The sequence below is a fragment of the Eucyclogobius newberryi genome, unplaced genomic scaffold (assembly GCF_026437365.1).
Source record: "Eucyclogobius newberryi isolate DKJ021-1_F unplaced genomic scaffold, fEucNew1.0.hap1 SCAF_12, whole genome shotgun sequence".
NCBI lineage: Eukaryota > Metazoa > Chordata > Actinopteri > Gobiiformes > Gobiidae > Eucyclogobius > Eucyclogobius newberryi.
Genome location: NW_027315746.1, coordinates 2940182 through 3083747, shown reverse-complemented (window position 1 = coordinate 3083747; position 143566 = coordinate 2940182). Strand labels below are relative to the sequence as shown.

General features: G+C 44.8%; 8 protein-coding genes across 10 annotated transcripts in view; 4 read left to right on the top strand and 4 right to left on the bottom strand.

Annotated features, from left to right (window-relative positions):
- The window catches only part of kirrel1b (kirre like nephrin family adhesion molecule 1b), a 148718-nt gene extending 111463 nt beyond the window's left edge, over window positions 1-37255 (top strand). The window contains exons 4-15 of one of the 2 annotated variants that reach the window (XM_072440589.1): window positions 2761-2918; window positions 8430-8580; window positions 10179-10284; window positions 15209-15357; window positions 19157-19284; window positions 21018-21144; window positions 22460-22560; window positions 25775-25991; window positions 27109-27216; window positions 33713-33840; window positions 35317-35427; window positions 36644-37255. In XM_072440589.1, the coding sequence (XP_072296690.1) occupies window positions 2761-2918; window positions 8430-8580; window positions 10179-10284; window positions 15209-15357; window positions 19157-19284; window positions 21018-21144; window positions 22460-22560; window positions 25775-25991; window positions 27109-27216; window positions 33713-33840; window positions 35317-35427; window positions 36644-37255 (2096 nt within the window). The remainder of the gene's footprint in view (window positions 1-2760; window positions 2919-8429; window positions 8581-10178; window positions 10285-15208; window positions 15358-19156; window positions 19285-21017; window positions 21145-22459; window positions 22561-25774; window positions 25992-27108; window positions 27217-33712; window positions 33841-35316; window positions 35428-36643) is intronic. The other variant, XM_072440590.1, reaches the window with a different exon arrangement.
- A 29806-nt stretch (window positions 37256-67061) lies between these two features.
- Window positions 67062-71491, top strand: LOC140355939 (uncharacterized). The gene is made up of 2 exons (XM_072440597.1): window positions 67062-67153; window positions 68607-71491. Exon 2 carries the CDS (start codon window positions 68626-68628, stop codon window positions 71257-71259), a length of 2634 nt encoding a protein of 877 aa, XP_072296698.1. The 5' UTR covers window positions 67062-67153; window positions 68607-68625; the 3' UTR covers window positions 71260-71491.
- Window positions 71492-73790: 2299 nt separating this feature from the next.
- On the top strand, window positions 73791-81825 carry LOC140355943 (uncharacterized). 2 transcript variants are annotated; one of them, XM_072440602.1, is made up of 3 exons: window positions 73791-73897; window positions 75234-75783; window positions 80112-81825. In XM_072440602.1, exons 2-3 carry the CDS (start codon window positions 75250-75252, stop codon window positions 80340-80342), a joined length of 765 nt encoding a protein of 254 aa, XP_072296703.1. In that variant the 5' UTR covers window positions 73791-73897; window positions 75234-75249; the 3' UTR covers window positions 80343-81825. The 2 variants fall into 2 exon arrangements, with proteins under 2 accessions (XP_072296703.1, XP_072296704.1); XM_072440603.1 differs by having other exon boundaries at window positions 73791-73904.
- A 1232-nt stretch (window positions 81826-83057) lies between these two features.
- Window positions 83058-84894, bottom strand: ccr12a (chemokine (C-C motif) receptor 12a). The gene has a single exon (XM_072440587.1). It carries the CDS (start codon window positions 84888-84890, stop codon window positions 83772-83774), a length of 1119 nt encoding a protein of 372 aa, XP_072296688.1. The 5' UTR covers window positions 84891-84894; the 3' UTR covers window positions 83058-83771.
- A 13913-nt stretch (window positions 84895-98807) lies between these two features.
- Window positions 98808-107524, bottom strand: coa1 (cytochrome C oxidase assembly factor 1). Its single transcript, XM_072440305.1, has 4 exons — window positions 107217-107524; window positions 101426-101577; window positions 100030-100106; window positions 98808-98938 (listed from the first exon to the last, which is right to left on the bottom strand). Exons 1-4 carry the CDS (start codon window positions 107308-107310, stop codon window positions 98830-98832), a joined length of 432 nt encoding a protein of 143 aa, XP_072296406.1. The 5' UTR covers window positions 107311-107524; the 3' UTR covers window positions 98808-98829.
- A 1562-nt stretch (window positions 107525-109086) lies between these two features.
- blvra (biliverdin reductase A) lies at window positions 109087-114892 on the bottom strand. Its single transcript, XM_072440598.1, has 7 exons — window positions 114721-114892; window positions 113277-113449; window positions 112483-112599; window positions 111187-111284; window positions 110691-110798; window positions 110462-110630; window positions 109087-109687 (listed from the first exon to the last, which is right to left on the bottom strand). The coding sequence occupies exons 2-7, from the start codon at window positions 113393-113395 to the stop codon at window positions 109429-109431; spliced, it is 870 nt and encodes a 289-aa protein (XP_072296699.1). The 5' UTR covers window positions 113396-113449; window positions 114721-114892; the 3' UTR covers window positions 109087-109428.
- Window positions 114893-126751: 11859 nt separating this feature from the next.
- LOC140355931 (uncharacterized) lies at window positions 126752-129141 on the top strand. The gene has a single exon (XM_072440586.1). The coding sequence runs from the start codon at window positions 126825-126827 to the stop codon at window positions 128286-128288; it is 1464 nt and encodes a 487-aa protein (XP_072296687.1). The 5' UTR covers window positions 126752-126824; the 3' UTR covers window positions 128289-129141.
- Window positions 129142-135268: 6127 nt separating this feature from the next.
- LOC140355695 (uncharacterized) lies at window positions 135269-142139 on the bottom strand. Its single transcript, XM_072440352.1, has 5 exons — window positions 142079-142139; window positions 140655-140909; window positions 139090-139193; window positions 138885-138980; window positions 135269-135484 (listed from the first exon to the last, which is right to left on the bottom strand). Exons 1-5 carry the CDS (start codon window positions 142137-142139, stop codon window positions 135269-135271), a joined length of 732 nt encoding a protein of 243 aa, XP_072296453.1.
- Between the last annotated feature and the right edge of the window lie 1427 nt (window positions 142140-143566).

Sequence of the window (143566 nt, the reverse complement as noted above, 5' to 3'; positions counted from 1 at the left end):
GTTAAAGGGGTTAAAGGCAGTAAAGGGGTTAAAGGCGTTACAGGGATTAAAGGCGTTAAAGGGGTTAAAGGCAGTAAAGGGGATAAAGGCGTTAAAGGGGTTAAAGGCAGTAAAGGGGTTAAAGGCGTTAAAGGGGTTAAAGGCAGTAAAGGGGTTAAAGGCGTTAAATGGGTTAAAAGCGTTAAAGGGGTTAAAAGCGTTAAAGGGGTTAAAGGCGTTACAGGGGTTAAAGGCAGTAAAGGGGTTAAAGGCGTTAAAGGGGTTAAAGGCGTTAAATGGGTTAAAAGCGTTAAAGGGGTTAAAAGCGTTAAAGGGGTTAAAGGTGTTAAAGGGGTTTAAGGCAGTAAAGGGGTTAAAGACGTTAAAGGGGTTAAAGGCAGTAAAGGGGTTAAAGGCAGTAAAGGGGTTAAAGGCGTTAAAGGGGTTAAAGGCGTTAAAGACGTCAAAGGGGTTAAAGGTGTTAAAGGGGTTAAAGGTGTTAAAGGCGTTAAAGGGGTTAAAGGTGTTAAAGGCGTTAAAGGTGTTAAAGGCGTTAAAGCGGTTAAAGGCGTTAAAGGGGTTAAAGGCGTTAAACGTGTTAAAGGCGTTAAAGGCGTTAAAGACGTTAAAGGGGTTAAAGGCGTTAAAGACGTCAAAGGCGTTAAAGGCGTTAAAGGCGTTAAAGGGGTTAAAGGTGTTAAAGGTGTTAAAGGCGTTAAAGGTGTTAAAGGTGTTAAAGGCGTTAAAGGGGTTAAAGGCGTTAAAGGGGTTAAAGGTGTTAAAGGTGTTAAAGGCGTTAAAGGGGTTAAAGGTGTTAAAGGCGTTAAAGGCGTTAAAGGGGTTAAAGGTGTTAAAGGGGTTAAAGGCGTTAAACGTGTTAAAGGCGTTAAAGGCGTTAAAGGCGTTAAAGGGGTTAAAGGCGTTAAAGGTGTTAAAGGTGTTAAAGGTGTTAAAGGCGTTAAAGACGTTAAAGGCGTTAAAGGGGTTAAAGGTGTTAAAGGCGTTAAAGGTGTTAAAGGCGTTAAAGGCGTTAAAGGGGTTAAAGGTGTTAAAGGCGTTAAAGGGGTTAAAGGTGTTAAAGGCGTTAAAGGTGTTCAAGGTGTTAAAGGTGTTAAAGGCGTTAAACGTGTTAAAGGTGTTAAAGGCGTTAAACGTGTTAAAGGTGTTAAAGGCGTTAAAGGGGTTAAAGGCGTTAAACGTGTTAAAGGTGTTAAAGGCGTTAAAGGTGTTAAAGGTGTTAAAGGCGTTAAAGGGGTTAAAGGCGTTAAAGGCGTTAAAGGGGTTAAAGGTGTTAAAGGGGTTAAAGGTGTTAAAGGCGTTAAAGGTGTTCAAGGTGTTAACCCCTTTAACGCTTTAACCCCTTTACTGCCTTTAACCCCTTTAACGCCTTTAATCCCTGTAACGCCTTTAACCCCTTTACTGCCTTTAACCCCTTTAACGCCTTTAACCCCTTTACTGCCTTTAACCCCTTTAACGCCTTTAACCCCTTTACTGCCTTTAACCCCTTTAACACCTTTAACCCCTGTAACGCCTTTAACCCCTTTAACGCCTTTAACCCCTTTAACGCCTTTAACCCCTTTAACACCTTTAACCCCTTTACTGCCATGCCTCCACGTCACATGGACCCGGAAAACGGGTTCAGAACGTGGAAGCCGCCTGTGGTCCAGACAAATGTGGTGAGGAGGAGGAGATGAGGAAGCTGAGGAGATGAGGAGGAGGAGATGATGAGGATGAGGAGGCTGAGGAGATGAGGAGGAGGATGAGGAGAGGAGGAGGAGATGAGGAGGAGATGAGGAGGATGAGGAGATGATGAGAAGATGAGGAGGAGGAGGAGGAGGAGGAGGAGGGGGCTGAGAAGATGAGGACAGGAGGAGGAGATGAGGACGCTGAGGAGGAGATGAAGAGGAGGAGGAGATGAGGAGAGGAGAAGGAGATGAGGCGGAGGATGAGGAGGAGATGAGGATGAGGCTGAGGAGACGAGGAGGCTGAGGAGATGAGGAAGAGGATGAGGTGGAGATGATGAAGAGGAGGATGAGGAGGAGATGAGGATGAGGCTGAGGAGACGAGGAGGCTGAGGAGATGAGGAGGAGGATGAGGTGGAGATGATGAAGAGGAGGATGAGGAGGAGGAGATGAGGACGCTGAGGAGATGAAGAGGAGGATGAGGAGGAGGAGGAGATGAGGAGAAGGAGATGAGGAGGAGGATGAGGAGGAGATGAGGAGGAGGCTGAGGAGACGAGGAGGAGATGAGGAGGAGGATGAGGAGATGAGGAGGAGGAGGAGATGAGGAGGAGGAGATGAGGAGGAGGATGAGGAGGAGGATGAGGAGATGAGGAGGAGGATGAGGAGGAGATGAGGAGGAGGATGAGGAGATGAGGAGGAGGAGGAGATGAGGAGGAGGATGAGGAGATGAGGAGGAGGACGAGGAGGAGGAGATGAGGAGGAGGAAGAGGAGGAGCCGAGAGGGTGAAGAAGTATAAGTCAGCTGCTGTATTTAGATTTGAATCTAAAGCGATGCCACAAATCTATTTGAAGTTGAAGTAAAGTTCACAAATGAACATTTCACATATGAATAAATAAATAAATGATGTATTTATGAGCTGTAAATAATGAGTCATAGTTCGGCGTCTACATCTGTATTCAAGCCTTGAAACGTTTGAATGTTTCTTTGTGTTTCTTTCTTTTCTTTTTTCTTCCGACATATTCATATTTTTGCTTCACGTGCTTTACTTTTACCCTGTTGGCCCCGGCCGTTTGTAACCTGTGTGCGCCCCGCCCGCAGTACCGCCGGAGGACCCGCACCTAGAGGGCGCCCCCGAGCTGCTGCTGATGGCCGGGACGCCCTACAACCTGAGCTGTGTGACCCGCGGAGCCAAACCCGCCGCCCACATCCAGTGGACCAAGGACGGAGCGCCAGTGAACGGAGCGCACCAGTCCACCGTGAGTCCACATGCTACATGCTACATGCTACATGCAATGCACCAGTCCACCGTGAGTCCACATGCTACATGCTACATGCTACATGCTATGCACCAGTCCACCGTGAGTCCACATGCTACATGCTACATGCTATGCACCAGTCCACCGTGAGTCCACATGCTACATGCTACATGCTATGCACCAGTCCACCGTGAGTCCACATGCTACATGCTACATGCTACATGCTATGCACCAGTCCACCGTGAGTCCACATGCTACATGCTACATGCTACGCACCAGTCCACCGTGAGTCCACATGCTATGCGCTACATGCTACACGCTACATGCTACGCACCAGTCCACCGTGAGTCAGGACGTGCACACTACATGCTAAACACTACATGCTACACACTACATGCTACACACTACATGCTACACACACATGCAACACACACATGCTACACACACATGCTACACGCATACGCTACATGCACACGCTACACACGCATGCTACACACACATGCTACACACACTCTACACACAGGCTAAACACACGCTACACGCCAAGCGCACATGCTACATGCACACGCTACACACGCATGCTACACACACACGTTACACGCATATGCTACATGCACATGCTACACACACATGCTACGCACACACTCTACACACAAAGGCTAAACACACGCTACACACACAGGCTACACACATGCTACACGCTACACACACGCTACACTTCATGTGTACAGTCCCACTAATGAACCATAAACCAGGTGGAAACATCTTCACTCGGACAGAGTTGAAGCGCCCTCTACAGGTCGGACGACTCATTGAATTAATGCAGTTCAGATAAATGTGTTTTGAAATTTGCAGATTTTTTTTTTTTATGTTGTTCTGGAATAGCACATTTTTTTAGATTTATAATTTCACTTCCTGTTTGTAATTGATGACATCACACTAAGAAATTACCCAGAAAGCACTGTGGCAAAAAATGGACAAATACAAATATATGAGAGCAACTTTATTTTGTTGAATTATGGTTAGAGCATTGTTTCTTTGTGTAAATTCTGCCTGAACTTTGACTTTGTCCCTGCTGTGATGTCACTTCCTGTCATTTCCTACAGACTTTTCAACCTTTTCTCCACAAACACCTCCTCGATCGGTGTAAATCCATCATTCATATGAACGCAGCAGATCCAGAGATAGAATCGTGTCGGTGGAATCAAACGCGGCGCTGTGCAAACGTCGCTCTCGCCGATTCAAAAGCCAAACAGCCGTTGTTTAATTAAAAAAGAACAAGAACACACTGTCAAACGGGATTCATCAGAGAAACACCGGGCGGTTTCCCCGGCAACTGCTCCAAAATAAACATTATGTCGTCCGAATAATGACTGAACGTGGAAAAACTCAGAACGAGAGGCGATGAGCGCGGCACGGCCGCGGAAAGCTTCAGTTTCAACAGGTTTGCGTATTTCTCAACTGTTCGCTTCTGTTTCAGCCGAATTATGACGTTTGATCCATGAAAACCTGTCTAATGTGTTTATTTCATCTGCGTTTCAGAATAAGTTTCAGAATCAGAATAAGTTTATTTCCATTTATCAATGAACAGGATTCACGGACATAGGAACTTGTCCTGGCGGTTCATGCAGCACAAACATACAATACATACAAAACCAATAGACAATAAATAACAAATAACTACCGGGTATTAAAATGGTAAGGTAGAGTTAAAAATAGACATGATATGTACAAAATAAAATATGTGGTGCAATAAAAGTGACAGTGCAGTGAGTGCAAAGTGCTTAAGAACTGTTCTTGTGACGGAAGGTTCTCGTCCGGATGGACCGTAGCCTCCTGCCTGAGGGGAGTGGCCTCCTGCCTGAGGGGAGTGGCCTCCTGCCTGAGGGGAGTGGCCTCCTGCCTGAGGGGAGTGGCCTCCTGCCTGAGGGGAGTGGCTCAAATAGTCCGTGTGCCGGATGAGAAGGGTCGGCTGTGATTCGACCTGCACGTCCATCTCTCTGTGTCTCTCTGTGTCTCTCTGTGTCTCTCTGTGTCTCTCTGCATCTAACTGTGTCTCTCTGTGTCTCTCTGCATCTAACTGTGTCTCTCTGTGTCTCTCTGTGTCTCTCTGCATCTAACTGTGTCTCTCTGTGTCTCTCTGCATCTCTCTGCGCTGCGTTTACGGTGCACCAGTGATCCCTCCGCGGCGTCTCTCCAGCGGCAGCGCTCAGCGTGTGGGTGTGTTTGTTTGTGTGTTTGGCTGTGGGCGATGCAGGAGGATGAAGCGAGCGCGGCGGTCCTCGCACAAACACACGAGCGCTGCAGGCGCAGAACACCAGCACCAGGGACTCCGAGCTAATGTTTGAACAGGGTTTGACCGAGCAGCGGCGCCGAGCAGCGCCGAGCAGCGCCGAGCAGCGCCGAGCAGTCGCAGATATCACGCTTCACGCACGGGCCTTTAATTCATTCAGACCATTCGTGCTCGTAAATGTGTCTGAAGCGTCTGAACTCTTTACTATATTTACTACTATATTTATAAAACTAGACCTGTTAAAATAATGACTTTATTGATTTATTGTTCAACATATGCAGTGGTGTAGTCCATGGTTTTATTTTTTACTACATATTTAAGCATAAAACAACACAAAAACAGAGTAAAAAATAAAATGAGAAAATACTGAGTGACATCCAAAGAGAAGACGGTTAACGTCTCCTGCACCGCCCGTGCTCCGCCCGTGCTCCGCCCGTGCTCCGCCCCTGCACCGCCCGTGCTCCGCCCGTGCTCCGCCCCTGCACCGCCCCTGCTCCGCCCCTGCTCCGCCCGTGCACCGCCCCTGCACCGCCCCTGCTCCGCCCCTGCTCCGCCCCTGCACCGCCCCTGCTCCGCCCCTGCCCCGCCTGCGCACCGCCCCCACTCCGCCCCTGCACCGCCCTCCTGCCCCGCCCGCGCACCGCTCCCACTCCGCCCTTGCTCCGCCCCTGCTCCGCCCCTGCACCGCCCTCCTGCCCCGCCTGCGCACCGCCCCCACTCCGCCCCTGCACCGCCCTCCTGCCCCGCCCGCGCACCGCTCCCACTCCGCCCTTGCTCCGCCCCTGCTCCGCCCCTGCACCGCCCTCCTGCCCCGCCTGCGCACCGCCCCCACTCGGCCCCTGCCCCGCCCTCCTGCCCCGCCTGCGCACCGCCCCCACTCGGCCCCTGCCCCGCCCTCCTGCCCCGCCCGCGCACCGCCCCCTCTCCGCCCCAGCTCTAAACCGCATTAAACAGATGTATAGTGATGAAATCTGCCGCTCACGTCCAACCAGGAAGTACAATCATAAACTTCCCCAAAATTGCCAAAAAATCTACTTAAATAAGCACGATTACTTCCTTACTGGTGTTTTACATGCTGTGAAGTGGCTTGTTTCTCCACAGACCTGACTTGTAACTCTCCTGCTCGTCTCCACGGTGATGTTCTGACTGATCCATCTTCAAGCGGAGCGTCCTAAAGTTTGGTTTGAAGTTTGGCGTCCAGACGGTGGCGGGAACGTTACGCGGTGCCGCTTTAAGTCTTGTTTAGTTCATCTTTTCTTTGTCACCATGGAGATGTTGTCACGTTGGTGAGACGAGCGGGCGATGCCAGACGAGCGCCGCTCACAGAACGCAGGCTTTTCCAGGGAATTTTGAGCGAAAACAGACAACAACAAAAAACACCTGTTAATTGAAAAAAAAAAAAAATCCAATATTGTCTCCGGCCTCACGCAGGGTTTTGTTCTCTTTTGTTCTCTTTTGTTCTGGTTTTCTCTCATCGGCAGCTCACACTGGGGCCCCGGGGCCGTTTGCAGCTTTAACTTCGTCCGTGGTCAAAATGTTTAATGTTGTTGTTGCCAAGTTTCAAAGAAGTGATTTTTAGAACCCGTCGGAGGTGAAGGGTCCGTTCACACACTCCCCCCGTCGCCCCTGCCGCCCCCCCGTCGTCTCCCCCGTCGTCGCCCCCGCCACGCCCGCCGCTCCCCCCCCACAGCCGGAGTTATAACCCGGTGAAGCGGGTTATAAGCGGTGAAAGACGGAGCTCGTAGAATAGATTAAGCCGTTTCTCTCGCAGACCGCCGGGCCCTCGTCAAGCAAAAGCCCTCGGGACCCTAATGCATTCTGGGCCGTGACAGCTCCGTACGTCAGCCTGATTTATGTGACCTTCCCTCCCCCCCGTCCCCCCTCCCTGTACCGAGCGTATAATCGCGCACAAACACACGCGGGGCTCGACCGGTCGCCCCCCAAACGCCGGTACAAGGCGTTTGGGTGTGGTCGGATAATTAAACGAGCTCAAAGTTTTTACAAGTTTCTAATTTTGTATTTATACCTGTTGTACATATAAATGATAGTTTTACACCGATCGAGCAGGTATTTGTGGAGAAAACGATGAAAACTGTGTAGAAAATGACAGGAAGTGACATCACATCAGGGACACTCATACAGGAAGTGACATCACACCAGGGACACTCATACAGGAAGTGACATCACACCAGGGACACTCATACAGGAAGTGACATCACACCAGGGACACTCATACAGGAAGTGACATCACACCAGGAACACTCATACAGGAAGTGACATCACACCAGGGACACTCATTCCAGTCAAAGTTTATGCAGAATTTACACAAAGAAACAACTTTTTTGACTCTTTAAACATCCATCCATCCATCCATTTTCTACCGCTTGTTCCCTTAATTCACCAAAATAAAGTCGCTCTTATATGTTTTTATTCGTCAAAAAAAAAGTGACATTAGATGAGTTTTGGCCCAGTGTTTGCTGGGTAATTTCCTAGTGTGATGTCATCAATTATAAACGGGAAGTGAAAAATGTGCTATTCTGTGATAACATTTTTATAATTTTTAGTAAAATTTGAAACATATTCAATTGAACTGCATTTTAGTTCAGTGAGTGGTCTGGCCTGTAGAGGGCGCTGTAAAGACTGGACCTACGAACGGCTTCACTACTTTTCATGTTTTAATGATATTCGTTTTCATAATTCTCCGAAAACATTCTTAATGATGTCAAATTTACTACAAAGAACTTTTTTTAAATATTATTTGTGGTTCCTCACGTCTGGTTCCTCACGTCTGGTTCCTCTGGTCCCATTCCTCTGGTCTGGTTCCTCACGTCTGGTTCCTCACGTCTGGTTCCTCTGGTCCCGTTCCTCTGGTCTGGTTCCTCAAGTCTGGTTCCTCACGTCTGGTTCCTCATGTCTGGTTCCTCACGTCTGGTTCCTCTGGTCTGGTTCCTCACGTCTGGTTCATCTCATCTGGTTCTGGTTCCTCACGTCTGGTTCATCTCATCTGGTTCCTCTTGTCTGGTTCATCACGTCTGGTTCTGGTTCCTCACGTCTGGTTCATCTCATCTGGTTCCTCACGTCTGGTTCCCCACGTCTGGTTCCTTTTGTCTGGTTCCTCACGTCTGGTTCCTCTTGTCTGGTTCCTCACGTCTGGTTCCTCACGTCTGGTTCCTCTCACCTGGTTCCTCACGTCTGGTTCCTCTTGTCTGGTTCCTCAGGAGGTGCTGCCGGACCGGAAGCGTGTGACGACTCGCAGTTACTTGTCCATCAGCCCCGCCGACACGGACAGCGGCCGGACGTTCACCTGCATCGCCTCCAACCCAGCGGTGCCCATGGGCAAGAGGACGTCAGTCATGCTCAACGTGCACCGTGCGTACAGTATCAGAGGGGTATCAGAGGGTATCCCAGGGGTATCAGAGGGTATCCCAGGGGTATCAGAGGGGTATCCCAGGGGTATCAGAGGGTATCCCAGGGGTATCAGAGGGGTATCCCAGGGTATCAGAGGGTATCCCAGGGGTATCAGAGGGTATCCCAGGGGTATCAGAGGGTATCCCAAGGATATCCGTGGGGGATGCCAAGGGTAGCCAAAGAGTTTAGCGCTTCATTGTGGTGTTTTACCAACGCTGGTGCTCGAACAGGCAAAATCATTCATTCAAAAGTGATGACTTAAACGAGTAGCTATTAATTAGAAAAGTAGATTATTTTCATTTGATTTTCTTTTAAAATAAAAACTAAACTGAATATTTTCACTGACTAAAATTAAATGAAAAAAACAAACAAAAAGTAATCAGTGGCTAAATGTAGATAATTTCACGGACTAAAACAGAATAAAATGTTTTATTAAATTGTTATCAATGACTAAAAGTTGTTATGGATTATAAAAATAGATATTTTAGTTGTCTAAAAGTTGTCTAAAAACCCTAATCAATTACTATATTTGATTACCTTTAGTCATTACCAAAATCATGACTTACGGTAGATATTTCCTTTGACTAAAAGTAAATATTTCCTTTGACTAAAAGTACAGATATTTTTGTCAAATATTAAAAACAAAACATGATCGAATGGAAAGGACGACTAAAAAGCCCCAAAAGCAGAAACAAACTCGGCACAATTCAGTTTATCTTTGGCAGCGTCTGAATTTCCGCACGAACCCCTCAGGGCACGGTTTAGGGGTCACTCTATTTTTAGCGGCGTCCAAATGTCCAGCAGGTGAAAAAGTATTTCCCACAATGCACCTTGAAAAGTTGTCAATAGAGACAAAATGTGATCGCGAGAGTCGGGTCTTTGGACACAACACGACGGAACATCTTGACAAAAACAAGTCCATAAATACAAACTAAAACTATTATGGATGTTGAAGCAGGAGTAAAACTAAAAACGACTAAATCTTGGCTAAAAGTTATGATCCTTTTAGTCAAAATGTACGATGATACTAATCAGGAGAGATGATCACTGAGGTCAGAGGTCAGTGATGGTTTGGGGCCTGGACACTGCCGGGGCTGAAGAAGAGGAGATGGAGAGGTTGAGGAGGCTTTGCTGCTGCAGTGGAAACGGGGCGAAAGAGGGCACATGACCATGAAGAGATGATGAGAATGAGTCTTTCAAATGACTGAACTCTAAATCCATCACACGTTGTCATTTTATATATTTTCAAAACTATTTTCTTAAGAATATATTTATAGTGTTTCTGTTCCTTCTTTATCAATTTCCTTTAGAACTTATTTGTTGTGTTTGGAGCTGCCCAAGTCTCATTTCCCCGGAGGACGATGAAGTGTATTGTTTTCTTCTGCCGTTTCCTGAGAGGCAGAGATAAGATGTGATTGGCTGACAACAAGTGACAGGAAGAAGAATCTATTTCATAAAATGCTTTTTCCTTGAACCTCGTGTTGACGTCGAGGACGTTCTTATTGTGTGTTTCACTTCCTGTGTGTTTCACTTCTGTGTGTTTCACGTCCTGTGTCCAGATCCGCCCACTGTGACTCTGTCCATCGAACCACGCTCGGTCCTGGAGGGGGAGAGGGTCACCTTCACCTGCCAGGCCACCGCCAACCCGCCCATCATGGGGTTCAGGTAAACAACCCACCCGCCCATCATGGGGTTCAGGTAAACAACCCACCCGCCCATCATGGGGTTCATGTAAACAACCCACCCGCCCATCATGGGGTTCAGGTAAACAACCCACCCGCCCATCATGGGGTTCATGTAAACAACCCACCCGCCCATCATGGGATACAGATGTCACGCCAACAGAACCTACGATGTCATGAGATTATAACCTACGATGTCATAAGATTAGAACCTACGATGTCACACCAACAGAACCTACGATGTCACACCAACAGAACCTACAATGTCACGCCAACAGAACCTACGATTTCACGCCAACATAACCTACGATGTCACACCAACAGAACTTACGATGGCATGCGAACAGAACCTACGATGTCCTGCAAACAGAACCTACGATGTCATGCAAACAGAACCTACAATGTCATGCAAACAGAACCTACGATGTCACACCAATAGAACCTACAAGGCAAAGTCACATCTCCCTCTCTGAACTCCAGCAGTCGTGTTGTTGCGCCTCTTTTCGAGCGCCGTCCATTAAACGCCGATACTTCTGACCGCGTCTGTTCCAATCCGCTCGTAACACTCTCCGGAGAAAGGCCTGATGGGTAATTTGTGCTTACAGACCAGAATCGGTGACAGTATTGAACCGCGGCGCAATTAACAGCTGATTTGTGCGCGATGATGCAGCATTAGCCGGGCCTCGCGCGCGGATCCGGCCCCGCTAAGTAGCTAACGGCGCGTGGTTTAGGAGTAGGTGTATCCTCGCGCGGGACGGGTGCCAAGGTGCTTAGGCTCGGTGCCCATCCAGCGAGTATTAAAATGTCGTTTAACAGGCCCGGAGCTGGACGTTATGGGTTTTTTTTCCGGATACGTTTGGCAGAGGAGACGCGGCAGAGTGGTTAACCTCTCATCAAATACTCCTGTTAGCACTTCCAGTCGCTGCGCGCAGAGAATGATGGTTTTGGAATGATGATGAAATAGGTTCCGTCCGGTGGAAGGAGGTTTTAATGTAACCTCTGGAAAGAAACCAAAAACATAAAGAACACGAGGATACGCGGTCCAGTTTCGCCCGCTCTGAGAACGCTCGGATTTGATGGAGATTGTCAGAGTATGTTTGGTATGAAAGCTGAATTAACCTGATTAACCCAAACTCTGAATCAGAACGAGTTATTGCTTTGTCTAATACTGCTAGAATATTCTACAGTAGTGCTGTCGAAAGTATTCACTATCAAAACTAAATACTCATTGGAACAAGTATTTACTAAAAAAGTCACGTGCTACAGGATAAATGTGACAGTTTTAGAATGATCTCGAAATTCAACAGAACAATATAAGGCATAATAAAGAAAGTATAATTTAAAGTATAATATAAGGTCTTATTTCATTAACAAGTTGCTTAACAAAATCTGTATCGAGTATAGGGCCTCTTCCTTAGATCCTCCATCAGAAAAGTTCCGTAGTGGCTTTACCACTTGACAAGTTTTCAGTGATTTCATTTTGGCCTCTAAACATCTCTTAAGAACTGATTTGACTCTGCGTCTAAAAAGGAAAATGACTTCAATAAGTTCAATTCAATTCTACCTGAAGTTATTTCTTTGGCTCAGGCAGGTTTATTTTTGTTCGGTTGATTAAATCTGGGGTACATTATTTTCACATATTTAAGGACATATGTCGGTGTAATCCCTCATTCGTCCAGGCGTGTTCCATAGTAGAAAAAGCTTCAGTTGTAGTCATCTGGACTCAGTTTGAAACTTGCAGACCTGAGGTTACGTGTCACAGCGACCCTGAAGAGTGCCAAACCACCGCCTTCAAATATCACAGCTGAAGAGAGTAAAGCACTTTCAGCACTGGAAAAAGATCATAGCATCAACATCCTCCCAGCAGACAAGGGACGTTGCACGGTGATTCTCAACGCAGCTGATTACGAAGCCAAAGTCCACACCCTCCTCGAGGACACGACCACATACGAGCGCTTGAAAAGAGATCCGACCAGTGGCTACAAGAAGAAAGTGATAGACTGTTTACAAAGGCTGGAAAAAGAGGAAGCGATAGACCGGCCTCTGTATTACAGACTGTATCCTGGTGAAGCCATGCCTTGCATTTATGGCCTTCCAAAAATACACAAAAAGGAGGTTCCACTCAGACCCATAGTGTGCAGCACAGATTCCATCACTTACAATGTGGCCAAGCATTTAACAACTATATTGGCTCCGCTTGTGGGGAATTCGGTACATCATGTGGATAACACGCACAACTTTGTGGATAAAGTGAAACATCTCCAACTGGACCCAGATGACCTCATGGTTTCATATGATGTTGTGTCCCTGTTCACCTGCATCCCGACCACTGATACAGTAGCAGCGGTGAGGACCAGACTGCAGGAAGACACCACCCTACAGGAAAGGACCAAACTGACACCTGAACACATATGTAAACTGTTGGACATCTGTCTGAACACCACTTACTTTCAATTCCGGGGACAATTTTACAGACAGATTCATGGCTGTGCCATGGGCTCGCCCGTCTCTCCCATAGTGGCCAACCTGTACATGGAGCACTTTGAGAAGAAGGCACTGTCCTCATTCTCAGGCATAGCCCCAAAACTGTGGCTCCGCTATGTCGATGATACTTTTGTAACAATCAAGAAACAAGAGCTGGAAACCTTCTCTGATCACATCAATGCTGTGGACCCACATATTAGGTTTACAAGAGAAGACGCTAAGGAGAATCGCTTGGCCTTTCTTGATTGTTCCACGATCAGAGGAGAGGACGGGAAACTCCAAATAGAAGTATATAGGAAACCTACACACACGGACCAGTATCTGCTCTTTGGTTCCAACCACCCACTACAGCACAAGCTGGGGGTGATCAGAACCTTACAACACAGAGCTCAAGGTGTGCCCACCAGCTCAGAGGGCAAGAAGAAAGAGGAAAAACATGTCCGTAATGCCCTCTCAGCCTGTGGTTACCCCGCTTGGGCTCTCAACAGAGTGAAGAGAACCAAGAAGCAGGACAAAAGGGAAACTGAACAGAGAAGGAAGGGTGTTTCTATCCCTTATGTGTCTGGCCTCTCGGAAAAACTGCAGAGAATTTTTAGACAACACGAAGTCCCTGTTTATTTTAAACCAGGAAACACTTTAAGACAAAAACTGGTTCACCCAAAGGACAAGTTGCCGACTCAAAAACAGAGCAATGTAGTTTATTCGATCCAATGCAGTGAAGAAAGCTGTAAAGAACGTTACATAGGTGAGACGAAACAGCCTCTACACAAGAGGCTTTATCAGCACAGAAGAAATACAAGTTCAGGACCTCAGAGTGCCGTGCATCTCCATCTTGAAGCCTCTAATCACTCGTTTGAAGACGGTGAGGTGAAGGTTTTAAGCAGGGAGAAAAGATGGTTTGAAAGAGGAGTCAAGGAAGCTATTTTTGTTAAAAAAGAAAGACCTTCTTTAAACAGAAATGGAGGGCTAAGGTTTCATCTTCCTGTTATTTATAATGGGTTACTGAACCCCTGGAAAGGTAGAGGACATTCAGATGCTAATCAGGTACTCAGGGTGGTTGAGCCAGGGTCTCACAAAGACAAAGAGGTTTCTAATAGCCCATTAAGATTCTGAATAGGCTAGCTCGGTAGATACAAGGGGGGAGTTTCTGTTGAAACAAACTACTCTTTCTACTTCAGGAAGGCTCCTCCCAAGGGGCGGGTCTTACCACAGAACAGTATTAATATCGGAGTTCTCGACCTAAATTCTGTTATTTACAATGACTCTTGGATGAGAGTCGAAACGTCTATTTTTTCAAACTGAGTCCAGATGACTACAACTGAAGCTTTTTCTACTATATTTAAGGACAATTATTATGCATTATTTCTATAGTTGTCCTTTAAACCTGCTTGAGTACTTTTACTTAAGAACGAACAAAGAAAGTTGTTTGCAAAAGACAAATTTACTTCCTGTCACTCAGGCGTTTCCCACGGCACGACTTTACTTTCTGCTCCATCTGCTGGCTGCAGAGGGAATTACATGGCTGCGATGAACTAAAGCGAGCGTTCCTCCGACATGTTAATCAGAACCAGTCCAGTGATGATTATGGATTTAAAAACAGCACAAAACTTGTCAGGGGTCGACCTATGACATCACCGATCTGGGAAATTCAGAACGGAGTGTTTTTGACGCCCGGAGGGAGAGGACTTTCTAACCAGGAGTCATCAAACTAAAACTCTGGGTATGTTTCCTGACGAGGGAACAATGTCAGAACTTGGTTAAAAGCTCGACTGACATGGCTTTTTCTTACAGGTTTGCAATAGATCAAATGTTTTCTAATCAGATGAAGACAGTATCGCTTTAAAGGGCCAATGACAGGTTTTTACAATTTTCAAATTTTGACTTTATTTGGTGTATTGTAATTATAGTTTGACACCAGTCGAGCAGGTATTTGTGGAGAAAAGTTGAAAAATGTCTAGAAAAATACAGGAAGTGACATCACACCAGGGACACTCATTTCACTCAAAGTTTATGCAGAATTTATAAAAACTTTTTTTGTCTTTCTAAACATTAATTCAACAACATAAAGTCGCACTCAAATAAAAAAACCTTGTGACATTAGATGAGTGTTTGCTGGGTAATTTCCCAGTGTGACGTCATCAATTACAAACAGGAAGTGAAATTATCAACCAAAAATGAGCAATTTTGAAATAACATTTGTATATGTTTTAGCAACAATTTAAGTATATAAAACTTAACTGCAATTTAGTTCAATGAGTCGTCCGAGCTGTAGGGGGCGCTTTAATTCCCAAAGTTCCATGAAAAAGGTCAGATTGCAGAACGTTTATTTCCATGCGCATAAATAATAATGAAATAATGTAACGGAGATCCCTGGTTCTCGCCGCGGACTCACTCAACCCGTGTCATCCCCGTGTCATCCCCAGGTGGGCCAAAGGGGGCGTGCTTCTGGAGGGGGCCCGGGAGAGCGTGCTCATGACCACCGCCGACCACTCCTTCTTCACCGAGCCCGTGTCGTGCCAGGTCTTCAACGCAGTGGGCAGCACCAACGTCAGCATCCTGGTGGACGTGCACTGTAAGTACAAGTCCGCCTGCTCGGGAGAAGCTTTTAGCGTGATTTATGGCTCCCAAAGTAACTCGAGCGCCGCTTAAACGTGCCTAATCATGCGGTAATCAGTGGCGTTACGATCGGGAGTTTCATTTCAAGTTTTCGCGAGAAACTTTGCAAAGTTCCGGTGATTAATGAGAGTCTGTCAGCGAGACGGCCGGCTGATTATTTCTTGTTAAACGGCGCAACAGGATTTTTTAGTTTGAATTCATCTTGGTTTTATCAACGTTTAGAAGATTTAAAAGGAACAAGACAACGCCAAATTCGCTTTTTACCGTGTTACAGCGGTGTTTCCTCGTCATGGTCTCGCTTATGAAATGCATGCTTTCACTTACCCCCCATCCCCGCCCACTTCTCTGTACGTACCTGTGAGTTCAAAAAGTTCACATACACGAAAATCTGCTGCTTGCTGCGAAGAAATGTCACTGTGAAGAGGCGGAACATCTCCTGTCTGCAGTTTTGAACATTAATCATAATACCGTATTTTCCGGACTATAAGTGGCACCTTTTTTCATAGTTTTGTCCGGGGTGCGATATATGTGATATTATTCGTTATTTTCACACTGACAACCACAAGAGGGCGCTCTAGGCTCTAAGCAACGCAGAAGAAGAATCTGCACTTCCTCTACCTCTGGAGTTTGTGGAGTTGTTTAGAAGTGACACAGAGGAAGAAGAATTCAATGGATTTAGTGATTTGGGGTAAAACTGATGCTTTGCTAAACTTGTTAGCATGTTCTTTATGCTATAGTTATCTGAATAACTGTTTATATGTTACGTTAACATACCAGACACTTACCACAGTTCTGTCTGTGCCTCATGTAGCTGATGGTGTTAGCGTTAGCATACGTCATGTAGCTGAAGGTGTTCGCGTTAGCATACATCATGTAGCTGAAGGTGTTAGCGTTAGTATACGTCATGTAGCTGAAGGTGTTAGCGTTGGCATACGTCATGTAGCTGAAGGTGTTAGCGTTAGTATACGTCATGTAGCTGAAGGTGTTAGCGTTAGCATACGTCATGTAGCTGAAGGTGTTAGCGTTAGCATACGTCATGTAGCTGAAGGTGTTAGCGTTAGCATACGTCATGTAGCTGAATGTGTTAGCGTTAGCATACGTCATGTAGCTGAAGGTGTTAGCGTTAGCATACGTCTTACAAAGAGATTTACAAAGAGAAGCTGAACATGTACAACCTAATCTTATGTAGAACTAGGGAAAGATATTTTTCTGAAATAATTGGAAGCTGCAGTAACAACTCGCGTGTCCTGTTTGCCACAGTAAACAGATTAACAAACCCTCCAGCTCAGCTGCCGTTAGAACTCATTTCCACATCCAAGTGTAATGAGTTTGCATTATTCTTTAATGACAAAGTTCAGGGCATTAAAAATGCTATAAATCCCACAATGCAAAAAATTACCCTAAAACCACCAAGACACTTAGAGCTAACTCACTTTGCACCAGTAACTGACAAAACTGTCCATGAGATCATCACCAGTCTGAGTTCATCTACATGCTGCCTTGATGTGTTACCCACCAGATTTCTAAAGTCTGTGCTGAACAGTTTGTTAGCACCATCACTCACATAGTTAACATGTCGCTTCAATCTGGAACATTCCCAATTTCTTTGAAAACTGCGGTCATAAAGCCTCTCCTAAAGAAGAGCAGTCTTGATGCCGCAGTACTGAGTCATTACCGGCCCATCTCTAATCTGCCATTTTGGGGCAAAGTCCTTGAAAAGGTTGTTTACCAACGGCTCACAGATTTCCTCTTAATAAACAACTCATTTGATGTTTTAGACCTCATCACAGCACTGAGACTGCTCTTGTCAAGGTGACAAATGACATCCGCCTGAACACTGACACGGGCAAAGCCTCAGTCTTAATTCTGTTAGATCTGATGCTGCTTTTGACACTGTCGATCATGGGATCCTCTTACAGAGACTAGAGGACTGGGTGGGCATTACTGGCACTGCCCTAAACTGGTTACGGTCCTATCTGGAAGACAGGAAGTACTTTGTTGAAATTGGTAGCTGTGTCTCAGACCACATGACCCTGACCTGTGGAGTGCCCCAAGGGTAAGTCCTGGGTCCCCTTCTGTTCAACCTCTACATGCTGCCGTTAGGTCAGTTGATACGCAGTGAAAATGTGTCCTATCACAATTATGCAGACGAGTCAGATCTATGTTTCACTGTCGGCAGGTGACTATGGACCAGTAGATTCACTCTGTCACTGCATCCAACAGATCAGTGTGTGGAGCAAAACAACTTTCTCCAGCTGAACTCAGACAAGACTGAAATAATCGTTTTTGGCCCACAGAAACAAAGAGAAAGTGTTAGCAGTCACCTCCAGAGTCTCGCTCTAAAACCTACAAACCAAATTAGAAATCTGGGGGTAATAATGGACTCAGACTTGAACTTTAACAGCCACGTCAAATCAATAACATCAGCAGCTTTTTACCATCAAAAAACATTGCCAAAATCAAAAATATAGTGTCAAAACCAGATTTAGAGAGACTTATCCATGCGTTTGTCTCCAGTAGATTAGACTACTGTAACGGCCTGCTCACTGGTCTCTCAAAACGAGCTGTAAAACAGCTGCAGTACATCCAGAACGCTGCTGCTCGGGTCCTGACCAGAACCAGGAAGTACCATCACATTAGTCCTGTTCTCAGGTCTCTGCACTGGCTCCCTGTGGCTCAGAGAATAGACTTTAAAGCAGCTCTGCTTGTGTACAAGTCTCTCCATGGCCTAGCACCAAAGTACATCTTGGATATGTTAGTGCCATATGAACCATCTCGGACTCTGAGGACCTCAGGGACCGGCCTCCTGCTGGTGCCAGAGTCAGGACAAAACATGGGGAATCTGCGTTTCAGTTTTATGCAGCTAAAATCTGGAACAGTCTTCCTGAAGATGTGAGACAGGCTTCTACTCTGACAATGTTCAAATCTAAGCTAAAAACAGTTTTGTTTAGCTGCGCATAGTATGACTGAAAGGATTTTTTCTTTGCACTCTTCTCTTTTGTTTGTGATTTTATTAGTTTAGACAATCAGTTGGATTGATAATTTTTAATTGAGTTAATTTTATTGTATTTCTGTTTCTGTAATTTCTTGTGATTTGAATGGATTTTTCCTGCTGTGAAGCACTTTGAATTGCCTTGTGTATGAAATGTGCTCTACAAATAAACTTGCCTTGCCTTACCTTGCCTTACGTCATGTAGCTGAAGGTGTTAGCGTTAGCATACGTCATGTAGCTGAAGGTGTTAGCGTTAGCATACGTCATGTAGCTGAAGGTGTTAGCGTTAGCATACGTCCTGCAGCTGAAGGTGTTAGCGTTAGCATACGTCATGTAGCTGAAGGTGTTAACGTTAGCATACGTCCTGTAGCTGAAGGTGTTAGCATTAGCATACGTCATGTAGCTGAAGGTGTTAGCGTTAGCATACGTCATGTAGCTGAAGGTGTTAGCGTTAACATACGTACACCTATTCTCCATGTTCTCTCTATTTCAAATTGCATTTAGAGATTTAATGTCTGTTCTTGGTCTTGGATTTTAGCAAATACATTTCCCCAAAAAACGTGACTTATACTACAGTGCAACTTATATATGTTTTTTTCTTCTCTATTATGACTTTTTTGGCTGGTGCGATTTATAGTCCGGTGTGATTTATGGTCCGGAATATACGGTATGTCTTCTCGAGCGGAATGAAACTAGCGGGCTCTTTGTTCAACCGAATCGCACGTTTTGGTTTCATCGCTGAGCTTCTTCCGTCCCGTTGCAGTTGGGCCGATCCTGGTGGTGGAGCCGCGGCCCGTCACCGTGGACGTGGACTCGGACGTGACGCTCAACTGCAAGTGGTCCGGAAACCCTCCCCTGACCCTCACCTGGACCAAGAAGGGCTCCAGCATGGTAAGACCCCGAGACGACCGGGTTTAAGTCCTGGTTTCCTGTTCCTTCTCACCCTGATCTGGACCAGCGAAGTCTCTAGCATGATAAGACCTTCATCAAGAGCGTTAGCTTCTGGTTTAAGTCCTGGTTCAGACCTCTCGCGCTAACCTGGTACACAAAGATCCCAAAGGACACATATTGTACAAAACTTTTACCTTTTGACCACGTTATAACATTGTTTACTCCAAAAAATCATAATAGTCATATTTAGCTTCATTCACGCTTGTTTCAGCGGTCCTGTTTACAAGGTCCTTTAGCTCTGAGCCTCAGAAAACACTCCGTTTCAAGTTTCCCCGATTTCTTATTTTTTTACGCCAAAAGGTCGAGATCTGGAGAAGTGTGTAAATATCCAGATTCGTTTCGAGCATTTCTGCCTCAAATCTCTTTCAGAGTGCTTATACTAGCATGCCGGGGCAAGCTAGCTTTTGTTTCTTTACTTTCACGGTGATTTGATCTGCTGCCAGTAGATGGAGCGCTAACGCCAAGATGAAGGAACGTGCGACTGAAAGAAAGTAATGTGGCGTTTTCAATACTTGACTTCATTTGAAGCTCTGAAAGTTACTCAAGAGCATCTTTAAAGGCCATCAACCAAACAGAAATAATGCATAATGTGTCCTCTGGGGGCGCTATAATCCAGGCTAATGCTAAAACAAGGGTCAGAATGTGTTAGCATTACGCTCCGAGGTCATGTGTCACTTTGGGAAGTTTGGAAACTGATGCAGGAGCTTAATCTGGAACACAAATGGCACAAAATAGGCATTGTTGTTGGCCTGGTTCACTCTGGCGGAACAGACTTGAGGTTTAGTCCCTCCCCCGGGTCGTTCTGCGCCCACGGCCTCTTCACGACACTCAAATCACGCATCCATGAAGAACCTGCACACTTCACACGTCCAAACCGGCCCGTGCCTCTCCCAGGCCTCTCAAAGCTTCTGAATGTTAGCTTAGCCGTGTCGCCGGTGGTTACAGACTCCAGATCGTGAATGTTTAATCCAGAGCCAACACGTTCAGAGCCTAATGGGGTCTGCGGAGTAAATCCACATGTTTTATGAATGAAACACAGGCTTCGTCCTCCTTAAGCAGCCGCGCGGCCCTGAAGCCTCGGTGCGCTGATCGTCGTATCGCAGCACGACGCTGCCGTTTGACCTGGTTTATGCTTTATTATCTCTCTGTTACTGAGCTGATCCAAGTGAAACTAAAACTGGCTCAAACCGCAACATCTTCTGTCTGTCAAAATGAACAAAAGTTAAATTATTTGTTCAGTTTGGCTTCAGAAAGCGGTGCCACGAGTCAACTCCACAGACGTGATTGATGTGGGTCAAAAGAAATTCAAGCCATAAGATTAATATGACAAGTTTGTGGAGCCAATCAAATAAAAACGTATAAAATATGACATATAACTCCCTCTGAGTTTTATAAGCTCACCTTGCACCGCCAGATGAACCCTCACAACACGTCTAGACTCTCTGGTCCCACTGCTGGGTTTTGTTTTTTATTTATTTGTTCACAGTTTTTGGAATAAATAACAGATTTACTTGAACGACGTCATGGTAAACGTGCTTTTTGTATCACACGTCAAATCCCTTTTATCATTTACATTTTTATCTGCAGTGGAGCCCAGACAATCTGTGCCGCTGTGAAACGTCTCACTGTCGTTGTGTTTCAGCTCAATCTTTCATGTGTGGATTCTCTGGCAGGTTCTGAGCAACAACAACCAGCTGCACCTGAAGTCGGTGGGCCAGGCGGACGCCGGACAGTACGTGTGCAAAGCCATCGTGCCACGGATCGGAGTCGGCGAGACGGAGGTCACGCTCACGGTCAACGGTGAGTCACTGGAGTCCACGGCCTCTGAACCTGCAACTAAAACTGAAACTAGACCTGAAACTAAACCTGAGACTAAACCTGCAACTAAATCTGCAACTGAACCGGAAACTAAACCTGAAACTAAACCTGAGACTAGACCTGCAACTGAACCTGCAACTAAAACTGAAACTAGACCTGAAACTAAACCTGAGACTAAACCTGCAACTAAATCTGCAACTGAACCGGAAACTAAACCTGAAACTAAACCTGAGACTAGACCTGCAACTGAACCTGCAACTAAAACTGAAACTAGACCTGAAACTAAACCTGAGACTAAACCTGCAACTAAATCTGCAACTGAACCGGAAACTAAACCTGAAACTAAACCTGAGACTAGACCTGCAACTGAACCTGCAACTAAAACTGAAACTAGACCTGAAACTAAACCTGAGACTAAACCTGCAACTAAATCTGCAACTGAACCGGAAACTAAACCTGAAACTAAACCTGAAAATAGACCTGCAACTGAACCTAAAACTAAAACTGAACCTGAAACTAAACCTGGAATCAGAAACAAACTAGTATTTCTTACTTTGAGCATAAACTGCACAATATTTGTTCTTGTAATAAACGAACAATGTTATTCGTCTTATTTAGTCTTGTTTTATGTGACATAAAACATAAAACAATTGAAAAATAAAAGGCAAAAAATTAGGCGTTTGTGTGTAGAAGTCTGAAGCCCCGCCCCCTCTTTGTGTGTAGAAGTCTGAAGCCCCGCCCCCTCTTTGTGTGTAGAAGTCTGAAGCCCCGCCCCCTCTTTGTGTGTAGAAGTCTGAAGCCCCGCCCCCTCTTTGTGTGTAGAAGTCTGAAGCCCCGCCCCCTCTTTGTGTGTAGAAGTCTGAAGCCCCGCCCCCTCTTTGTGTGTAGAAGTCTGAAGCCCCGCCCCCTCTTTGTGTGTAGAAGTCTGAAGCCCCGCCCCCTCTTTGTGTGTAGAAGTCTGAAGCCCCGCCCCCTCTTTGTGTGTAGAAGTCTGAAGCCCCGCCCCCATGGAGGCCAAGGCCGTCACCTACAGCTCGTCAAATACAAATAAAGTGACAAAATGACATTAGATGAGTTTTGGCCCAGTGTTTGCTGGGTAATTTCCTAGTGTGATGTCATCAATTACAAACAGGAAGTGGAATTATAAACCCAAGAAATTTGCTATTCTTGGATAAAAGTTTTATAATTTTTAGCAAAATTCTAAATATTATAAAAAATATTGTCTGATCTTTGGCTTGTTTGTGTGTTTGTTTGTGTGTTTGTTTGTTTGCGTGTTTGTTTGTTTATTTGTTTGCAGGCCCTCCGATCATCTCCAGTGAGTCGGTGCAGTACGCCGTGCGGGGCGAGCGAGGGGAGATCAAGTGTTACATCGCCAGCACGCCTCCTCCGGACAAGATCGTGAGTGTCGCCACGGCAACAAACACTAAACATAAAGACCCCGAGTACTTTAGTTTAAACTACTTTTATAAAACATAGAACCACAAAACAAACAATAAACAAACAAACAAAGAAAAATAAAATAAAACAGAGACCAGAGAGAACACCTCCTCTGCTCCTCCTCTGCACCTCCTCCCCCTGCACCTCCTCCCTCTGCACCTCCTCCCCCTGCACCTCCTCCTCTGCACCTCCTCCTCTGCTCCTCCTCTGCACCTCCTCCTCTGCACCTGCACCTCCTCTTCTGCTCCTCCTCCTCTGCACCTCCTCATCTGCACCTCCTCCTCTGCTCCTCCTCTGCACCTCCTCCCCCTGCACCTCCTCCCTCTGCACCTCCTCCCCCTGCACCTCCTCCTCTGCACCTCCTCCTCTGCTCCTCCTCTGCACCTCCTCCTCTGCACCTGCACCTCCTCTTCTGCTCCTCCTCCTCTGCACCTCCTCATCTGCACCTCCTCCTCTGCTCCTCCTCTGCACCTCCTCCCCTGCACCTCCTCCTCTGCTCCTCCTCTGCACCTCCTCCCCTGCACCTCCTCCTCTGCACCTCCTCCTCTGCTCATCCTCTGCACCTCCTCCTCTGCACCTGCACCTCCTCTTCTGCTCCTCCTCCTCTGCACCTCCTCATCTGCACCTCCTCCTCTGCTCCTCCTCTGCACCTCCTCCCCCTGCACCTTCTCCCTCTGCACCTCCTCCCCCTGCACCTCCTCCTCTGCACCTCCTCCTCTGCTCCTCCTCTGCACCTCCTCCTCTGCACCTGCACCTCCTCTTCTGCTCCTCCTCCTCTGCACCTCCTCATCTGCACCTCCTCCTCTGCTCCTCCTCTGCACCTCCTCCCCTGCACCTCCTCCTCTGCACCTCCTCCTCTGCTCCTCCTCTGCACCTCCTCCCCTGCGACTCCTCCTCTGCACCTCCTCCTCTGCACCTCCTCCTCTGCTCCTCCTCCCCCCTATCATTTTTATAATTGTATTATTTAGTTTTATTACTGACCTATAATGCAGCCGTACAGTTACATTATGTGCAGCGTCTTTGCATTAAATGTTAAATAAAGATCTATAACTCATCTATACATGATCCGTACATGATTTATACATGATCCGTACATGATCCGTACATGATCCATACATGATCCGTACATGATCCATACATGATCCGTACATGATCCATACATGATTTATACATGATCCATACATGATCCATACATGATCCATACATGATACATACATGATACATACATGATTTATACATGATACATACATGATCCATACATGATCCGTACATGATTTATACATGATCCGTACATGATTTATACATGATCCATACATGATCCGTACATGATCCATACATGATTTATACATGATCCATACATGATCCATACATGATCCATACATGATACATACATGATACATACATGATACATACATGATTTATACATGATACATACATGATTTATACATGATACATACATGATTTATACATGATACATACATGATCCATACATGATCCGTACATGATTTATACATGATCCGTACATGATTTATACATGATCCATACATGATCCGTACATGATCCATACATGATTTATACATGATACATACATGATCCATACATGATACATACATGATTTATACATGATACATACATGATTTATACATGATACATACATGATCCATACATGATACGTACATGATTTATACATGATACATACATGATCCATACATGATACATACATGATTTATACATGATACATACATGATTTGTACATGATACATACATGATTTATACATGATACATACATGATCCATACATGATACATACATGATCCATACATGATACATACATGATTTATACATGATACATACATGATTTATACATGATACATACATGATCCATACATGATACATACATGATTTATACATGATACATACATGATTTATACATGATCCGTACATGATCCATACATGATCCATACATGATTTATACATTATTTATACATGATACATACATGATCCATACATGATACATACATGATTTATACATGATCCGTACATGATCCATACATGATTTATACATGATACATACATGATCCATACATGATTTATACATGATCCATACATGATACATACATGATTTATACATGATCCATACATGATCCATACATGATCCGGACATGATCCATACATGATCCGTACATGATTTATACATGATACATACAAGATCCATACATGATACATACATGATTTATACATGATACATACAAGATCCATACATGATCCATACATGATTTATACATGATACATACATGATCCATACATGATCCGTACATGATTTATACATGATCCGTACATAATCCATACATGATCCATACATGATTTATACATGATACATACAAGATCCATACATGATCCATACATGATCCATACATGATCCGTACATGATACATACATGATCCGTACATGATTTATACATGATTTATACATGATACATACAAGATCCATTCATGATCCATACATGATCCATACATGATCCGTACATGATACATACATGATCCGTACATGATTTATACATGATTTATACATGATCCGTACATGATACATACAAGATCCATACATGATCCATACATGATTTATACATGATACATACATGATCCATACATGATCCATACATGATTTATACATGATACATACATGATCCATACATGATACATACATGATTTATACATGATACATACAAGATCCGTACATGATACATACATGATCCGTACATGATTTATACATGATTTATACATGATTTATACATGATCCATACATGATTTATACATGATCCATACATGATCCGTACATGATCCATACATGATTTATACATGATACATACATGATCCATACATGATCCATACATGATTTATACATGATACATACAAGATCCGTACATGATACATACATGATCCGTACATGATTTATACATGATCCGTACATGATCCATACATGATTTATACATGATCCGTACATGATCCATACATGATCCATACATGATTTATACATGATCTGTACATGATCCGTACATGATCCATACATGATTTATACATGATCTGTACATGATCCGTACATGATCCATACATGATTTATACATGATCTGTACATGATGCGTACATGATCCATACCTGATCCGTACCGGTCTGTTGCAGGTCTGGGCGTGGAAGGAGAACGTGTGGGAGAAGGAGAAGGGAACCCTGATGGAGCGCTACACGGTGGAGCAGAGCAAACCCCCGACACAAGGAGGCGCCGTGCTGTCCACGCTCACCATCAACAACGTGATGGAGTCGGACTTCCACTCGCCATACAACTGCACGGCCTGGAACGCCTTTGGACCCGGGACCATGATCATCACGCTGGAGGAGAGGGGTACGAGAGCGACGGGGGGAGAGGGACATTCAGCAAACGGCAAAAAACTCAATCTCACTTTAAGTGTCAAAAATACGATGCTTTTCCTCCTGCTAACGCTCGCTAACGGGGTAACGTCTCGCTAATGGGGAACGTCTCGCTAACGTGGAAACGCCTACGCTAACGGGAAACGCCTCGCTAACGGGGAACGCCTCGCTAACGGGGAACGTCTCGCTAACGGGGAACGCCTTGCTAACGGGGAACGTCTCGCTAACGGGGAACGCCTCGCTAACGGGGAACGTCTCGCTAACGGGAAACGCCTCGTTGAACGGGGAACGCCTCGCTAACGGAGAAACGCCTCGCTAACGGAGAAACGCCTCGCTAACGGAGAAACGCCTCGCTAACGGAGAAACGCCTCGCTAACGTGGAAACGCCTTGCTAACGTGGAAACGCCTCGCTAATGTGGAAACGCCGTGTTGTTTTGAACGTGCACATTGTTTTAAGTTCCAAAATGTGAGACGCCGAAGCAAACGCGCTCAAGAGCATGTTTAAAGTGTAAATGTGTGTCATTACGCTACGTCATTTGATGGTTGACAGTTCATTATCTATAAACTACTGATAAAAAAGTACTGCTCCGTTTGCACTTCTCCTTCGCTAATGTGGAATTATTACTAAGAGTATTCGTACATTTCGTCATACTTCGGTGTGCGAGACCTCGTGCATCGCCTCAAAGTAGTTTTAGACCCTCACATAGACTCAACTGCTCCTCAAAGTTCTCATCATTGTTTTATTTCCGATTGTTGTATTTGGAAACTCTTGCTGGTCTCCATGGTGATGTCATTGTTCTGTCTGGAATGTTCCGCCGTACAGCATTAAAGTTGTCCGTCTCGCATCACAAGTCTTTACACTGATAAATTTACTGTGTAAAACAGGCTTTATTACTGTGAGCGGAGTCGCCTCTCCACAGATCTGACCTATAACGGCGGCGTCGCTTGCTTGTCGTTATGGAGGACGATGAGTTTAATGCCGTACTGCGGAACATTCCTCTATAAAGTCATTCAATACAAGTGAAATTGTCCCATCTAACTGTCTCTCTCTCTCGCTTCCCCCTCTGCCCCGCCTCTGTCTCCGCCCTCAGAGACCGTTCCCGTGGGAATAATCGCCGGGGGAACAGTAGGCTCCTCCCTCCTGCTCATCTTGCTGCTGCTGGCGCTGGGATACTTCCTGTACCGGCAGAAGAAAGGCAGTGAGTGCGGTCGAAACGAAACACAAACTGAACACGCCTGATAACAGGGCTCAAGCTAACACAACAGTATGATCAATACAGTCAATATAATGAATATACAATCACTATAATCAATACAAATACAATAAATATAAATGTATAAACATTTAATTAAAAAAATAAAGAATAATCATCATTTAGAAAATAATAATACAAATTAGATAAATAATATATTTGCATTAGGCTTATAATAGTTTACATTGAAAGCTCTTCCACATCTGGGTCCTGCAAAAGAGAAACATCCACTCCCTGGTTTAGTCTTGGTTTGGACCTGGTTTAGTTCTGTTTTATTCATAGTTTGGATGTAGTTCCCGATCACCCGTCTCCAGATGTCACTGTCATTGCCACGTGGGCGTTGAAGTCCCCCAGTAGAACAACAGAGTTCCCAGTTGGTGCACTGTCTAGTTCCCCTCCCAAGGGCTCCAAGAAGGCCGGGTACTCTGCACTGCTGTTCGGCCCTTAGGCCGCCACAACAGTGAGAGACCTGTCCCCCACCCGAAGACGAAGGGACGTGACCCTCTCGTCCACCGGAGTGAACTCCAACACGTGGCAGCTGAGCTGAGGAGTTACAAGCCCACACCAGCCCCGCCTCTCCCCACGGGCAACACCAGAGAAGTGGAGCGTCCAGCCCCTCTCGAGGAGATGAGATCTGAACCCGAGTGGTGTTCAGTTATTGGACTTCTGTGCCACGGATTGTCCAGAACGAACACCATGTTCAAGCACAAGGTCCATCAGTGCACGTGGCACCAGGACACAGGAGGTCAATGATCCACTTTGTTGTCGTGTCATCTGACCTCTGACCTCGTGTCTTGGACACTCAGGTGAAGAGAGGGGCGGATCTGTCAACTGACACCACCTGGTGGTGAGTTGGATCCGCTGGCGGAGGAGGAAGCCGGACAGACTTGGCAGGCCCAAGTGCATTGTGAGGGTCTGTTGGGAACGTCTAGAGGAGCCCTCTGTCAGTAGGGAATTCAACTCACACCTCCGGGAGAGCTTCTCCCATGTCCCGGGGGAGACTGGGGACTTTGAGTCCGAGTGGACCATATTCTCCACCTCCATTGTTGATGCAGCTGCTCGGAGCTGTGGTCGCAAGGTCTCCGGTGCCTGTCGCTGAAGAAGGGGGTCTATCAGGCCACTCTGTCTTATAGGTCTCCTGAGGTCATCGACGGGTATCGGCAGGCCAAGCGAGCTGCGGCTCGTGCTGTCGCAGAGTCGAAAACCCAGGGCTGGGAGGAGTTCGGGGAGGCCATGGAGGAGGACTATCGGTCGGCACCAAAGAAATTCTGGCAAACCGTCCGGCGCCTCAGGAGGGGGAAGCAGTGCCTCACCAACACCGTTTACGGTGCGGGTGGAGGCCTGCTGACCTCGACTGGGGATGTCGTCGGACGGTGGAAGGAATACTTTGAGGATCTCCTTAATCCCTCAGTCACGTCTTCCAAAGAGGAAGTAGAGACCGGGGACTCGGAGGCTGGCTCATCCATCACCCAAGCTGAAGTCACTGAGGTTGATCGCAAACTCCTCAGTGGCACCGGGGGTGGATGAGATCCGCCCTGAGGACCTAAAGTCTCTGGATGTTGTAGGACTGTCTTGGTTGACACGTCTCTGCAACATCGCGTGGGGGTCGGGGACTGTGCCTCTGGACTGGCAGACCGGGGTGGTGGTCCCTCTGTTCAAGAAGGGGGACCGGAGGGTGTGTTCCAACTACAGAGGGATCACACTCCTCAGCCTCCCGGGTAAGGTCTATTCCAGGTCCTGGAGAGGAGAATCCGACCGATAGTCGAACCTCGGATTCAGGAGGAGCAGAGTGGTTTAGGTCCTGGTCGTGGAACACTGGACCAGCTCTATACCCTCCATCGGGTGCTCGAGGGCTCATGGGAGTTTGCCCAACCAGTCCACATGTGCTTTGTGGATCTGGAGAAGGCTTTCGACCGTGTCCCTCGGGGTGTCCTTTGGGGGGTGCTCCGGGAGTACAGGGTCCGGGGCCCTTTGCTCAGGGCTGTCCGGTCCCTGTATGACCGGAGCAGGAGCTGTGTTCACTGCAGTGACTTAGACCTGTTCCCAGTGCATGTTGGACTCGTCAGGGCTGCCCTTTGTCACCGGTTTTGTTCACCGTTTTTATGGACAGAATTTCTAGGCGTAGTCAAGGGTTGGGGGGTGTGGTCAGGGGTCGGATGTGTCCTCCACATCAACAGGAGCCACCTGAGGTGGCGCGGTCATCTGTTTCGGATGAAGACCGGGGAAGACCCAGGACACGCTCGAGGGACTACGTCTCTCGGCTGGGAACGCCTCGGGATCCCCCCAGAGGAGCTGGTGGAAGTGTCTGGGGAGTAGGAAGTCTGGGAGTCCCTGTTTAGACTGCTGCCCCGCGACCCGGCCCCGGATAAGCAGAAGAAGATGGATGTAGTTCTGCTTTAGACCTGAGGCTTTGAAACTGACTGAACTTAACCTGGAAGTTTATCTCCTCAGACAAACCAAGACATGAGCTTTAGTCCTGGTTCAGTCTTGGTTTAGACGTGTGTTAGACTTGGTTTATCACTAGTTAAGCCAAGGTTCATTCCTGGTCCTGGTCCTGGTCCTGGTCCTGTCCTGTCCTGGTCCTGGCCCTGGTCCTGGTCCTGGTCCTGGTCCTGTCCTGTCCTGGTCCTGGCCCTGGTCCTGGTCCTGGTCCTGGTCCTGGCCCTGGCCCTGGTCCTGGTCCTGGTCCTGGCCCTGGCCCTGGTCCTGGTCCTGGTCCTGGTCCTGGTCCTGGCCCTGGCCCTGGTCCTGGTCCTGGTCCTGGCCCTGGCCCTGGTCCTGGTCCTGGTCCTGGTCCTGGTCCTGTCCTGGTCCTGGTCCTGGTCCTGGTCCTGGTCCTGTCCTGGTCCTGTCCTGGTCCTGTCCTGGTCCTGGTCCTGGTCCTGTCGGTCCACATTAGCTCGCACACGTCCTCCAGCCGCAGCTTCACGCGCTCGTTCTAAATGAATCTGAGTGGTTCTAAATGAACGTGCTTCCTCCGCCGCCCACTCCCTCTCTCCTCTCGCGGCTCACATCAAATAGAATGCTAATTTCTTTAATAAATCGTTTTTCTACGCGATGCCAAACAGAGAAACAGAGATCACACGCAGAGGAGGAAAAGAGCATTTGAAATGGCTTTTCTCGCCTCTGAATGCTCTGTTTTCTACCGAGGTTTAAAGAAGACGCTTTCATCTCGTACGCGGTGATAATGACACGCGGAACATTTCTGTGCCTTTTATTCATTTCAAAAGGCAGCGTCGTTATCAAGGTTTATGCAGAAAATGTAAATACCGTATTTTCCAGAGTATAAGTCGCACCAGCCAAAAAATACATAATAGAGAAGGACAAACACATATAAGTCACATTTTTATGGAAATGTATTTGACCAAATCCAAGACCAAGAACAGACATTTCCTCTGTAAATGCAGTGTACGTATGCTAACGCTAACACCTTCAGCTACATGACGTATGCTAACGCTAACACCTTCAGCTACATGACGTATGCTAACGCTAACACCTTCAGCTACATGACGTATGCTAACGCTAACACCTTCAGCTACATGACGTATGCTAACGCTAACACCTTCAGCTACATGACGTATGCTAACGCTAACACCTTCAGCTACATGACGTATGCTAACGCTAACACCTTCAGCTACATGAGGCACAGACAGAACTGTGGTAAGTGTCTGGTATGTTAACGTAACATATGAACAGTTTTTCAGATAACTATAGCATAAAGAACATGCTAACAAGTTTAGCAAAGCATCAGTTTTACCCCAAATCACTAAATCCATTGAATTCTTCTTCCTCTGTGTCACTTCTAAACAACTCCACAAACTCCAGAGGAAGAGGAAGTGCAGATTCTTCTTCTGCGTCACTTAGAGCCTAGAGCGCCCTCTTGTGGTTGTCAGTGTGAAAATAACGAATAATATCATATAATATATGATATTATTCGTTATTTTCACACATAAGTCGCTCTAGAGTATAAGTCGCACCTCGGCCAAAACTATGAAAAAAGGTGCCACTTATAGTCCCGAAAATATGGTAACAATAATTAAGTCAAATAAAAGAAAATAATACAAAAATAATAATAACAATCAATATTAATAATAAAAGGCAATAATAACACTAACAAACAACAACAACAATAATGATAGCAAACAATAATAATAACACTAACAAACAATAATAACGAACAACGATAACAACCAATTATAAACAATAATAACAACACTAACAAACAATAATCACAATATCAATCAATAATAATAACAACAATAACAAACAATAATTGTGTTTATTTAAATGGATCCATCGGCTGTGAGCGGTGCAATCAGCTCGTCTTCCTGGTCCATCACAATTACAAAAAACATTACATTTCACGTACAATAACATGGTTTTGGATCGTTCCATGTCATTATGTTTCATTATATTTCATTACAGTCACAATTCAACAGTTCTTTGCAAATTATGTCAGATTTCAGTCCATAATATCGAACAGCACAGTTTTACAGCAAGTCTTAAATATCAAACACGTGACTCTTATTTTTGAGTCGCTTAATTTGAATAGGAATGCGTTTCCTCTCCTCACGGTAAACTGTTTTTTAGGATTTTTAGGTCATTGTGTTGTATATCACGGCGCCCAATGTAACAAACAAACAACAACAACAATAGTAACACATTGGTATAATAAAGCGTTTTTTTTCCAATAGACACAAAGGCGCTTTACATTTTTAACGACCCGTCTCGCCTCATAAATAAACACAAGTGCACAACAAATCAGTACGTAATAAAATGAATATACGCTTAATTCTCGTCCCTCGTAGTGCATTAACCAACTCATTTCAAAATCGATTTTTCCAGAAGTTGGAATCGATTCAGAATCTTAAGGACGAAGTACGTGCTTTTTGCCACGCCGCCGCCGCCGCCGCCGCCGCGAGTTCCTGGACCTTTTATTTTCCCTCATTCTCAACAGCCGCCGGCGAGTCAATTAGCATTTATGGAACGCACACGGGCCGCGCTCCGACGGCTGCACAAACCCTCCGTTCCGAGCCGGATAATGCGTTTTGTGTGTGTGGGGGGGAGACAATGGAGGTGACTGACAGCGCTCCCGGGGGATCGGAGCCGGAGAGCGGTAGATTTTCTGCTCCGACGCCGATAACGCTGTCAGCGAGCGGACGGAGGGAGAGAGCGCGGCGGGCGCAAACACAGGCCGCGGCGGAGATAAGGACCGGTTCATTTGAAATATATCACTTTTAACGGATTTCTGTTTTTTGTGCGAGCGAGAGACGGAGAGAGGGACTGTTACTCACGCTGACGGTTTAACGGGAGGAGAGGAAGTAGGCTCCGGAGCGCGGGACGTGCCGTGACCGCGCGCACTTGTACACGCTCGTCCAGACGAGTAGAAGAGACAAAAAACACTGATTAACAAGACGACGTTTGATCTTTTCGTGTGGTCTTGACTGGGAAAAATGCCCCGGACGAACGCCGCACAAACCGGTAAATCGAACCGGTAAATCGAACCGGTAAATCGAACCGGGAGCTGGTCGAGGGACTGCAACGTGTAGCAACAACGATAATCACCACAAGCAGTAGTTTTGCTTAACCGCCGCATAAACAATCCAAGCCTTAGTCGCGAGACAATATTCTGATATTTCACAGGTTTGGATTAGCATTTAGCATTAGCCACATTATTTCAGTTTGAACTCGTAATGTTCGAGTGGGAAATAACTGACTTCGCAGCAACAGAACGACTGTATTCTAATAGTACAGTAGAGTACAGTAGAGTAGAGTAGAGTAGGGTACAGTAGAGTAGAGTTGGGTACAGTAGAGTAGGGTAGGGTACAGTAGAGTATGGTAGAGTAGGGTACGGTACATTAGCTTTAAGGCAGTTTCAATGGGAGAGTTAGCATTAGCTTCCAAACATCACAAACTATGAAAAGCCAGGGCTGTTGTGTGTTAATAACGTCAACGATTGGGGTTAAAATTAGCATACACGCTAAACACAGCAATAACAAATAAATAATATAATATAAATTAAAGTGATTTCACAAATACTGAACCTTTTAATACACAAACAGCGACACGTCTGCAAACCTCACAATCCATGTTCTCCATGTTCATGTTCTGCCTCGTGGAAATGAATGTCATGTGTAATATCGAGTTTCACATTGTTAATCGCCACGGCAACAGTCTTAACCCATGAATGGCAGCTGCAGTTGTTTCCTACAGTAACAAAGGTGTGATCACTGGTTATGATGCACTGCAGTCGTGTAAGAGCCGCCCTGGGGCAGACTGACAGAGGCATGGCCGCTCACGCTCTACAACAGGTTCAGGTTCAGCAGGTGTCTCATAGGCACAACATAATGAGGTATTGTGAGAGGAGCATCATGGGTCTGGTTCCCTGTGTTGCCCCTGACAACAAGGACCGGTCTGTAGCGTCATGGTGTGTCTGTTGCAGGTCGCCGGGGGGTCACGCTGGGTAAACCCGACATTAAAGTGGAGACGGTGAACAAAGAGAGCCACAGTCTGGAGGAGGAGTCCACCAACGTCTCCACGGCAACCAGGATGGTCAAGGCCATGTACTCGGTGAGTCATACTCTCTTAAGGCTCCAGGGGGCAGCAGAGAGGAGTGTGTGTTATACTCTCCTGAGGCTCCAGGGGGCAGCAGAGAGGAGTGTGTGATACTCTCCTGAGGCTCCAGGGGGCAGCAGAGAGGAGTGTGTGATACTCTCCTGAGGCTGCAGGGGGCAGCAGAGAGGAGTGTGTTATACTCTCCTGAGGCTGCAGGGGGCAGCAGAGAGGAGTGTGTTATACTCTCCTGAGGCTCCAGGGGGCAGCAGAGAGGAGTGAGGGTTCTTTTGAGTTCTCAGGTTCTTCTTCTTGGTCTGGACCACCCGTTCACACCCGTTCACACGCAGCACCTCAGAAGTAACGGAACACGACAAACGCCACTTTCTCCTGAACTCATTTATCATCCGTTTAACGAGCTTCTTCTGTCGATTGTCTGTTTCTGACTCTTTCCTCGTCGAGTTTGAAGTGATTGTTACAGACGTGGATCAGACGTGGAGTCATTGCGAGACTCTGAGCATTTCTGCCGTCTAATCACGATCTGTTCAACTGCATGGTTCTCCGTTGATTATTGTCCTGTGTAATTCCCTCTGCAGCCAGTAGATGGCCCCAAAACTAGTCCCACGGGAAACAGTAGAGATTCTCAAAAGTACGTTTAAAGGCTGATGACGTTATAAAGTCTAAAGTCTGAGGACGATGATGCCGTGCGTCTACGAGTGGCAGCTCGTAGACGCACGGCGTAGACTTTTTAACACCAAAGCAATGGAAGGAGTACTTTTACGGACTACGACAGTGCCTTGACTTCCAGTGCCTGGAAGTCAAGGCACTGGAAGAAGAACTTTTAGGACTACGACAAAGTCTAAGGAATAAAGTCTGGCGGTAATGCAACACTCGGATGTCAACCGCCATAAAACAACAACAACAACAACAACAAGTCTAAAGCATCAAATATGATCATCAGAATGTTTACGTGAGAGATATAATGAGCCTTAAAAGAGCTTAACCTGGCCCCTCCCCTTCTCTCTCTCCAGTGCAGTGTCTGTTCTTCTCAAAGTCTCTTCTCTCTCATTCTCCTTGGTTCTTTTTCTCCCTCCCTCCTTCTCCTCCCTCGTTCGTTCCTCCGTCTCGCCTCCTTCTCTCTTCCTCCTCCTTCTCTCCTCCTCCTCCCTCGTTCGTTCCTCCCTCTCGCCTCCTTCTCTCCTCCTCCCTCATTCGTTTCTCTGTCTCACCTCCTTCTCTCTTCCTCCTCCTTCTCTCCTCCTCCCTCATTCGTTCCTCCCTCTCGCCTCCTTCTCTCCTCCTCCCTCGTTCGTTCCTCCCTCTTGCCTCCTTCTCTCCTCCTCCTTCGTTCGTTCCTCCCTCTCGCCTCCTTCTCTCCTCCTCCTCCTCCTCCTCCTCCTCCTTCGTTCGTTCCTCCCTCTCGCCTCCTTCTCTCCTCCTCCTCCCTCGTTTGTTCCCTGCTCGTGTCTGTGTCCTTGTTGTTCGATGGTTTAGTTTTTGCCCTCTGTCTCCCTCTCTCCCTCCACTCAGCCCTTCAAAGACGACATGGATCTGAAGCAGGAAGTCCGCAGTGAAGGAGAGTCCCGCGACGAGTACGAGCTCAAGGTAAAGCCTCCTCGTCCTCCTTGTGCAGTACCGCGCGTGTCCACAGCACGGCGTCGAGGCTGATGGTCCCTAACCCTCAAAGTCACAAAACCTTGGCTTGTTTTCTGGACATCTCCACCAATCAGGCTTTGAACTAGCGAGGAATGTCACCGAGAAACTCTTGAAGAAGCAAATTCATGAGTTTCAGTTTTCCTGCTATATTTGCCATTTCAATTACTTTTTTAAATTCACTAGCAAGGACCACAACCCCAGATACGATGCAAGGTGTTTATTGGCAGGGGAGAAACATGAACAACACGAATGTACGAAGTTGATGCCGTTTTGGGTCTTCTTGCGATGAGGGCTGAAGGCTCCCGGGCCTCGATACCCCCATCTAGGAGATGAATTAGAATTAGAACAGTTTAAAGAGGGTGGGAGGGAGGGGCACGAAAATCACGAACACAGGTGTGTGTGACCTGGATGATTAAGTAGTGTAGCCGCAGGAAGGGGCGTGGTCCTGCTCCCGAACTTAAGATAACAAACTTATCTTCATGTAAAAAACACAGAATCGAAAAACAGAAAACAACCAGAGAGAGCAGGAAATAAAAATACAATTTAAAAAGAAGCAAAAGAGTTCAGCAATTTTCAAATTGAGTCCAAATGTTATTATTTATTTTATTTATTTTATTTATTTTATTTCCTTTTTTTTCTTCTTTCTTTTAAAAAAAAATGTATTTATTCACTTATTCAATTCTAATGTCAGTCCATTCCATTTCTTTGTGACGTCCTTCCTCCCTCGCCGCTGAGAGTATGTTCCAGACGTTCCATTCACAGTTTCCACAGCAGGAGGTTTGAGCCCCAAATACATCGTTCTGAAGTCACGTGGGATGACGATGTCAAAAACAGCCTGCAGTGCTCTGTTAGTCCAGTATTTAAAACGATAGAACACTTGATGAGCCACTTGTCAGCCAGTATTTCCCTGTTTGTACTTTGACATATAAAATACTGTGATGTATTTTTCAAACATAACTCTTTCCACACTTGTGCTTTTGTGCTCCTCCTCTGAGATGCATGAGATATTCCCATTCTTCATCAGTCAAAACAAATGCCCACTGACTGAGTAATATCAGTAGAATGACTGTCCAGAATATGAATGTATTTATATCATTTAGGGATCAGAGGATTAAAGTGTTTATTTTATTTATTCAATGAGTGTAAAATGCCTCTCTTCCCCCAGGACCCCACCAACGGCTACTACAACGTCCGCGCCACCACCCACGAGGACGCGCGCCCGCAGTCCCGCACCGTGCACTACCAGGGCGAGTTCAGGTCTCCCAACCCGTCCACGGGCCCCTCCGCCGGGCCCTCCTCCACCAGCAGTCCCCAGGCGGCCCCCAGCGGCGCCGTGGCCCCCGGCGGCGCGCCAGGCTCCCGCGCCGGCTGCTACGACCCGCGCCCGCCCTCCCGGATCTCCCACACCGCCACCTACGCCCACTTCAACACCTACTCGCGGGCGCCGCAGAGCCAGCAGCCGCCGCCCGTCCTCCCGTCGCCGTCGGACTACTCGGGCGACTGCGGCGTCATGGAAACGCCCACCCCCGCCGGATACGATAACTACGGATACCCGGCTCAGTACGCCACCTACAGGATGGGATTCGCCCCGACCATAGAGGAGGGCTATGAGATGTACCCGACGGGGCAGGGGGGAGGGCAGCAGGGGCCGTCGCCGGGGCAACAGAGCCCGGAGGCGGGCTTAGGGAAGTACGGCAGCAACACGCGGTTCTCGTACTCGTCGCCGCAGTCGGACTCCTCCTCCAGGCACACGCAGAGGATGCAAACTCATGTGTGAAGGCGAAGAGAGGGAGAGTGGAGCTGGGGCTGGTCACTGCGGCTTTATTCTTTATAACGACGGGCGATATTACGTACATTTATATATTCATATTTTATCCAATTACAGTCGTCCAATAATATTATGACAGAACATAATAAATGAGCTAAAACGTGCCTGTAAACGTGTTCGATAAAGTTCAAGTGTCAAACAAAAAGTGAATGTTTGTTTGAAAGATTAAAAAGTATATCACCTTTTAATATATCTTCAAAAAACAATTGCAATATTATCTATTATTTGTTTTATTGCTTATTCCTCTAATTCTTTATGGAAAATGTTCCTGCAGATGCAAACGTTTCAGTTAGAACACATCTTCCAAATCAAACCTTCAAATTGATTGCTTTTCGTTCTAAGATTCAGCTCCAGACGATTTTTTCCTCCATCAAACGGTTTAAAACGGTAAATACTGTTCACGTTTGTACGAAAAACGAATGCGTCTTTTACTTCCGGAAGCAGAAGTGCCTGTCTTTGCTTTACGTTTTCGATCGGCGACGACTCGTTCCGGCGACGGCGGTGGAAGCGGCAGTGACCACACCCCGGCAGTGCCACACTTTCCAATCCGAGAACTAAATGTGCCACTTTGGGCGAAACGTCGGAGAACTTTTACGCTCAAAACACGGGCCGTCGTATTCCGAGACGCCCCGAGGATTTGTTTGCAAATTGCATGGAAACCGGTTCACTTTTCCGAACCACGAATCATCTGACAAAGTCTCGCCGTAGACGGTAGCAATATCCCGCCTCGGCCGAGAAGAACGGCACTTTGACGCCGCGACGGGCGCTCAACGGGCGCTCAACGGGCGCTCAACGGGCACTGGACGGGCGCTGAACGGGCGCTGAACGGGGACGAGCGGGCGAACTCTCCATCGACCCGCCAAAAAACCCTCTTCTTTCTCTCCGTTCCCACCTCAAACGTGTACATAAAATACTTTTCGACCAGCGCGATGCAGTAACGACGAACAAACCCTCGAGTTTTCCCCAACACTTTCTGACAGTTTCACAGACCGTTTTTGCGTATATATCGCGGCGTTTCGCGTTTCGGCAGCTCGGACCATCGCTTTCGACGGCGGCGACGGAGAGCGGACACGCCCGCCGTCCCGGAGAGGGTGTGTATTTATGAAAAAGAAAAGAAACATGGCGAGCGTTTTGTACTAAGAGGAGCTGTAGCAAGTGTCTGTAAACGCTCCTTATTTACGCACTGCAAAAAAGGGGAGAATCTAGCATGGATCAAAACGACCTGAATTCAGACTTTCACTGGAGACGTGTTCGTTTTAGTTCCCTTAGGTTCAGGAGCGGGATCTCGCCTCAAGCCCGCCTCTTCCTGTCCCTAATCGACCGAGCGCAAACATTCGTATTTTGCGTGTTCAGGAATGTTCTTCCGTAAAAGCTCAGAACGCATCCAAGAAAGAGAAAACTACGTAAACAAGTAGTAAACCAGGTAAACAACAGGAACACTGCGGCAATCCTGGCGTTTATCGATGACTCTGGGGTCGCACGTAATTAAACTGATGGCCTTTCCCGTCTTTGAATAAGATGTTCCCGAGTCTGCGTGAAATTAATTGTTTTGGGGCGAGTTGAAGTGTCCTTTTGCTCCCTCTACCGTTAGCAAACGAGCTATCCAAGTTCTGGAGAAACAACTAAGAATCTACATTCATTTTTCATTCATTTGAGCGAAACATGGTGCGGCCCTGGGGTACACGTCCTTCTAGATGTCTAAAAAATCTATTCTCTATCGTTTGAATCCAGTATTTATGAATCTGAGACGTCTAGCGGAGGTCGTGAGTGGAGGTTGAAAGGTCGTGAGTGGAGGTTGAAAGGTCGTGAGTGGAGGTTGAAAGGTCGTGAGTGGAGGTTGAAAGGTCGTGAGTGGATGTTGAAATCGCCATCCCGGATAAGGCGTCTCTCAGCGAGGTTTACAATCAAGTCCAGAAGAGCACTCGTGATAAAAAACGAGACTTTCTGGTGAAAAGTGAGCATCTGGAAATGCTCCACAGAAATATAAGACACTTGATGTTTTAACTTCAAGGTAAAGTATCTGCCGTTCGGGTACGAAAATTGCACTTACGGCGTTTCTTATTCCGAAAGTCAAATCAAGATCTCAATTCAAGTCTGAACCCATGCTAGACGATCCTTTTTATTCTTTCTTGTTTTTGCAGTGCTCGTTTGTATCATGCTAATTTGTGCGTTTGACACTTCGCCGTGTCGAGTGTTTGTGATTCGAGGCGTGGTGCGAGTGAGAGGGCGTGTTTCCACCTTTGAGGCGTGGTGGGAGGGCGTCTCCACCTTTGAGGCGTGGTGGGAGGGCGTTTCCACCTTTGAGGCGTGGTGGGAGGGCGTTTCCACCTTTGAGGCGTGGTGGGAGGGCGTTTCCACCTTTGAGGCGTGGTTGGTGGGGGGGCGTTTCCACCTTTGAGGCGTGGTGGGAGGCGTGGTTGGTTGGAGGGCGTTTCCACCTTTGAGGGGTGGTGGGAGGCGTGGTGCGAGGCGTGGTTGGTGGGAGGGCGTTTCCACCTTTGAGGCGTGGTTGGTGGGAGGCGTGGTTGGTGGGAGGCGTGGTTGGTGGGAGGCGTGGTTGGTGGGAGGCGTGGTGGGAGGCGTGGTTGGTGGGAGGCGTGGTTGGTGGGAGGCGTGGTTGGTGGGAGGCGTGGTTGGTGGGAGGCGTGGTTGGTGGGAGGCGTGGTTGGTGGGAGGCATGGTTGGTGGGAGGCGTGGTTGGTGGGAGGCGTGGTTGGTGGGAGGCGTGGTTGGTGGGAGGCGTGGTTGGTGGGAGGCGTGGTTGGTGGGAGGCGTGGTTGGTGGGAGGGCGTTTCCACCTGGCGCCCTCAGAACTCTGTCCCGTCTTGCTTGTCGTCACTCGCACAGTAGTTAGTTTGTTTCTCATGTTTATACCACGAAATGGCATTCAAAAGCATTTTATAATATTTTTATAAAAAGGAGTCGTGGACCAAAGGTTCAGAGGTTTCGGGGGAGGTGATTTTTAAATGTTCGCTCGGCGTCAATGTCGGGAACGTTTTTGGAGTTTCCGAGGCCGAGTTTTTAATGTGGATGAAGTAGACTAGACATTTGAAGAGCTTTGTTCCGATTTCTTTTAACTTTAATTTGAAAAATGTTGTGTCAAAAACTCTCAGAGTGAAGTCGCAGACGTCTTTGCGCCGTCGTCGAGAATACTGCGTGAAAATGTTGACCGTTCACCGTAAATATTTGAACGTGATGAACCTCGGCGTTTAGACCCTGGCAGGTTCAGACGTCGGTGATGTCATAAGGTGCGAGTACGACAGAATCGTTTGGGAAAATATTTAAATAAATGAATGCATTAATCTGAGCGTTTTGAGCCGTAATTGGTTGAGATGCAAAGCTGACCAAAGAACGTTTATAATTAAGAATATACATGAATTATTAGCAGTAATGGAAGACATTTTTTATCTGTTACTATCCAAGTAAAAGTACTTATAAAGGGCAAAAATATATAATTAAATTTAGCAAAAATGACTCAATAATTGTGAGATTTAATTTAATTTTTTCAACTAAAAAAAGTAAATTAAATATTAATATTATTGAGTCATTTGTAGTCATTTTAATTGGTTGATTTTTGCGGTGGCAACTTTTTTTTTTTTTATATATATTTTAAGTCATTCTCATGTTGCTGTGGATGAACAAAAACAACCTTTAGTACTTTTAAGTCCGGTTTAAATGTAGTAGTAGAAAATACAGATTCTCGCTCTCAAATATCGTGAAGTCAAAACGTTTCCGTTGTAAAATGTGCCTGAAGCAGAAATACCTCAACGATAAATCTATTCACACAGTGTTTGCATTAGATCAAAAACTCTGGCTTTATTTGAGCCGGTTTAGCATTTCAGACTTTTATGAGTTTCTCAGATTGATTTTGTGTTTGGAACAAAGCTCTTCTCGACTCCCGGTCACGTGACTGGACTTTGCCTTTCGGTGTTGGTTTCGAGCGGGGAAAGCGTCCGTAACGTTCTGACATATCAAGAGTTCTGTGAAACCCGAGGGGGCGTGTACATTTGTGTGAAGTTCTGTTTGCGATTCGTCCGCTTCGGTGTAACGGCCTCGCGTGGTTTTGTTTTTCGTGCGAATAAGCGCCGACCTCTGGACTATTTGTAATCATCGTTTTTTTAAATGTTTTTTGTTTATTCGGTTTCCAAATGTCTCGACGTCGATGGTTGTTCGAAAGCTGCGATTGTCACTGCACTCGAGCAAGACACTTCACTTGAGCTCAAAGACACAAAGAAACCTTTTATTTGGTTTTATTTTTACTTCAAAAATTACAAATAGATCCATTTAGTCCAAGGCCGGTCCGATTGGTACTGACCAAGGTCTGGACTCAGCTCTGGAATGGCTCCTGCCCCGATCCCGAACAGTCAATGCCACTTTCTTCTTCTTCTTCTTCGGTGTTTTATGGCGGTTGGTATCCAAGTGTTACTGCGCTGTCCTCGCCCCAAGCTACTGTCTTTGCAAGGCCCGACTGCAAGATAACGATGCTCCAATAAATAGACGTCTTGATCTTTTGTTCATTTATTGAAGAACAGCATTCAACTGTCAGACCAGGGGTGTCCAAAACTTTATTCCCCCGATGGCTGCATTTTGGAACTTATACGGCGCAAAGAGCCACTTACAACCCGACAATGTCGAAGTTGTCGAACGACAAAGTGAATCGTTTAAAATGTTGCATTTGACATATGTCGGTGTAATCCCTCATTCGTCCAGGCGTGTTCCATAGTAGAAAAAGCTTCAGTTGTAGTAATCTGGACTCAGTTTGAAAAATAGACGTTTCGACTCTCATCCAAGAGTCATTGTCAATAAAAGAATTTAGATCGAGAACTCCGATATTAATACTGTTCTGTGGTAAGACCCGCCCATTGGGAGGAGCCTTCCTGAAGTAGAAAGAGTTGTTTGTTTCAACAGAAACTCCCCCCTTGTATCTACCGAGCTAGCCTATTCAGAATCTTAATGGGCTATTAGAAACCTCTTTGTCTTTGTGAGACCCTGGCTCAACCACCCTGAGTACCTGATTAGCATCTGAATGTCCTCTACCTTTCCAGGGGTTCAGTAACCCATTATAAATAACAGGAAGATTAAACCTTAGCCCTCCATTTCTGTTTAAAGAAGGTCTTTCTTTTTTAACAAAAATAGCTTCCTTGACTCCTCTTTCAAACCATCTTTTCTCCTGCTTAAAACCTTCACCTCACCGTCTTCAAACGAGTGATTAGAGGCTTCAAGATGGAGATGCACGGCACTCTGAGGTCCTGAACTAGTATTTCTTCTGTGCTGATAAAGCCTCTTGTGTAGAGGCTGTTTCGTCTCACCTATGTAACGTTCTTTACAACTTTCTTCACTGCATTGGATCGAATAAACTACATTGCTCTGTTTTTGAGTCGGCAACTTGTCCTTTGGGTGAACCAGTTTTTGTCTTAAAGTGTTTCCTGGTTTAAAATAAACAGGGACTTTGTGTTGTCTAAAAATTCTCTGCAGTTTTTCCGACAGGCCAGACACATAAGGGATAGAAACACCCTTCCTTCTCTGTTCAGTTTCCCTTTTGTCCTGCTTCTTGGTTCTCTTCACTCTGTTGAGAGCCCAAGCGGGGTAACCACAGGCTGAGAGGGCATTACGGACATGTTTTTCCTCTTTCTTCTTGCCCTCTGAGCTGGTGGGCACACCTTGAGCTCTGTGTTGTAAGGTTCTGATCACCCCCAGCTTGTGCTGTAGTGGGTGGTTGGAACCAAAGAGCAGATACTGGTCCGTGTGTGTAGGTTTCCTATATACTTCTATTTGGAGTTTCCCGTCCTCTCCTCTGATCGTGGAACAATCAAGAAAGGCCAAGCGATTCTCCTTAGTGTCTTCTCTTGTAAACCTAATATGTGGGTCCACAGCATTGATGTGATCAGAGAAGGTTTCCAGCTCTTGTTTCTTGATTGTTACAAAAGTATCATCGACATAGCGGAGCCACAGTTTTGGGGCTATGCCTGAGAATGAGGACAGTGCCTTCTTCTCAAAGTGCTCCATGTACAGGTTGGCCACTATGGGAGAGACGGGCGAGCCCATGGCACAGCCATGAATCTGTCTGTAAAATTGTCCCCGGAATTGAAAGTAAGTGGTGTTCAGACAGATGTCCAACAGTTTACATATGTGTTCAGGTGTCAGTTTGGTCCTTTCCTGTAGGTGGTGTCTTCCTGCAGTCTGAACCTCACTGCTGCTACTGCATCAGTGGTTGGGATGCAGGTGAACAGGGACACCACATCATATCGTCAGTGGGCGCGCCTAACCCGGCCTGCGTCGCACTCACGCGTCACGTGCTCGGCCCGCGGAGCCAACGCCGCCGGCCCAAGCTACGGGTCGGATCTGCGGAGAGGCGACCCCGCTCTCTAAGAAATGCCGGTAAACGCGGCCTGTCGTCGGGCGAACGGAGAGAAGGAAAGATCGATTCGATGGCGACGACCAACGCTCCGCAGACCTATTCACCAGAAAAATGACACAGTGCGGCTTTAAATGGACTACATTAGGGTGAAAAGCAGCTCCGCGGACTGAAGAGAACGCAGAGCCACCAAAACTAATCATCACATTTCCCCCGTCGCCTCGTCGTCCTCGCTGCACGCGGCTTATGGAAATCCGTCGCCGTGATGAGGCCGTAAAACCATATTTATTGCCCCGTGTTTGAAATAAATAGTGTGAGAATGGAAACCGGAGCCGTGTTATTCCCGATTAGAATATTCAGCAGGACCTTGGAGCTTCAAGGTCACCGCGAACCAAAGAAGCAACAGTCGTTTAAATGAACGCGCTTAACTCGTGTTCTACAGACGGACTCATCGCCGGCTCAAGTGTTTCAGAAGGACAAACCTGAGCAAGAGGAACGACCTCTGCACGTTCTGTCCAGTGTCGTTAGAGTCTTTTCCCTTTCTCTTGTCTGGACTCTAACACAGAGAGGAAGGCTCAGGGCGGGAGCTCCTGCCTGACCCGTAACAGTCAATGCCTCCTTCTTCTTCTTCTTCTTCTTCTTCTTCTTCTTCTTCTTCTTCTTCTTCTTCTTCTTCTTCTTCTTCTTCTTCTTCTCCTTCTTCTCCTTCTTCTCCTTCTTCTCCTTCTTCTCCTTCTCTCTCTTGTCTGGACTCTAACCCAGAGGAAGGTTCAGGGATATTCAACTTCATTTTCCCGAGGACCAGATTTATTGGAGGGTCAAGGCATCTGGGGCGGAGCCTCTGGGGCGGAGCCTCTGGGGCGGGGCCTCTGGGCCGGGGCCTCTGGGGCGGAGCCTCTGGGGCGGGGCCTCTGGGCCGGGGCCTCTGGGGCGGGGCGTCTTGGCCGGGGCCTCTGGGGCGGGGCCTCTGGGCCGGAGCCACACGACTGAAACGAAACATCCCAACACTGTTTCAATCAGTTCAGTTAAGACAATTAAATAACTACTGATAGTGTGAGAAATAAGACAATGTAATACTAATAATACTAATAATGCCCATCCAGAACCAAACCAGGTCTAAACTGGAGCTAACCCAGAATTAAACCAGTAAACTAAAGTTATTATTCTTAATATTTGGAGGAAGAGTTGTGGACTGGATCAATCACTTGGAGGGCCTGATTTGGCCCCCGGGCCTTATGTTGAATAGACTCAGCTGTAGCACAAATACAACCACTGAAATGAAATGAGACTAAATCAGGTCTAAATGAGACTAAACCAGGTCTAAATGAGATTAAACCAGGTCTAAATGAGACTGAACCAGGTCTAAATGAGATTAAACCAGGTCTAAATGAGACTAAACCAGGTCTAAATGAGACTGAACCAGGTCTAAATGAGATTAAACCAGATCTAAATGAGACTAAACCAGGTCTAAAGGAGACTAAACCAGGTCTAAATGAGATTAAACCAGGTCTAAATGAGACTGAACCAGGTCTAAATGAGATTAAACCAGGTCTAAAGGAGACTGAACCAGGTCTAAATGAGATTAAACCAGATCTAAATTAGACTAAACCAGGTCTAAAGGAGACTAAACCAGGTCTAAATGAGATTAAACCAGGTCTAAATGAGATTAAACCAGGTCTAAATGAGACTGAACCAGGTCTAAATGAGATTAAACCAGGTCTAAATGAGATTAAACCAGGTCTAAATGAGACTGAACCAGGTCTAAATGAGATTAAACCAGGTCTAAATGAGATTAAACCAGGTCTAAATGAGACTAAACCAGGTCTAAAGGAGATTAAACCAGGTCTAAAGGAGACTGAACCAGGTCTAAATGAGATTAAACCAGGTCTAAATGAGATTAAACCAGGTCTAAATGAGATTAAACCAGGTCTAAATGAGACTGAACCAGGTCTAAATGAGATTAAACCAGGTCTAAATGAGATTAAACCAGATCTAAATGAGACTAAACCAGATCTAAATGAGATTAAACCGGGTCTAAATGAGACTAAACCAGGTCTAAATGAGATTAAACCAGATCTAAATGAGACTAAACCAGATCTAAATGAGACTAAACCAGGTCTAAAGGAGATTAAACCAGGTCTAAAGGAGACTAAACCAGGTCTAAATGAGACTGAACCTAAAGTAGCAGTAAATAAATACTTCTGCCAATGTTAATATCACCAGGCCGTTCTACTACTAATGTTCTTTATTTAAATGATGATACTTTTCATGTATTCCTCTCGTGGACGTTGGAGCGTTCAGTCTTTTCAGTTCTTTTTCTTCGAATGGTTTTGCATCTCATTTATTATTCCTTGACCTTTCCAAAAGAAACCAAGACTCAAATCACCCAAACTAGGCCGGCCTCCCGCACGGCCTGGTCGCTGCTGTTGCATGCTGGGATGTGGCACGGTGTTTTCTGGAGCCAACAGCGCCCCCTTGTGGCCCGGTGTCCATTTATAGCCGGCTCGGACGAGGGCCAAAAGCTGAAGCGAGCAGAGCAGCAGATGTGAGTCTTTCTGCTGTATTTCTGTTCGTTTTGACAGGGTTTGACAGGGTTTGACAGGGTCCGACTGGTGTTTGAGTCCATAAATAATCCCGCACATGGCAAGGCAAGTTTCTTTGTAGAGCACATGTCACACACAAGGCAATTCAAAGAGCTTCACAACAGGAAAAATGCATTCAAATCACAAAGAAATGACAGAGCACATACATAGCATTCCAGACACTCTTTCCCATATTTATTTGACGTTGCCATGGTGACAGGCGTCTCCGGGACGGACACATCACTTTTAGATAGATTCTTTCCCATATCAGCGCGCTATCTGCAAATAAACCACGTCGCAACGTTCACTTCTGTCTTAATTATAGCATTTTTGAGAATTGTTATTTATTTATATGAGGCCAGGATCCGGTGACTGTCCAATCGATGTACGGTAATGAATAAAATCGGGAAAATTCAACCCACGTTATGTCTTTAGAGCGATTCATTTGTTGACCAACGTTTTTTATCGACTGAATATTTTTGGAGGATTTGAACAAGCGCATGTTCTCTTGATGTTTGGAGGCAAATTGTGGCTTTGTTCTGCCGCTTTACAGATGAACACACCAATGAGCTGTGTTCTGTATAAATATGTGTGATTGGTCGGATGGAAGGAGGGGGAGGAGCCACAGGACCAGGAGGAGGCAAGAGAGGAGGCAAGGAGGAGAGGGAGGAGACGAGGAGGAGACGAGGGGGAGAGGGAGGAGATTAGGAGTGGGAGGAGACAAGGACGCAAGAGAGCAGGCAATATTATTATTATTATTATTATTATTGTCATTATTATTATTATTATTACTATTATCATTATTATTATTATTATCATTATTATTATTCTATAAGTCGAAACTAAACGTTACAGTCGCTTTTCTCCCTCATGATCAAACCTGCAGATAATAATAACTACACTTATGATATCATTAATAAAGCATGAACAAACACTTTAATAATGAGCTCGTTACATTATTGAGTAAACAAAGTGAAGTGTCTTGCTCAGGAGTACAACAACAACAGCAGCAGCGCTAAGAGGTTATCGCGTGTCACTGAACGCCACTGAAGCCCCGCCCACACGACGGAGACGACGTGCGCTCCAGGAAGTAGTCTGCACGCGCTCGGTCTGTGGGACGACGTACTTTGATTCGGAAAAAAAAAAGAACAGAGAAAATGTACTTTTACTTTGGTCGTTATTTGTTGAGTTGAAATTGTATGTAATTATTTTTCCACCGTGTTACGGAAAATAAAAGAGGACACAGCTTTTATAACGACGGAAAACAGGTGTGGTCTTTTTGTTTTTCCAATCAAGACGTTTCTAAAGTCATTTTAAGCTGAAGGTGATTTTGAGGCGCTGCAGACGTGATCTTGCCTCCTCTTTACACTTTGGAGACATGTTTAAAACCGCCTCATCTCTACACCCTCTGTCCACCTCTTCCTCTCTCCCTGTCCCTCCCTCTCTCCCTGTCCCCCTCTTCCTCTCTCCCTGTCCCTCCCTCTCTCCCTGTCCCCCTCTTCCTCTCTCCCTGTCCCTCTCTTCCTCTCTCCCTGTCCCTCTCTCCCTGTCCCTCTCTCCCTCTCTCCCTGTCCCTCTCTCCCTGTCCCTCTCTTCCTTTCTTCCTCTCTCCCTGTCCCCATCTTCCTCCTCCCTGTCCCTCTCTCCCCCTTCCTCTCTCCCTGTCCCTCCCTCTCTCCCTGTCCCCCTCTTCCTCTCTCCCTATCCCTCTCTTCCTCTCTCCCTGTCCCTCTCTCCCTCTCTCCATGTCCCTCTCTTCCTCTCGCCCTGCCCCCCTCTTCCTCTCTCCCTGTCCCTCTCTCCCTGTCCCTCTCTCCCTCTCTCCCTGTCCCTCTCTTCCTCTTCCTTTCTTCCTCTCTCCCTGTCCCTCCCTCTCTCCCTGTCCCTCCCTCTCTCCCTGTCCCTCCCTCTCTCCCTGTCCCTCTCTTCCTCTCGTCCTCTCACGTCGCTTCACTCCAGACTCGCTGCATCTCTGTCATTACCGCTCTTTAACCGTCTGTTCTCTCCGTGAAGCCGTAAACGACTCGCGTAACCTTGACTCTCCTCTTCCTCCTCTTCCTCCCTCGTTCTGCACTTCTTCTTCTTCTTCTTCTTCTTCTTTGTCCTTTTGTCCGCAGCTGAAGTCGCTCTGCAGACCAACGATTGCATTAGTGTGGGTGATGTCATTGTCCTTCGCGTCCCCTCTGTGTGTCCCCCCCATGCCATCATGCCACCCCCCATGTCCCCCCACATGTCCCCCCTGCGTTAAGTCACTGGCTCCATGTCTCTAAGGCGGTTTTGCTCTGTGCAGACGGCGCCCTCTCGTGGTAGAAAAGCGCAATAAGAAAAATGTTCAGTTTATGGCAAAAACTGTCGATAAAAGACACAAACAAAGCGGGAGATTTTAGCCATTTGAGCTTTAATTGTAACTATAATTATGAGAAAATATTATATTATATATATATATATATATATATATATATATATATATATTTTAAGGCTATTTATTAAATAGTTTTCATGGTTCAAGTGTAACTCAAAAAGTGACTGTAAAATGATCCACAGAAGTTCAGAAACATGACTTTCTGAAGATGACTTGGGCACGACTTTAATAATGTTTATGGAATAACTTATAATAACTACATTTCCAGCAACTTATAGTCAATCACTCAAGTCATAAAACTGAAATGACTTACGACAAGATTGAAATTAATGTTACGATAATGGAAAACAAAACAAAAAACTGATAAAAACAGCAGAAACAAAGACTAAATTCATGATGAACAAATGCTTTGTTCAGACTTAATTACCGCTTAATTACAAGTTTAGTATTCATTACATTGACTCAACTCCTTAGTAAAGTCTTCTTCTTGGTGGATTGAGTCTTTGTTCACACTTGATTGGCGCCGCGCCCTTTGGAGCAAAACGACAAGGACGCGACCGCCACGCGGGCGATTTACGAGCGCGTTCTGATGATGGAGCGGGCGGGTCACGGGCGTCGACCAGACACTTCGGATGTGAGCGAATTCTTAATGACGCTCCGGGACGTTTGAGTGGCGGCGGTGGGCTGCGGGCCAAGTCTGAGGCGCCCCCTGCAGGTCGCACCACTCACAGAACTGAAATGTGTTATCCATCTGTCCCCTTCACACCCGGAGGAGCTGGAAGGAGTGTCTGGGGAGAGGGAAGTCTGCGAGTCCCTGTTTGGACTGTTGGATAAGAGGAAGTTGATGGATATTTAGAATTTTGCTAAAAATTGTAAACATGTAATTGTAGAATAGCACATTTTATAGGTTTATAATTCCACTTCCTCTTTGAAATTGATGACATCACACCAGGAAATTACCCAGCAAACACTGGGCCAAAACTCATCTAATGTCAGCATTTTAAAATTTGACAATTACAAATATACAAGAGCGACTTTATTTTGTTCAATTAATGTTTAGAGGGTTAAAAAAGTTGTTTCTTTGTGTAAATTCTGCATAAACTTTGACTGGTATGAGTGTCCCTGCTGTGATGTCACTTCCTGTATGAGTGTCCCTGGTGTGATGTCACTACCTGTATGAGTGTCCCTGGTGTGATGTCACTTCCTGTATGAGTGTCCCTGGTGTGATGTCACTTCCTGTATGAGTGTCCCTGCTGTGATGTCACTTCCTGTATGAGTGTCCCTGCTGTGATGTCACTTCCTGTATGAGTGTCCCTGCTGTGATGTCACTTCCTCTATGAGTGTCCCTGGTGTGATGTCACTTCCTGTATGAGTGTCCCTGGTGTGATGTCACTTCCTTTATGAGTGTCCCTGCTCTGATATCACTTCCTGTCTGAGTGTCCCTGTTGTGATGTCACTTCCTGTATGATTGTCCCTGGTGTGATGTCACTTCCTGTATGAGTGTCCCTGCTCTGATGTCACTTCCTTTCTGAGTGTCCCTGCTCTGATATCACTTCCTGCATGAGTGTCCCTGCTGTGATGTCACTTCCTGTATGAGTGTCCCTGCTCTGATGTCACTTCCTGTATGAGTGTCCCTGCTCTGATGTCACTTCCTGTATGAGTGTCCCTGCTCTGATGTCACTTCCTGTATGAGTGTCCCTGGTGTAATGTCACTTCCTGTTTGAGTGTCCCTGCTGTGATGTCACTTCCTGTATGAGTGTCCCTGCTGTGATGTCACTTCCTGTTTGAGTGTCCCTGCTGTGATGTCACTTCCTGTATGAGTGTCCCTGCTGCGATGTCACTTCCTGTATGAGTGTCCCTGGTGTGACGTCACTTCCTGTATGAGTGTCCCTGCTGTGATGTCACTTCCTCTATGAGTGTCCCTGGTGTGATGTCACTTCCTGTATGAGTGTCCCTGGTGTGATGTCACTTCCTTTATGAGTGTCCCTGCTCTGATATCACTTCCTTTATGAGTGTCCCTGCTCTGATATCACTTCCTGTCTGAGTGTCCCTGTTGTGATGTCACTTCCTGTATGATTGTCCCTGGTGTGATGTCACTTCCTGTATGAGTGTCCCTGCTCTGATGTCACTTCCTTTCTGAGTGTCCCTGCTCTGATATCACTTCCTGCATGAGTGTCCCTGCTGTGATGTCACTTCCTGTATGAGTGTCCCTGCTCTGATGTCACTTCCTGTATGAGTGTCCCTGCTCTGATGTCACTTCCTGTATGAGTGTCCCTGCTCTGATGTCACTTCCTGTATGAGTGTCCCTGCTGTAATGTCACTTCCTGTTTGAGTGTCCCTGCTGTGATGTCACTTCCTGTATGAGTGTCCCTGCTGTGATGTCACTTCCTGTTTGAGTGTCCCTGCTGTGATGTCACTTCCTGTATGAGTGTCCCTGCTGTGATGTCACTTCCTGTATGAGTGTCCCTGCTGTGATGTCACTTCCTGTATAAGTGTCCCTGCTGTGATGTCACTTCCTGTATGAGTGTCCCTGCTCTGATGTCACTTCCTGTATGAGTGTCCCTGCTCTGATGTCACTTCCTGTATGAGTGTCCCTGCTCTGATGTCACTTCCTGTATGAGTGTCCCTGCTGTAATGTCACTTCCTGTTTGAGTGTCCCTGCTGTGATGTCACTTCCTGTATGAGTGTCCCTGCTGTGATGTCACTTCCTGTTTGAGTGTCCCTGCTGTGATGTCACTTCCTGTATGAGTGTCCCTGCTGTGATGTCACTTCCTATATGAGTGTCCCTGGTTTGATGTCACTTCCTGTCATTTTCCACAGATTTTTCAACCCCTTCTCCACAAATACCTGCTCGATTGGTGTAAATCAGTACAACAGGTTAAATACTCCAAATAAAGTCCGAATTAGACAATCGTATAAACTCTCATACGTCACTTAAAGTTCTGCAGAAGTAAATATCACATTTACCTCTGTTCAGTACTTCAAAGTGCATTGTAAATATACATAAATCATCGAATTTAAAACACAGGTCAGTTTGAATTTGGCTAAAACGCTTAGCCTCAAATCCACTCCAAGAGTCGGGGAAAAGACGAGGACGAAAATGTTAAAATGACTTTAACGTGTTTCTATAAATTTTGGTATAAGGTCAACATATGTTTACTGAACTCGAACTGCACATTTATCTCCACTTTGCATTTACAATTTAAAAAAAAATTGTGTAATGAAACAAGCGTGTTGAGACTTTGACCGATGATTCTGGATCCTCTGAAAGAACGACCTCTGACCTGTCTCTTGTCCATCCACAGACGTCTCTGGCTCAGATCATGGTCAGCGGCGAGGAGGCGTTCACTCCTCCTCCTTCTCCACAACCCGCCAGCTTCAGACCGTTCGGCTGCAACATCTGCAAAAAGAGCTTCACGCGCCCCGCCCAGCTGAAGCAGCACGTGCGCACCCACACGGGGGAAAGGCCCTACAAGTGCGACCAGTGTGGGAAGCGGTTCTCACTGTCCTGCAGTCGGCGACGCCCCACTCGGACCCACACGGGCGAGCGGCCGTACCGGTGCGACCGATGCGACCGGGACTTCACGCACTTGCAGAACCTCAAGCGGCACCGGCGCGTCCGGCACGGCGTGTGCGGCCCGCGCGGCGACGACCGACGCTTCGGCTGTCGGTTCTGCGAGAAGACGTTTCCGTTCGCGCACGACCTCAAAAGGCACACGCGCTCGCACACGGGCGAACGGCCGTACGGCTGTGACCAGTGTGGGAAGAGGTTCACCCTGGTGAGCACTCTGACGCAGCACGAGCGCGTTCACTTGGGAGAACGGCCGTACGGATGCGACAAGTGTGTGAAGAAATTCTCTCAGCTGAGTTCACACAACTACCACCGGCGCAACTGCCATGCCGAGAAGAAGCGGCGCACGTGTGAATACTGTAAGAAAAGCTTCAAGTGGTCGAGAATCAAGTACGAGTGCTCCTGTCGCCGCAAAGATAAACCTTTAGTAACTAGCACCTGTCAGTTCTGCGGAAAGACTTAAACAAGAGCTAATGAGCCCCCAAAGACCACCCAGAGCCACACTGGTCAAAGCAGCTGTGAGGAGTGTGGGAAGAGGTTTATTCAGTCAACGGGTCTCCAAGGACACAAAGGCCTTCGCACTGTGCTACGCTTTAAATGTGACCAGTGTGGGAGAACGTTCTCAAAGTCTCATCATCTCAAACATCACCTGAGCAACTTTCACCGAGAAGACAGACCTTTTGTTTGTCACATCTGTAAGAAAACCTTCACACAATCGTCCGCACTCGAGTATCATAAGTGCGATAGGAGCAAAAACAGACCCTACAGCTGTGACGAGTGTGAAAAGTCCTTCACGAGACCGTATCTGCTCAAAATGCACCGGCGCAGCCACACGGGAGCCAATCTGTACAAGTGTGTGCGCTGTAAGATGGCCTTCACCACAGCGCTCGGCCTCACGATGCACAGGCGCAGGTGTGGCAAAGGCCCCGCCCGAAACGCTCTCCTGCAGCCACGTCGTCAGCTCACGTCACAGTCAACGACCAAGTCCTCTAAAACATTCCCTGCGCTGAAAACACGCCAGAACATTCACGATAACAGGCCTCATAAATGTGACCAGTGTGGGAAATCCTTTGCCAAAATGCATGGGCTCAGAGTACACATGTGGAGTCACCTGCGAGCACAGAAGCACCCGTGTGACCAGTGTGGGAAGGTGTTCGATGACCCATCCACTCTACGAACTCACCGCCTGATGCACTCCGGGTCGTACGCAGAGTGCGAGACGGGTTTCATCGCTGAAGAAACGTCACGACGACATAAAGTCACACGCGTGGAAGAAGCCGCCAAGTCGTGCAAAGTCCAGTCTGCGGATCACGTGCTCGTTTACACCGTCGAGATGGACAGTTTCCAGGTGGAGGTGGAGCTGGAGATGTCGTGCGAAGTGTGCGCAAAGACGTTCAACACCAAGAACCAGTATTACGAACATCTGCGGAACCACGAGATCGAGCTCATCGTGGTCTAGGGACGTCACGATCGCCGGGTTAATCGACAATCGGGATTACCGTATTTTCTGGAGTATAAGTCGCACCAGTCCAAAAATGCATAATAGAGGAGAAAAAAAAACACTGGAGGATGAAATGCGGTTGCAAGTGTGAAAATAACAAATAATATCACATATAAGTCGCTCCGGAGTATAAGTATAAATATAAGTATAAGTCGCACCCCGGCCAAAACTATGAAAAAAAGTGTGACTTATAGTCCGGAAAATACGGTATTCAGGTCACAATACAAAGTGTGAACCAAAAAATAAAATAACAATTGTGATCATTTTTTAGAAGCAAAATTAAGCCTCAATCTACGGCCCAAAAAAATATCACTTCTAATTTGTCTATTTTTTGTCAAATTTAACTTTTATTTTGTCGTTTAGAAAGTTCAGTTTGTTAAGCCGCTCACGGACTCGAGGAACAGTCACACGAAAATGTAACTTTTCACTATTGTCAGTGTAATCCCTCATTCGTCCAGGCGTGTTCCATAGTAAAAAAAGCTTCAGTTGTAGTCATCTGGACTCAGTTTGAAAAAGTAGACGTTTCGACTCTCATCCAAGAGTCATTGTCAATAACAGAATTTAGGTCGAGAATTTTTGAGTCGGCCGACTCAAAAACAGAGCAATGTAGTTTATTCGATCCAATGCAGTGAAGAAAGCTGTAAAGAACGTTACATAGGTGAGACGAAACAGCCTCTACACAAGAGGCTTTATCAGCACAGAAGAAATACTAGTTCAGGTCCACAGAGCGCCGTGCATCTCCATCTTGAAGCCTCTAATCACTCGTTTGAAGACGGTGAGGTGAAGGTTTTAAGCAGGAGAAAAGATGGTTTGAAAGAGGAGTCAAGGAAGCTATTTTTGTTAAAAAAGAAAGACCTTCTTTAAACAGAAATGGAGGGCTAAGGTTTAATCTTCCTGTTATTTATAATGGGTTACTGAACCCCTGGAAAGGTAAAGGACCAGGGCATTCAAATGCTAATCAGGTACTCAGGGTGGTTGAGCCAGGGTCTCACTAAGACAAAGAGGATTCTAATAGGCCATTAAGATTCTGAATAGGCTCGGTAGATACAAGGGGGGAGTTTCTGTTGAAACAAACAACTCTTTCTACTTCAGGAAGGCTCCTCCCAATGGGCGGGTCTTACCACAGAACAGTATTAATATCGGAGTTCTCGACCTAAATTCTGTTATTGACAATGACTCTTGGATGAGAGTCGAAACGTCTATTTTTTCAAACTGAGTCCAGATGACTACAACTGAAGCTTTTTCTACTACTTTTCACTATTGTTTGGTCACAATCTCTCTCAAATTATCGTTAAATCGTGGTGTTTTTTTTCACAATAATCGTAACGCATTTGATTTCGTGACGTTTCTTAATTGTGGCCTGACAAAGAATCGACAAATACTACGACAAATACTGTAATATCAGAGGTGATGTCATTACTGCATGATAAAGTAGTACAACCAGTATTTCAGTCCATTTGAGTGTTTCTGCTGTGGTGTGACATCAGTCGGGTGGAGGTGTGATGAGTAAACGAGCGGGGTTTTATGACAGTATTGCACATGACTATGTCACAGTATGACAGTATTGTACATGAATATGACAGTATTGCACATGAATATGTCACAGTATTGCACATGAATATGACAGTATTGCACATGATTATGACAGTATTGCACATGAATATGTCACAGTATTGCACATGAATATGACAGTATTGCACATGATTATGACAGTATTGCACATGATTTTGTCACATGACAGTATTGCACATGATTATGACAGTATTGCACATGATTATGACAGTATTGCACATGATTTTGTCACATGACAGTATTGCACATGATTATGACAGTATTGCACATGAATATGACAGTATTGCACATAAATATGACAGTATTGCACATAATTATGTCACAGTATTGCACATGATTATGACAGTATGCACATGATTATGTCACATTATGACAGTATTGCACATGATTATGTTACATTATGACAGTATTGCACATGATTATGACAGTATTACACATGATTATGACAGTATTGCACATGATTATGTCACATTATGACTGTATTGCTCATGATTATGACAGTATTGCACATGATTATGACAGTATTGCACATGATTTTGTCACATGACAGTATTGCACATGATTATGACAGTATTGCACATGAATATGACAGTATTGCACATAAATATGACAGTATTGCACATAATTATGTCACAGTATTGCACATGATTATGACAGTATGCACATGATTATGTCACATTATGACAGTATTGCACATGATTATGTCACATTATGACAGTATTGCACATGATTATGACAGTATTGCACATGATTATGTCACATTATGACAGTATTACACATGATTATGACAGTATTGCACATGATTATGTCACATTATGACAGTATTACACATGATTATGACAGTATTGCACATGATTATGTCACATTATGACAGTATTGCACATTATTATGACAGTATTGCACATGATTATGTCACATTATGACAGTATTACACATGATTATGACAGTATTGCACATGATTATGTCACATTATGACAGTATTACACATGATTATGACAGTATTGCACATGATTATGTCACATTATGACTGTATTGCTCATGATTATGACAGTATTGCACATGTAGGTGGACTATTTGCCAAACTGTTGAACTGCAGCAGGAAAAGTCCTCCAAAGTTCATAAAGAATTTGTGCCACAGAGTGAAACAAACGACTTCGGCTGACAGGGGCCAAAGTTGTGACAGGGGTCAAAGTTGTGACAGAGGCCAATGCTGCGACAGGGGCCAAAGCTGCGACAGGGGCCAAAGTTGTGACAGGGGTCAAAGTTGTGACAGAGGCCAAAGCTGCGACAGGGGCCAAAGCTGCGACAGGGGTCAAAGTTGTGACAGGGGTCAAAGTTGTGACAGGGGTCAAAGCTGCGACAGGGGTCAAAGTTGTGACAGGGGTCAAAGTTGTGACAGGGGTCAAAGCTGCGACAGGGGTCAAAGCTGCGACAGGGGCCAAAGCTGCGACAGGGGTCAAAGTTGTGACAGAGGCCAAAGCTGCGACAGGGGTCAAAGTTGTGACAGGGGTCAAAGCTGTGACAGAGGCCAAAGCTGCGACAGGGGTCAAAGCTGTGACAGAGGCCAAAGCTGCGACAGGGGCCAAAGCTGCGACAGGGGTCAAAGCTGTGACAGAGGCCAAAGCTGCGACAGGGGTCAAAGCTGTGACAGGGGTCAAAGCTGTGACAGAGGCCAAAGCTGCGACAGGGGTCAAAGCTGTGACAGAGGCCAAAGCTGCGACAGGGGCCAAAGCTGCAACAGGGGTCAAAGCTGTGACAGAGGCCAAAGCTGCGACAGGAGTCAAAGCTGTGACAGAGGCCAAAGCTGGTGAGTTTTTGCCTCTTTTCAAATCATGAACTATTAAAAATATATATGTTTTAACCGTGAGTCTGAGTCTGATATGACAGATCCATGGTGTGTACTGTCACTTTAAGATCCCTGGAAATGGCACACGCGCCAAATACGTCACGCCCCTCCCACCCGGAAGCGAGCTGCGCCGTGTGGAACCATAACAGACCATGACAGATGCACGAGCTGCGCGTATTTCCACCATCACTAGGCAACGGCAGGATCGTTCACGAGCCCAGAAGGTTCTACACGAGCACAGAAGGTTCTACACGAGCCCAGAAGGTTCTACACGAGCCCAGAAGGTTCTACACGAGCACAGAAGGTTCTACACGAGCCCAGAAGGTTCTACACGAGCCCAGAAGGTTCTACACGAGCACAGAAGGTTCTACACGAGCCCAGAAGGTTCTACACGAGCCCAGAAGGTTCTACACGAGCACAGAAGGTTCTACACGAGCTCTGAAGGTTCTACACGAGCACAGAAGGTTCTACACGAGCCCAGAAGGTTCTACACGAGCTCTGAAGGTTCTACACGAGCCCAGAAGGTTCTACACGAGCACAGAAGGTTCTACACGAGCTCTGAAGGCAACGAGCACAGAAGGTTCTACACGAGCTCTGAAGGTTCTACACGAGCACAGAAGGTTCTACACGAGCCCAGAAGGTTCTACACGAGCTCTGAAGGTTCTACACGAGCCCAGAAGGTTCTACACGAGCACAGAAGGTTCTACACGAGCACAGAAGGTTCTACACGAGCTCTGAAGGTTCTACACGAGCTCAGAAGGTTCTACACGAGCACAGAAGGTTCTACACGAGCCCAGAAGCCATGAGCAGTGCTAGAGATGCACTTATCAGCATCTGCTACTGTCAGTGTTGATGCAGGTCACAGGTTTGTCTTATTACCTTTACCTTTATCTTTATACTTGTACTTGTACTTGTACTTGTACTTGTACTTGTACTCCACCGGGCCCGGGATAGATGTTTGATAGAGGAGGCTCCTCCTGGTGGTAGAGCTATTTTAGAGCTGGTGTAGATCTGGTTTAGAGCTTAGGTAATCAGAAGTTTGTGTGAGTGTAATTCTTAGTTGTTTAGTCTTTGTCTTTAGTGTGGTTTTAGTTTAATGGAGGTGACGCTGCATCATTCCTTTTGTTAATCTGTGTAAAGTTTTTACGCAGCAAAAATACATTTGTCGTTTTAGTGGACAAAATCTGCTTTTACTCATAATAGTTTATGAATTATGAGTGGAGAAAAAAGTATGCAGTAGGTTTTTGCTGGTCAGGTGACGCAAACACAAACACAGACGTCTTTAATGTTTTTATCACCTGTCGGTTTTAAATCATCGCATGCACTTAAATTCAGTATTTCCAAATTAGACAATTTTAAAAGAATAATAGAGGATTTTTGGCACAATCTGATTCTCATTTCCTGGAGGCGTGGACAGCCGAGTAGTTCTCCCACATGTCAATCATTCCCTGCGTGCTACTGCACACCTGCAGCCTCGTTCCCAGGATTGCAGCACGTTTCCATGGCTGCACATGTGTGGTTGATGTGTCGGTGTGTGTTTAGCGTGTTTCCATGGCTGCACATGCGTGGTTGATGTGTCGGTGTGTGTTTAGCGTGTTTCCATGGCTGCACATGCGTGGTTGATGTGTCGGTGTGTGTTTAGCGTGTTTCCATGGCTGCACATGTGTGGTTGATGTGTCGGTGTGTGTTTAGCGTGTTTCCATGGCTGCACATGCGTGGTTGATGTGTCGGTGTGTGTTTAGCGTGTTTCCATGGCTGCACATGTGTGGTTGATGTGTCGGTGTGTGTTTAGCGTGTTTCCATGGCTGCACATGCGTGGTTGATGTGTCGGTGTGTGTTTAGCGTGTTTCCATGGCTGCACATGCGTGGTTGATGTGTCGGTGTGTGTTTAGCGTGTTTCCATGGCTGCACATGCGTGGTTGATGTGTCGGTGTGTGTTTAGCGTGTTTCCATGGCTGCACATGCGTGGTTGATGTGTCGGTGTGTGTTTAGCGTGTTTCCATGGCTGCACATGCGTGGTTGATGTGTCGGTGTGTGTTTAGCGTGTTTCCATGGCTGCACATGCGTGGTTGATGTGTCGGTGTGTGTTTAGCGTGTTTCCATGGCTGCACATGCGTGGTTGATGTGTCGGTGTGTGTTTAGCGTTTTTCCATGGCTGCACATGCGTGGTTGATGTGTCGGTGTGTGTTTAGCGTGTTTCCATGGCTGCACATGTGTGGTTGATGTGTCGGTGTGTGTTTAGCATGTTTCTATGGCTGCACATGCGTGGATTGATTTGTCGGTGTGTGTTTAGCGTGTTTCCATGGCTGCACATGTGTGGTTGATGTGTCGGTGTGTGTTTAGCGTGTTTCCATGGCTGCACATGTGTGGTTGATGTGTCGGTGTGTGTTTAGCGTGTTTCCATGGCTGCACATGCGTGGTTGATGTGTCGGTGTGTGATTAGCGTGTTTCCATGGCTGCACATGCGTGGTTGATGTGTCGGTGTGTGTTTAGCGTGTTTCCATGGCTGCACATGTGTGGTTGATGTGTCGGTGTGTGTTTAGCGTGTTTCCATGGCTGCACATGCGTGGTTGATGTGTCGGTGTGTGTTTAGCGTGTTTCCATGGCTGCACATGCGTGGATTGATTTGTCGGTGTGTGTTTAGCGTGTTTCCATGGCTGCACATGCGTGGTTGATGTGTCGGTGTGTGTTTAGCGTGTTTCCATGGCTGCACATGTGTGGTTGATGTGTCGGTGTGTGTTTAGCGTGTTTCCATGGCTGCACATGCGTGGTTGATGTGTCGGTGTGTGTTTAGCGTGTTTCCATGGCTGCACATGTGTGGTTGATGTGTCGGTGTGTGTTTAGCGTGTTTCCATGGCTGCACATGCGTGGTTGATGTGTCGGTGTGTGTTTAGCGTGTTTCCATGGCTGCACATGTGTGGTTGATGTGTCGGTGTGTGTTTAGCGTGTTTCCATGGCTGCACATGTGTGGTTGATGTGTCGGTGTGTGTTTAGCGTGTTTCCATGGCTGCACATGTGTGGTTGATGTGTCGGTGTGTGTTTAGCGTGTTTCCATGGCTGCACATGCGTGGTTGATGTGTCGGTGTGTGTTTAGCGTGTTTCCATGGCTGCACATGCGTGGTTGATGTGTCGGTGTGTGTTTAGCGTGTTTCCATGGCTGCACATGCGTGGTTGATGTGTCGGTGTGTGATTAGCGTGTTTCCATGGCTGCACATGCGTGGTTGATGTGTCGGTGTGTGTTTAGCGTGTTTCCATGGCTGCACATGCGTGGTTGATGTGTCGGTGTGTGTTTAGCGTGTTTCCATGGCTGCACATGTGTGGTTGATGTGTCGGTGTGTGTTTAGCGTGTTTCCATGGCTGCACATGCGTGGTTGATGTGTCGGTGTGTGTTTAGCGTGTTTCCATGGCTGCACATGCGTGGTTGATGTGTCGGTGTGTGTTTAGCGTGTTTCCATGGCTGCACATGTGTGGTTGATGTGTCGGTGTGTGTTTAGCGTGTTTCCATGGCTGCACATGCGTGGTTGATGTGTCGGTGTGTGTTTAGCGTGTTTCCATGGCTGCACATGCGTGGTTGATGTGTCGGTGTGTGTTTAGCGTGTTTCCATGGCTGCACATGCGTGGTTGATGTGTCGGTGTGTGTTTAGCGTGTTTCCATGGCTGCACATGCGTGGTTGATGTGTCGGTGTGTGTTTAGCGTGTTTCCATGGCTGCACATGCGTGGTTGATGTGTCGGTGTGTGTTTAGCGTGTTTCCATGGCTGCACATGCGTGGTTGATGTGTCGGTGTGTGTTTAGCGTGTTTCCATGGCTGCACATGCGTGGTTGATGTGTCGGTGTGTGATTAGCGTGTTTCCATGGCTGCACATGCGTGGATTGATTTGTCGGTGTGTGTTTAGCGTGTTTCCATGGCTGCACATGCGTGGTTGATGTGTCGGTGTGTGTTTAGCGTGTTTCCATGGCTGCACATGCGTGGTTGATGTGTCGGTGTGTGTTTAGCGTGTTTCCATGGCTGCACATGCGTGGTTGATGTGTCGGTGTGTGTTTAGCGTGTTTCCATGGCTGCACATGCGTGGTTGATGTGTCGGTGTGTGTTTAGCGTGTTTCCATGGCTGCACATGTGTGGTTGATGTGTCGGTGTGTGTTTAGCGTGTTTCCATGGCTGCACATGCGTGGTTGATGTGTCGGTGTGTGTTTAGCGTGTTTCCATGGCTGCACATGCGTGGTTGATGTGTCGGTGTGTGTTTAGCGTGTTTCCATGGCTGCACATGTGTGGTTGATGTGTCGGTGTGTGTTTAGCGTGTTTCCATGGCTGCACATGTGTGGTTGATGTGTCGGTGTGTGTTTAGCGTGTTTCCATGGCTGCACATGCGTGGTTGATGTGTCGGTGTGTGTTTAGCGTGTTTCCATGGCTGCACATGTGTGGTTGATGTGTCGGTGTGTGTTTAGCGTGTTTCCATGGCTGCACATGCGTGGTTGATGTGTCGGTGTGTGTTTAGCGTGTTTCCATGGCTGCACATGCGTGGTTGATGTGTCGGTGTGTGTTTAGCGTGTTTCCATGGCTGCACATGCGTGGTTGATGTGTCGGTGTGTGTTTAGCGTGTTTCCATGGCTGCACATGTGTGGTTGATGTGTCGGTGTGTGTTTAGCGTGTTTCCATGGCTGCACATGCGTGGTTGATGTGTCGGTGTGTGTTTAGCGTGTTTCCATGGCTGCACATGCGTGGTTGATGTGTCGGTGTGTGTTTAGCGTGTTTCCATGGCTGCACATGTGTGGTTGATGTGTCGGTGTGTGTTTAGCGTGTTTCCATGGCTGCACATGCGTGGTTGATGTGTCGGTGTGTGTTTAGCGTGTTTCCATGGCTGCACATGCGTGGTTGATGTGTCGGTGTGTGTTTAGCGTGTTTCCATGGCTGCACATGCGTGGTTGATGTGTCGGTGTGTGTTTAGCGTGTTTCCATGGCTGCACATGCGTGGTTGATGTGTCAGTGTGTGTTTAGCGTGTTTTCATGGCTGCACATGCGTGGTTGTTATGCCGGTGTGTTTAGAGAGTTCCTTCAGTGACAGGACAAACATAACACAGAGAGACTGTGTTCGAGCTCAGAAGAAACGGAACCGGTGAAGATGAGAGATGATGCGATCGAGCTAGTAAACAAACACACGTGTAGAGGCGGGGCTTAGGTTAGTTGGGAGGCGGCCTCTTGGAAACAACAGGAGGGTGGGGGGGAACTAACAGTCGCTTGAGTTCTCAAATTGGTGAAAAATCCTCTATTATTCCTTTAAGTTCCATGTCCAGCTGAGCTAAACAAGCAGTTCATAACCTTCTTCAGCTGATGAGTATTTCCATTTCCCTCGCATTTGAAGACTTTGATTTCTCTGTAATCTACAAGTTTGAGCACCACTGACCTAAGGATGTGTAGCTGATGATTCAACTCTTGTCCTTTTACAGACCTCATCTTCTGCGTCAGACCTTCGCTCGGTCCTCTTAGCTGAAGCCGCTCACCGGAGCCATGTCCTACCAGTGTGACCAGTGTGGCAGAGGCTTTATGTTTTCCAGCAGTCTGCAAAAACACAAGCTCATCCACACTGGGGACCGGCCCTACAAGTGTGAGCAGTGTGGCACGAGGTTTGCGCGGTCCAGCACTCTGCGGCGACACGAGCGCACCCACACGGGCGAGCGGCCGTACACGTGTGACCGCTGTGACCGAGACTTCACACAGTCACAGAGCCTCACACGGCATCTGCGCGTCCAGCACAACGTGGGAGAGACCGGTCAGCCGGACGCACAGTCGTCTGAACTCCGCCCAAGGAGACGGGAATTTGAACTTCTGACTTGTCAGCGCTGCACACAGACGTTCTCGAGAGCGTGTCAGCTGAAACAACACATGGGTTGCCACGGTGACGAAACCGTGTCCAGTTCTCATGGACAAGAAGACAGACGTTTCAGCTGTCACTTCTGTCAAAAGATATTTGTATTTGATCTCAAAAGGCACAGTCGCTCCCAAAGGCCGTACAGCTGTGAGCAGTGTGGGAAGAGGTTCACTCTTCTAGGACACAAAGGCCATCGCACCGTGCTACGCTTTAAATGTGACCAGTGTGGGAGAACGTTCTCAAAGTCTCATCATCTCAAACATCACCTGAGCAACTTTCACCGAGAAGACAGACCTTTTGTTTGTCACATCTGTAAGAAAACCTTCACACAATCGTCCGCACTCGAGTATCATAAGTGCGATAGGAGCAAAAACAGACCCTACAGCTGTGACGAGTGTGAAAAGTCCTTCACGAGACCGTATCTGCTCAAAATGCACCGGCGCAGCCACACGGGAGCCAATCTGTACAAGTGTGTGCGCTGTAAGATGGCCTTCACCACAGCGCTCGGCCTCACGATGCACAGGCGCAGGTGTGGCAAAGGCCCCGCCCGAAACGCTCTCCTGCAGCTACGTCGTCAGCTCGTCCCTCTCAAAACGCACCGTGGCGACCGCAGCGAAGCGAAGCAGTGTTTCATCGCAGAAGAAAAGTCACGACGACATAAAGTCACAGGAGAAGCCGCGGAGTCGTGCAAAGTCCAGTCTGCGGATCACGTGCTCGTTTACACCGTCGAGATGGACAGTTTCCAGGTGGAGGTGGAGCTGGAGATGTCGTGCCAAGTCTGCGCAAAGACGTTCAACACCAAGAACCAGTATTACGAACATCTGCGGAACCACGAGATCGAGATTACCAATGAATAAAACGCTCACAATTTCTCTTTTTGTTACGGTTTTGCCAATTATTGAAGAATCTTCTTGGGTTTTGTTTGTTCTTTGTCTTTTCCTTCTGCTTGTTTCTGCTTTTTCCAACTTTCTGTCATTGTAACTGTAAAAAACAAACAAAGACCTGTCATTTTTATGTAAGTGTTGGATTGTGTCCTTGGGTTTGGTTCTTTTGAAATAGCGCTCAGCGGCCGTGACGTCACAAACGGTAAGGAACATTAATGAGCACTACAAATGTCTCGTATGTCAGACAAACACTCTTTTAGATAGAGGCCCGTCTTCTCGTATTGTGGACGGGGTATTTTAAAATGTGAACGGGCATTTTATTCTTTGGAAAAAAAAGGAATATTATCATTAAATCGGGCCGGGAAGCATTTGACAATAGTCCGCCATGACAGCTTACTGTTTACAATTGAAAATTTGCATGCTGCGTGCTGATTGGTGGACGAAATGTGTGTGCTTGGCTCTGATTGGCTGCCGAGCCCATGGTCCGAAGAATGCCGAAGCGACTCGTTTTTTTTGCCTAGTCGGCCCCCGTGTTTTCAAATCCCATCTAAAAGCCTGACTCACTGTCACTGTTATTTCTCATCATTTTCCCGACGTGGAGCTGTTCTTTTGGTCCGCCACGCGCCCGTAGCCACGCCCCATATACCAAACGCCCGCCGCTCCACGTCCATCGGCGTAACCAGAATCACTCTTGCACGTTCCAGAGCAGCATTGTGTATTGCACTTCATCTTTCCGTATCAATCGAATGGACTCTGGGTCGTAATTCTCCACAAAACCATCGGATTCAAGTGTCGTTTTACGCAGTGTTTTCATTAGACAGTACTTTGACGTGCGGCGTTCTTTGTCTGACATACGGGCGCTCGCTGTTAGCGCGGTGACGTCCCGTGGCTAGTTTTAGCTCGTCCGCGGAGCGCTGTTCACCGTGCAATATGACCAGTGTGGTGAGTTTTGAAGTGTTCAGAATGACGTCGTCCTCTGCTAAACGCGTGGAAGAAATGTGGAAAAGGAAACGGATAAACGGGCAAAACGAAATGAGCAGAGCGGGAACAACGAGCGACAACGGCGTGGTTCATCAGGCGTGTCCATCGAGGCTGCGCGTTATAAAGCTGCTCAAAGCGGGGCTATAAGTGTTCCGAGGGTTTTGTCACTTGTCTCCACAGTTCACGGCGTCACAATGAACCCAAGACCAATCCAAATCGCAATTTTAATCTGCAAATCACAAAAGCTGCACATTTTTGAGGCAGTTTGACTAAATATCCAGTTTAATTCTGTCTTAAATCACTGATACTGAAGTGTGAGTGTGTCAGTTCTGAGCAATATTTGAGTGTTTTTGTTAAAAACTGAACAGAATCTTATCATTAAAAGTAAAATCACGACTCCAATCGCACTCGCAGTACTGCAGTCATGTTTCTGGCAGTACTTACCCTCTGAAGTCACTGTACTCTCACTACTTTGCACGTTTACTCGAGTATTGTCCATCTGAGGTCACTACTCTCACTACTTTGCACGTTTACTCGAGTATTATGAGTATTATCCATCTGAAGTCACTGTAATCTCACTACTTTGCACGTTTACTCGAGTATTATGAGTATTATCCATCTGAAGTCACTGTAATCTCACTACTTTGCAGGTTTACTCGAGTATTATCCATCTGAAGTCACTGTACTCTCACTACTTTGCAGGTTTACTCGAGTATTATCCATCTGAAGTCACTGTAATCTCACTACTTTGCAGGTTTACTCGAGTATTATCCATCTGAAGTCACTGTACTCTCACTACTTTGCACATTTACTCGAGTATTATCCATCTGAAGTCACTGTACTCTCACTACTTTGCAGGTTTACTCGAGTATTATCCATCTGAAGTCACTGTACTCTCACTACTTTGCAGGTTTACTCGAGTATTATCCATCTGAAGTCACTGTACTCTCACTACTTTGCAGGTTTACTCGAGTATTATCCATCTGAAGTCACTGTAATCTCACTACTTTGCAGGTTTACTCGAGTATTATCCATCTGAAGTCACTGTACTCTCACTACTTTGCAGGTTTACTCGAGTATTATCCATCTGAAGTCACTGTACTCTCACTACTTTGCAGGTTTACTCGAGTATTATCCACCTGAAGTCACTGTACTCTCACTACTTTGCAGGTTTACTCGAGTATTATCCACCTGAAGTCACTGTACTCTCACTACTTTGCAGGTTTACTCGAGTATTATCCATCTGAAGTCACTGTACTCTCACTACTTTGCACATTTACTCGAGTATTATCCATCTGAAGTCACTGTACTCTCACTACTTTGCAGGTTTACTCGAGTACTATCCATCTGAAGTCACTGTACTCTCACTACTTTGCAGGTTTACTCGAGTATTATCCATCTGAAGTCACTGTACTCTCACTACTTTGCAGGTTTACTCGAGTATTATCCATCTGAAGTCACTGTAATCTCACTACTTTGCAGGTTTACTCGAGTATTATCCACCTGAAGTCACTGTACTCTCACTACTTTGCAGGTTTACTCGAGTATTATCCACCTGAAGTCACTGTAATCTCACTACTTTGCAGGTTTACTCGAGTATTATCCACCTGAAGTCACTGTACTTTCACTACTTTGCAGGTTTACTCGAGTATTATCCATCTGAAGTCACTGTACTCTCACTACTTTGCAGGTTTACTCGAGTATTATCCATCTGAAGTCACTGTACTCTCACTACTTTGCAGGTTTACTCGAGTATTATCCATCTGAAGTCACTGTAATCTCACTACTTTGCAGGTTTACTCGAGTATTATCCACCTGAAGTCACTGTACTCTCACTACTTTGCAGGTTTACTCGAGTATTATCCACCTGAAGTCACTGTAATCTCACTACTTTGCAGGTTTACTCGAGTATTATCCACCTGAAGTCACTGTACTTTCACTACTTTGCAGGTTTACTCGAGTATTATCCATCTGAAGTCACTGTACTCTCACTACTTTGCAGGTTTACTCGAGTATTATCCATCTGAAGTCACTGTACTCTCACTACTTTGCAGGTTTACTCGAGTATTATCCATCTGAAGTCACTGTACTCTCACTACTTTGCAGGTTTACTCGAGTATTATCCATCTGAAGTCACTGTACTCTCGTGAGTGCATGTCTCTGGCTGCAGTTCTCCCCTCCCTGCGCTAGGGGGCAGTGTGACAGGGGCGTCACTTCTGGCCGCGGTCGTCTCTTTCCGCGCTCAGAGGTTTGTTTTGGACCGTCCTGACCAGCTCCTGACCAGCTCCTGACCACGTCCTGACCAGCTCCTGACCTCCACTCTCCAGGTTTGTTCTCTTTTAAACTCACTTATGATGATTTACGGGGCGGTCACGTGCTGCGATGACGTCAGCCCGCGCGCCGCTCGGACAGTAACACGTGCGGTCAGTAAAATACATGTGCATAAAGTATAATGTATGAAGTTAAAATACAGACTCTCCTCAATTTACAGACTGCACTTTATGATATTCACGACGGTTTTTCTCATAAACTCCAGTGACACAGTTTAAGTTTAATTTGAATGATTTAACCTCATCATTTGTGAGTTATACCGTTTATTGCCTTTATTTCATCTTCAAGCGGCATGTTTTGAACAGTTCAGTCACGGATACATGATTTATGAGAATACAATTACTACAGATGTTATTTCTTGTTACATTTGTCCCGGTTTTAATCAAACTACGGGGCCCAGTCTGCTGTAGGGCCGCGGGACACGCTCCTGTATCCATGGCAACGCTGCACACATGCAATTTACCACTGATTTATTTATTAAAAACAAATTGAAATGTGTTTTAATGCCTTTTATATCTGTAAAAAGTGTAGAAAAGCTCAACCAGGGACGAGAGTTGAACATTAGCACTGTTTGTTGTTTTGTAACTGTGACTGCTTTTTCCTGTCAAATAAAGACATAAATACATAAAGATATAAACATAAGATCATTTAACTGAATCAAATAATGGGGGCTTCGTGTGGCTCGTGCGTACATCATCTTTGCTCTAAATAATGACAGAAACAGAGACTTAAACTGCCGTTTTAAAGACGCGTTGGTACTTTATCTGACTCACTTTGTCCGCTCTCGCGAACGTTAACGATTTGAATGTAATTAAAACGTAATTTAACGTGTGAAGCATTTACTTAACGACGCAATGTTACGCCGACAATAAAGTCGTTCATTTAAATGTTCGTACAATTATCAAAATGTGCAGGATTTCTAGATATTTTACAGATTTAGTACAACAACAATATACACCAACGTACACAAAATGGTGGTTCTTGTAACTCGTCTCGCACAGCAACAGTTACGTTTCACATTCAGGTTTCCAGACGACTGTTGGTCCTGTGAGCTGTTCTGATGAGCATTCATGCATCATTAACTGTAATAAACAAAGCTGTTAATAAATGTTCTAAAGTCATGAAATGGCACCTATAAAAAGAGAAATTTAAACACGTGATTTAACCTAAACTGGCTGAACATGTGATTTATATTAGACAAGTTGACATTTAGGTTTGTGTTGATTAATATAATTAGCCTAATGTGCTCCACTGTCATTATGCTAAACATCGGACATCATAATTACACATTTATTTGCAGTTGAATTAGTTGGTTCTATTCTTACTCCTACTTTAAAACTATTTTGTTTCTTCTCCCCATGATGAGAGAAAGTGAGGCTAAAGCACAGGACATTGTTTATGATGTAGTAACTTTACTGTAACTTCTACTTCCTCTGCTCTTTTTCACAGATCGTCTACAGCTCAGATCATGTTCCCGTGCGAGACGACGTCTTCGCCGAGTTCTTCTCCGAAACATCAGGTTGTGCAAACCAAGGACCGGCCGTTCAGCTGCGACCGGTGCCCAAAGGCCTTCACTCGCTCCACCCACCTGAAGCAGCACGAGCGCACCCACACGGGGGAAAAGCCCTACATATGTGAGCAGTGTGGGAAGAGGTTTGCACTGTCCAGCTGCCTGCTAAGACACACGCGGACCCACACGGGCGAGCGGCCGTACACGTGCGAGCGCTGTCGCAGAGACTTCACACAGTCGCAGAGCCTCAAGCAGCATCTGCGCGTCCAGCACGACGTGGAAGAGGGTGAGATCAGCCAGTCGGTCGCACGATCGTCGAAACTCCGGCGAATACCAAGAGACAAAGATGAGCCTTTGAGCTGTGAGCGCTGCACAAAGACGTTCAAGAGAGTGTACCACCTGAAGACGCACATGCGCACGCACACCGGGGAGAAGCCGTACAGCTGCGAGGTGTGTGGGAGGAGTTTTGCCCTCTCCGGCGCTTATGTGCGACACAAGCGCGTTCACACGGGCGAGCGGCCTTACAAATGTGACCAGTGTGGAAAGCAATTCGCACAGTCGGGTTCGCTCAAACAACACCGCTGTATCTGTGCACAAAGGCCGCACAGGTGTGAACGCTGCAAGGAAACATTTGAACTGTCATCTGAACTGGACGGTCACGAGTGTTCTTCAAGTGAAGACAAACGTTTCAGTTGTAAGTTATGTACTAAGACATTTACCAAAGTCTTTAATCTTCAACAACACATTCGTACTCACACGGGTGAAAGGCCCTACAGCTGTGAGTCGTGTGGGAAGAGATTCTCATCATCCAGTAGCGTTAAAACACACATGCGGATTCACACAGGAGAGCGGCCTTTTAAATGTGACCAGTGTGGGAAGGGATTCACGCAATTAACTCGGCTCAAACAACACCAGTGGGTCCATGGAACAGGAGAAAGGCCGTACAAGCGTAAGAAGACTTTTAAACAATCATCAAAACGAGTAAAACTGAAGTGTCCTCCCGGCGAAGACAGACAATTCTGCTGTTCGTTCTGTGCAAAGACATTTACAAGACCAAATGATCTCCAAAGACACATTCGCACCCACACAGGGGAAAGGCCCCACAGCTGTGACATCTGTAGGAAGAGGTTTGCTGAATCCAGCACTCTCAAGGTGCACAAGCTCCTTCACTCCGGAGAGCGGCCGCACAAATGCGACCAGTGTGGGAAAGGATTCTTGCTCACGGCTGGTCTCAAACAACACCAGTGGGTCCATAAAACCAGAGAATGTGTAGAGAGGCCGTACAGCTGTGAAGTGTGTGGGAAGAGATTTGCACTTTCAGAGACGCTTCAAAGACACAATCTCATCCACAGCGGCGACTGTCCTTACAAATGCAGACAGTGCGGGAAAGGATTCTTACGAACAGTCCACCTGAAGCGTCACAAATGCATCCACGACACCAGAGTGAGCGCAGAGAGGCCGTACGGCTGTGAGCGCTGTAAGAAAACCTTTGAGCGATCGTCTGAACTGGAAGAGCATCGGTGCGCTCTCGCCGAAGGCAGACTGTTCATCTGTCAGTACTGCGGAAAGACGTGTACGAGAGGATACGACCTGAAAATGCACATCCGCACCCACACGGGGGAGAGGCCGTACACGTGCGAGGTGTGCGGGAAGACGTTCGCTCGATCCAGTAATGTCCTGATACACCAGCGCCGACACAAAAGGGAGCAAACACATATATGTGACCAGTGTGGGAAGGAATTCTCTCAATTAGACCGACTCCAAGAGCATAAGTGCTCTCCCGCAGACGAACCTTACAGCTGTCTGTACTGTACAAAGACGTTCAGAAGACCGTATGTTCTCCAAACGCACGTCCGCGCCCACACGGGGGAAAGGCCGCACAGCTGCGAGGCGTGCGGTGCGAGTTTTGCGTTGCCGTCTGCTCTGCTAAGACACCAGCGCGTTCACAGAGAAGCGCCACTTTTTAAATGTGACCAGTGCGAGCGGACGTTTATCCAGTCACGTCGTCTCAAGCGTCACCTGTGCAGCGTCCACAGAGGAGACGGAGCTCGCGTTTGTCGGGTCGGTGAGAAAACGGTCACACAATCGTCGGCACTCGAACATCGCGATTGTTCGAGTCGAGGCACAAATCGACCGCCTGCTCGTAATCGGTGTCAAAAGTCCTACGCGCGACCGTGTCTTCTCAACATGCACAGAGTAGAAAAGAGACACGGATGTGGCGTGTGCGGGGCGGCCTTCACGAGGGCGTGCCATCTCGCCGTGCACAGGCGTCTCCACGGCAACACGCTCAGGTGTGAAGCGTGCGGCGTGGACTTTACGCCTGCGCAGGAGTTCAGAAAGCACCTGGACGCTCACAGGAAGGAGACGCTGGCGAAGCACAAGTGCGCGGCTGCTCCTGCGCGGCGCCACCCGGTGTACGGGCGCAGCGTTGCAAGCGCTGCACGAGGGGGCGGCGGCGTTCAAGCTTTAGAGTCGGACGTGGTCAAAGTCGGACTGGAGATCTCGTGCGAAGTGTGTTCAGAGACGTTCAAAGCCAAAGAGCAGTTTTACAAACACCTGAAGAAGCACGAGATCGAGCTGATTGTGATCTGACAAATACAAGATATGAGAGCGACTTTATTCTGTTGAATTCATGTTTAGAGAGTCAAAAAAAGTTGTTTCTTTTGTATAAATTCTGCATAAACTTTGTCTGTCACTTCCTGTCCCTGTTGTGATGTCACTTCCTGTCCCTGGTGTGATGTCACTTCTTGTCATTTTCTACAGATTTTTCAGTTTTTTCTCCACGAACACCTGCTCTATCTGTGTAAAACTGTCATATGTACGACAGGTATAAATACACCAAATAAAGTCAACATTAGATGAATTGTTAACATCTGTTTTACGTCACTTTTTAAAACGTTTTTTTTCAATCCAACTGAAAAACGACATTAATGATAAAACCATAAAGTCATAATTTCAATTAAAAGCTAAAGGAGAAAAGATCTGTTTTTTTTTTTCCTTTCAACCAGAAAGCGACTCGGCCCGTCTGAGGTCAGGGGCCCGGCTCACGAGGCCCTCAAACGATGCGTTGACCGGTTCAAATTGTACGTTTTATTCCGGTCGCGCACTGGCTGCTCGTCTGCTGCAGCATGTGTCGTCTGTGCGTCTGGTTCTACTTCACAGCTCCATATGTACAACCCGTAGAATACTTTTGCGCGGCCACCTGTGCGTCTCCACGGCGATGATATGGCTTTCGACTGCAATGCTCCACAGTGGCATTAAAGTGCATAACATCATAGTCCTGTAGCTCACGTCATTATGTTTTGCTAAAGCTAGCTTCCCCGTTAGTCTGTAAGTTGTGTTAAACATGGTGGTGAGACTTTTTCTTTTGTCCACTTCATTTTCTGCTGTACTCGAATATTCACGGTTTGTCTCGTTGTCACGGCGCCCGCCTTGACCCCAGGACCGTCCAGACAGGGAGTGGTCAAATGTCCTCACACGTGTGGGCGCGGCTCTGCAAAGGACTCTCCGTAGAACCCGCTTCGGTCTCGTTTGTTCGCCGTCGTTTCAGTTCAATTCCTGTTTGTGTTTGTAAGAGTGGAGCGTCCAGTAGAGGGCGCTACAGCCTTTGTGTGAGGAGAAGAAGAAATGCACCTTTTAGAAGTCTAAAGAGAGAGTCAAAGTCAAGAGCGAGTCAAAGTCTAAAGGGAGAGAGGAATGGAAGGAGTTCTTTTACGGACTACGACAGTCTGAGGACTACGAAAAGTCTGAAGAATAAAGTCTGGCGGTAATGCAACAATTGGATGCCAACCGCCATAAAACAACAACATAAAGGGAGAGAGAGCGAGAGAGTCAAAGTCTAAAGGGAGAGCGAGCGAGCGAGTCAAAGTCTAAAGGGAGAGAGAGCGAGAGAGTCAAAGTCTAAAGGGAGAGCGAGCGAGCGAGTCAAAGTCTAAAGGGAGAGCGAGCTAGAGAGTCAAAGTCTAAAGGGAGAGCGAGCGAGCGAGTCAAAGTCTAAAGGGAGAGCGAGCGAGCGAGTCAAAGTCTAAAGGGAGAGCGAGCGAGCGAGTCAAAGTCTAAAGGGAGAGCGAGCGAGCGAGTCAAAGTCTAAAGGGAGAGCGAGCTAGAGAGTCAAAGTCTAAAGGGAGAGCGAGCGAGCGAGTCAAAGTCTAAAGGGAGAGCGAGCGAGCGAGTCAAAGTCTAAAGGGAGAGCGAGCGAGCGAGTCAAAGTCTAAAGGGAGAGCGAGCGAGCGAGTCAAAGTCTAAAGGGAGAGCGAGCGAGCGAGTCAAAGTCTAAAGGGAGAGCGAGCGAGCGAGTCAAAGTCTAAAGGGAGAGCGAGCGAGCGAGTCAAAGTCTAAAGGGAGAGCGAGCGAGCGAGTCAAAGTCTAAAGGGAGAGCGAGCGAGCGAGTCAAAGTCTAAAGGGAGAGCGAGCGAGCGAGTCAAAGTCTAAAGGGAGAGCGAGCGAGCGAGTCAAAGTCTAAAGGGAGAGCGAGCGAGCGAGTCAAAGTCTAAAGGGAGAGCGAGCGAGCGAGTCAAAGTCTAAAGGGAGAGCGAGCGAGTCAAAGTCGAGAGACCGGTTTCTCTCTCTCGGCTTTTTCTCTTTCTTTCCTTTTTTTCTTTTTTTAACAGTAGTAAAACAGACTTTTACAGGTACAACTCCAGTCGGGGGCGGTAAATACACCTTTATTTGTTTTCCATTAAAAACAACAACAACAACAATGGGACAAAGACGATCCGATCGAGTCGGTCTAAAAACACTGAAATGAAAGCTTGTTTTGGATCATTTTATTTTGGATGTTTTTTAGTGCACCAAAAATATATGTACATTAACCCCCACATCCTGACTGTGAGCGGCTCGCCTCTCCACAAACCCGACTTGAAATGTGCCTTTAACTGTATTATTCCACTCCACAAAGACGGTTACTTCACTCACTAAATATACAAATACTCATTTCGTCCTGCACAAAATGGTAAAGAACGTTCAAATAAAATAAACCAGAGCTGTGTTTTTAGGGTGAATGTGTGTTTCCATAATTCAGATAAAAGGATTATGAATTATACCATTAAATGTTTACATCGGCATGTGCTGCGCTGGCAGTGCGCGGCCTGCAGGCGGCGCCAGCGGCTCCTGCAGCAGGGGAACAACAACAGCTTCACTTCTGGTTCGGTCCTGCGCTGACATTTTGGGACATTTAGACTCGAAATCGGTCCTAAAACGCTTGGATTTCGCGACAGACTCGGACCACCGCGTCTCAGGTGCGTGTTTCGGTCCCGCGCAGCCGCAAAAACCCCGCAGAGACGCGCGCGCGCGCACGGAACCCCGCGCTCGGACCCGTGTGGCTAGCGCCGTTAGCATGTTTTCCCGTGGCTTTAGCTCCCCCGCTCCGCGCGCCCGCGAGACGGTGACGGTCAAACGAGCCCGTTCGCGCGGAGACCCGCCTCTGCCGCGTGACGGTTTAACGGCGAAGCGGCGTCGCCCCGCGGCGCGATCGTCAAACGTCGCGGTTCATCAACTTGTGTCTTTGCGGGTCACGTGGTCACAACACGCGGCGCCATGTTCTGTCACGTTCTGCCTTTCTCCGGGTTTTACATTGAACCGTCACGTGCGCAAGTGAACGGGCTTTTTACGTGTTTATTTACGTGTTTATTTACGCGTTTGTTCAGCGTAAAGCGCGAGATTCAGCTAAAACGGCCCAATAAAACGGCTCTGTTTACTTCCTGTTTAGAACCACAGGACCGACAGGCCCCGCCCCTTCATCACCCGGAGTCCAAGAAACAAAACAACAACAACAACATGTAATAAACAGCGCAGTGGGCGGGGATCCGGGGTAGGTGGAAACAGTAACTTGTTTAATACGAAAAAACATATTTTAATCGAATCAAAATACAACTTGTGAGTCAATGATCGGGAACAATGTTATTACGATGTTAAAACAGTTTATACGACACATTTCAACAACACAATTATATTTTAGATTTGACTAAACATTTTGCCCGTTTGTCCCAGTTTGACCGTGTTTATAGTTGTACTTCCTGGTGTGACACGAGCGCAAATATGACACGGGTGATTCCACAGCTGTTGCCAAGCAATTAACATTTTTATATATTTTTTTAATCACAATATAGCAATTTTTTTAGGTTTAGAATTTCACTTCCTGTTTGTAATTGATGACATCACACTAGGAAATTACCCAACAAACACTGGGCCAAAACTCATCTAATGTCACTTTTGTATTTTTTTATTTGACAAATAAGAATATATGAGAGCGACTTTATTTTGTGTAAATTCTGCATAAACTTTGACTGGAGTGTCCCTGGTGTGATGTCACTTCCTGTCCCTGGTGTGATGTCACTTTCTGTCCCTGGTCTGAGGTCACTTCCTGTCATTTTCTACAGATTTTTCAACTATTCTTTCAAACTATCATTGTCATGTTTGTACGACAGGTATAAACACACCAAATAAAAGTCTTAATTGGAGAATCGTAAAACCCCGTCATACTAATCGCGTCGGTCGCTTCCTGTCGCTGTTCTGTCAGTCATGTTCCCTCAGCCGTTTGACGCCGAGTCGCCTCCCGTGTTTTCCAGGTCTTTTCCCGCGACCATGTTCAGCTGCGACGAGTGCGGGAAGTCGTTCAGCCGGACCACCACGCTGAAGGAGCACCAGTACACCCACAGCGGCGACAGCCCCTTCGCCTGCGTGGAATGCGGCAAGATCTTCACGCGCGCCGCCAACCTCAAGGTCCACCTGCGCGTGCACACCGGCGAGAAGCCCTTCAGCTGCGACCAGTGCGGCTCCAAGTTCTCCATCTCCAGCTCGCTCAAGACGCACCAGCGCATCCACACCAACGAGAAGCCGTACGGGTGCCCGCTGTGCCGCCGCGCCTTCACCTACGCCAGCGGGCTCACCATCCACCTGCGCACGCACCACGAGAACGAGCGGCCGTACGTCTGCGACTTCTGCTCCAAGGGCTTCGTGCGGGCGACGGACCTGAGGATCCACGTGCGCCTCCACACCGGCGAGAAGCCCTACTGCTGCGACCAGTGCGGGAAGGAGTTTGTGCGCGTGAGCGACTTCCGGCGGCACGAGCAGACGCACGGCGCGCAGAAGCCGTACCCGTGCGACCAGTGCGACAAGGTAAAGGCTGTTGAGTTTGTTCTGTTTCTTATCTGAAAGTGCGTAATGGAGCAAGAATGTGGTGTGTGCCGGCGTCTGATAGAACTGACCCTTCAGAGTCTAAGCATCACTCCGTTATTATGTCAAAGTACACTTTAATACAATTTAGTGTAGTTAATATATTTGGTATTTTCTTCAATACCTTTACCGTATTTTCCGGAGTATAAGTCGCACCGGAGTATAAGTCGCATTTTATGGGGGGATTTATTTGATAAAACCCAAGACCAAGATCAGACTTTTCATGTTTAAATAGAGTTTAAAATAATAACAGACGAGAGAACATGGTGAATAGGTGAACGTATGCTAACGCTAACACTTTCAGCTACATGACGTATGCTAACGCTAACACCTTCAGCTACATGACGTATGCTAACGCTAACACCTGCAGCTACATGACGTATGCTAACGCTAACACCTTCAGCTACATGACGTATGCTAACGCTAACACCTTCAGCTACATGACGTATGCAAACGCTAACACCTTCAGCTACATGACGTATGCTAACGCTAACACCTTCAGCTACATGACGTATGCTAACGCTAACACCTTCAGCTACATGACGTATGCTAACGCTAACACCTTCAGCTACATGACCTATGCTAACGCTAACACCTTCAGCTACACGACGTATGCTAACGCTAACACCTTCAGCTACATGACGAATGCTAACGCTAACACCTTCAGCTACATGAGGCACAGACAGAACTGTGGTAAGTGTCTGGTATGTTAACGTAACATATGAACAGTTATTCAGATAACTATAGCATAAAGAACATGCTAACAAGTTTAGCAAAGCTTCAGTTTTACCCCAAATCACTAAATCCATTGAATTCTTCTTCCTCTGTGTCACTTCTGCGTCGCTTAGAGCCTAGAGCGCCCTCTTGTGGTTGTCAGTGTGAAAATAATGAATAATATCACAAGTCGCTCTGGAGTATAAGTTGCCAAAACTATGGAAAAAAAGTGCGAGTTATAGTCCGGAAAATACGGTACGTGCCATTTTCAGAAGGGTTTAACATTAGGATGATAAAAAAAATATGCCGTTTGTTCAGTCCAGATGCAGTTAAAGGTGGTATGGACGATTTTTTTCAGCAAATGTTTTATCATATTTCCTCGTGGCGTGGATAAATCCTTTGTCCTGCCACGTATCAATCATAAAACGCACCTACCGCTCACCTGCAGCCGCGTCAGGCTCGTCCCCACGTTTCCGCGTGCCTAAGCGCATGGATCTATCATAATATAGTTCCCTCAGTGTACGGGGCAAAATGAAGACGGAGAAAGACAGTTCGAGCTGACGCAGAAGTGGACAGAAATCTACGGGAGACGAGAGATGCAATGCGCTCCGTTGCGCTAATAAACAAACGCACGTGTGTGTTGTATCAGTCCGCACGGGGGAGTGGCATGAGCACGGGGGAGTGGCATGAGCACGGGGGAGTGGCATGAGCACGGGGGAGTGGCATGAGCACGGGGGAGTGGCATGAGCACGGGGGAGTGGCATGAGCACGGGGGAGTGGCATGTGCACGGGGGAGTGGCATGTGCACGGGGGAGTGGCATGAGCACTTCCGCCTGCGTTCTCAAATCGCCGAAAAATCGTCCATACCGCCTTTAAGCAATGATTTGATACTTTGCCTTCCAATTTTAGCTTTGTAAACACGTAATTATAAACTTAACACTTTTATTTTACGTTTTACTTGGACAAATGTCTGATCTCTAATGTCATATTTTCTCCTGCAGAAGGTTTAAAGCTTCTTCTCGTGTCCTGCCCGATAGTTGCACTAAATAACACATCAAAGGATACGAACGTTCTGTGAATCCCGACTGACCCTGCGCCGCCACCAATACCTGAATCTGATTGGTCGAAGCGTCTCAACAACCGGAACAAGCAGAGAAACGGTTGTTAAATCGGGTCAGAGAAAAGCACAGACTTAGTTTATTCAGACAGCGCAGAGTGAAGTGCAGTAACATGTCGAGAGCTGCGTTCAAACTCATGACATCACAGCCCGCCACGCCCCTTTAACTGTTCCCATAACTCCAGACTTAAAGGTCCCATAACATGCAAAATCGACTTTTCAGAGCTTTTAACCTTCTTACATTGCTATTTGTGCTTCATATTTGTGCCCAGAGTGTTTTTCTGATTTATTCCCGCAGTTTTTAGCTATATTACAGACTATCTCCTTTCCTCCAATCTCCAAACTGACGGGCGGTGGCTGCAAGACCGCGTCATAACCCCAGGCACGCGTCATCATCCCCCCTCACCCTCCCCCCTCTCCACCCCCCTCCCGCCTGCCGCCTCCCCCCCCCCCCCCCCCCCCTTCCCCCCGGCTCCGCCCTGCTCCAGACTCCCGTGTCTCCCTACAAGCCCCGGAGTTTTTCTTCTTCGATTTACAAGGAAACACGGCTCAAAGAGGCCCAAAACTTCATTAATGATATCGCACTCTTCACTATTATCACAATGGTGAAGGTTTATGTGGCAGTTGATGCAGCAACCGGGAAAATAAACGGAGAAAAGTTCTATCCGATACCGAAAAACCAGGCAATAAGAACACGAAGGACATAAGACTTTTATTTATATATATCATATATATATATATATATATATATATATATATATATATATATATATATATATATGTATATATATATATATGATATGTATATATATATATGATATGTATATATATGATATATATATATATATGATATATATATATATATAATATATATATATATATGATATATATATATATATATATATAATATATATATATATATATTATATATATATATATATATATATATATATATATATGATATATCTGTTCTGCGCACGCTGTAGAATTAATACCAGTTTTATTTAGTCTCAAAGTAGTGTTGATCTGAAGTTCTATCGTTTCTCACACTCGCGCGGAGGGAGCGGCGCAGCGCGGAGCAGACAGCTGTGGGGGACACACACTGAGACTACGTCACGGGTGGGCGGGGCACACACGCTCTCGCTGAGACTACATCACAGGTTTGGGGGCGGGGGAGCCAGATCGCTCTTCGCAAGGGTGGGGGCAAATATCAAACCAAGCCGTCTGCATTTCCGGGTTGGTGAGGGGGTCCAAGGTCTGGGTGATATTTCTAAAATATTATGTTAAGGGTGTTGCACAACCCTTATTATTATCAATTATACACTTAGGACAGACTACGAAACGTGAAAAAAGCATGTTATGGCACCTTTAAGGAGTTTCAATGCGAGATGGAGCCACAGAAGATGACAGAACATCAGACAGTTGAAGGGCAGTTTGTGCAGTAAAAGCCGCTCCTCTGACAGTTACACGCCCCAATATCCCCCTTGAGTCGCCCCTTTTCAGATGACCTATCCTATAGATGACTCAGTTTAAGGGAACGTGTAGCTCTTCTTTGTTGTTCTGGCTTTCCCCTTGTTAAAACCCATAGATTCAATAGCCCCTACGCTGCCTGTAGAGGCTAATCCTAGTTCTTTGTTCCTTGGTTTTAACCTCTTCGGAAAATAATGACTGCATGAGCCTGTTTTAGGCGTAGGACCACTGGTGTAGTCGCAGCACGGTAAAACGACCGTGTTGCTCCAGCCATCTCTCTTTATTAACAAAGTTTTTACAACAAACTTCTTCATCTGTTTTACATGACAGGTAACAGTAGTGCGCCCCCAAGCGTCCAGGACATGCACACACATGCAAACTTCTTTTACATAAAACACAAATGAGTTATTATGAATAACATAAAATTAAGAATGCAAAATATCAAACCATATAAAATGGCGCTTACACTGCCCATGTCCGGGGAACTACATCAGAGAGTCTATACCTCACCCCTGTGGCCGGCCCCAGGTGGCATCTTACGGGAGCGTTCTAACTGTAAGATCTATATCAAGACTTGTTTAGTCTGCATGTTTTTTCTCCTTGGATAGAAAGTAAAAGTAAAAGAAACATTAATAAACAAAATGTGGGTGTAATCCCTCATTCGTCCAGCAGGGTTCCATTGTAGAAAAAGATTCAGTTGTTTCATCTGGACTTTTTAGGAATAAACAGAACTTTTCGACTCTCATCTGAAAGTCATTCGAGTCCAGACGATACGACTGAATCTTTTCCTGCAATAAACAAAATACTAACCTTACAGTCCTTTGCGCTAAATATGTTTAAGCATGAAGTGTGACGCAGAATAACCCTTTACACTCGTATCCTCTTATCCTAACGCGTCATACGTTTGTGAGGCTGTTACCATGACGATCGTACTCCTTCATCGTTGAACTTGCGTCTTGTCTGTCGCCAGGTGTTCAGTTACCTGTCGACGCTCCGTAACCACCAGCGCCACGTGCACCCGGGCTCGCTGTCCTGCGACCAGTGTGAGCGGACGTTCAGCTCGGCCGCCAAGCTCAAGGAACACTGCGAGGCGCACGCCAACGAGTCCTTCTCGTGCGGCGTCTGCGCGGAAGAGTTCTACGACCGCGACCTGTACCACGAGCACCTGAAGAACCACGAGATCCAGCCGGCGGCGGTCTGACACGGGACGCCCACGCCCAGTTCACGGGACGCACACGCCGGGGAACGCGCCGCAGTGTGGCTTTACACCGGGGGGTGTCCGAGCGAAACGAGCGCCCGCAGCGCCACGACGCCGCGCGAAAAGACGCACATTCTGCATCGTTTGTTTGGTTCTTTCTCGTTCCGTTGCGTTGGCGTCTCACGTTTGGGAACTTGAAATGATGTTGTACAGTTTGTATTGAAAAGCACATATGCTCCCTCTGCTGGAAGCACTGGGAATTACAGCGGGTAAAAGCGCTAACGCTAGCTCTCCCGTTAGCGCACCGACGTAATGAAGGCGAGTCAGACATGCTCAGAACGATCCACTATTCCAGTTTAATACGACGCATGTGAATGAAGCTAAACACACCACGGAATGATCAAATGAGGCTACACGCGTGCACTTCAGAGACAAACCCCGTGACTTCAGACACACGCAAATGACGGTGCAAAAAGTGAAGCCCAAATATGCCGAAAAGAAGCCGATCGTCGGCTCTGGACAGACGAATGGTGTGTTTAAAGTCGCACTGCGGAACATTCCACGACATGTTAAAGGGGCGGGACCGTAACCACTGATCTGTGTCAGTCTGTGCTTTGACCCGGGCGTGTGGCACAGTTCGACCGGTCACTTCCTGAGTGGGACCTGGTTGCCGGGTTACCGTGTTGCCGTTGGCGACGCTGGTCCGCGCGGCGATCAGCGTTACTCTCCAACACAGGCACTTTCCCCTCTTTGTGAATCGTATTTGTGATTTAGAAAGAAAGTTGTAATTCGATGTTTTTGTTTCCTTTGCCCCGCCCCAAACCCAGCGTTTCCACGGCGACTATATTTAACCCTTCAGCCGCCCCGTTTCAGCTGTTTCCACGAGCTTCTGCCTTTTGTTCAGGAACAACCACGTTCTGATTCAAACCGCGTCATGTTTTGAGCTGGAACTGTCTAAATCGCTATGACGACGGTCTTCACAACAAACCGCTTGACGACGTTGATGTCCTGACTCTAGCTCCGGGGCAAATCATCACATTTTGGCGGATTTGAACGTGCTCCGGGGCTCAAACGTTTCACTGCACGAAAACGGTCAAAATGGGTCAAAAATGTAAAAAGATAGAAATTGGTTAAAAAAAAAAAACACTAAAAAAACCAGGAAAAGTTGTGCAAGCTCTCAGGGATCAGGAGTTGGTCTGGCTTCTGGTGATCGCATACTTTTAGACAATTGTGTAAATTAAAATTGTAAATTTGTTAAAATGGGTAAAGATTGGTTTAAAAAAAAAACGTGGGGGAAATTGGTTAATTTTTTATTTTTTTTTCAAATGGGTCAAATCGAGGGAAATATTGACAAAGATGAAAAGCTCAATCAGGATGTGTTAAAACATATTATTTAAGGTTTAATTATCGGACAAATGTGAAAACGAATCCCAAAAGTGCAGAAATATCACCGCCATTTGAAAGTTTCCGGTCCCGCTGGTAAAGACGACGCGAGGCGGAGGAGGTGGTGGAGGCGGAGGAGGTGGTGGAGGCGGAGGAGGTGGTGGAGGCGGAGGAGGTGGTGGAGGCGGTGGAGGCGGAGGAGGTGGTGGAGGCGGTGGAGGCGGAGAGGCGGAGGAGGTGGTGGAGGCGGAGGAGGTGGTGGAGGCGGAGGAGGTGGTGGAGGCGGAGGAGGTGGTGGAGGCGGAGGAGGTGGTGGAGGCGGTGGAGGCGGAGGAGGTGGTGGAGGCGGTGGAGGCGGAGGAGGTGGTGGAGGCGGAGGAGGTGGTGGAGGCGGAGAGGCGGAGGAGGTGGTGGAGGCGGAGGAGGTGGTGGAGGCGGAGGAGGTGGTGGAGGCGGAGGAGGTGGTGGAGGCGGAGGAGGTGGTGGAGGTGGTGGAGGTTTTTTCACGTGCAGTTTGCATGTTCTCTCCGTGTCTGGGTGGATTTCCCGCCCGTTTCCAGATTAAATGGCGGCACTATTATCGGACTAATAACAGATGCACTTGAACTGGTTTCATCCCAACACAAATGGTCATTTAAAGCGCCCCCTACAGGTCGGGCGAGTCGACTAAAACGCAGTTCCGATAAATATGTTAAGAATTTTGCCCAAAAATTATGAAATTATTTTGCTAGAATAGCAGATTTTATTTAGGTTTATAATTTCAGTTCCTGTTTGTAATTGATGAATGATGACACTGGGAAATTACCCAATAACTTATCCAATGTCACCATTTATTTAATTTGACGATTAAAAATACATGAATTGTTGAATTAATGTTTAGAGAGTCAAAGAAGTTGTTTTGTGTAAATGCTGCATAAATTTTAATTTATTAATTTGTAAAACCAGGGAATGAGTGTCCCTGCTGTGATGTCACTTCCTGTATGAGTGTCCCTGCTGTGATGTCACTTCCTGTCGTTTTCCACAGATTTTTCAAAGTTTTCTCCACAAATACCTGCTCGATCGGTGTAAAACTATCATTTATAAGTACGACAGGTACAAATACACAGAATAAAGTCATAATTAGAACATGGTAAAACCCCGTCACAGGCACTTTAAACGTCCAGCGATGGGTCAGTCCCGCCCTGACCGCTCTGATGTCATCACGTCTTTTTACGGTTTGTGTGTCTTTGGTTCTGGTTATTACCCATAATCCCGTCGGTCGTGTGAATATGATGTTTTGAGTACCATTTGCCATAATAAAAAGACTGAAAAATGACTCACTTCTTGCACCATTTTCTTTGGAACGTTCACAAACGGGAAGTACGTGTTTATTGGATGTAACGACATGAATTGAGCTGATAAAAAATAAAGTATAAAGTTATTACACGGCACATTACACTTGGGTTAAAAGTATTAGTATGCATAAAGTACAAGTAGTAAAGCAGTAAAAACATGAGTAAACAATAAAGTACGTAAAGAGATATATTTCATAGCCTTTGGGTTATTGCAAGGTTACATGTCTTTATACCGTATTTTCCGGACTATAAGTCGCAGCTTTTTTCATAGTTTTGGCCGGGGTGCGACTTATATTTATACTTATATACTTATACTTGTACTTATACTCCAGAGTGACTTATATGTGATATTATTTGTCATTTCATACTCCAGTGCAACTTATATATGTTTTTTTCTTCTCTATTATGCATTTTTTGGCTGGTGCGACTTATAGTCCGGAAAATACGGTAATAAACATGAAGTGTGGGGTTCTTGTTTGCAACTGTACATTTATAAAATACAAAATAAACATTCTTAATATAAAATGTACTTCTTTTTCTTTTCCAAACGCTACATACAAATTCACCTTTAAAATGCCATCCCACGTTCCCCCTGTACGCGCACTCCTGCTTGAGAAACGCTGCTTTAAAGGGCCGTTATTTTTCAGTATTACCTCTGGGTTTCTTTCTAAAAGTGCTGCGTCGCCTGCCATCAGCAACGGGCGCGCGGGACAGTTCAAACGATGCTAAACGCGCTGGCTTGGTTAGCGGCGTGTGGGCTTTTCTGCGACGTGGTTCTGGAGCTCTGGCTGCTCACGCTCAGACGCCGCTTCAGACACGGCACGTGTTTCCCCATCAGGCGCTTGAAGTGACGCTGGAACTTTTTACCCACAAACGTGTAGAAGACGGGGCTGATGCCGCAGTAGAGGTACGCCAGGTTCCGCGTGACGTAGAAGGCGTAGTCGAGGCCCTTGGACTCCTCGCACGAGGCCGGGGCGGCGCTGGAGAGCTGCACCGCCAGCAGCAGACACACAATGTTGAACGGAGTCCAGAAGCCGAAGAACGTGAAGATGATGACGAAGATGAGCTTGATGGTGCGACACTTTTCCTTCATGCGCGTGGCCAGGACGCGCACGGTGATGCTGACGTAGCAGAACATGACCATGAACAGCGGCAGCAGGAAGAAGAGCGAGAACTGCACGTACAGGCTCGCCAAACGCCAGCGGTCCATGACGTCCTTGGCGTATCCCGTCTCCTCGCACAGGAGGCCGTTCCGCGGGTGCTCGGAGACGCCGCGCAGGACGATCTCCTTCACGCTGGCGGCGACGCTCACCGCCCAGACGCCGACGGAGGCCGCCACGGCGTACAGCCTCTTGCGGCTCTTGGCGGCGGCAACGGCGTGCACCACGGCGAGGTAGCGGTCGAACGTCATGAGCGTGAGGAAGAGGATGGAGCTGTTGTAGCCGACGAGGTACGCGGCGCTCACGGCCTTGCACAGGAAGCGGCCGAACACCCACTCGCTCATGTGGTACGTCGCCCAGAACGGCAGCGACGCAGCGAAGATCAGGTTGGACAGCACCAGGTTCAGCAGGAAGACGTTGGTGGCGCTCCGGAGCTTCTCGTACTTGAAGAGGATGGCGAGCACCAGGCCGTTGCCCACGTAGCCCAGCGCGAACGTGGCGAAGTAGAAGATCGGGATGAACTTGGCGCCGAAGCGGTTGACGTCGTCCTTGGAGCAGAGCTTGACCACGTGGTTGACCAGGTAGGTGGGGTCCGTCGCGTTCTCTGATTCGTTGACCAAATTTAATAAGTATTCCAGGTCCAGGTCGTCCAGGTCCATCATGTCCATGTCCATGGTTACGCGCCTGGAAACGAGGGAAACGCACAGTGAGTTATGTCACGTGTTTCAAGGCATTTTACAGCATTATTATGATACTTTTCACTTCCACACGCGTGACTCTATGAGGGAAGGAGCAGTTTACCAGTGGAATTAAAAGAACCTGCAAATATATTTCCGGAGTATAAGTCGCACGAGTCAAAAAATGCATAATAGAGAAGAAAAAACATATATAAGTCGCACTGGAGTATGAAATGCGGTTGCAAGTGTGAAAATAACAAATAATATCACATATAAGTCGCTCCGGAGTATAAGTATATAAGTATAAATATAAGTATAAGTTGCACCCCAGCCAAAACTATGAAAAAAAGGTGGGATTTATACTTATATTTATACTTATATACTTATACTCCAGTGCGACTTATATATGTTTTTTTCTTCTCTATTATGCATTTTTTGGCTGGTGCGACTTATACTCCGGAAAATACGGTATTTGTAAAGGTATATACATATATATATATATACATATATATATATATGTATATATATATGTATATATATATATATATATATATATATATATATATATATATATATATATATATATATATATAATATATAAATAATATTGTACTAATTATGTGACTGTGAGACATTTTAGGCCTGAATGGAGTTTTAAAAAGAGTTTTTAAACGTTTGTCCCACATTAAGACCGACGAGAGGATGAAACCGACTTTAAATGAAGAAACACTAAACCACTTTGACCACAGTCATTCAGTTCATTCCTCGTGCGTTATCTGATTGTGGAGTTTCCCAGAGTGTTGAAACGTCACATGAACAGGTCCATTTGATGCGAGTAATCTGATTTCCCTCTGGTTGTTCTCCCCGTGCAGGACAGAACGAGGAAATGGTCAAAAAAGGACAAACTAACGTAACAAAGGCTGAACCGAGTTATTTTAAATGTCCAGATGACTTCTCTTTTCTCGCTTATCTGATTATTCTAGTGATCAGATTTCTCTTTTCTTGGTTATCTGATTATTCTAGTGATCAGATTTCTCTTTTCTCGGTTATCTGATTATTCTAGTGATCAGATCTGTGCTGCCCATGTAAATGTGCTACATTAAAGTATTACAAACATTAATAAAAGTATTTGATTTCTGGCTCTTTCTAAACTGTGAGCAAGAATCACACATTGATTTGTTTCTATTCTAATGAGTTAGAAAGGGTTACAGCGCCCCCTACAGGTCGGACGACTCGTTGCAATAAAATGCATTTAAGTTAAATATATTTAGAATTTTGTAAAAAAAAATTGGGTAAAATGTCATCACAGAATAGCACATATTTTAGGTTTATAATTTCACTTCCTCTTTATAATTGATGACATCACAGTAGGAAATTACCCAGCAAACACAGGGCCAGAACTCATCTGATGTCACTTTTTTTAATTTGATGACTAAAAATACATGAAAGCGACTTTATTTTGTTGAATTCATGTTTAAAGAGTTAAAAAAGTTGTTTCTTTTGTGTAAATTCTGCATAAACTTTGACTGGAACGAGTGTCCCTGGTGTGATGTCACTTCCTGTCCCTGCTGTGATGTCACTTCCTGTCATTTTCTACACATTTTTCAGCGTTTTCTCCACAAATTCCTGCTCGATCGGTGTAAAACTATCATTTATACGTACGACAAATATAAATACACCAAATAAAGTCACAATTAGAACATCGTAAAAACCTGTCATAGTCACTTTAAATACTTCCTTATTGCACTCTTCAGAATACTGTACTCTGATTGGCCCGTGTGATGTAAATACACTATAAATGCAGCTTTATGATGTTAAAATGTTGCTGTCACATCCGCGGTGAATCATCCCCAGAAACAGTAATGAATCGGCTTTATACAGGTTTTTGTTACAATGTTTTCATTGTTTTAATTTGACACAAACTACTGCTGAAGTCACGGCCGTCCCGGGGCAGACGGGCAGAGGCGTGTCTCGACGGCCTCTTGACTCCACGGCGAGGGGCACAGCACGGGCCCCACACTCAACTCAAACTTCGGAGTGGATTATTTTTACGCCATTTTTCGTTGGCGTGAATGAGTCATATCCGGCTCGTGGAAGAAGGAAGAGAAAACGCTGAGGCTAAACCTTTTAAACCATCTGTTCTCACTTCCTGTTTCCTGTCTTCTGCTTGTGAAACGCTTTGGACACATTTACGTTTTATACATTTTATACAACGTTATTTTGTTTTTATCCTCTTTTTCATGGATTCAAAGTCACGTGTTTGTCTCTGTTTGACTCCAGAGTTTGTGCAGATTATTGGAGTTTTGTGGCTTTTCTTTTACGTTTTGTTCTGCGCTGTTTTAACTCGTCAAAAAACATCAAAACCACCTTTAATCAAATAAAACAAAAATACATATTTGAGTTCTGAAAATGCTTCTAATTATGCCATTTTTGTTTTTAAATTAGTTGCAATTCTTTTCTTTCGTTCTTTTCACGACAGACGCACAATTGGTCACGTAACAAGTGATAAAAACGTATCATAAAAAGTAAATCAAATAAATTACACATTTTCAAAAGAAGTAAAACTTGTTTAAACCCGCCCCCTTTCATATTATATTTACGTCTTGTATTTAATGGTTTTGTATTATTTTTGTTGGCAGTATTTAGTCTGCGTTGTGAATCCTCCGTCACCATCAAATATTCAAACTACTTCACTTCATATTAAATCTAGTTCAAAAGTACTTTGTGTGACTAAAAGTACAAATGTGTTTTACTCACGTCGAAGCTGCAGGTCTGTGGTGACTGGAGGTCACTGCTGCAGGTCTGTGGTGACTGGAGGTCACTGCTGCAGGTCTGTGGTGACTGGAGGTCACTGCTGCAGGTCTGTGGTGACTGGAGGTCACTGCTGCAGGTCTGTGGTGACTGGAGGTCACTGCTGCAGGTATGTGGTGACTGGAGGTCACTGCTGCAGGTCTGTGGTGACTGGAGGTCACTGCTGCAGGTATGTGGTGACTGGAGGTCACTGCTGCAGGTCTGTGGTGACTGGAGGTCACTGCTGCAGGTATGTGGTGACTGGAGGTCACTGCTGCAGGTCTGTGGTGACTGGAGGTCACTGCTGCAGGTCTGTGGTGACTGGAGGTCACTGCTGCAGGTCTGTGGTGACTGGAGGTCACTGCTGCAGGTATGTGGTGACTGGAGGTCACTGCTGCAGGTCTGTGGTGACTGGAGGTCACTGCTGCAGGTCTGTGGTGACTGGAGGTCACTGCTGCAGGTCTGTGGTGACTGGAGGTCACTGCTGCAGGTCTGTGGTGACTGGAGGTCACTGCTGCAGGTCTGTGGTGACTGGAGGTCACTGCTGCAGGTATGTGGTGACTGGAGGTCACTGCTGCAGGTCTGTGGTGACTGGAGGTCACTGCCGCAGGTCTGTGGTGACTGGAGGTCACTGCCGCAGGTCTGTGGTGACTGGAGGTCACTGCCGCAGGTATGTGGTGACTGGAGGTCACTGCCGCAGGTATGTGGTGACTGGAGGTCACTGCCGCAGGTATGTGGTGACTGGAGGTCACTGCTGCAGGTCTGTGGTGACTGGAGGTCACTGCCGCAGGTATGTGGTGACTGGAGGTCACTGCTGCAGGTCTGTGGTGACTGGAGGTCACTGCCGCAGGTCTGTGGTGACTGGAGGTCACTGCCGCAGGTCACCTGCAGCAATGAAGACTCAGAGAAGACTCAGTGGTGTTTGGACAAAGTAGGCGGGGTCATTGCAGCATGAACAGGAAACAGTTTATCCAGAAGTGATTCAGAGGATTTGACTAAAGCAGCAGCAGAAGTGGTTTTCAAACATGTCACACAAGGAAAAACATGTAATAGTGTGTTTAGACTTATACACATGTAATAGTGTGTTTAGACTTATACACCATGTAATAGTATGTTTAGACTTATACACCATGTAATAGTGTGTTTAGACTTATACACCATGTAATAGTGTGTTTAGACTTATACACATGTAATAGTGTGTTTAGACTTATACACCATGTAATAGTGTGTTTAGACTTATACACCATGTAATAGTGTGTTTAGACTTATACACATGTAATAGTGTGTTTAGACTTATACACATGTAATAGTGTGTTTAGACTTATACACCATGTAATAGTGTGTTTAGACTTATACACCATGTAATAGTGTGTTTAGACTTATACACCATGTAATAGTGTGTTTAGACTTATACACCATGTAATAGTGTGTTTAGACTTATACACCATGTAATAGTGTGTTTAGACTTATACACCATGTAATAGTGTGTTTAGACTTATACACCATGTAATAGTGTGTTTAGACTTATACACCATGTAATAGTGTGTTTAGACTTATACACATGTAATAGTGTGTTTAGACTTATACACCATGTAATAGTGTGTTTAGGCTTATACACCATGTAATAGTATGTTTAGACTTATACACATGTAATAGTGTGTTTAGACTTATACACCATGTAATAGTGTTTAGACTTATACACCATGTAATAGTATGTTTAGACTTATACACCATGTAATAGTGTGTTTAGACTTATACACATGTAATAGTGTGTTTAGACTTATACACATGTAATAGTGTTTAGACTTATACACATGTAATAGTGTGTTTAGACTTATACACATGTAATAGTGTGTTTAGACTTATACACCATGTAATAGTGTGTTTAGACTTATACACATGTAATAGTGTGTTTAGACTTATACACCATGTAATAGTATGTTTAGACTTATACACCATGTAATAGTGTGTTTAGACTTATACACCATGTAATAGTGTGTTTAGGCTTATACACCATGTAATAGTGTGTTTAGACTTATACACCATGTAATAGTGTGTTTAGACTTATACACCATGTAATAGTGTGTTTAGACTTATACACCATGTAATAGTGTGTTTAGACTTATACACATGTAATAGTGTGTTTAGACTTATACACCATGTAATAGTATGTTTAGACTTATACACCATGTAATAGTGTGTTTAGACTTATACACCATGTAATAGTGTGTTTAGACTTATACACCATGTAATAGTATGTTTAGACTTATACACCATGTAATAGTGTGTTTAGACTTATACACCATGTAATAGTGTGTTTAGGCTTATACACATGTAATAGTATGTTTAGACTTATACACATGTAATAGTGTGTTTAGACTTATACACCATGTAATAGTGTGTTTAGACTTATACACCATGTAATAGTATGTTTAGACTTATACACCATGTAATAGTGTGTTTAGACTTATACACATGTAATAGTGTGTTTAGACTTATACACCATGTAATAGTATGTTTAGACTTATACACATGTAATAGTGTGTTTAGACTTATACACCATGTAATAGTGTGTTTAGACTTATACACCATGTAATAGTGTGTTTAGACTTATACACCATGTAATAGTGTGTTTAGACTTATACACCATGTAATAGTGTGTTTAGACTTATACACGTGTAATAGTGTGTTTAGGCTTATACACCATGTAATAGTGTGTTTAGACTTATACACCATGTAATAGTATGTTTAGACTTATACACGTGTAATAGTGTGTTTAGGCTTATACACCATGTAATAGTGTGTTTAGACTTATACACCATGTAATAGTATGTTTAGACTTATACACCATGTAATAGTGTTTAGACTTATACACATGTAATAGTATGTTTAGACTTATACACCATGTAATAGTGTGTTTAGACTTATACACCATGTAATAGTATGTTTAGACTTATACACCATGTAATAGTGTTTAGACTTATACACCATGTAATAGTGTGTTTAGACTTATACACATGTAATAGTGTGTTTAGGCTTATACACCATGTAATAGTGTGTTTAGACTTATACACCATGTAATAGTGTGTTTAGACTTATACACCATGTAATAGTGTGTTTAGGCTTATACACCATGTAATAGTGTTTAGACTTATACACATGTAATAGTGTGTTTAGACTTATACACCATGTAATAGTGTGTTTAGACTTATACACCATGTAATAGTGTTTAGACTTATACACCATGTAATAGTGTTTAGACTTATACACCATGTAATAGTGTGTTTAGACTTATACACATGTAATAGTGTGTTTAGACTTATACACATGTAATAGTGTGTTTAGACTTATACACCATGTAATAGTGTGTTTAGACTTATACACCATGTAATAGTGTGTTTAGACTTATACACCATGTAATAGTGTGTTTAGGCTTATACACCATGTAATAGTGTGTTTAGACTTATACACCATGTAATAGTGTGTTTAGACTTATACACCATGTAATAGTATGTTTAGGCTTATACACATGTAATAGTGTGTTTAGGCTTATACACCATGTAATAGTGTGTTTAGACTTATACACCATGTAATAGTGTGTTTAGACTTATACACGTGTAATAGTGTGTTTAGACTTATACACATGTAATAGTATGTTTAGACTTATACACCATGTAATAGTGTGTTTAGACTTATACACATGTAATAGTATGTTTAGACTTATACACCATGTAATAGTGTGTTTAGGCTTATACACATGTAATAGTGTGTTTAGGCTTATACACCATGTAATAGTGTGTTTAGACTTATACACCATGTAATAGTATGTTTAGACTTATACACCATGTAATAGTGTGTTTAGACTTATACACATGTAATAGTATGTTTAGACTTATACACATGTAATAGTGTGTTTAGGCTTATACACCATGTAATAGTATGTTTAGACTTATACACCATGTAATAGTGTTTAGACTTATACACATGTAATAGTATGTTTAGACTTATACACCATGTAATAGTGTGTTTAGACTTATACACCATGTAATAGTGTGTTTAGACTTATACACCATGTAATAGTGTTTAGACTTATACACCATGTAATAGTGTGTTTAGACTTATACACCATGTAATAGTATGTTTAGACTTATACACCATGTAATAGTGTTTAGACTTATACACATGTAATAGTGTGTTTAGGCTTATACACCATGTAATAGTGTGTTTAGACTTATACACCATGTAATAGTGTGTTTAGACTTATACACCATGTAATAGTGTTTAGACTTATACACCATGTAATAGTGTGTTTAGACTTATACACCATGTAATAGTGTTTAGACTTATACACCATGTAATAGTGTGTTTAGACTTATACATTGTGTAATAGTGTGTTTAGACTTATACACATGTAATAGTGTGTTTAGACTTATACACATGTAATAGTGTGTTTAGACTTATACACCATGTAATAGTGTGTTTAGACTTATACACCATGTAATAGTGTTTAGGCTTATACACCATGTAATAGTGTGTTTAGACTTATACACCATGTAATAGTGTGTTTAGACTTATACACCATGTAATAGTGTGTTTAGACTTATACACCATGTAATAGTGTGTTTAGGCCTATACACTATGTAATAGTGTGTAGGGTAACATACTAGTACAAGTACTGTAAGGTTATGAATGTCCACCCACTTGTAAAGGGGGCGGGGCATTCAGGTTTGATATTGATTAAAGAATTGTTCAAGAATTCAAACATGACACACTGCCTGAATGTGGGTAAGTTTGAATCGTATTTTTAAGAGAAGAATGGGGCACCAGCCGGATAATCGGCAATTTAACAACTCTAAAATCAGATATCTAGATTAATTAATTAATTAGAAATTAATTTGCTCGTTGATCTAAAGGTTTGAGAACGTAACCGTGACATTGACCCCTTTTCTGGAAATGAAGGAACACTTAACCAAATGTGGGTTATGAAGATTTAATGACCAAAGAATTAAACAGATAAATATGAATCAGGAATATGCAAATGAGTCGATAACAGATGGAAAACACGAGACATGATGGTTCTAGATCTATCTAGGTGTGTGTTAGAGTTAACTCTCAGATGAAATTCAGCCTGTGAGGTGCATTCATACGAACGGAACCAGAAGCTGTGATCCTGAGGAGACGGGCCTGCTTGGGGTCCAAGGGCCTGCGTGGGGTCCAAGGGCCTGCTTGGGGTCCAAGGGCCTGTGTGGGGTCCAAGGGCCTGCGTGGGGTCCAAGGGCCTGTGTGGGGTCCAAGGGCCTGTGTGGGGTCCAAGGGCCTGTGTGGGGTCCAAGGGCCTGCGTGGGGTCCAAGGGCCTGCGTGGGGTCCAAGGGCCTGCTCTAGAGTTCGGCTCTGACGTTGTCTGGCCAAAGAAGGACTGGATCGGTTCTGCGATCTGCGTTCTCCTTGGCTCTGAGGCGTTCTCCTTGGCTCTGAGGCGTTCTCCTTGGCTCTGAGGCGTTCTCCTTGGCTCTGAGGCGTTCTCCTTGGCTCTGAGGCGTTCCTGAATGAAAAGGCCGTCGTGCTGCTCCACAGATGTGGCTGGTAAAAGGCTGTGGACTTGAAAAAGTTGCAAAAGGTCCTTGCTTGATTTTGCGTGATGCAGCATCAATCACGTTTTTAAAAACGGGCACAGGTTTCTTAGTTCCGGGAGGGAACATTAGCTTCTCTTGGAAAAGTCTTTGTCCCATAGCGTAGCATCGCTCACGCTAACTAGGCCCGAGGCCTGCTCCCAAGGCCTCATGGACCTTGCTGGTGGGACCCTGGATGGAGGGTCGAGCTTCGAAAGAAACTCAGATGGAACTCGCTCTGGAGCTCAGATGGTACTGGCCTGTAACTCCTGCTCTTTCCTTTTGTCTTTCCCCGCGGGGGTTTTGGCGCCGTGGCTTCAGCCAATCAGCATGCACGCTGGGGTCAGAGCTGATAAGGAGACGAGATCTGGCTTTAGCCACAAGAGTTGCACAAAAGGTAAAATTGTCCACAAAACAAGTTATGAAACAGTTAAAATGACATGTTAAACACAATATCACAATATGTACATGTAAAGTCATCTGGTGGACACATTTTTGCAATCTGATGATTGTCTATTAAAACCACTAAAACCGCATCGTCTTTCAGCGTTTTAGCGTTTGTCTTGGAGAGATCGTTACTCTCTGTGATCCAAAAGGAGTCATTTGATGAAAAGTTATTTTCAAAGTTCAGAGCGTCTCTGTTGTCACTATTACATCCTCTTCCTTCTGAGGGGCGTAAAACTCCACACGGGCAGTAGATAACACCTAGCCCGCATTCCTGTCACCATGGCAACAGGGGTAGGACATCTGCATATCCTACAAGTGTATTTAGACTTATACACCATGTAATAGTGTTTAGACTTATACACCATGTAATAGTATATATTACATGGTATTACAGTATATTACAGTAATATTTATATATATATAATTAGGCCCGAGCGCCACAAGCTGGCGAGAGGCCTATCAATCCCGTAAGGCCGTGCGAAGCACGGCTGCGAAAGTGCGCACGAAATCGAGCGCGAAGCGCTCGCCCACTTCCAAACACTCACTAACGCACTCCCCGTGCATACTAATTAGTTGTAGGAAAATGGAACTTTACCGTTGTAAACGGGCGAAGCCCGTGCAAAAGTGCGCACTAAACGAGCACTTTACATCGCGGTCGTCATCCCCATATAAAGCACTCATTTGCGCTAAGTAGCTCACGAATACGTTCCCCATCTCTTGCATGTTCCGTGCATATAAGCATGCAATGCAAAAATTGAACATTATTAATGTATAGAGGGCCAAAAACACAAAGTGGGCGGAGCCCACTCAAAATTAACGAAAGTACCCGTCAATGACCAGGGACCTACACCATGACTTTCCGAAAATGTATAGTTTATGATATTTGAAAAATGGAAACATTGTTTCCCATTTTTCGCATCGGAATATTCTTCTTCTTCTTCTTCTTCTTCTTCTTCTTCTTCTTCTTCTTCTTCTTCTTCTTCTTCTTCTTCTTCTTCTTCTTCTTCTTCTTCTTCTTCTTCTTCTTCTTCTTCTTCTTCTTCTTCTTCTTCTTCTTCTTCTTCTTCTTCTTCTTCTTCTTCTTCTTCTTCTTCTTCTTCTTCTTCTTCTTCTTCTTCTTCTTCTTCTTCTTCTTCTTCTTCTTCTTCTTCTTCTTCTTCTTCTTCTTCTTCTTCTTCTTCTTCTTCTTCTTCTTCTTCTTCTTCTTCTTCTTCTTCTTCTTCTTCTTCTTCTTCTTCTTCTTCTTCTTCTTCTTCTTCTTCTTCTTCTTCTTCTTCTTCTTCTTCTTCTTCTTCTTCTTCTTCTTCTTCTTCTTCTTCTTCTTCTTCTTCTTCTTCTTCTTCTTCTTCTTCTTCTTCTTCTTCTTCTTCTTCTCGGGACCCAGTTTTTCACCCTGTGAACATTGACGAAAAGTCAAAAAAATGTGCACACCTCTAAAAATCGTAACTCTCTACATTCTGGCTATTTCCCTTTTCTAAAATAAAAAAAAATTGGCGCGTCAGCGCCCCCAAATGTACCAAAAATGCATTGAGAGATGGGAAATGACCCAAAAAAAATCTGATCGTAGAATCATGAAATTTGGCGCAGAGGTAGATGGTGACAAGAGAAGTAAAAAATATTATTACGGCAACGCCGTCCGCCCAACTAAATGTCGGCCATATTGCTTCAAAAATGGCTAAACATGACTTCGGAGTTTTTCCAAACGTCGTACTTTTACGAACTCCTCCCAGGGCGGTGGCCCTAAAAAGCTGAAATTTGGTGAAAATGCTACTGAGGAGTGGGACATCAAAAGTTATTCAAATTACATTGATACCTCTCACGGTCTCTGTGCGGCGAAGCCGCAAACTTTAGCTAGAATTTCAGAAATCTCCCAAATTTAACATTTCTGCCGTTTGCCCAGATAAAGTCCGAATTGCGTCAAATTAGAATCAGTTGTTAAACTCTTTGCCCTAAACCTACACGAAGTGAAATAAATTAATTTGGCGCCACAGCGCCCCCTACAGATTTTATATGGAGGTTAAATGTTTAGTTTTGCGAAATTATATGAAATTTGACACACAACTCAATTTTGGCCCCATCAAAAAAGTAAATGAGACCCATGTCATAATTGTTATGGCGTTGCCGTAGCGATGACCAAAACCTCCCATGTTATTCCAATGGGGAAATCGCCAGAACATGTTTACACTTTAGACTTTCACAAACTCCTCCCCCTCAGGGCGTTAGCCCTATTAACCTGAAATTTGGTGAGACTCATCTTCAGGACCATCAAAAGTTATTCACATTTTTATTCAAAGAGTCACGGTGTCTGTGCGGCAAAGCCGCACATTTTGCCAAGAATTCAAAATAAAATATTTTTTTGATGGTAAAACAAAGGGGAGAAGATGTGACAGCGTCACAGATTCAGCAGTAGGCGTGATGAAAGGACAATTGGGGCGCGTTAGCGCCCCCTCCTCTTGCGGCGTGGTGGCGTAGCGGCGGTGGCGTGGCGAGGGCCGATCATTGCCGCTTGCGGCTTTAATTATATAGATATTGTTGTGTTTTATAAATATTATTGTACTATATAAATATTGTATTATATCGATTTTATTTTATTTGATTATTATTGTATAATATGAATATTATATAATTGTATTAAATAGATGTATAATTGTATTATATAGATATTATTTTATTATGTGCATTTTATTGTATAATATAAATATTATTGTATTATATATATATCATTGCATATATATATATATATATACATATTATTGTGGTCAAAAGCATAAAAGCATAGCTTAAAAGCATTTTTACTGTAAGTGGACTCTCCACAGATCTGATCCGTAACCTAGGCAGATGCCATCATGTCCATGGCGATACATAAATGTTCCTGTTTAATTGGAGACTTAATCAAGTCTAAACTTACTTCAATGAGAATGATCAGAGCAAAATCAGAGCAGTGTTTTCAAAGAAAACGGAAAAACTGAAGCGTTTGTGATGAAGCTGATCAAACACATGAAAGGAAGAGCAAACCAGAGATAATGCACCTCTGCTTCCCCCGAGATAAGGACTAAACCAGGACTAAACCAGGACTAAACCAGGACTAAACCAGGTCTAAACCAGGTCTAAACCAGGACTAAACCAGGACTAAACCAGGACTAAACCAGGTCCAAACCAGGTCTAAACCAGGTCTAAACCAGGTCTAAACCAGGACTAAACCAGGTCTAAACCAGGACTAAACCAGGACTAAACCAGGTCTAAACCAGGACTAAACCAGGACTGAACCAGGACTAAACCAGGTCTAAACCAGGTCTAAACCAGGTCTAAACCAGGTCTAAACCAGGACTAAACCAGGTCTAAACCAGGACTAAACCAGGTCTAAACCAGGTCTAAACCAGGTCTAAACCAGGACTAAACCAGGTCTAAACCAGGACTAAACCAGGTCTAAACCAGGTCTAAACCAGGTCTAAACCAGGACTAAACCAGGTCTAAACCAGGACTAAACCAGGACTGAACCAGGACTAAACCAGGTCTAAACCAGGTCTAAACCAGGTCTAAACCAGGTCTAAACCAGGACTAAACCAGGTCTAAACCAGGACTAAACCAGGTCTAAACCAGGTCTAAACCAGGTCTAAACCAGGACTAAACCAGGTCTAAACCAGGACTAAACCAGGTCTAAACCAGGTCTAAACCAGGTCTAAACCAGGTCTAAACCAGGACTAAACCAGGTCTAAACCAGGACTAAACCAGGTCTAAACCAGGTCTAAACCAGGTCTAAACCAGGACTAAACCAGGACTGAACCAGGTCCAAACCAGGACTAAACCAGGACTAAACCAGGTCTAAACCAGGACTAAACCAGGTCTAAACCAGGTCTAAACCAGGTCCAAACCAGGACTAAACCAGGACTAAACCAGGTCCAAACCAGGTCCAAACCAGGTCTAAACCAGGTCTAAACCAGGACTAAACCAGGTCTAAACCAGGTCTAAACCAGGTTCAAACCAGGTCTAAACCAGGTCCAAACCAGGTCTAAACCAGGTTCAAACCAGGTCTAAACCAGGTCTAAACCAGGACTAAACCAGGTCTAAACCAGGACTAAACCAGGACTAAACCAGGACTAAACCAGGACTAAACCAGGTCTAAACCAGGACTAAACCAGGTCTAAACCAGGTCTAAACCAGGTCTAAACCAGGACTAAACCAGGACTAAACCAGGACTGAACCAGGTCTAAACCAGGTCTAAACCAGGTCTAAACCAGGACTAAACCAGGACTGAACCAGGACTGAACCAGGACTGAACCAGGTATAAACCAGGTCTAAACCAGGACTAAACCAGGACTGAACCAGGACTGAACCAGGTATAAACCAGGTCCAAACCAGGACTAAACCAGGTCTAAACCAGGTCTAAACCAGGACTAAACCAGGACTAAACCAGGACTGAACCAGGACTGAACCAGGTCCAAACCAGGACTAAACCAGGTCTAAACCAGGTCTAAACCAGGTCTAAACCAGGTCTAAACCAGGACTAAACCAGGTCTAAACCAGGACTAAACCAGGTCTAAACCAGGACTAAACCAGGTCTAAACCAGGTCTAAACCAGGACTAAACCAGGTCTAAACCAGGACTAAACCAGGTCCAAACCAGGTCTAAACCAGGTCTAAACCAGGACTAAACCAGGTCTAAACCAGGTCCAAACCAGGTCTAAACCAGGTTCAAACCAGGTCTAAACCAGGTTCAAACCAGGTCTAAACCAGGTTCAAACCAGGTCTAAACCAGGTTCAAACCAGGTCTAAACCAGGTCTAAACCAGGACTAAACCAGGTCTAAACCAGGTCTAAACCAGGTTCAAACCAGGTCTAAACCAGGACTAAACCAGGACTAAACCAGGTCTAAACCAGGTCCAAACCAGGTCTAACCCAGGTCCAAACCAGGACTAAACCAGGTCTAAACCAGGTTCAAACCAGGTCTAAACCAGGTCTAAACCAGGTCCAAACCAGGTCTAAACTCAGTTTGAGCCTTGTGTGCATTTATACAAACACAAACACTCTGAAGTCATAAACATGTGACACAAACACAAACACGTTGCGTAGGTAAACAGACTTTATTGCGTGTCAGTCCCACTCTCCGCCCTCTAAAGCCTCGTCTGTTTGGGCCTTTTCGTTCAGGAGGTCGATGATCTGTCCCTCTCGCAGCTTCAGAACGGCCTGTTTCAAACTCCACCTGCGAAGAGGACACACACACACACACATCAGATCATTCCAGATGCCCTGCCGCGAGAACACGCTCGCCACGGCAACGCTCGCCACGGCAACGCTGCTGCAACGCTTCCCCCTCGTTTGACCTCTGAACCTTATCTCGTCTTATCTTGTTCTGACAGGCTAACGTGGAAACACAAAGATCGACTGAAATGACGCACTAGAAACACACACAGCAGACCTCTTTTCTGAATGAACGACATCGTGGAGGAAGAAAACAATAAATTAAACTAAAAAACACAGAAATTCTTCTCAATAATGAGTCGATTGATCCTCTACATCGTTAACGTACTGAAAAGGTGCAAATGAAAGGTGAACATTGAGCCCAGAAGAACATCAGACTGACTCGTGTTCTTAAAGTCCTCGTGTGTGTGAGTCTGGTGACCGCCGACCACCCGGTGACATCATGCAGTGTGGTTCGACCACCCGGTGACATCATGCAGTGTGGTTCGACCACCCGGTGACATCATGCAGTGTTGGTTCGACCACCCGGTGACATCATGCAGTGTGGTTCGACCACCCGGTGACATCATGCAGTGTGGTTCGACCACCCGGTGACATCATGCAGTGTGGTTCGACCACCCGGTGACATCATGCAGTGTGGTTCGACCACCCGGTGACATCATGCAGTGTTGGTTCGACCACCCGGTGACATCATGCAGTGTTGGTTCGACCACCCGGTGACATCATGCAGTGTGGTTCGACCACCCGGTGACATCATGCAGTGTGGTTCGACCACCCGGTGACATCATGCAGTGTTGGTTCGACCACCCGGTGACATCATGCAGTGTTGGTTCGACCACCCGGTGACATCATGCAGTGTTGGTTCGACCACCCGGTGACATCATGCAGTGTGGTTCGACCACCCGGTGACATCATGCAGTGTTGGTTCGACCACCCGGTGACATCATGCAGTGTTGGTTCGACCACCCGGTGACATCATGCAGTGTTGGTTCGACCACCCGGTGACATCATGCAGTGTTGGTTCGACCACCCGGTGACATCATGCAGTGTTGGTTCGACCACCCGGTGACATCATGCAGTGTGGGCTCTGACCTGTTGTCGGCGGCGTCTCTCCGTGATGAGGCGTACACGTATCCTCCGCTCTTTGAGCCTCTCACCGGGATCTTGATCTGGGTCAAAATGGCACAAGTTTGGACCCGTTTGTGGTTCGATTGTCTGCAATTACTGAGTTAAGTTAATTGCGTCTGTCTAACAACAAACAAACAAACAAACAAAGAGGGACTCGTTGTTTGACGAGGTGCTGCACTTTTATTCCCAAATGTGTGATACTTGTACGTTTCAAAGTCTTTTAGTTAAGGTCAATGTGGTACATTTGTTGACACAAATCCTGCCAAATAAAAGCTTCTTTAATGTTTTTGTCACATCCCTGATCTGTGCATTTATTTATTTTATTTAACCTTAATTTAACTTTTATTTAACACTTTATTTAACTTTTATTGAACTTTTATTTATTTTATTTAACCTTTATTTATTTTATTTAACCTTTATTTAACTTTTATTTAACACTTTATTTAACTTTTATTGAACTTTTATTTATTTTATTTAACCTTTATTTATTTTATTTAACCTTTATTTAACTTTTATTTAACACTTTATTGAACTTTTATTTCACCTTTATTTATATTATTTAACCTTTATTTATTTTATTTAACCTTTATTTATTTTATTTAACCTTTATTTAACTTTTATTTAACACTTTATTGAACTTGTATTGAACTTTTATTTATTTTATTTAACCTTTATTTATATTATTTAACCTTTATTTATTTTATTTAACCTTTATTTAACTTTTATTTAACCTTCATTTATTTTATTTAACCTTTATTTAACTTTTATTTAACACGTTATTGAACTTTTATTGAACTTTTATTTATTTTATTTAACCTTTATTGAACTTTTATTTCACCTTTATTTATATTATTTAACCTTTATTTATTTTATTTAACCTTTATTTGTTTTATTTAAACCAAAAAGTATTTTATTTAATTCTATTTAATTTGTGTCTAAATAAACGAGGTAGCTCTTCTTCCTTTACTTAGCTTCTCCTCCTTCACCTAGCTCCTCCTTTGCTTAGCTCCTTCTCCTTTACCAAGCTCCTCCTCCTTTACCTAGCTCCTCCTCCTTTACCAAGCTCCTCCTCCTTTACAAGCTCCTCCTCCTTTACCTAGCTCCTCCCTTTACCTAGCTCCTCCTCCTTTACCAAGCTCCTCCTCCTTTACCTAGCTTCTCCCCCTTAACATAGCTCCTCCTCCTTTACCAAGCTCCTCCTCCTTCACCTAGCTTCTCCCCCTTTACATAGCTCCTCCTCCTTTACCAAGCTCCTCCTCCTTCACCTAGCTTCTCCCCCTTTACATAGCTCCTCCTCCTTTACCTAGCTCCTCCTCCTTCACCCAGCTCCTCCTCCTTCACCTAGCTCCTCCCCCTGTACCTGAGCCCAGTGCTGGTCCACCTGGTTCTGTCGGTCGGTCAGTCGCAGGTTGTAGACTTTGAGAGGCGGAGCTCCGAGACTCTCCATGGCCAGAGAACACGCCTCCAGCTTCTGCAGAGCCAGCCGGTGGTACTCGGACCCCGAGAACCGCTCTGAAACACATCGATCGAGACGCGCGACGGCGTTAGCACAGCACGCGGTTCACCACACGGCTAGCGACGTCACCAGGTCAAATGTTACCGTGACGATTATTGTGAGAATAAACATTGTGGTTTAACGATTATTGGGTTAATTGATAATTGTGATTGCTCAGGTCACAATATAATCGTGAGAACTGAAAAATAATAATCGTGAAGCAAAATTAAGCCTTTTTAGTTCAATCCATCGTCTCCCAAAAAATAGGGCGAAATGTTAAGAACTTCTAATCCGGCTGGTTTTTTTTCAAATTTAAGTTAATAATGAACAAAAATATATGTCAGACCACGAGAACAACAGAAAATTATGTTTTTCTCACAATAATCGTGAATAAATTTGATATTGTGACAATAAAATCAGAGAAAATCATAACTTCATAACTACATTTCCCTCCTCGATACACGATCTGCTTTAAGAAATTGAACTTTCTGAATGATTAATTAAGTGTTTGAGGAAAGGCTGAGCAGAAAGCAAAAAAAAAATGTCACATTTATTTTAACTGAACTAAAAAAAGACCTCATTTAGTCTGAAACTTGTCACTTTTTATAAATTGAAGTAATGTTTCTCCTAAAAATGTAACACAATTGTCATGTTTTAGTCTTTTCAATTATATCGTGACCTAAACAATCACGATTATCGACCGACTTAATCATCTAGATACGTCAATATCACGATTACGTTACGGGAATTTTGACAAAACTGAACATTTACACATTTTCTCTGAGCAAAGAAACAACAATATTCAAACGATATTATGTCAATTCAACAAAAATGTGTTAAAATGTGTCTTTAAATAGATTTGTTGAAGCTTTATTGTCAGAAAAGTCACAATCACAATATTTCCTTTTTTGAAACTTTTTAACGTACATGTAAATGTCATAAAATAGTTCATGATTAAGTTAATTTTTTGTTTCTTAGAAATTGTATATTTGTTAAGATTATTATTATTATTATTATTATTATTCGTTGGCGTTTTACGGCAAAAAGGTTAATAAATGCGTCAGTACTCGAGATCCGTGTGCAGCGTTGTTACTGAGGAGCTACAGTACATGTCGGGTTTTTTAGAGTCGCAGTTGTAGAACCATAAACTCCATTTTCAAATTCCGCACATTTTCAAAACCGTTCAAACGTTTTATCCCTTAAGACTTGACTTTTATTGTTGTTGCTCTGAATAAATTGCGTTTTAAAATATTTTCTTTGCGTGACTAAAAACAGTTTCGCCCAGAAAATGCCTTTTGACTTTCCTCTATTATCTCTTTCTGAACATGATTTATGGACATACTTACAACTTAGAATGTCATATGCGATTTTTTATTTATATTTTTAATTGTGACATGTAATGGCTCAACATTTCCCGTTAATATGTGGAAATACAAGTTACTACATCATTATTGCGACACACTGTTCTCCGTGCGCTCGAGCAGCACGTATTTCTTTCAAATGTTGCGTCGTAACTGTGTCTGACGCATTGTCCCCGCCAAATAAACAAATAAACACGGATAAAATATAAAAGTAAATTGCCAGAACGATTCAGTTCCAGAACATTCCGGGATCTAACGCAGAGAACGTGATTATATTTCACATTTTACGAAACATCTCCTCCTTGAACCGACACCTTAACGTGGTGGAGGGGTTTGAGTGCCCGAATGATCCCGGGAGCTATGTTGTCGGGGGCTTCATGCCCCTGGTAGGGTCTCCCAAGGCAAACAGGTCCTAGGTGACGGGTCAGACAAAGATCGGTTCAGAAGCCTCTTATGACGACGACACAATCAAGGCAGTTCACGTCGCCCGGATCGGCGTCACCGGGGCCCCATCCTGGAGCCAGGCCTGGGATGGGTGCTCCATGGCGAGCGCCTGGTGGCCGGGTCTTACCCCACGGGGCCCGGCCGGGCACAGCCCGAAAGAGCGACGTGGGGCCGCCCTCCCGTGGGCCCACCACCCGCAGGAGGATCCATAAGGGGCCGGTGCAGAGAGATCTGGGCGGCAGTCGATGGCAGGGGCCTCGGCGACCAGATCTCCAGACACAGAGACTAACTCTGGGGACATGGAATGTCACCTCGCTGGGGGGGAAAGAGCCTGAGCTTGTGCGGGAGGTTGAGCGATACCGACTAGATATAGTCGGCCTCACCTCCACGCACAGTTTGGGCTCTGGAACCCATCTCCTCGAGAGGGGCTGGACGCTCCACTTCTCTGGTGTTGCCCGCGGGGAGAGGCGGCGGGCTGGTGTGGGCTTGCTGATAGCCCCTCAGCTCAGCCGCCACGTGTTGGAGTTTACCCCGGTGAACGAGAGGGTCGCGTCCCTCCGCCTTCGGGTGGGGGACAGGTCTCTCACTGTTGTGGCGGCCTACGGGCCGAACAGCAGTGCAGAGTACCCGGCCTTCTTGGAGTCCTTGGGAGGGGTACTGGACAGTGCACCGACCGGGGACTCCGTTGTTCTACTGGGGGACTTCAACGCCCACGTGGGCAATGACAGTGACACCTGGAGAGGGGTGATCGGGAAGAACGGCTTCCCCGATCTGAACCCGAGCGGTGTTCAGTTATTGGACTTCTGTGCTAGCCACGGATTGTCCATAACGAACACCATGTTCAAGCACAAGGGTGTCCATCAGTGCACGTGGCACCAGGACACCCTAGGCCGGAGGTCAATGATCGACTTTGTTGTCGTGTCATCAGACCTCCGGCCGCGTGTCTTGGACACTCGGGTGAAGAGAGGGGCAGAGTTGTCAACCGATCACCACCTGGTGGTGAGTTGGATCCGCTGGCGGAGGAGGAAGCCAGACAGACTTGGCAGACCCAAGCGCATTGTGAGGGTCTGTTGGGAACGTCTAGTGGAGCCCTCTGTCAGTAGGGTATTCAACTCGCACCTCCGGGAGAGCTTCTCCCATGTCCCGGGGGAGGCTGGGGACATTGAGTCCGAGTGGACCATGTTCTCCGCCTCCATTGTTGATGCGGCTGCTCGGAGCTGTGGTCGCAAGGTCTCCGGTGCCTGTCGTGGCGGCAACCCCCGAACCCGGTGGTGGACACCGGAAGTAAGGGATGCCGTCAGACTGAAGAAGGAGGCCTATCAGGCCACTCTGGCTTGTAGGTCTCCGGAGGTCATCGACGGGTATCGGCAGGCCAAGCGAGCCGCGGCTCGTGCTGTCGCAGAGGCAAAAACCCGGGCCTGGGAGGAGTTCGGGGAGGCCATGGAGGAAGACTATCGGTCGGCACCAAAGAAATTCTGGCAAACCGTCCGGCGCCTCAGGAAGGGGAAGCAGTGTCTCACAAACACCGTTTACGGTGCGGGTGGAGGCCTGCTGACCTCGACTGGGGATGTCGTCGGACGGTGGAAGGAATACTTTGAGGATCTCCTTAATCCCTCAGTCACGTCTTCCGAAGAGGAAGTAGAGACCGGGGACTCGGAGGCTGGCTCATCCATCACCCAAGCTGAAGTCACTGAGGTTGTTCGCAAACTCCTCGGTGGCAGGGCTCCGGGGGTGGATGAGATCCGCCCTGAGTACCTAAAGTATCTGGATGTTGTAGGACTGTCTTGGTTGACACGTCTCTGCAACATCGCGTGGCGTTCGGGGACCGTGCCTCTGGACTGGCAGACCGGGGTGGTGGTCCCTCTATTTAAGAAGGGGGACCGGAGGGTGTGTTCCAACTACAGAGGGATCACACTCCTCAGCCTCCCGGGTAAGGTCTATTCCAAGGGACTGGAGAGGAGAATCCGACCGATAGTCGAACCTCGGATTCAGGAGGAGCAGAGTGGTTTTCGTCCCGGTCGTGGAACACTGGACCAGCTCTATACCCTCCATCGGGTGCTCGAGGGTTCATGGGAGTTTGCCCAACCAGTCCACATGTGCTTTGTGGATCTGGAGAAGGCTTTCGACCGTGTCCCTCGGGGTGTCCTTTGGGGGGTGCTCCGGGAGTACGGGGTCCGGGGCCCTTTGCTCAGGGCTGTCCGGTCCCTGTATGACCGGAGCAGGAGCTGTGTTCGCATTGCCGGCAGTAAGTCAGACCTGTTCCCAGTGCATGTTGGACTCCGCCAGGGCTGCCCTGTGTCACCGGTTCTGTTCATAATTTTTATGGACAGAATTTCTAGGCGCAGTCAGGGGTTGGAGGGGGTCCGGTTTGGGGACCACAGGATCTCATCTCTGCTGTTTGCAGACGATGTTGTCCTGATGGCTCCATCAAACCCGGACCTGCAACATGCACTGGGACGGTTTGCAGCCGAGTGTGAAGCGGCTGGGATGAGAATCAGCACCTCCAAATCCGAGGCCATGGTTCTCGACCGGAAAAAGGTGGCTTGCCCTCTCCAGGTGGGTGGGGTGTCCATGCCCCAAGTGGAGGAGTTCAAGTATCTCGGGGTCTTGTTCACGAGTGAGGGAAGGATGGAGCGTGAGATCGACAGGCGGATCGGTGCAGCGGCTGCAGTGATGCAGTCGCTGCATCGGACCGTTGTGGTAAAGAGGGAGCTGAGCCGAAAGGCAAAGCTCTCTATTTACCGGTCGGTCTACGTTCCTACCCTCACCTATGGTCATGAGCTTTGGGTAGTGACCGAAAGAACAAGATCGCGGATACAAGCGGTCGAAATGAGTTTCCTCCGCCGTGTGGCTGGGCGCTCCCTTAGAGATAAGGTGAGGAGCTCGGCCACACGGGGGGAGCTCGGAGTAGAGCCGCTGCTCCTCCACGTCGAGAGGAGCCAGCTGAGGTGGCTCGGGCATCTGTTCCGGATGCCTCCTGGGCGCCTCCCTCGGGAGGTGTTTCAGGCATGTCCCACCGGGAAGAGGCCCCGGGGAAGACCCAGGACACGCTGGAGAGACTATGTCTCTCGGCTGGCCTGGGAACGCCTCGGGATCCCCCCGGAGGAGTTAGAGGAAGTGTCTGGGGAGAAGGAAGTCTGGGAGTCCCTGCTCAGACTGCTGCCCCCGCGACCCGGCCCCGGATAAAGCGGCAGAAGATGGATGGATGGATGGATGGATTTTACGAAACATTTTGCCGGTTTGTCCCCAGTAAAGTTTATATTTGTACTTCCTGGTTGGACGCGAGCACAAATGTGACACGTGTAGAGGTGATTCCACAGCTGTTTCCATAGCAACCAGACCATAAACAAGAGCCAAACTCCACATAAATGACACAACAGTTCTGATCTGACACACAATAAGACCATAAAACACCTTTATTTAGTCCAACCATGGTTTAAACTGTCTCTGTGTCGCACACTGATGACATCACAGAGGGATTCAGCTCCACTTCCTGTCACTTTAAACTTTTATTTTTCACAATATCTTCACAAACTGAAACTTAACGGAAGTAAAACTGTGATAAACATTTACCACAGGTTATTTAACACCAAACTAAGTCAGAATTAGAAAAACAGCAGAACCTGTCATAGGCACTTTAACTGCACAGCGTAACCATGGAAACGAGCAGCGGTACTGGCAGTTCTTTGGCTTTATTCACACACGAGCTTTCCCCGCGTTAGTCTTGGTCTTTATCAGATAAATTGACTGATCAAAAATGCAGGAAAGTTATAGTTCTGTCTTTATTGGTAGATGTAAGGTAAGCTCCCTGGAAAGGCGCGCTGTGACGAGGGCGATGAGGTCATACTCACTTTGCAGTAGGTAGTACATGGTCCCCACGCCGGCCCCCGTCACCACAGTCGTGAATATTGCGAGTTCTTGGAGTTTTTTAGTAGAAATCCGCATCTTTCCAATGTCAAGAAGAGTCCCAAATGTGTCAGAATAAACTCACGATTATGTTACACTTTATAGATTTACAGATTCATGGTCTACAGATAAATAAATACAGTTTGCGTCATGGCCTCGTGGTAAAAGCGTCTCATTTTATTTCGAATTAAATATTTGACACGTTTGCCCTTTGTTTACTTTCCTGTTCGGCGACGAGAGCGCGGCGCGTTCAGATGACGTCACGCGCGCCGTAAGATATTGCTTTCTTTCTTACTTTATGCAATTTCTATTTAGCAATATAGTAGTTTTTAAAGCTTTCGGTGTATTCATATAAATAAATAAATAGAACAAATAAAATGAACGTAATGTCAAAATGAAGTATTATTTATTTTCATTTCGAGCCACTTTGTCGAGGAAGATCATTGTATGAAAATATATATATTTGGAAAAAATAAAGAACACTATTTCATTTAGTTAAACACACATATTTGGCCAGACTGAAGTCATTTGTTTGCATGTAAAGCAGTTTTAACAATGTCTGACCAAACAAACTGTTAAAAACGGTTAAAAATAGAAGATAGAATTAACTTTTTTTAATATACAAATACATATTATCTCAATTATTATTAGTTATGTCAGAATTATCCGGGTTTTATCCTATGTCATTTTAGACACGTCTCTGCCTATGAAGGGTATTTTGTGTTTTATTAAAAAAAAAGAAAATTGACATCGAATTAAAAAATTTTTACATCGTATTTTTTTTTTACATTGAACTAATTAATTTTTTTTACATACATTTTTTTTTTACATCAAATTTAAAGAGAAAAAATGTAATCGTATTCATATAAAATGAATATTTTTACTAGATTCGATGTCAAAAAAATAAAATTCAATGTCAAAAAAAATAAATCGTAATATAAACACAAAATAACCTTCTTACTCTGCAAACCTGTTTTTAAAGACTGATGTTTTGATAAACTAAAATATATTAAATAAACCTGTTTTTAAAGACTGATGTTTTGATAAACTAAAATATATTAAATATTCAACTCAAAAAAACACAGGGGTTTGGGAGTTTTCTGCAAGTTTCTGCCGTGAAAACACTAAAGACTTTTAAAAAAGTGGAAATAAATGAGTTTTGGCCCAGTGTTTGCTGGGTAATTTCCCAGTGTGATGTCATCAATTATGTTTAAATGTACTTTTAACGTTCAATCAAATAAATGCAACAGACACATTTATGAGTAACGATTTAATAGTTTTCATTGGTTAAAAAAAACAAAACAAATAAAAATACATTCATAAAACGTAGTTTCAAGTTATTGTCAGAAAACATGTGATTATGTTAAATATGTTAAATGTGTCACTCGTGTGTGACTCCTTCAGTCATATTTTAGAGTGTCGAGTGGTTTGGAGTGGAAATCAGACTTGAAGAAATAATAAATAACAAATATTGTTGTGTTAAACGGCTCAGATTAAAAGTCATGAATTTATAACTAAAGACAATTTTACATATTTTTTATCAACTTTAATTGAAAATCAAGATTGATTAATGAGAAAAAAAAATGAACAAATGGTGATTTATTTTTTGTATCGTCCTGGTTTAGTCCTGGTTTAGTCCTGGTTTAGTCCTGGTTTAGTCCTGGTTTAGTCCTGGTTTAGTCCTGGTTTAGTCCTGGTTTTTAGTCCCGTTTTTTAGTCCCGGTTTAGTCTCTCTTCAGTCCTGGTTTAGTCTCTCTTTAGTCCTGGTTCAGTCTCTCTTTAGTCCTGGTTCAGTCTCGCTTTAGTCCTGGTTCAGTCTCGCTTTAGTCTTGGTTTAATCTCTCTTTAGTCCTGGTTTAGTCTCTCTTTAGTCCTGGTTTAGTCTCTCTTTAGTCCTGGTTTACTCCTGGTTTAATCTCTCTTTAGTCCTGGTTTAGTCTCTCTTTAGTCTTGGTTTACTCCTGGTTTAATCTCTCTTTAGTCCTGGTTTAGTCTCTCTTTAGTCTTGGTTTAGTCCTGGTTTAATCTCTCTTTAGTCCTGGTTTAATCTCTCTTTAGTCTTGGTTTAGTCCTGGTTTAATCTCTCTTTAGTCCTGGTTTAGTCTCTCTTTAGTCCTGGTTAAATAGTAAATCTAAAGTAAAGGCTGTTGAAGGCGGTCACTCCTGGCACAGGTCCTGGATCCTCTGGGCCAGACTCAGGCAGTGCAGGATCCTGGTCTTCTCCGTCTGCAGCGTCGCCCGGGGAACGTGTCCCTCCAGCTTCGCCCCGAACAACACCAAGTCCTGCATGAAGAGCCCCACGGCGCCCCTGCTGGCCGGAGCCGGGACCTCGGTCAGCGTGAAGGAGTCAAACTTGAAGTGGACGTTCTTGGCCCTGGGCAGGCCCGGCCCGCGCTCCTCGATCCACGTCAGGGGCCTGCACCGGGAGGACCAGGAAACACCAGCGCTTTAGACGTTTAAGGGACCAGCTCGTTACCACGGCAACGCTATGTCTGATTCTGATTCCAACTGTATATCACAAAACGAAGTGCGCGACCGGAGAGCGCGACCGGAGAGCGCGACCGGAGAGTGCGACCGGAGTGGGCGCGACCGGAGAGCGCGAACGGAGAGCGCGAACGGAGAGCGCGAACGGAGAGCGCGAACGGAGAGCGCGACAGGAGAGCGCGAACGGAGAGCGCGACAGGAGAGCGCGAACGGAGAGCGCGAACGGAGAGCGCGAACGGAGAGCGCGAACGGAGAGCGCGACCGGAGAGCGCGAACGGAGAGCGCGACAGGAGAGCGCGAACGGAGAGCGCGAACGGAGAGCGCGAACGGAGAGCGCGACAGGAGAGCGCGAACGGAGAGCGCGACAGGAGAGCGCGACAGGAGAGCGCGAACGGAGAGCGCGAACGGAGAGCGCGAACGGAGAGCGCGAACGGAGAGCGCGACCGGAGAGCGCGAACGGAGAGCGCGACAGGAGAGCGCGAACGGAGAGCGCGAACGGAGAGCGCGAACGGAGAGCGCGACCGGAGCGGGCGACTGGAGTGGGCCTTGTGAACTTTAAATGATTATTTTAGAAAGAGCCTCTTGTGGTCATGTTTGTGCGTCACGCGGGGGGGCAGGTCACGTGGGGGCGGGTCACTATGTGAGTCATTCAGGGGGGGTCACTATGTGGGTCTTGCGGGGGCGGGGACACGCGGGGGGGGGTCACCTGTGGTCCGCCGTCAGCAGGTGGGCCGTCATCTTGCTGTAGCCGTTGCTCTGGTCGTCCTCTAAAGTGGCTTTGTTCACGCTCAGCTCTCCGAACAGCTCCACGAGCCACGTGAGCCGCGCGATGCCGCTGAAGGCCAGGAAGCCAAAGCGAGGTTTCAGGCTCCCTCCTGCCACACAGAGGTCAGAGGTCAGTCAGCTGGAGGCGGCCGGACACGTTCAATTCTCACCAGTGAAATGCAGAGTTCCCTCCTGCAGCTTCTGTCCTTCCACTTTCTCCTTCAGCCATTTGAAATCGGCCGTGAGCAGCTCGATGTGCTCCTCGTGTAAGACCACCCCTGCAGAAGAACAGCCCCGCATTAGTCAGAGTTAGGTCCTGCGAGGGGGAGGCGGCTGGAGCTGAGGGGCGGAGCCAGGAGGCGTCCCGGCGATAGGACACGCCTCACTTTACTCCACAGTGCGGCTCTGAATGCACTCACACAACACATCAGCAGAGCAAAACGCAATGAGCCCCGCCTCCAGCCCCGCCCCCAGCCCCGCCTTGCTCTTCTTAAAACAATTATGTATAGTCTATATATTTTCTCAAGCTGTTTTTTTAAAGTTAAACTCTAAAATCTAACTGGACAGGAAAACAACAATTTAAAAATAAAGAACTTCATTATAAACACATGTAGATTAAAGGCCTTTTATCGCCCTCTAGTGGCCGTACACCGTAAAGCGCTTCACCTTTCTCCTCAGCCAGGTCCCAGAGGTCGACGGCCGCCTTGTAGTTCAGGGTCATGGGATACTCCACGCACACGTGCTTCCCCGCCTCCAGGAACTGCCTGCAACCACGCCCACAACGTACATTTAACCAACGACACAGTTTAGAGGTGGCTTTGTATTTGTAGCAGATTCTGACGCCGGACGCCCTTCCCACACGTCCAAACAACACAACAGACTGGAAAAGTGAGCGGAAATGACTGTATTTACCGGAGTATAAGTCCCACCAGCCAAAAAAATGCATAATAGAGAAGAAAAAAAACATATATAAATCGCATTTTTTGGGAAATGTATTTGTTAAAATCCAGGACCAAGAACAGACATTTCCTCTGTAAATGCAGTTTAAAATAATAACAGACGAGAGAACATGGTGAATAGGTGTACGTATGCTAATGCTAACACCTTCAGCTACATGACGTATGCTAACGCTAACACCTTCAGCTACATGACGTATGCTAACGCTAACACCTTCAGCTACATGACGTATGCTAACGCTAACACCTTCAGCTACATGACGTATGCTAACGCTAACACCTTCAGCTACATGACGTATGCTAACGCTAACACCTTCAGCTACATGACGTATGCTAACGCTAACACCTTCAGCTACAGAACATATGCTAACACCTTCAGCTACATGACGTATGCTAACGCTAACACCTTCAGCTACATGAGGCACAGACAGAACTGTGGTAAGTGTCTGGTATGTTAACGTAACATATGAACAGTTTTTCAGATAACTATAGCATAAAGAACATGCTAACAAGTTTAGCAAAGCATCAGTTTTACCCCAAATCACTAAATCCATTGAATTCTTCTTCCTCTGTGTCACTTCTAAACAACTCCACAAACTCCAGAGGAAGAGGAAGTGCAGATTCTTCTTCTGCGTCGCTTAGAGCCTAGAGCGCCCTCTTGTGGTTGTCAGTGTGAAAATAACTAATGATATCACATATAAGTCGCTCTGGAGTATAAGTCGCACCCTGGCCAAAACTATGAAAAAAGGTGCAATTTATAGTCCGGAAAATAAGGTACTTTAAAATTATATCATGGTAATTCCCTCTGCTGCCAGTAGATGGAGCGCTGAAATAAATTCTAATTTAGGAACGCCTGACAGAGAGAAAGTCGCGTGTGCTTTTCTCATTATTTTAAGTTCTAAAACACAAAACGCTGAAGTAAAAGAACAGGAGACGGGTTAAAGGACAGTAAATACAGCACAAACGCGGCAGAATGCGTTTCCTTTAAAAAGGGGCGGGGCCGTACCTGACCGTCTCCTCGTGCGACTCGTTCTCCGTGCACACGAAGGCGGCGGCGATGTCATCTCTGCTCAGGGCGTCGGACACGGAAACCTGCTCCACGCCGCCCTGCTCCAGAGTCCTCCTGGGCACAAGGGGGCGCAACAGGGCAGCGGTTCAGAACACGCCATCACAGCTTTGAGCGCTCGGACGTCGTGGAAACGGTGCTCACAACGGGAACATTAAACCACTTTCAAATGTTCACGGGATAGAGGCAAAATTAAGTGAAACGGTCGATTTACAAAAGGTTCAAATGATGATTTTAAGTCTTTATAACAAATAAACAACAATTTAGAACTTTGCTTTTCTGTTATATTTTCTAGTCTTAAAATGACATTTAGCTTCACAAAAAGTCCAATTTGTGGCAAGTTTAAGTGTCTAATGATAATAATAATATATGAATTATAAACTTTTGTGACGTCATGGTGCGGAACAATCTGGAAATTTGTCCTTTTCTAAACTATAATGAGTTGATAATAATTAAATGCTATTTTCATAAAACCACCCTGAATCTCCCTGAACCGCCCTGAACCGCCACCGAACCGCCCAGAATCGCCCTGAACCGCCCCAGAATCATCGCCCTGAACCGCCCCAGAATCATCGCCCTGAACCGCCACTGAATCGCCCAGAATCTCCTTGAACCGCCCCAAAACCGCCCTGAACCGCCCCAGAATCATCGCCCGGAACCGCCCCAGAATCATCGCTCTGAACCGTCCCAGAATCGCCCCGAGTCACCCGTCCACACTGCGGCGCCGCGCTCACCTGGAGACGAATCCTTTGAGGGCGAGCTTCTCCGCCGCGCTGCCGGGCAACGGGGCCAACATGTCCCGGACCCTGACGGAGCCGGCCACTCCGAGCCCGACCACCACAGCTCCGAACATGTCACCGAGCGTCGCCAACCGGGCCAGGAACGAGCTTTTATCCACGGGTTTCGTCTTCAGGGTTCAAAGCAAGTCAAACCATCATTTACGTTGAACATTCAGACACTTACAACACATTATTTAGCAGATAAATGTAAATAAATGTGAAAATGTGGCGACTAAAGGCTTCTAGAATCAGGATATGAACATGAAAAGTGGATAAATGACACAAAATACAAACTGTTATTCATTTATAAGACATTTTCCTTTAATAATACCACTGTTTTTTGTCATGAAAGGCCATTTAGTGACTGTATTTCAATCTATTATTAATATTTAAACAGCGAAAGATTGTTTTAAACACTGGATTAGTCACGATTATTATCTACAAACGTTGATTCTTGGTGTAACGGTTCATTTTTCAGTCTTTTTCTGTCCAAAGTTAAAGCTAATTTGTGTTTAAATTCGGAATTCTGAAACATAAATCTCAAATCTAATTCACACTGGCCTGGGAATATTATTCGTTTTCCGTCACGACTTGTGCAACTTTTTATTATTATTGATGATGATAATGATACTTAATCATTACATTTGTCACACCTCATGTAGATTCTTCAATTCTCTGTCAAAGTTTGGACACCGACGTGCGTTATTATACCGTTTTACGCAATAATACAGTTACAATAAAACTAAATAAGATAAGTTTATGCCTTAATACGTTAGTCAAACTCAAAATAAAACTTAAAAGAGGCAAAACTGAGACTAAATCACGACTAATCAAGACCTAATAAGAAAGATGGTGACAAACCTCTGCCGTTTTCAACACTTTTCCTTTCAAAAACTGTACATTTGTGTCAGTTTGAGGACTAAATATATTGGTCTGCAGCGATATCGACTTTTTTTTTTTTTTTTGGATAAATTGTGCAGCCCGTGTTTTACAGTTCGTCAATAAAAAACCTAAATAGATCGTCAATTCACACTTTGGTCACTGTAAACTGTCAGAAGACTTAAATATTAGACGGTTCCATTGACTTCCTCTTCAAAACTGCAGAAGTCAGCATTTCCTGACTCAAAACAGGATTATTTCAAACATAAATGAATCAATCAAATACAAAAAAGTACAATAATGATGCGAAAACGCGGATGGAACAAGGTTAAAAAGGTTCAGGTTGCATAAGTCTTTTTTTTTTTTTACTTTTTTAAAAATGGCACAAGATAAATAATAATAATAATACTTTAAAGTGTCATTCTCGACAGCAGGACAAACTAAATATTATTACGTCTATGTCAAAAAAACAAAAAAATAAATTGAATTTAAAAAAGCACAATGTAAGAACAGGTCTTACGTGAGTCCGCCGCAGGCACGCGACAAAACGCGGTCAAACGTCTCGCGCTTCGCCTCAAACGTTTTACCGGGCCGTGAAGTCGCCTCCTCCGCGTGTGTCTGTGCCCGCGGTGCCCGGTGATGCGCGCACGGGAGCCCGGTGTTTCTAAAGCCCGGTGTTTGTGCGGGAGTTCGACTCGAGGAGCTGCGGCCAAAAAAAAACAAAAAAAAGAAAGTGGTTAGGCAACGGGAGCATGGCGCCCACGTGACCGCTCCAGCTGGGGACGCCGGATGGACACGTGACCGCGTTTGGGGCTATTTATTTATTTTATTTTATTTTATTTTATTTTAATGAACTCTTGCGACTAACGTGGGATACATGTAATAAACATCCTCCCGCGGTCAAGTTAATACAACGCGTAAAATGTAAGGTTTAGATAAGTAAAGCTGACGTCTGTTTCGTCGCACGTACATGACGTCATATATTTACGGAACAGTTTTGGGTTGTTTTTTGTTGTTTTTTCTTTTCTTTTTTTAAATTATTGATTAATACAGTTTGTAAAGCTTAGGTGAGCCTTGTGCTATTGAAAAAAGGAAGGAAAAAAAAACACTTTACTCCTCAATTATGTTTATACATGTTTAAAATACAAACTTAAAGGGCACATGACAGGTTTTACCACACATTTCACTAACATGTAGAGAACACATTTATATGTCAGATTTGATCAAACATTTTGACCGTTTGTCCCCAGTTTGAACCATTTTTGTAAAGTTTATAGTTGTACTTCTTGGTTGGATGTGAGCGGCAGATATGACAGAGGTAATTCCACAGCGGTTACCATAGCAACCAGACTGTAAACAAGAGGCAAACTCAACATAAATGACACAACAGTTCTGATCTGACACAATAACACCATAAAACACCTTTATTTAGTCCAACCATAGTTTAAACTGTCTCTGTGTCGCACACTGATGACATCACAGAGGGACTCAGCTTTAAAAAAATGTCTTCACAAACGGCAACTTAACAGAAGTAAAACTATGATAAATATTTACCACAGGTTCTACTATATATATAAAACTAAGTCAGTGGGTTAGTACATAGTAAATATTTATCATTTTTAAGCGTCATTACATAAAAAAATGCAGGGACAATTTACACGCAAAGGACACATTTTTAAGACAGTTCAAACCGTCAAGTATTCTCATTTGTCAAACTATAACTGTTGTGTAATTTATATGGATTCTGGGCCAGCTGTGTGGTTGCTAGGTAACAGTTCTGTCACATGTAGCTGCTCATGTAAAACCAGGAAGTAACAGTATGAAATGGTCAAACTGGGAACATTTTTGGTCAAATGTTAATATGTTTATTATTATGACTTTTACATGAATCTGAACAAACTTTATTTAATTTTTCTTTGTCAGTTTTTTATTTCACGTGAACTCTAGATATCGACACTAAACAGCTGTGTTTCGTATCAGTTCATCTTTTATCTCCTTTTGAAGCGCTGTAAAAACAGAAAAGCGTCTGCCACGCCCTGTTCAGCTGAATGGTGTCTCTTTGTTTAGAGTCTTCTGAGATTAGAGTTTTGTCAATGATGTGATGTAATAATGCCCACAGAACAGCCGAATGGTGATGTGGTAATGCCCACAGAACAGCCGAAAGGTGATGTAATACTGCACACAGAACAGCTGAATGGTGATGTAATACTGCACACAGAACAGCTGAATGGATGACGATGATGTGGAGTACAGAGGACTGGAGCAGAACTTTGTGGACTGGTGTCAGCGGAACCACCTCCTCATCAACGCGGGCAAGACCAAGGAGATGGTGGTGGACTTCCGCAGAGGCCACGCCCCCCTCACCAGTGAACATCCAGGGACGGGACATTGAGAGAGTGACTCATACAAGGACCTGGTGTTCATCTGAACCACAAACTGGACTGGACTCATAACACAGACTGTACAGGAAGAGCCAGAGTCAGCTCTACCTCCTGAGGAGACTCAGGTCTTTTGGAGTGACAAGGGCCACTCCTGACAGGGCCACTCCTGACAGGGTCACTCCTGAAGACCTTCTCTGACTCTGTGGTGCATCAGCTCCTGTAGGTGTGGCCTGCTGGAGCAGCAGCATCACAGAGAGGGAGAGGAGGAAGCTGGACAGAGTCATCAAGAAGTCCAGCTCCGTCCTGGGCTGTGCTCTGGACTCGGTGCAGGAGGTGGGGGACAGGAGATGGCTAGATTCACATCTATGCTGGACCATGAGTGTCGCCCCCTGCAGGACACTCTGTCCCCTGCAGGACACTCTGTCCCCTGCAGGACACTCTGTCCGCTCTGGAGAGCAGCTTCAGTGACTGATCCACCCTCGCTGTGAAGGAGACGTTTCACACGTCTTTCCTTCTGCTGCTGTCAGACTTTATAACAAACACTGTCATACCCATGTGCAATAATGTCATATTCATGTGCAATAATGTCATATTCATGTGCAATAATGTCATATTCATGCACATAAAACTGCTGTAAATAAGAGTGGTTACCTTTGCCACTTTATTATTATTATTTTTGTCTTATGTTATTTTTATTTTTTCTTTCTATTCCTTATTAAGAATATGAGAGGTTTTGTCTTTAAGAATTTTGTTTATAAGAGTTTTTCTATTAAAAGTGTTTTTAAGAGCTTCCTATAAGTTATGTTCTTTTACTTCTGTATCTACTTTGTGTTGCAACACCAAAATTTCCCCATTGTGTGGACAATAAAGGCTAATCTTATCTTAATACTGCTCACAGAACAGCCGAATGGTGATGCAATAATGCCCACAGCCGAATGGTGATGTAATAGTGCCCGCAGAACAGCTGAATGGTGACGTAATAATGCCCACAGACAGCTGAATGGAGACGTAATAATGCCCACAGAACAGCTGAATGGAGACGTAATAATGCCCACGGTACAGCTGAATGGTGACGTGATACTGCCCACAGAACAGCCGAATGGTGACGTAATAATGCCCACATAATAGCTGAATGGTGACGTGATAATGCCCACATAACAGCTGAATGGTGATGTGATAATGCACACAGAACAGCTGAATGGTGATGTGATAATGCCCATATAACAGCTGAATGGTGACATAATAATCCCACAGAACAGCTTTTTTACAGATTGAACAGCTGAATGGTTTTCACCTATATGCTTTTTTAAAAGAGATCTCAAATAGAATAGTCTTTTTGGAGAGAGTGATTCTTCTTTAAAAGGATCAGGTCACACGCTCAGCCAGAGAGAGAAAAGCTCACATTTATTGTTTTTCCCTTTTTCACATCACACGCTTTTTGACTTAGAGGTTGTTTTTTTCATTGTTCATTGTTTCATGTTGCACCGAATCACCAAAAGCAACTTCCTGTTTGTGAATTCTGTTCATTGACAATGGCAATACAACTTTTTTCTGAGTCTGAGTTGTTCTTGTTGTTGTAGTTGTAGTCTCCGGGTCCAAATCAGTGTTTATAGTGTCAGTGTTATAGTGTCAGTGTTTATAGTGTTTATAGTGTCAGTGTTTATAGTGTCAGTGTTATAGTGTCAGTTTTTATAGTGTTTATAGTGTCAGTGTTTATAGTGTTTATAGTGTCAGTGTTATAGTGTCAGTGTTTATAGTGTTTATAGTGTCAGTGTTTATAGTGTCAGTGTTATAGTGTCAGTGTTTATAGTGTTTATAGTGTCAGTGTTTATAGTGTCAGTGTTATAGTGTCAGTGTTTATAGTGTTTATAGTGTCAGTGTTTATAGTGTCAGTGTTTATAGTGTCAGTGTTATAGTGTCAGTGTTATAGTAACAGTGTTTATAGTGTTTATAGTGTCAGTGTTTATAGTGTTTATAGTGTCAGTGTTTATAGTGTCAGTGTTTATAGTGTTTATAGTGTCAGTGTTTATAGTGTCAGTGTTTATAGTGTTTATAGTGTCAGTGTTTATAGTGTCAGTGTTATAGTGTCAGTGTTTATAGTGTCAGTGTTATAGTGTCAGTGTTTATAGTGTTTATAGTGTTTATAGTGTCAGTGTTTATAGTGTCAGTGTTTATAGTGTCAGTGTTATAGTGTCAGTGTTATAGTAACAGTGTTTATAGTGTTTATAGTGTCAGTGTTTATAGTGTTTATAGTGTCAGTGTTTATAGTGTCAGTGTTTATAGTGTCAGTGTTTATAGTGTTTATAGTGTCAGTGTTTATAGTGTCAGTGTTTATAGTGTTTATAGTGTCAGTGTTATAGTGTCAGTGTTTATAGTGTTTATAGTGTCAGTGTTTATAGTGTCAGTGTTTATAGTGTCAGTGTTATAGTGTCAGTGTTTATAGTGTCAGTGTTATAGTGTCAGTGTTTATAGTGTCAGTGTTATAGTGTCAGTGTTTATAGTGTTTATAGTGTTTATAGTGTCAGTGTTTATAGTGTCAGTGTTTATAGTGTCAGTGTTATAGTGTCAGTGTTATAGTAACAGTGTTTATAGTGTTTATAGTGTCAGTGTTTATAGTGTTTATAGTGTCAGTGTTTATAGTGTCAGTGTTTATAGTGTTTATAGTGTCAGTGTTTATAGTGTCAGTGTTTATAGTGTTTATAGTGTCAGTGTTATAGTGTCAGTGTTTATAGTGTTTATAGTGTCAGTGTTTATAGTGTCAGTGTTTATAGTGTCAGTGTTTATAGTGTCAGTGTTTATAGTGTTTATAGTGTCAGTGTTATAGTGTCAGTGTTTATAGTGTCAGTGTTTGTAGTGTTTATAGTGTCAGTGTTTATAGTGTCAGTGTTTGTAGTGTTTATAGTGTCAGTGTTTGTAGTGTTTATAGTGTCAGTGTTTATAGTGTCAGTGTTTATAGTGTCAGTGTTATAGTGTCAGTGTTTATAGTGTTTATAGTGTTAGTGTTATGGTGTCAGTGTTTATAGTGTTTATAGTGTCAGTGTTTATAGTGTCAGTGTTTATAGTGTCAGTGTTTATAGTGTCAGTGTTATAGTGTCAGTGTTTATAGTGTCAGTGTTTATAGTGTCAGTGCTTATAGTGTCAGTGTTTATAGTGTCAGTGTTTATAGTGTCAGTGTTTATAGTGTCAGTGCTTATAGTGTCAGTGTTTATAGTGTCAGTGTTTATAGTGTCAGTGTTTATAGTGTTAAAGTGTCAGTGTTTATAGTGTCAGTGTTATAGTGTCAGTGTTTATAGTGTCAGTGTTATAGTGTCAGTGTTATAGTGTCAGTGTTATAGTGTCAGTGTTTATAGTGTTATAGTGTCAGTGTTTATAGTGTCAGTGTTATAGTGTCAGTGTTTATAGTGTCAGTGTTATAGTGTCAGTGTTATAGTGTCAGTGTTTATAGTGTCAGTGTTATAGTGTCAGTGTTTATAGTGTCAGTGTTATAGTGTCAGTGTTTATAGTGTCAGTGTTTATGTTGTCAGTGTTTATAGTGTCAGTGTTATAGTGTCAGTGTTTATAGTGTTTATAGTGTCAGTGTTTATAGTGTTATAGTGTCAGTGCTTATAGTGTCAGTGTTATAGTGTCAGTGTTTATAGTGTCAGTGCTTATAGTGTCAGTGTTATAGTGTCAGTGTGTATAGTGTCAGTGTTATAGTGTCAGTGTTTATAGTGTTTATAGTGTCAGTGTTTATAGTGTTATAGTGTCAGTGCTTATAGTGTCAGTGTTATAGTGTCAGTGTTTATGTTGTCAGTGTTTATAGTGTCAGTGTTTATAGTGTCAGTGTTATAGTGTCAGTGTTTATAGTGTCAGTGTTTATAGTGTTATAGTGTCAGTGTTTATAGTGTCAGTGCTTATAGTGTCAGTGTTTATAGTGTTATAGTGTCAGTGTTTATAGTGTCAGTGTTATAGTGTCAGTGTTTATGTTGTCAGTGTTTATGTTGTCAGTGTTTATAGTGTCAGTGTTTATAGTGTCAGTGTTATAGTGTCAGTGTTTATAGTGTTTATAGTGTCAGTGTTATAGTGTCAGTGTTTATAGTGTTTATAGTGTCAGTGTTTATAGTGTCAGTGTTTATAGTGTCAGTGTTTATAGTGTTTATAGTGTCAGTGTTTATAGTGTTTATAGTGTCAGTGTTTATAGTGTCAGTGTTATAGTGTCAGTGTTTATAGTGTCAGTGTTTATAGTGTCAGTGTTTATAGTGTCAGTGTTATAGTGTCAGTGTTTATAGTGTTTATAGTGTCAGTGTTTATAGTGTTTATAGTGTCAGTGTTTATAGTGTTTATAGTGTCAGTGTTTATAGTGTCAGTGTTTATAGTGTCAGTGCTTATAGTGTCAGTGTTTATAGTGTGTATAGTGTCAGTGTTTATAGTGTCAGTGCTTATAGTGTCAGTGTTTATAGTGTTTATAGTGTCAGTGTTATAGTGTCAGTGTTTATAGTGTCAGTGTTATAGTGTCAGTGTTATAGTGTCAGTGTTATAGTGTCAGTGTTTATAGTGTTTATAGTGTCAGTGTTTATAGTGTCAGTGTTTATAGTGTCAGTGTTATAGTGACAGTGTTTATAGTGTTTATAGTGTCAGTGTTTATAGTGTTTATAGTGTCAGTGTTTATAGTGTCAGTGTTTATAGTGTTTATAGTGTCAGTGTTTATAGTTTCAGAAACAGAATGAGACTCTTTCCTCTGATTGTCTGTAATTTCTCTCTGAAACTAATACATTTTCTTCGTGCTCTTTCAGTTTCTTCTCCTCGAGAGTTTTTGGATTTGTTTTGTAAAACAGGACCTTGGATTTATGATTTTCAATCATAAGATTCCATTGTTGCCGTGGGAGACACTGTTTCTTCACCAGGAGGAATCAGTCTTTTCTCTGTGCTGTGAAAAAGCTTCAGTGCAGTTTGCTTTTTTGCTTCCTTTGGGTTTTGTTCTTTAGCGCATCGTGTTTTCAAGATTCTTCTGAAATGAATTTGGTCTGAAAGCTGCAGGTCCATTTATGATCCATGAGAACGCACACAATCAAATATGAGTTTCTGATGAATTATTTCTTTAAAACCATTGAAACTTCACGGCACAAGCAAGATCTTTAACCCAACTGCTGGTCCCTGGGTTTCCTCCTGGTGGGTTTCCTCCTGGTGGGTTTCCTCCAGGTGGGTTTCCTCCTGGTGGGTTTCCTCCTGGTGGGTGGGTTTCCTCCTGGTGGGTGGGTTTCCTCCTGGTGGGTTTCCTCCTGGTGGGTTTCCTCCTGGTGGGTTTCCTCCTGGTGGGTAGTACAGAACCTCCAGCTTCTCTCTGGAGATGGGACCTGACCGCTGCCCCAGAGGAGACACCCCAGTGGCACTGAAGGACGGGTCAAATGCAGAGGACAATAAAGTAAACCTTAACCATATAATACTGCAGTACACACTACGGGCTTTATAATACTTAAGTACACAGTACGGTCTTTATAATACTTAAGTACACAGTACTGTCTTTATAATACTTAAGTACACAGTACTGTCTTTATAATACTGCAGTACACACTACTGTCTTTATAATACTTAAGTACACAGTACTGTCTTTATAATACTGCAGTACACATTACTGTCTTTATAATACTTAAGTACACAGTACTGTCTTTATAATACTGCAGTACACACTACTGTCTTTATAATACTTAAGTACACAGTACTGTCTTTATAATACTGCAGTACACATTACTGTCTTTATAATACTTAAGTACACAGTACTGTCTTTATAATACTGCAGTACACAGTATTGTCTTTATATTACTGTAGTACACAGTACTGTTTTTATAAAACTGCAGTACACACTACTGTCTTTATAATACTTAAGTACACAGTACTGTTTTTATAATACTGCAGTACACAGTTCTGTCTTTATAATTCTTCAGTATACACTACACAAACTGCAGTACACAGTACTGTCTTTATAATACTGCAGTTCACAGTACTGTTTTTATAAAACTGCAGTACAAAGTATTGTCTTTATAATACTGCAGTACACAGTATTGTCTTTATATTACTGCAGTACACAGTATTGTCTTTATATTACTGCAGTACACAGTATTGTCTTTATATTACTGCAGTACACAGTATTGTCCTTATAATACTGCAGTACACACTACTGTACACACTACTGTCTTTATAATACTTAAGTAGACAGTCCTGTCTTTATAATACTGCAGTATACACTACACAAACTGCAGTACACAAGTACTAAAACATTTCCCCCCCCCCAAAAGAAGAACAGCTCAGGAAGTGTGTTATTGACTTGTGCAGAGCTCAAACAGGGCGTCGCCAAAGCCATGAGTCATGAAAGAGATGAAAGAGCAGCTTAAAGAGCAGGACATTGTATTCACAGAGCTGGAAACAGCACGTCCCAGAGCTTTCCAGAGCAACCACAAAGAAAGGACACGACAGAGCAGGAGCTGAAGCGCTGCACGCTTTAGAAACACGCTTAGAAACACGTTTAGAAACACGCTTTAGAAACACGCTTAGAAACACGCTTTAGAAACACGCTTAGAAACACGCTTAGAAACACGCTTTAGAAACACGCTTAGAAACACGCTTAGAAACACGTTTAGAAACACGCTTTAGAAACACGCTTAGAAACACGCTTAGAAACACGCTTAGAAACACGTTTAGAAACACGCTTTAGAAACACGCTTTAGAAACACGCTTTAGAAACACGCTTAGAAACACGTTTAGAAACACGCTTAGAAACACGCTTAGAAACACGTTTAGAAACACGTTTAGAAACACGCTTAGAAACACGCTTAGAAACACACTTAGAAACACGTTTAGAAACACGTTTAGAAACACGCTTAGAAACACACTTAGAAACACGCTTAGAAACACTTAGAAACACGCTTAGAAACACGCTTTAGAAATACGCTTTAGAAACACGCTTTAGAAACACGTTTAGAAACACGCTTTAGAAACACGCTTTAGAAACACGTTTAGAAACACTTAGAAACACGCTTTAGAAACACGCTTTAGAAACACGCTTTAAAAACACGTTTAGAAACACGTTTAGAAACACGCTTTAGAAACACGCTTTAGAAACACGCTTAGAAACACGTTTAGAAACACGCTTTAGAAACACGCTTTAGAAACACGTTTAGAAACACGTTTAGAAACACGCTTAGAAACACGTTTAGAAACACGCTTTAGAAACACGTTTGGAAACACGCTTTAGAAACACGCTTTAGAAACACGCTTTAGAAACACGCTTTAGAAACACGCTTAGAAACACGTTTAGAAACACGCTTAGAAACACGTTTAGAAACACGTTTAGAAACACGCTTAGAAACACGTTTAGAAACACTTAGGAACACGCTTTAGAAATACGCTTTAGAAACACGTTTAGAAACACGCTTAGAAACACGTTTAGAAACACGCTTAGAAACACGTTTAGAAACACGCTTTAGAAACACGTTTAGAAACACGTTTAGAAACACGCTTAGAAACACGTTTAGAAACACGCTTTAGAAACACGTTTAGAAACACGCTTTAGAAACACGTTTAGAAACACGCTTTAGAAACACGTTTAGAAACACGTTTAGAAACACGTTTAGAAACATGCTTTAGAAACACGTTTAGAAACACGCTTAGAAACACGTTTAGAAACACGTTAAGAAACACGTTTAGAAACACGTTTAGAAACACGCTTAGAAACACGTTTAGAAACACTTAGGAACACGCTTTAGAAACACGTTTAGAAACACGCTTTAGAAACACGTTTAGAAACACTTAGAAACACGCTTTAGAAACACGCTTAGAAACACGTTTAGAAACACGCTTTAGAAACACGTTTAGAAACACGTTTAGAAACACGCTTTAGAAACACGTTTAGAAACACGTTTAGAAACACGTTTAGAAACACGTTTAGAAACACGTTTAGAAACACGTTTAGAAACACGTTTAGAAACACGCTTTAGAAACACGTTTAGAAACACGTTAAGAAACACGTTTAGAAACACGCTTTAGAAACACGTTTAGAAACACGTTAAGAAACACGTTAAGAAACACGTTAAGAAACACGTTAAGAAACACGTTAAGAAACACGTTTAGAAACACGTTTAGAAACACGTTAAGAAACACGCTTTAGAAACACGTTTAGAAACACGTTTAGAAACACGTTTAGAAACACATCTTTTATCCAATCATATTCAGCCATCATGTGTTGTCAGGGTTCTAAAATCTGCCGAGGCCTTCAGACTCAACAGAGCTGGTGCTTGTAGCTTCAAGTGAATGTAAATGAAAATGATGTGTCGACCAATCAGCTTCAGAGTTGGCTCTTGTGCGTCTGCAGCTCTTACACAGGAGCAGCAGGTGCATCACGTGCCCGTCTTTTGATTGGATCACCAATATTGAGAACAGGTCCTATGGGCGGAGCTATGGAACCTCACAAACTCTGATGGAGGAAATGATTTTGACAGACACATTCATCCTTGTATTACTAAGCTGTTTTTTCAACCCACAACGTGGAAGGAGGAAAATATATTGATTTGGTCGAGGATATAATTATAACGCCTTTCTCAAGATGAACTTTTCAAGAAAAGTTAGACATTGTAAGGAGAGGCCGTCCTACGCCGACGCTGCAAAGCCTGTTACAGGCGGGTTTGTTCCCACTTTCAAAGTTTGGACATCAGCGCGTTGAAAACGAGCGGAGAACGCGCGGACATTTGCTGGAAAATGCACGGACACCGGCGTGAAGAACGCACGGAGTGGACACCGGCGTGAAGAACGCACGGAGCGGACACCGGCGTGAAGAACGCGTTGACATCGGCATTAAAAACGCACCGAGAACGAGCGGAGAACACATGGACATCGGCACAGAGAAGGTGAGGCAACGAGGCTGTTTAAACTGCGTCTCTGTCTAAATGTAGTGTCCAGAGCCACGGCATCATAATGATGGTAATATGATGTAATATGATGGTAATATGATTGTAATATGTTGTAATATGATGGTAATATGATTGTAATATGATGTAATATGATGGTAATATGTTGTAATATGATTGTAATATGTTGTAATATGATTGTAATATGATGGTAATATGATGGTAATAAGATGTAATATGATTGTAATATGATGTAATATGATGGTAATATGATTGTAATATGATTGTAATATGTTGTAATATGTTGTAATATGATTGTAATATGTTGTAATATGATGGTAATAAGATGTAATATGATTGTAATATGTTGTAATATGATTGTAATATGATGGTAATATGTTGTAATATGATTGTAATATGTTGTAATATGATTGTAATATGATTGTAATATGATGGTAATATGATGGTAATATGATGGTAATATGATTGTAATATGATGTAATATGATGGTAATAAGATGTAATATGATGTAATAAGAGGTGGATTCATTGGGACTGTGTATGAACTCACTGAAGGCCCAAGCCCCAGACCCACTGCTCAAACGATGGAAGGACTAAACAAAGGCCGGGGTCAAAGGCCACAATAAACAACAGCTAATAAACATGTAAATATGATAAATAATAAACAGATGTCATGGATTTGGAAATTTGAATGAAAATGGTTCCAACATTTTACAAAAACACAAATGTCGATATGGTTTAATAATCGTGACTTTGATCTGATTGTCGCGCGCAGCATTCATCTGTAAATGGAACCTAGATATTTAAATGTAGAACTTTCAAACTGAAAGGCTGGCTCTGTATACGACTGAAGTTACTAGAGTATTTACACGTTACTGAATAAAAGTATATTTGAACTGTATACAACTGAAGTCACTAGAGTATTTGCACGTTACTGAATAAAAGTATATTTGAACTGTATACAACTGAAGTTACTAGAGTATTTGCACGTTACTGAATAAAAGTATATTTGAACTGTATACAACTGAAGTTACTAGAGTATTTACACCTTGTACACTGAATAAAAGTATATTTGCAGCGCATTTACACGCTGTACACGGAATAAAAGTATATTTGAAGCACATGTGACTGAAGTATTTACACGTTACTGACTAAAAGTACAGGTTTAAAGCGCGCGTGACGGACAGCCGCGGGGGCCAATGGCGCGCGTCCCCTCCTCCCGGCGCACACGCCGGCGTCACTCCTGCGCCTTCTCCCGCCGCCTCCCGCCGCTTCACGGGGATGTTTTGCTGCTCGGCCTGAAACAGCAGCAGCCGCCGCAGCCGCAGCTCGTTGTCCGCGTCCAGGATGATGTCCGCGGGCCAGAGGCTGGACGTGCTGGTGGGCGAGCGCCTGGCCCTGGCGGCGCAGGAGATCTTCACGCTGTTCGACGCGGCGGTGCTGGAGTACAAGAGCGAGATCCTCCGCCTGAGCAAAGAGACGGAGCGGCAGCAGCGGCTCCTCAACGCCGCCTACAACCCGCGCGTCCTCCTGGAGCCGGCGGTGGTCGACCTGGCGTCCGCGTCCCCGGCCCCGTGCGCCAAAGTCAAAGACGAGGAGGAGGTGGAGGTGGTGCGCGTCAAGGAGGAGATCGAGGCGGTGCGCATCGACGCGGAGAGCGCCAGAGAGTTCCCGCTCACCATTTTCGGGCGCGAGGAGCCGCCGCGGCCGCAGCTCGGGCCGAGTGCGCCGCGGGAGCACGCAGACGACAAAGGAGGCGCGGCGGGGACGGGCGGCGCGGCGGCGGCGGCGGCGGCGTGTGCGCAGGAGGACGTCGTGTTCGTGCCGTCCTCGCCGAGCGGCAGCGGCGGCAGCAGCGGCGGCGGCAAGTACAGGCGAAAGAGGCCGAGGAACCGCGGCCCGTTCAAGGAGGAACCCGTCTCCTTCCACATCGACCCCGCCGCGTCATCCGTGAGCGGCGCCGCCACCAAACTGGAGACGTGCGAGTGCGGGAAGGTGTTCGTGAGCAAGGCGGACCTGTTCCGACACGTGGAGACGCACGTCAAGGACAGACCATACGGCTGTTCAGTCTGCGGGAAGTGCTTCACGGTGAAGAAGAACATGGAGGTGCACATGAGGATCCACACGGGGGAGAAGCTGTACGCGTGCACCGTGTGCGACAAGCGCTTCATCCAGGCGTCCACGCTCAACTCGCACATGAGGACGCACACGCGGGAGAGCTTCAGTCGTCCGGGCGGGAGCAAGCCCCGGGTCAAGGATCCCGCCGCGGTCAAGCCGTTCAAGTGCCCCGTGTGTCAGAAGAGCTTCAAACTCAAGGCGTATCTTCAGGCGCACATCATGGTCCACGTGGCGGACAGACCTTTCAGCTGTCCAGAGTGTCCCAAGACCTTCAGACGGAAAGTGTATCTCAAGAACCACATGGCGGTTCACAGCAGAGAGAAGATCTTCAACTGTAAAGAATGCAGCGCCATCTTCCCGGACTTCGAGAGCCTCATGCAGCACAAGAGGATGGAGCACATCACCGTGAGGCCTTTCGGGTGTACAAAGTGCAACAGGAAGTTCAAGGACGAGGCCTCTCAGCAGCAGCACATGGCGGTCCACTCCGGCGAGAAACCCTTCAGGTGCACAGTGTGCCACACGGGCTTCACGCTCAAGTCCAACCTGTCGACGCACATGAAGAAGCACAAGAAGCACAAGGACGTGGCCTCGTTCTACTGCTCCACGTGTAGCATCCACTTTCTCTCCAAGACCAACTTCCTGAACCACAAGGCCACGGTCTGCGGGGACAATTTGGGCATCGACTTGACTTGAGCGTCGCCGTCACCTTCGGGGCGAGAGCGTTTCGCCGGTTTTTTTTTGACTCGCGAATTCCAAACGAACTCGGACGTTTGAGACTGACGTTTGTCCAGTTTAGCTCCAACGGTTTGGGCCATTTCTCTGACGAACGTGGCAGATTTGCGTCGTGTTCAAGAGTTCTCGTTTCAAACAGACCGTTGACCGAAGACTGAAACATGAACCGATGGACTAAAATCACATCAAAGTTTGAACGACAGCGTTGGCAGGTTTTACACTCTATATTGACCAAAATCACGAGTTTTCCCAACAACAAAACAGAATGTCGATATTTTTGGCGGTTAATTTTGATTATTTTCATAAAAAACACACGATTTGTGCGGAATAAACGTGTAAGAAAAGGAGGAAAATCAATATAAATCACGTTTTTTTAAGTGTTTGAATAAAGCGTTGTCTTCAAAGTCGGCTCCAAAGCAAATATCGCCCTCCGCTGGACATTTCAGGCCGAGAACCGATACTTAGACTGGGATTATTGGACCGATATCGGGGCCATCAATCGGATAACAATCGATACTAAAACTAGAATCAAAAACGACACCTTAAACCAGACGAAACGTGAGCTTTTCTGACCCGCTTTAGAACTTGATCTCGGGCGTTATCCGCTGGAGTCAAAAACGCACGGAAAAAACGCAAAGAAAGCAGCGCCATTTTGTGTCGAAAATCAGTTTTTTGAAGTGTTGGAAAAAGTGTCACGGCGGTGACTTTTAACACTTAACGTTTGTAAAAGACCGCTCCACTCGTGATCGCGGACTCGTCGGGCGTTTTTCCTCGACGGCGTTTCGCATTTTGACTCCCGCACGTTCCCGCGACGTGAACGTTGTGGACGACGTGAACGACGTGAACGTTGTGGACGACGTGAACGTTGTGAACGACGTGAACGTTGTGGACGACGGAAACATTGTGGACAACGTAAACATTGCGGACGACGTAAACATTGTGGACGACGTACACATTGCGGACGATGTGGGCGACATATACATTGTGGACGACGTACACGATGTGGACGACGTGGAAGACGTAAACATTGCGGACGATGTGGACGACGTACACATTGTGGACGACGTACACATTGTGGACGACGTGAACGACGTGAACGTTGTGGACGACGTGAACGTTGTGGACGACGGAAACATTGTGGACGACGTAAACATTGCGGACGACGTAAACATTGTGGACGACGTAAACATTGTGGACGACGTAAACATTGTGGACGACGTACACATTGCGGACGATGTGGGCGACATATACATTGTGGACGACGTACACGATGTGGACGACGTGGAAGACGTAAACATTGTGAACGACGTAAACATTGTGGACGACGTAAACATTGCGGACGATGTGGACGACGTAAACATTGTGGACGATATGGACGACGTAAACATTGCGGACGATGTGGACGACGTACACATTGTGGACGACGTACACATTGTGGACGATGTGGACGACGTAAACATTGTGGACGACGTAAACATTGCGGACGATGTGGACGACGTACACATTGTGGACGACGTACACATTGTGGACGATGTGGACGACGTAAACATTGTGGACGACGTACACATTGTGGACGACGTACACATTGTGGACGATGTGGACGACGTAAACATTGTGGACGACGTAAACATTGTGGACGACGTAAACATTGCGGACGACGTAAACATTGCGGACGACGTAAACATTGCGGGCGACGTCGAGTCCCTGAAACGGTCCGTTCCGGCTCAGATTTGTGACGGCAGCTATTTTTCTTTTCCGTGCCTGACGCAAGGACGCGCCGCTCGGTTCGTTGGCGTTGGGGATGGATCACTAAACGTGTCGATTCATTTCGTCCGAGGGGAAAACGACTGTAAAAACTGTTGACGACAGAACGTGTTTGATATATCGAATATGCCTTTAACACCGAGCTCTAGTTTTCTTTGTTCGCACGAAAGATTATTCACCGATGACACGTGTACAGTCTTTTTTTACACATGACATAAAAGCATTGTGAGTTCAGCACGTGCGCAGAGAGAAGAACCAGGGTCCTGGGTTTGCAGCATATTAACAAAACATCTTTGTATTTTCATAATTGTCATGGTTTTCTGGACTGAATAGACTCTGAATAACACGCGGAAAACCCTTTTATATAACAAAGACGTTCACAAAGCATTATGAAGTCGAAATGTCCAAAAAGAATAAACCATTTCAGTAATTACATAACTTTAATTCGTTTCTTCACTGCATTGTATCGAACACACTGCATTTCATCTGTGAACTACCGTATTTTCCCGAGTATAAGTCGCCAAAAAATGCATAATAGAGAAGAAAAACACATATATAAGTCGCACTGGAGTATGAAATGCGGCTGCAAGTGTGAAAATAACAAATAATATCACATATAAGTCGCTCCGGGGAATAATTATATAAGAATAAAAGTTTAAGTCGCATCGTGGCCAAAACTGTGAAAACAGGTGCGACTTTTAGTCCAGAAAATACGGTAGTTAAACATCAGTGATTAGGGACGTCTATGGCCCATTACAGGGCTGTGAGGTCAAGGGTCAGACACACATAACTATATTAACACATGGATAAACAGGACGGGCTGTCATCACGAGGCTCCGCCCAGTGGGTTTAGAACTGGGCGGAGCCTCGTGATGACAGCTCGTCCTGTTTGTTTCTTAAAACGTAACGTACAATAGAAATGAGATTAATTATGGAATAAATGCTCTGACCTCTTCTATAATAATCCTCATTTTCAGAGTGTTTGTGGTCAGTCCTCTCAGAGTGTTTGTGGTCAGTCCTCTCAGTGTTTGTGGTCAGTCCTCTCAGAGTGTTTGTGGTCAGTCCTCTCAGTGTTTGTGGTCAGTCCTCTCAGTGTTTGTGGTCAGTCCTCTCAGAGTGTTTGTGGTCAGTCCTCTCAGAGTGTTTGTGGTCAGTCCTCTCAGTGTTTGTGGTCAGTCCTCTCAGAGTGTTTGTGGTCAGTCCTCTCAGAGTGTTTGTGGTCAGTCCTCTCAGAGTGTTTGTGGTCAGTCCTCTCAGAGTGTTTGTGGTCAGTCCTCTCAGAGTGTTTGTGGTCAGTCCTCTCAGAGTGTTTGTGGTCAGTCCTCTCAGAGTGTTTGTGGTCAGTCCTCTCAGAGTGTTTGTGGTCAGTCCTCTCAGAGTGTTTGTGGTCAGTCCTCTCAGTGTTTGTGGTCAGTCCTCTCAGAGTGTTTGTGGTCAGTCCTCTCAGAGTGTTTGTGGTCAGTCCTCTCAGTGTTTGTGGTCAGTCCTCTCAGAGTGTTTGTGGTCAGTCCTCTCAGAGTGTTTGTGGTCAGTCCTCTCAGAGTGTTTGTGGTCAGTCCTCTCAGAGTGTTTGTGGTCAGTCCTCTCAGTGTTTGTGGTCAGTCCTCTCAGAGTGTTTGTGGTCAGTCCTCTCAGAGTGTTTGTGGTCAGTCCTCTCAGAGTGTTTGTGGTCAGTCCTCTCAGAGTGTTTGTGGTCAGTCCTCTCAGAGTGTTTGTGGTCAGTCCTCTCAGAGTGTTTGTGGTCAGTCCTCTCAGTGTTTGTGGTCAGTCCTCTCAGAGTGTTTGTGGTCAGTCCTCTCAGAGTGTTTGTGGTCAGTCCTCTCAGAGTGTTTGTGGTCAGTCCTCTCAGTGTTTGTGGTCAGTCCTCTCAGAGTGTTTGTGGTCAGTCCTCTCAGAGTGTTTGTGGTCAGTCCTCTCAGAGTGTTTGTGGTCAGTCCTCTCAGTGTTTGTGGTCAGTCCTCTCAGAGTGTTTGTGGTCAGTCCTCTCAGTGTTTGTGGTCAGTCCTCTCAGAGTGTTTGTGGTCAGTCCTCTCAGTGTTTGTGGTCAGTCCTCTCAGAGTGTTTGTGGTCAGTCCTCTCAGAGTGTTTGTGGTCAGTCCTCTCAGAGTGTTTGTGGTCAGTCCTCTCAGTGTTTGTGGTCAGTCCTCTCAGAGTGTTTGTGGTCAGTCCTCTCAGAGTGTTTGTGGTCAGTCCTCTCAGAGTGTTTGTGGTCAGTCCTCTCAGAGTGTTTGTGGTCAGTCCTCTCAGTGTTTGTGGTCAGTCCTCTCAGAGTGTTTGTGGTCAGTCCTCTCAGTGTTTGTGGTCAGTCCTCTCAGAGTGTTTGTGGTCAGTCCTCTCAGAGTGTTTGTGGTCAGTCCTCTCAGTGTTTGTGGTCAGTCCTCGTGGCAGAAGGCGACGGACGAGCCGCTGCCGAGCCACACGGCGGCGCACAGCGGGTGGGTGAAGCGCTGCTCCCCCCGGTGCACCAGGTGGAGCCCTCCTCCGCGCGTCACCGTGTAGAAGCACAGCAGCCCCGCCTCCCGGTCCACGAACACGGCCAGTCGCCTGGACGCGGCGCTGCCCGGCATCACCACCTGCTGCTCCCGGTCGGCGTGGCACAAGCTCAGCGCCGACGCCGAGCACTTCAGACACCACGAGTCCCAGTTGTGCCCGAGTCTGGAGGCGTCGGACGAGCCCTGGGGGGACGAGCAGACGCCAGCGGGACGGCGGTTACGACAGTGTGGTGGAAGAGGGCGGAGCAACAACTGCCCTCGCCCACACGCATGACATCATTAACATGTTTCAAATGACATGGAACTAAACGGACCATGATCCTCTGCTCCGTTTCAGGAAGGATCACATTGTTATTGAGCATTGTTACGTCTTAATTACCGTATTTAAGTCGCACCAGCTAAAAAATACATAATAGAGAAGAAAAGAACATATATAAGTCACACTGGAGTATGAAATGCGGTTGCAAGTGTGAAAATGACAAATAATATCACATATAAGTCGAGTATAAGTATATAAGTATAAATATAAGTATAAGTCGCACCCCGGCCAAAACTATGAAAAAAGGTGCCACTTATAGTCCGGAAAATACGGTATTATTTCCTCACAAAGTTTTAGTTTTGAATAGGTAAGTGAATATGAATAAGCCATTGAACAGGCTGAACTTTAAAGCACTCACTGAACTAGACTATTAAGTCTGAAAATCTGATTTAACTTTGGAACTTTTTTGAATTCCAGTGCAATTATTTATACGAATGCCCAAAAAACAAATACAAATAAAATGTATGAAAGAACTTTAAAGACGAGTCCTGCCCTCAGAGGAGACTTTGACCCCAGAGCCCAGTTTAGACTTGTTCCTGGACAAATGAGAAGGGGATTGTTTAAAAAAGTGACCTTGACCCGACCTTCCTCTGGATACTGTGGTAGGCGACGCCCACCGCCGCCTGCGCCCCGTCCCACTGCACCTCCCAGAAGCTCCTGGCCCCGAGCGGGTACGACAGAGCCTGGGCCCAGCAGTCGAAGCGCTCCGCGTGCTCCGGGTAAGAGTGCGGCGGCCCCGAGCGGCTCAGGGCGCGGTTCCCCTGCGATAAAGAGAGCTCGCCGTGCGCCGAGAACGGGTCGAAGGACAGCGGGCACCGGTCTGAGGGGCAGAGGGACGAGGACGGGTTCAGTTTGGGGGGAATTGATTCTGATTTAGATCTGCTGAGGAAGAACGTACACTGGAGGAGACTCTCTCTGCTGTCCAGGGCCACAACGTGTGCGGCGTCACGGGCTCCTGAGGGAAACAAACACAGTTAAGCTTGTCATGAGACCCCCTGATTTAGCCCCTTAGACCCCCTGGTTTAGACCCTTAGACCCCCTGGTTTAGACCCTTAGACCCCCTGGTTTAGACCCTTAGACCCCCTGGTTTAGACCCTTAGACCCCCTGGTTTAGACCCTTAGACCCCCTGGGTAGCCCCTTAGACCTCCTGGTTTAGCCTCTTAGACCCCCTGTTTAGACCCTTAGATGCCCCTTAGATACCCCTGTTCAGACCCCCTGGCTTAGACCCCCCCGGTTTAGCCCCTTAGATACCCCTGTTTAGACCCCCTGGTTTAGTCCCATAGACCCCCCTTTTAGTCCCATAGACCCCCCTGGTTTAGACCCGGTTTACCTCTGATTTGTGGCCCCTCCACATCCCTGTTCCTGGTTGGCTGCTGCTTCCTGTTCCCTTTGGTTGATGGGCCAATCCAGGGTCTCCACCTGTAGCCCCTCCCAGTACATAAGGCCACCTGTTGTAGTTGTTCAGGGCTGCTGTGTTTGTGACGTTTTATCAGGGCTGAGGTGGCTTTGAGTGTTTTAAGACTCTTTTGTTTGTTTGTTTGGTTGTTTGTTTGCGTCTCTTTTTGTCAGTTGGATTCTGTTTCTGGGAGTGCCTGGTGTGTTGTCCTTGTGTATTTTGCTGCCTCGCCTCGCCTCTCTCTGGAGCCTCCATCTGCAGCAAACTCACAGACGTCACTGAAACCAGAAGACCACATGGTCAGAAGGACACGCCTCCTTCCAGATCACATGGACACGCCTCCTTCCAGATCACATGGTTTGTCGTACCGGCGCTGCTCAGAGTCGGTGCTTCCTGCAGGAACACGGACTCCAGCTGCTGCTTCAGGTCCATGACGGCTTTTCTGACCGCGCCGAAGGAAACGTGAGGGTTGACCACGAGAGACGGCCTCTGCAGCACGACAAAGAACACCGTCAACCAAAGTACACCGTCAACCAAAGTACACCGTCAACCAAAGTACACACACCGTCAACCAAAGTACACCGTCAACCAAAGTACACCGTCAACCAAAGTACACCGTCAACAAAAGTACACCGTCAACCAAAGTACACCGTCAACCAAAGTACACCGTCAACCAAAGAAGTAGTCACGATTAGTTATCTTCTCCTGCTCCTCACCTCAAACATCTCCTTCTCCTGCTCCTCACCTCAAACATCTCCTTCTCCTGCTCCTCACCTCAAACATCTCCTTCTCCTGCTCCTCACCTCAAACATCTCCTACTGCTCCTCACCTCAAACATCTCCTTCTCCTGCTCCTCACCTCAAACATCTCCTTCTCCTGCTCCTCACCTCAAACATCTCCTACTGCTCCTCACCTCAAACATCTCCTTCTCCTGCTCCTCACCTCAAACATCTCCTACTGCTCCTCACCTCAAACATCTCCTTCTCCTGCTGCGGCTCTCGGCTCTCGGCTCCTCAGCTCCACCAGCTCCTGCTCCAGCTGCTTCAGGTGGTTCTCCGCTCGGGTCATCTCCGCCTGCTCCTGAGCTCTGATGATGTGCTTCATCTGCACACGGCCGCGCTCCACCACCTCCTGCAGCTCGGAGAAGATCCCGCTGCAGTCCTTCAGCGCCGCCTTCACCGCTCGCTGACAGAAAAGAGTCCCAGAGAGAGGATTGTGAGACCGCCACGGCAACACAAGCTGAAGGATACAGTAAACTCTAAACTCTAAATGTTAAATATTGTTAAAAACATGAGCTGCAATAGATAAAAAGACGAATGAAACACTTGTATAAAGTAAATATCCTGACATTTTGGATCCGGTCTCCAAATGTTACAAAACTATTAATTTCAGAGCGTTGTTTATGTTCTAAAAGTCAGGCTACATACAATCTAGAGTTTTCTTTTTGTGATAAACGTTGAGGCTCAGGGATTTTCACTCGTCCACAGCTGCTGAACCCAACAACAACTTTAGTTTGACCTAAAGTCATAAAAACACAGGAGGCCGACACTGGGGGATTGTGACTTCAGCTGCGACATGAGCCTGAGCCTGGTCCAGGTCCAGGTCCAGGTTTTTCCTCAGTTCAACCAAAGCAAAAGCAGAAGACTCTAAACTACAACCTAAAACCAGGCCAAGTGTGTGAGCACCTCTGAGTGTGAAAGAAAGTGCATAAATAATGGAACAGTGAGGCTCTCTGACTGCGTAAAGACTGTGTAAAGACTGTGTAAAGGCTGTAAAGACTGTGTAAAGGCTGTAAAGACTGTGTAAAGGCTGTAAAGACTGTGTAAAGGCTGTAAAGACTGTGTAAAGGCTGTAAAGACTGTAAAGACTGTGTAAAGGCCATGTAAAGACTGTGTAAAGACTGTAAAGACTGTGTAAAGGCTGTATGACTGTAAAGACTGTGTAAAGGCCATGTAAAGACAGTGTAAAGACTGTAAAGACATTTTAAAGACTGTAAAGACTGTAAAGACTGTGTAAAGGCTGTAAAGACTGTAAAGACTGTAAATACTGTGTAAAGGCCATGTAAAGACTGTGCAAAGTGTGAAAAGACTGTGTAAAGGCTGTGTAAAGACTGTGTAAAGACTGTGTTAAGACTGTACAGACTGTGTAAGGACTGTGTAAAGACTGTGTAAGGACTGTAAAGACTGTGTAAAGACTGTAAAGACTGTGTAAAGACTGTAAAGGCTGTGTAAAGACTGTAAAGGCTGTGTAAGGACTGTAAAAGGACTGTAAAGACTGTGTAAGGACTGTAAAGGCTGTGTAAAGACTGTAAAGGCTGTGTAAAGACTGTAAAGGCTGTGTAAGGACTGTAAAAGGACTGTAAAGACTGTGTAAGGACTGTAAAGGCTGTGTAAAGACTGTAAAGGCTGTGTAAGGACTGTAAAAGGACTGTAAAGGCTGTGTAAAGACTGTAAAAGGACTGTAAAGACTGTGTAAGGACTGTAAAAACTGTGTAAAGACTGTGTAAAGACTGTAAAGGCTGTGTAAAGACTGTGTTAAGACTGTAAAGACTGTGCTAAGACTGTAAAGACTGTAAGGACTGTAAAAACTGTGTAAAGACTGTGTAAAGACTGTAAAGGCTGTGTAAAGACTGTGTTAAGACTGTAAAGACTGTGTTAAGACTGTAAAGACTGTGTAAAGACTGTGTTAAGACTGTGTTAAGACTGTGTTAAGACTGTAAAGACTGTAAAGACTGTGCTAAGACTGTAAAGACTGTGTAAGGACTGTAAAGACTGTGTTAAGACTGTAAAGACTGTGTAAAGACTGTAAAGACTGTAAAGACTGTAAAGACTGTAAAGACTGTGTAAAGACTGTAAAGACTGTGTTAAGACTGTAAAGACTGTGTTAAGACGGTGTTAAGACTGTGTAAAGACTGTAAAGACTGTGTAAAGGCTGTAAAAACTGTGTAAAGGCTGTAAAGACTGTGTAAAGGCTGTAAAGACTGTAAAGGCTGTAAAAACTGTGTAAAGGCTGTAAAGACTGTGTAAAGGCTGTAAAGACTGTGTAAAGGCGGTGTAAAGGCTGTAAAGACTGTAAAGGCCTTGTAAAGGCTGTGTAAAGGCTTGATAAAGACTGTAAAGGCTGTAAAGGCTGTAAAAACTGTGTAAAGGCTGTAAAGACTGTGTAAAGGCTGTAAAGACTGTGTAAATGCTTGATAAAGACTGTGTAAAGGCGGTGTAAAGGCTGTAAAGACTGTAAAGGCCTTGTAAAGGCTGTGTAAAGGCTTGATAAAGACTGTAAAGGCTGTAAAGGCTGTAAAAACTGTGTAAAGGCTGTAAAGACTGTGTAAAGGCTGTGTAAAGGCTTGATAAAGACTGTGTAAAGGCTGTGTAAAGGCTTGATAAAGACTGTGTAAAGGCTATAAAGACTGTACAGGCGGTGTAAAGGCTGTAAAGGCTTGATAAAGACTGTGCAAAGGCTGTAAAGACTGTGTAAAGGCGGTGTAAAGGCTTGATAAAGACTGTGTAAAGGCTATAAAGACTGTACAGGCGGTGTAAAGGCTGTAAAGGCGGTGTAAAGGCTGTAAAGACTGTGTAAAGGCTGTAAAGACTGTGTAAAGGCTGTAAAGGCTGTAAAGGCTGTGTAAAGGCTGTAAAGGCTGTGTAAAGGCTTGATAAAGACTATGTAAAGGCTGTAAAGACTGTAAAGTCGGTGTAAAGGCTGTAAAGACTGTGTAAAGGTGGTGTAAAGGCTGTAAAGACTGTGTAAAGGCTGTAAAGACTGTGTAAAGGCTGTAAAGACTGTGTAAAGGCTGTAAAGACTGTGTAAAGGTGGTGTAAAGGCTGTAAAGACTGTGAAAAGGCTGTAAAGACTGTGTAAAGGCTGTAAAGACTGTAAAGGCTATAAAGACTGTACAGGCGGTGTAAAGACTGTAAAGGCTGTGTAAAGGCTTGGTAAAGACTGTAAAGGCTTGGTAAAGGCTGTAAAGACTGTAAAGACTGTGTAAAGGCTTGGTAAAGACTGTAAAGGCTGTGTAAAGACTGTAAAGACTGTGTAAAGGCTGTAAAGACTGTAAAGGTGGTGTAAAGGCTGTAAAGACTGTGTAAAGGTGGTGTAAATGCTGTAAAGGCTGTGTAAAGGCTGTAAAGACTGTGTAAAGGCTGTAAAGACTGTAAAGGTGGTGTAAAGGCTGTAAAGACTGTGTAAAGGTGGTGTAAATGCTGTAAAGGCTGTGTAAAGGCTGTAAAGACTGTGTAAAGGCTGTAAAGACTGTAAAGGCTATAAAGACTGTACAGGCGGTGTAAAGACTGTAAAGGCTGTGTAAAGACTGTAAAGACTGTGTAAAGGCTTGGTAAAGACTGTAAAGGCTATAAAGACTGTACAGGCTGTGTAAAGACTGTAAAGACTGTGTAAAGGCTGTAAAGACTGTAAAGACTGTGTAAAGGCTGTAAAGACTGTAAAGACTGTAAAGACTGTGTAAAGACTGTAAAGGCTTGGTAAAGGCTGTAAAGACTGTAAAGACTGTGTAAAGGCTGTTACGACTGTAAAGACTGTGTAAAGGCTGTTACGACTGTGTAAAGACTGTGTAAAGCACAGATCCACTTACATGGTAATCCTTCATGGCATTATGAAGTATGTGACGCTCTGATTCTTTCTGTGAGATTTGTTGAGCCAGAGTTTTATGAGTTTTACCTAAAAGACGCTGCAAAATAAAGAATGTTTATAATTATTTATTAAATTCAGCATTAGATATTTATTTCAATAATAATAATAATAATAATAATAATAATAATAATAATGCATGTGTTCACCTCTCCATGTTCTCCCTCAGGTTGAAACGCAGAGAGGTCAAACGTGGCGTGTTGGAAACCGTCGAGTGGAGGAGCTGAAGGAGTCAAACTCACCGACTTTACACCTGACAAAGAAAGTGTTTATGAAGAAACTTTTATGGTAAAGAAAGAGTCCACTAAAGCTGTTTTCTTACTCGTGAGCACGTTTTGGTGAATGAACTGTAAAAAGGAGAATGTTTTTTTAAACATTTATTTTTTTGAGGAGCATCTCAGTCGTCTCAGGGATCACATTTTGAATATCAAGTCTATAGTTTACAGTTTAAAAAAAAAAATACACAAAAGCTGAGTTCAGAGTATAAGGTAATATTTCTGCACTTTTGTGATTAAATTTACAGACATTTGTCTGATTAAACAGGAGCATAACAATATACATATATATATATACATATATATATATATATATACATATATATATATATATATATATACATACATATACATATATATATATATATATATATATATATATACATATATATATATACATATATATATATATATATATATACATATATATATATATATATATATATATATATATATATATACATATACATATATATATATACATATATATATATATATATATATATATACATATATATATATACATATATATATATATATATATATATATACATATATATATATACATATATATATATATATATATATATGTATATATACATATATATATATATATATATATATATATACATATATACATATATATATATATATATATATATATACATATATATATATATATATATATACATATATACATATATATATATATATATATATATATACATATATATATATATATATATATATATATATATATATATACATATATATATATATATATATATATATATATATATATATATATACATATATATATATATATATATATATATATATATATATATATATATATATATATATATATATATATATATATATATATATATATATATATATATATATATATATATATATACATCTGATCTATATGGCATGTTAAGATTCTGAGACTAAATGAAGGTGTAGTGGCACTTTTCTCTTTGATGAACATAATATCGTCTGAATATTGTTAGTCAATGGTCCATTTCTACTTTAACCTCGTAATTGTTCCTGTTTTAATCTATCTTTGCGTGTCATTTGTGGCATTATTTATGAATAATTTAACAATATTGAAATCGTGTGTGACAATTATCATGTCCAAAAGAATTGTGACTCATAAAGACATTAAACATTCTCATTATGAATCAGTTCTGCGTTTAAACAACTATTATAAGAGATCTTCTAAGAGAAAAGAACGTCATGGTTAAGTTGCTTTGTTCTGCACAATCTGGTGCTAAAATGACCTTTGTTTTGATGATACAAAATGCACGAAAGATAATTGTCTTTTATTGTGATATATACTGTCCTTTCCCTCCACCTCAGCTGAACTCTGCTCCATCCCAAACCTTTTCACTGACCGAGGATGAACTGTGCACGACAAACCCCGCCTCCCGTACCTCGCAGCAGCTCCAGCAGCGCGGCGTCCGTCGTGAGCGCCTGCGTCGGGCTGAAGGTGGCGCCGCACCGGGGACAGCGCCCGCCCCGGCCCCCGGCGTCGGCCCCGCGGCCCCAAAGCGACGACAGGCAGCTCCGGCAGAAATTGTGTCCACACGGCACGGTCACCGGGTCCGAGAGCAGCCGCAGACAGAGCGAGCAGACGAGCCGAGGGTCCGGCGGCGGCGAGGACAAGGACGAGAGGGAGGACATTCCACCTGAGGACAGACGGGGACGTGAGCGACATCACAAAACTAGATTCACGACAAAATGGATCGACAAAAGCTTTGTAAAATGACTTGAGTAAAATTACAAGTGGAGGGGAAATCAGCGAGATTCTAGAGTGCTGAATATTATAGTATAATGTACAGTTACATGACTAAAAATGTGCACAAATCATCTACAATCTGCATGTTTGAGCTCTGTCCAATCAGAGCTGGCGATGTGGCATGGCTATAATGAAATCAAGTTTAAAAATGTTCTAAATGACGTAGAATGACTCAAAAATCGTACTTAGTTACAGTAACGTGCGGATTTGTACTTGTAATTATGCAACAAATGATTCTTATATTCATTTACATTTTGCAAACTGTTGTTTTTCTGAACTTTTCTATAACTTAAATACATTTGTGGGTCTTGCTATGGTTAATACTAGTTTTGGCAAATATCGTTATCGGCAACAAGATGATAAATATCAGATATCGGCTCAAAAAACAAAATAAAGTACCATTAATCTTTAATTTGGTTCAGATCATCAGTTTATTGTTCATTTTTCACTTAAAATAATCATAATCGCAGACGTCACAGACTCCAAAACTCTTAAAAACAGCTTTTGTAACAAAGACAGTGGCATTATTAAATCAAAAAGTTTAAAAAAGAATAAACTATTTCAGATTTTCTTTAATAATACACTTTAATCATAAATATTCTCTCTCTAGAAGCTTCAGTCACCAGATTTCACCCTTTATCTTGAACAAAAATGCATTTAAAGTCTGTGCAATATAAATACACACTGACAAAAGTATTCACTAACCCATGTGGGACAATAAAGGATTATCTTATCTTATCTTATTCACTAGTTGCAGTTCTAAAGCACATTTAAAGAAAGAAAAGGGATAAAAACATGCAGATTTCTCCTTCAAAAAGTGGAATACGCCACTCCCTGTCACGTGACCGGTGCTAAAGCTACATTAGCTTTCACAGTTTTCCAGCGGGTTTTGGGAAACTTCCCGGTTTAAACCTCATCTTTGGATCCGCGCATCATGAAGAGTTTGAAGAGACGAGCTGAATGTGTCTGAAGAACAAATCCACGCGTTTAAAACTTACTTTAGCAAAGCACAAACCCGCAGAAGGCTTCAGGACGAGTGTCAGCAGCAAAACAACAAACTGTGATTTACTTTAGCCTGCAGCGCCCCCGTGCGGCGCGGCGTGGAACTGTCACTGCGCATGCGCCACTTCCGCCACAGTAAAAGAACATTATTATTAGTATTCTGGGAAAATACTTCACCATAAGCTCTGTTTAGTAGATCGAATGATTTTTGGGACATTTTATTCTTTATTAATTTGTCCTAACCGTCTTAATAAAGCATGAACAAAGGCGGTATACTTAATTGACAATAATTCAGGCTTGGTTATTATTAAAATGTGAAGGTTTTAATTAAGTCGTTACGGAGCCTGAATAAAACAAGTAAAAAAATCAATTACTTCATCATCAAATCAAATCAGATTTATTCATAAAGCACAATTCAAAGTGCTTTATAATGTTAAGACACTTAAACTAAAATACAAAAAAAACAATGTAGTTTATAAGAATATAAAACAATGTATGTCAAAATAGATAAATAAAAACATAAAAACTAATTATTGTGATATTTAAAACATTAAAACCGCAGGTAAAAGTATTTAGTCATAGGCGCGGCTGACTTAAGTCTTAGTTCACGCTTTATTACGGCCAATGAAAGTGTAGTTATTGTAAAGGATGGTGTATTTTTAACAGTCCAGAGTGATGCTTCTGATGACAGTATTTCAAACAGTGTTGGAAAGTACAGTACAAAAGTAAAAGTACTGTATAACATGTTTACGCATCTGTGCTTTACGTAAGTACATTTTACGGTGACACTTTTTACTTTTACTTCACTACATTCTAGAGCAGGATTTATAAAGTAAATAATCATTTTCTTTATAGTTTGTGGCGTGTTAAATGTGTCAAACTACCAAAGGATTTTGAGTTTTTACAAAAATACATGAATAAAAACGACTAAATAAATAAAATGATCAATTCAGTCGCTTCATTTGACCAAAATCTGCACAATTCTTGACATAGAAACACCAGATTTGACACTTTAAAAGCACAGTTTATTTATTTTTTAACTGTAAAAGTACATTTTTCTTCTTATGTACTTCATCCTGCTCTGACAGTTGAAGGATCTGTACTTTTACACATGTTCCCCAGAAGAATAACCGCTTCAGACACTTTGGGAGCCCTTTATTTGTTTTTGGTCCCAAACGGGTCAAACGTGCTTCTTCACAGACTCGGTTCAAAAGATGTGAACGACCTGCAGAGTTCCCATCAGCCCCGTCACCGATGATTGACGGACGAGACTGAAGTGACAGAGTCGACGACGGTCCGATCGGTTCAGTGTTTGTACAAGACTGAACTGACTGACCTCTGGAGACGTTCTGAGCCTTTTACACCACTTATTTTTATGATTACAGGTGCATAAGTGTCACACGGGAGTATTTATGGCTTTGTCTGGAATGTCCTACTGTCATTTTAGGCCCTTTAAGTCAAAATGTCCTCAGAATGTCTTTCAAAACTGAGGCAAAAGTGCAGTAGATCCAAATACACTTCCAATACTTACACGTAACATTTACA

Coding starts and splice junctions, on each gene's coding strand:
- LOC140355939 (XM_072440597.1), top strand. CDS start 68,626: ATGTTCCCGTGCGAGACGACGTCTTCGCCGAGTTCTTCTCCGAAACAT.
- LOC140355943 (XM_072440602.1), top strand. CDS start 75,250: ATGTTCAGCTGCGACGAGTGCGGGAAGTCGTTCAGCCGGACCACCACG. Junction 75,784..80,111: donor CGTGCGACCAGTGCGACAAG/GTAAAGGCTGTT, acceptor GTCTGTCGCCAG/GTGTTCAGTTACCTGTCGAC.
- ccr12a (XM_072440587.1), bottom strand. CDS start 84,890: ATGGACATGGACATGATGGACCTGGACGACCTGGACCTGGAATACTTA.
- coa1 (XM_072440305.1), bottom strand. CDS start 107,310: ATGCGGATTTCTACTAAAAAACTCCAAGAACTCGCAATATTCACGACT. Junction 100,107..101,425: donor TGGACCAGCACTGGGCTCAG/GTACAGGGGGAG, acceptor ATTTTGACCCAG/ATCAAGATCCCGGTGAGAGG. Junction 98,939..100,029: donor AGAGACGCCGCCGACAACAG/GTCAGAGCCCAC, acceptor TCCTCTTCGCAG/GTGGAGTTTGAAACAGGCCG.
- blvra (XM_072440598.1), bottom strand. CDS start 113,395: ATGTTCGGAGCTGTGGTGGTCGGGCTCGGAGTGGCCGGCTCCGTCAGG. Junction 110,799..111,186: donor GGACCTGGCTGAGGAGAAAG/GTGAAGCGCTTT, acceptor GTTCTTCTGCAG/GGGTGGTCTTACACGAGGAG. Junction 109,688..110,461: donor CTGCTGACGGCGGACCACAG/GTGACCCCCCCC, acceptor CTCCCGGTGCAG/GCCCCTGACGTGGATCGAGG.
- LOC140355931 (XM_072440586.1), top strand. CDS start 126,825: ATGATGTCCGCGGGCCAGAGGCTGGACGTGCTGGTGGGCGAGCGCCTG.
- LOC140355695 (XM_072440352.1), bottom strand. CDS start 142,139: ATGCGCAGTGACAGTTCCACGCCGCGCCGCACGGGGGCGCTGCAGGCT. Junction 140,910..142,078: donor GCAGGCTAAAGTAAATCACA/GTTTGTTGTTTT, acceptor GTCTGTCCTCAG/GTGGAATGTCCTCCCTCTCG. Junction 135,485..138,884: donor ATGCCATGAAGGATTACCAT/GTAAGTGGATCT, acceptor CTTTTCTGTCAG/CGAGCGGTGAAGGCGGCGCT.